The sequence below is a fragment of the Centrocercus urophasianus genome, unplaced genomic scaffold (genome assembly GCF_019232065.1).
Source record: "Centrocercus urophasianus isolate 14NV4802_14NV808 unplaced genomic scaffold, USGS_Curo_1.0 seq_19, whole genome shotgun sequence".
Taxonomy (NCBI): Eukaryota; Metazoa; Chordata; class Aves; order Galliformes; family Phasianidae; genus Centrocercus; species Centrocercus urophasianus.
Genome location: NW_024884744.1, coordinates 19,197,655 through 19,304,128, shown reverse-complemented (window position 1 = coordinate 19,304,128; position 106,474 = coordinate 19,197,655). Strand labels below are relative to the sequence as shown.

The following is a 106,474-nucleotide window of genomic DNA, read 5'->3' as shown; positions in this document are numbered from 1 at the left end:
CCCAGAAAAACTGCCCAGTGTCACAGTGTCAGTACTTGCTTATGATGACTTTGTTGTTAGAGCTATCAGTTGTTTGGATCCAGGTCTTTGGTATGATGGGATCTAAAGATTACCTGAGATTAGAAAACAGCTCAAAGTGAAGATAGCATGCATTATGCAGAACAGCATGTAGTGGTCACAAGCGAGATGTGTATCTTGCAAGATGAATTCATCTCTGATAGGTACCTGAAGTGACAATTAACTGCTGTGGTCTTGAGATGGGTTATGGATGAGCTGCAATTCAAGCTGCTCCGTTTGCTCAGTGCTGGTATGGTAAGCTACATCAGCAGGCAATTTCTTATCTGCTCTCAAGTGAGTGTGAACATCACTAGAGACAAGGAAGTGTTTAGTATTATGTAGAGTTGCCAAAACAACCTTAACTTTCATCCCAACGTGCTTCACCTACAGGAGTTGAAGCTAAAGTATGCATTTTACTGACTGCAAAAGTACTTGAGTAGATGCTGTGCAGGCACTTATTGTAGCTAAGATTCCAGATAGCTTTCATGGTGACATCTTTCTTAACTGCTGCATGTGTTAGATCTTAGCTCTGTGATGCGTTAGAAAAACTGAGGAGGAGGTCATTTAGGTGAAAGACTGAAAATACAGGCATTTTGGATGGAGAATATTGTTAGTAGCTGCTGCTTCTTCAGCCATGAAGTGTAAAGATGATGTTTTGTGGAAGGGCTAGGAGATGAGGGCTGAAGGAAGCAGCGGAGAAAGCACTAATCAGATTTCTGGAGAAAGGCAGGATGGGCCGTGAAGTTTTCTCTCTGCTCACCTGTCTGGAGCATGGCAACTGCTTGATGTGGATCTGCTGTAAAATAACATCACTGGAGACCTCTGCAAAAGCCATTTCAAATGAAGTACTAGTGTTGAAACTGTATGGGAGGTGTTAACACAAGGGGCTGGAGAGGCTCCTTAGGGACAAATGAGTAAATAAAGTGGGATGAATTGGTTTTGGAAGCTGTAGTGTTTCCTTTCTTGAAAAGAGCCGAAGGAGAGGCTTAGGAGAATTCAGTTTGTCAGCAGCAACAGGTTGAAAGGTGTGGAAATGATACATAAGGGATATGAAAGAGAGCTGGAAAGCAATGCCAAGGGAATGGCTGCTCCATGAGCAGTGTTTTCATGCAGCTCAACCAAGAGAGACCTCAGAGGATCATAGCATTCTTCTTACCTGTCTTGGCCAGCCTTCATGTTCACGTTGTCCTCTGGTCCCACCACAACAGTTCCTGGGTTTTCAGGGAAGGGTGAGGCTGACATGGCAAACAAACAGAGCAGTGTGAAGGTGTTGCCACTTGTTTCTACTAGATATGACCTTGTTTTATTGAAATTTATTTAATTTTCTTCTTGAATTTGGCACTGGGCATCAGCACTCCACCCCAAAGTGTTTGTCTGTCAGCCTTTGTGCTAGGATCTGTGAATAGGTTTTCAGCTCTTTTGCTGGAAAAGATGTACATGGTGTACTCTAAGCATGGGAAAGGACTTGAGTCAGCTTGTGTTTTCCAGAAGAAAGTAGAAAAACTGCTGGGACTGTGGAATCTATGTTAGGGCAATGAGTTTTGTGGATTTTTTTTGCAGCAGAAGACAGATATGAATCGTTCTGGAAAAAAGCAGGATTATAAAGGGGGAGTTGAAAAAGCTCCACAGAAAGATTGGTATGAGTGCAGCAATCTATACCAGTGCTCCTTGCAGGTAAATCTGCATGCTGGAATACTAAAGCAGGCAAGTCATGCCACACAGAAATACCATAATGTGCTGACATTAAAACTCTCACTTGACGTGAGAACTGATGCGATTGAGGTTTAGTACAAATAGTTCACCTGAACCACAGAGGATCTGATAAGGAGTGATCTGGCAGCAAGAATCTGCAGTGTGGCTGTTAAGGGAGTGAGACTCCTAAATGCTTGCATGTCCAGGTAGTTAGAACCAGATAAGGACACTTCTCCAGCCATTTGTGTGTTTCATGTGGTGATGCTCTTGGTAATTTCTTCCTCCTCCCTGGTAAGGATGTGGAGGGCAAGTCTTTTCTCTGCCATGCCTCCATGCAAATAGCAGAATGAAATGGCCTTGCAGGGAGAGTATGTTCTGGGGGTGGAGGGAATGTACTTCATTTCTGATGGCTCATCTGTCTTCTGTATTGTAGCTTTGTTCCTGTAGGGAGTGGACCTTGCTTATCGTGACCTGTAACTGTATCCTGCCATTAAGCAATATCTTGTGTCCAGCACTGCTAAGCATTTACTAAATATTGCCTGGTGGAACGAAGGAGCTTGTATTACCATGCAGCAGCTCTGACGTAGAAGGCAAGGTTTAATTGTAAGACACAGTGGGTTTTTTGGTCAGTTTTTGCCTGATTGATGTTGAGTATACAAGGCTTAGGACCTAGCAGAGCTCAGTATGTGTTCTTACATGCTGGCTTATGCTGGTGGCATACAGTCCCACCAGGGCTGCACCAGTCGGGTGCTCTTTTGCTTGCTCTTATTTCAGCCATCTGAGCTGGAAATGGCAGCACTGTTAGTTCTGTCTTCTTCCTTTCATGGCAAAGAAGCTGTCCCCAGTTGCATAACTAAACGAGCTTGAACTCATTAACTCTAAGCTAGGTCTCCTTCCAAGTTTGCTCCAGATAACAAGTACCCTTTTTAGGGCTGCATGACTGCTGAAGCAATTGGTCAGGCTTATAAAAGCTCCAAAACATTTTCCACTGATAAACCCAAGAAAAATGTGAAGTTAAACCTCATAACTACCCCAAGTGTATTTCTGATTCAGCTATCTTGCTTCCATGCATTCCTGGGATAGGAGAAGCTGGGTGCGTTAAATAACCCTGTCCTCTCCTCTCCTGCCCCCCAGCCTCCTTTTTAGCTGAGAAGGCTCATCTGTAGCCTCAGCCTCCACATTTTCCTCACGCTCAAACAAGATACCACCTTGCAGATGGCAATTAAATTGACTTGGACCAAAAGGAGCACACCTTGTGGCCTCCATGCTTGGTGATGCTTCTTCTACAGGCTGCATTTGAGCTGAGCTGTTCCAGGCTCCATCCTGTCTGCTTAGCAAGTGGGGGGAGGCCATCAGTGCTGTTTATCTCAGTTCCCCTTGCACCTCAGATCCCTTCTTTTAAGGTACAGTGAAAGCTGTCGATTTTGGCAGCCCCTTGGGACAGGGGCATGCTGTGATCGTGAAGAACCGGAGGAACATTGCATGGTGAGAGACCTGGGTCGTGTGCATGGGGCTGCCCTTGGAGGGCTGTCCAACAACTGCCAGAAAAAAAAAAGGTATTTTCAACGTTTTTATTCTGGAGTGGATTTTGAGAGGTGTGTTTTTGTTCATGTCAGCAGTGGTGGTGGGTTGCTTTTTTTTCTTTTTCCAACCAAGTTTTGTGCAGATCCTGGGTTTGCTTGCTCAACAGAAGCTGATCACTAAGGATGATGGGTAGGGATTAAAGATGAGGCAGAGACTGCAGTATGTTAGTCCTGCTTCTTCCTCTGAAACAAGCTCAGGGAAGGCTGGAAGCTGGAGGTCTGGGTGCTGACTACATTTTTGCAGTGAGGTTTGGGTGAAAGCAAGTAGGAATCTCTTCTGTGTGTGCTTGACATGCAATCCCCTGTGCAGGCGTATTGTCTAATAGCTGTCTTTGAGTTTGCTTGATTCCTTGGGGCTGCCCTGCCTGCTGCACTGTCCATCTCCACCTCACACCCCTGTCCATACACCCTTAGTCTTGTGCTGCTGTCACTGCCGTGAGCGCTTGGTGATGGTCTGAACCCTTTACCCATACCTCTGCCTTCAGGTAGCAGATTGGTTCCAGAGATGCCCTTCCCCTAAACCAAAAGGGAGCTGAGGTGCTGAGACTTAAAGTAAAGCTGTCCTTCAGCTCTTGGTTTTGAGCTAAGAGAAACCCACAGGTATGAGAAAGCAAAGTGGGGGATGATTCATGCTCTAGAAGGAAAACAAACAAATTTTCTGTCCTCAGTGATGCAGATGGCACAGTAGCTGGCAACACCTTCCTAGGAGATGCTGTAAAGCAACTGAATAATAGTGTTTGACTGAGACAGGGCTTGAAAAAACAGGGAAGTGGACTGACTGAACTTGTCCTTGCACAAGTGTTAGAAGTCTTGGAGGAGGGGAGGCAGAAACCTGACTGTAAATGCGAATATTGATTTGATGGGTGTATGAGAAGGAAGATAAATGCAGCAGAAGCAGTGAGATAAGCAAATAGCAGGTGATGACAGGAATGTTGATCCGACAAGAGACTTCGATCTTCTATATTGGGCAAATGTTGTGGCATGACACTGTCCACAGGTTTTTTTTTAATGCATAAGCAGCTGTTTCCATGAAACAGCTCAGCAGGACCCTGCACGAGGACAGAAAAACAGTTCTGCTCATCTTGAGCAGTGCGTAGGGCCAGCCATAAAATTGCTGAAGAGCAATTTGTAAGCTGAATAGCTGCTTTGTACCGGTGACCAAACTGTGCTGCAACTGTGCAGCAGCCCATTTGTCTGCCTAGCTCTTGCAAAATGTGCTTTTGCTCTTCATCATGCACAGACTGGTGCCACCTGCTTTGTAGGGCCGGAGGAAGGGTCTTGGGTAGGTTCAGTAGAGTCAGTTCTGCTTCTGCTTGTGTTTAAAACTGTTTAGCTTTGAAGAGGAGGGTTTTGAGTAAGAACAGAGTGCAGCTGATGGACAAGCTGCTGCCTGTGTTGCAGTATTGCCAGCGAGTTGGTAACAGCGTAGGGGAAATAAGCGTGCAAAGAGGGATTCCTGGCAGGGATGGGATGTTTTAGGGTCCAAACATGGTCACTGTCAGGCAGCCCTCATTGTGGGATGAAGTTGAACCAAAGGCCACTTCAGGTCAGTCACCTTCTCTTCCCATGTTATTTTAAGTTGGGATGTCTCAGCCCTATCTGTGAAGGCTTTGTTTTGGCAGTGTCCGTGTTGGGATATAGCAGAGAATGTGAGTTCTGGGAAGAAGCTATGAGTTCCAGCTCCACTATTTGGAGAAAAACGAGTGGCTCTGACGTAAAATCATGTTGTGTTTCTGTAGGGAGTTCTTGTGCCTCAGGGAACCTTGCATTATGTGTGCTCCTGCTCCTTGAGCAGCTCAGGTTGGAGTCGGCCCTTACCCAATCTCATTGCTTGGTGCCAACTTTTGCACAACGTCTGACCACGCTCGTAGCTTGTGCTTTGGCTCTTCATTGCAAATGTAAAAAGTTCTTAGCCAGAAAGGAGAACTGGAAAGGAAATAGAAAGGAGAACAACTGGAATACTTGGGAGCAGCTTCTTTCCTGGAAGTAAGAGGATTTTGGCTGGGTCAGAACAAACTGCTCTCGCGTTAACGTCATGGATCTTCAAAGTTTGCCTGTTTATGTGAGGGCCAGCCCTGGAGCTGTTTGATGCACCTGCTGCATGTTTCAGTCCAGCAGCAGTGCTGTTGGGGCTGCATGTCCTCTGCTCTTCCAGTGGCTCCCAGCTCACCTCAGGTGCTATCTTCCTTTTATTACTTTTAGCCAGCAAATCATACAGCACTGGCAAGATACCTGAGGAGTCATAGACTCAATGAGGTAGGAAAAGACCCCTAAGATCCCCGGGTTCAATCCCAGCCCACCCCCCCATGCCCACTAAACACCTCCCTCAGTGCCACATCTCCACGGCTCTGAGCACCTCCAGGGATGGTGACCCCACCATGGATAGGCTATTGATTTACCCGGTAGTAGAAAGGAAAAAAAAGAAATGCCATTATATCTTCTCTGTTCCTAACCTGACACTGGGTTTCCTGCTGATCTGATCTGGTGTTTCTGGGTGTTGGAAGTGCACTGAATCTGTTCCACATCAGTGGCAAATGAAAATGCTGTGTTATTGCCTGTCTGCGTGGCTGTGTTAGGACTGCCCTTCTTGTGCAACGCTCGTCTAATGAGCAGCATCTCATCATCAACAATTATCCACAGTGGGAGCTTAAGCATGACTCCCAAACAAGTTAAAAACACTTTAATAACAATAAAAAGAGAACTTAATGACCATAGCTGTTCATGCAAAGCTCCAAGTTTTATTACAAGAAGGGACTTGTGGATATTGTCTGAGTCTTCATAAAAATACATCACTTGCAAACCTCCTTTGTTCCTTTGGATAGTTAAAAACCATTCTGGGTGTGTTTCTCTAATCTTGAAATCTATGAGCTTTAAGGGAAAAAAAAAAAAATTAATTACAACATATTTTTTTTGCACATATTTCTTCCTACTGTGGTACCAGACTGTGCAGCTGGCTACAGGACAGATTCTTCCATCAGATTCTCCTGGCTCCTGTCCTAGGGCAGTGACCACTGCCGAAATCTTATGCTATTATCCTTAAATCTCTGCTTGAACGTTCGTATTTAGCTTTTAGTGGATAATATCTTATTTCTCAGCGTCTCTGCTCAATAGAGGCTGAGTCCCAGGGGGCAGATTTGGAGCCATAGGAAGCAGAGGTGGGTGGGAGAGTGTATCAAGCCGCCTTCCCTCCCACAGCTACATTTCCTTTCTGCAGCCCTTGATGAGATGCTCTGTAGTCCCAGGGAGTTCAAGTGCTGCCACTTCTTTTTGTCTTGTTCCTGCGTTCTGGCAAAGTTCATCTGAGATGAATTGGCACAAGGCTCGTGCCTTCCCCTAGCTCCACGGAGCACAAACGTTCCCCCTTTTGCTTTGCCATTGCCAAACTGACTAATTGTTAGTGTAGGAAAAGACCCCTAAAGTCATTATGTCCAACCCCAGCCCATCCCACCATGCCCACTGATGGGGTCCCTCAGCGCCGCATCTCTGCAACGCCTCCAGGAATGATGCGTGTTAGCATTTTTCTTCATTCTCTTTCTTCAAACACCTCATCCGTGTCTGTAATCGCTTCAGGATGTGAACCTTACCCAAGAACCCCCAAGGTTCTGGCCCTGGACCAGTTCACCTCAGTAGGGAGTGAGTTGGGAGCAGCGGGTGGGTGGGCAGGAACCCAGCTGTGAGCATCCCTGGGGGCAGCGCACAGCCATGCTGGGCACTGGAGACATCTCACTTCTACATCCACTTCATTTGCTGCATATGGGGAAGCCAACAACAAACAGGATCATTCCTCTTCTTTCGGAGGGCTGTTTTTCAGTTGTGCAAGGAGCAAATACCGGTAAGACATAAATCCTCCTGCAGTGCCCAGGTCTCCTGGACGGCTTGAGCACAGGAAATCAGGAAATTGTTGCTGCTCAGCGCTCGGCTGCAAAAATACTGTATCTTTTGAAACCATTTGGGGGAGGAAGTGGGTTTTAAGTGTTGATTAATTGCTTATATATATATCTTTTTTAATTTATCTCAAGCATTTTGATTTCCCAACCCCAAGTTTTCATTCTGTCTCTGTCCCCGCACTTCGCTCCATTTGGCTGCAGAACCCCCCAGCAGCCCCTATGCTGCCCAGGGAGCATTGCTGGGGCTCCATGCTGGCAGCAGGGTGCTTGTCTTGGGGCTGTGTCCTTGGGGGGCCTCAGGGACCTTGGCAGCACAGCGAGGAGCTGCACGTGGCCTCAGGCACACCAAACACCCTGCAGGCTGGTGGAGGGGTGCAGGCTGCGATCTCCTCAGGGACCATGTGGACCTGGGCAGCCCCCCACCATCACCCTGGCGTTACCAGAGCATATCTTCATGGTAAGCTCCTTTACAACTCATGGGTTCATCTCAGCTGGAAAAGACCTTCGAGATCAAGTCTAGTTGAATCGCACAGAGCTGACAAACAAGAAGCAAGCACTTTTTTGCTTGTGTGGGCACGTTTTTGATTCCCAGAACGTTTCAAGTCACCACCCAGCTCTTTGCCCTCTGATGGAGGGTCATGCATGCAGACTTGCTTATGTCCTTGAGCTCCTTGGGACTGTGTTCTGGTCCGTCCACCAAGGTCTTGATGGCCCCACAGGGATGTCTACTTGCTTCATGCCCTTTGTGTAAACAGAGAGATAGGAGCTGTCACGCTTACGGTAAGGGATGGTGCCGTGTGCCCTGAACACACAAAGCATGAGGCAGACGGCATGTGGGTGAGGAGGGCTTGCAGGATGAAGGCACCCAAACGGTGAGCTCTACTGCTGTCATCAACTTGGCTCACTGCTGGCAGAGGGATGCTGCAGCCCTGCAACCCGAAGGATGGTCAGGCAGAGCTGGTAATTATCAACCACGTGGCAAACCTGGGCTGAGGAGGCCTCCCCTGTGCGTCACTACAGCGTGGTCCCAGGCAGGTCTGTACCACGCATCGGACGCTGCGTCCCAGCTCCCTCTCAGAAGACGGGGCTCACGTCAGCAGGATGGTTTCACTCTGCGTGCAGAGATAAGGCAGAGCCGCAGAAAGTCCTCCCAGTTAAATTGTCGGGTGACTATTTTGTTTTATTTGCTGACAGAGATAAGGCCAGCGTGAGCTCAGCAGTGTGGGGCGCGTGGGGTTTTTACAATTGCCCAGAGGACGTTGGACTGTTGCACAACACCAGGGCACGTGAAAACAAACTCCATTCCTTCCTCTTTTCTTCATCCTCATCCATGCCGTTCAGGGGAAATGCTGATTTGTTTTGCTGGCTGAGATTGGTGTTGCTTTTGTCTGAGCTCTTTCCAGGAAAGCTGCGCACTTGAAGGACAGAGAACACAGCAAAGGTTTGGGTTCTTCGAGGGAGGAGGAGGTGATAGGAGCAAGGGCAGGAGCTGGTCCATCTAATGGGGCCAGCAGGCAAACTGCAGCCTTAGGGGAGGGATGGAGGAAAAGTGGATCAACAAACATTTTTTTTTTTTTTTGTCAGTCTGTCTTTACAGGATGGAAACCTGCGTGGGAAGCGCAGAGCTGGGGAATGGGTGAAACCACAGCCCAGAGGGCACGTAGAGGTCTGGGGAGCAGCTGACATGGCATCGGGCTTTCGGTGGCCATCTGCTACCTGCCTATATCACACTCCAAGCTGGCGGCACTGGGATGGAGCCGTTGTGTTTGCCAAAGCACAGGATGAGACTGCTGGGATGGCTCGCCCCATTCCTCCCTGCAGTCACTGCACACAGATGGCTGCAGCCAGGGACAGGTGGGGGAAGCAGGAGATCTCCTGGGCTGCTGAGGATGTCACAATGCCCAGAGCCCAGCTGGGAGGGCAGAGCTGGTCTTGGCATGGGGCTCTGCAGGTACAGTGCTGGTCCTACTTGCTGCTTTGCCTTGATGATGGGTCAGCATGTGTGCACTGCAGCTTTTTCCTTAGAAATATCTCATGCAGGGTTCCTGTGGCAGCTGCTGTTCCCTGAGCTAGAGGTGTCCTGGCCTGCTGGTACCACCACATTTTGTCTAGTACCACTCTGTTCTTGGATCCTTACTGATGGCCCCATTGAATTCCCTCACTTCTTGTGGTCCACCCTGGAAGCTGTACATACCACCATACCTCTATTCATGGTGTCCCTATTCCCTGTTTCTATTCCCTGCTCCTGTAGTAGGTAAACAAGCACCTTAGGAGATGTATGGTGCTTCTTTACACCATCTCTGTTACTACAGGAGGAGCTAGCAGCTATGGCTGTGCTACCAGCTTCATCCTCCTGCTGTTGGGACACCTCTTGGATGTGGTGGTGGTGGCCCATTCTAGGAGGGCCTGGAAGCATCTTGATGCAAGAGGAGCAAAAAACTGGGAGTCAGTCTGACTACTTCAACTTGGTTGCCTTAGCAAATGCCATCAGGAACTTCTCAGCCCGGTTTGGGAGCATCTTGAGTGCAAAACCTTAGGTGAAATTGAAACTGCCATCACTGTGCTTCAGCAGGTGAGCTGTCACTACTGGAACATTTAGCTGACTTGTTCCATCTGTGCACCACTGGTCAGATCTTTCTCCTTGAGTGGTTGCCTCCAGCACAGCCCTGTGAATGCATGTCATGCTGGATACCCCTGCTTGTTGAAAATAGAACAAATGACCTCAAGAGTTTTCCTCTGAAAGTATCTTGAGGGAGAACAAATGAGAAGGACTCGATTGGGCCATCTGCTCCCCTCCCATCCAGCTGTGTTGGGCCTGGCCCTATGATAAGGTTGGGTGAGAGCAATGTGTGCCAGGAGGTTTGGCTGCTGAGAGCTGGGTTGGGGATTTGCAAATCCTGTTGGATCGTGGACTGGTCTCAGGGTGTAGGAGTCGATGAAACCTGTGGGCAGCTGCTGCCCTTCCAGCCTGCTGTCCCTGGGCAGCTTGGTCTTCTGAAGCCCACCTTGGCTGGGCTGTAGTGTGGGGCTCGGCAGACACGACCAGGACCTGGTATCTCCAAGGCCATTCTGATCTCTGGGGCTGGGCAGAGTGAGCCTGGGAAGGGCCCTTGCTCCTGGCTGGGTGTTTGCCTCTGAGGAGCCAGGTGCTTTCCTGCGGACATCCCTGCTATTCAGCAGATAGCTGATGCTGAAAGATCTTCCCTATTCGGCAGGGCATGAGCCCAGCAGGACTTGTAGTTTATGTTGGAGCTGTCAAATCCTTCTGTTTTATATCTGGGCGTAGTGGATCATGTTTCTTCCATGACCTCAGGTGCCCTTGTGTGTTTGCTTGTTTGGGTAGGAGTTAAGGTCAAGAGAAATGGTGGTGCTCTGCTCTCATTTTGGGTTCAGCTTTGGTTCTGGGGCTATTGCTGCATGCCCATGTGACAGAGGATGGCCAGCTCTGGGTAAGAGCATGTCAAACCCAGCCTGGGAGCTGGATGCACCTGGCTATGGTGAGGGGAAGAGTTAGCAGAGGCTGTGCTGGGTTACCTCTGCTTCTATGGCTTTGCTGCCTTGTTTTTGGGGAAAAAAGAGGTCCTGGCAGCAGGACACATTTAGGAGGAATGGGAAGCTTCATGTGCTTGCCCATCCTGTGGTCCCGCTCTGCATGATGACCAGGAGCAGCTGCCACCTCATTTTCATGAACTCACAGAATGACTGAGGTTGGAGGCACCTCTGGCCCCACCTGTTCTCCAGCCATGCCACCCAGAGCAGGCTTTCCTGTGCTGTGTCCAGAAGCTTTGAAGATCCCCAAGGAAGAGGTGCACAAACTCTCTGCGCAGCCTGCTCCAGTGCTGGGCCACCTGCATGTTAAAGATGGTTTCAAGGCCCCAGCTGCCTCACAGAGCTGGCACCAGCCCATCTGCTCTGCACGCTTCTCCCCAAACACCAAACGACACAGGACACCATGTTCTCCAGTCTTCTCTGCCCAGGGAGAAGCCCTGCTGCAGACCCCAAGGGCTGAAAAGCTGTGCCATGCTTCTGCAAAAGGTAACATGTCATTGCCTCTGTCCCTGCCTTGAGAATAGAGAATCATGGTGCCCTGGACTTGTTCTCAGCACCATACACCTCTGAGCACACAGGCTGGCCTCGCGTGGGCTGGGGCTGCACTCAGCCAGCACCAGAGCTCTGCTCTGCCACTAGCAGCCATTGCAGGAGGCCTTGGTGTCCTCACCACGTGGAGCCCCAGTCCCTGGGTTGTGCGTGCAGGGGACTGCAGGGCCCCACCGTCTGCCCCTGGGCATGACTTGGCCGGTGCTGAGGATCAGGTTAGGTCTTGTGTCCAGGTGCAGGCGGCCCGGTTGCTGCAATGTGCCTGTTCCTGCTCAGAGGGGAATGTTGCTCACCTGCCTGGGGAGGCACAGGCACTTGCATGGTTTTGCACAGCCTGCCAAGCCTTAATCTCCATTGTTTGACAGCTGGCGTGCTGCTGACGTCAATCCCATGGCTCAGGGGGCTTTTTGGGGAGGAATGGGCAAGTCTCCGCATACGCGTGCTTGCAGACGTACCAGAAAAACATAGCACCGAAACCACAGAGGGAGAGGGAGGTGAAGAAGACGACGACACGAAGAGGGGAGTGCAGCATGAAGGCTGCTCCTGTACAGCATGGCCCTGCCCTGCGAGCTGCTGGCTGACTCACAGCCAAGCCTGCCCTGCTGGGTGGCATCCCTAATGGGGTGGAGAATGCCACTGTACAGCTCCAGCTTGCTGGGAAGTGCTGCTCGGTGTCTGCTGCCTATGTCAAGGGTCAGTGTGTGTGTCCTGGAAGCATCTCACCTGCCTTTCTGGTCCTTCTCCATCTCTTCCATCCAGCTGAGACTGCTGATACTGGGAGCTGGATGCTGGGTCACTGCTGTCCTCTTGTTCTCATCTGGTGGCCCAGGGCGGAGGTGCAGCTTTGTCCCTTCCTTTATTAGATATCGTTAAAGAAACTGTTCTGGCATGGGTTGAACCAGCCCTGTACGTCACTGTCCTGCCTCATGAGACCGTTTCAGGATGTTGCCTAGAAGCCATGCCCAGATCACTGTTGGTGTTGGCCAGTGTGTGCCCAGCTCTGCTGCTTTGCTTCCACAGAACAAGCTCTGCAAGCCATGGAAGCACCACCCCGGCCATCCTGCAGGCTGACCCCTCTTCCATGTGTCAAAGGATGCGAGCGGCATTCTGCACGCCAACGGTGCTCCAAAGAAAGCAGAGCGTCCTTCGTGCAGGAGTGGTCCAGCTCCTCTGTCCATCTCTCAAAGCTGCACCATTTGACTCTGGAGCTTGCAAAGGGCTCTCTGGGGACTCTCTGGCATGGAGATCGCTGCTTCCAGGCTGAGCCACCGGCGCTTCTTACAAACTTGTGACCTTAAAAACCACATCCTGATGGTAATTGTTCTCCTGAGCTGGAAATCCTGTCTGCTCTGCGGTGGACTTCAGCTCCCAAGTGGCTCGCGGTCTTTGGTGAACGCAGTTGAGCTTTCCCGCAAGGGAAATGACACTCGTCCTCTGCTCGGCAGCAGCCAGCCAGGGGCTGCTCGTGTCACCAGCCAGAAGGACTCCTCTGACACCACCTGCTCCATTCCCTGGCACAACCATCTCTAGTGGCCTTCAATATTTCTCATTCAAAAAAAAAGCAATCCTACAGGAGACGAAGGAGGAGGAATCTAGGAGCCGCCATAAGTAGCTTTGAAGGGAATTTTTTCCTTTCCTGGCTCAGCTAAGCCACTTGGCTGAAGCTGTCCCAAAGCCCAGCCTTTGTCATACCTAGGAAGTAGAAACCCTTAAAGCCATTTTGGCTCCGTGTGTAGAGCTGGAACCCCACAGCCAAGAGGGTCAAAGGGCTCAGAGAAGCGGAATCACAAAATGAGTAATTTTTCTTTTCTTTTGCCTCCACCCCTTGATTGTGTGAAATAATACTAGCAGCCATTCGAGCAAATTCCTTAATGTCTTGATTCGGGTTGCCTTTGCGTTATGTTAGCACCACTGGCATTGATCCGTGTTCCTTCCTGACCGCATATTTTTGAGGTCTTGGAAATTGAAAATTGGATGGTGTCCACCGGGGAAGGGTTTTAGCAAACTATTTGAGTTTTCAGCTATTTCTTGGTGTGGAGGAAGGGAAATAGGAGAAGTTGTGCCTCAGTGAGTTTTTCTGGAGGCAGCTGGATTCCTCTGTGCAATTAGTCAAAGGCCATGCGTCAGCCCTCCCCCGACAAATGAGACATCCAGAAGTATGCGGGGAGTTCCTCTCGCCTGAAATTCTGATCTGGAGGGTTTGAGCTGTAATGCCAGTTTTTGTTCATGGATGTAGAAAATGCCAGTGATCACTAATGAAATGCCTTGTTCTTTTGAAGAGGTTTCTTAATATTACAGAAAAAAACAGCGTGCTCAGTCTCTAGCCATAGGAAAGACAAGGTGAACCCACAGCATCCTCTTGTTGTTGCGATACCTTCCTGCCCACGCGCTGACTCTCACTCCTGGGGATCAGTGGCAAAAAGCAGCATTTCCTAGCTAATATTCATCAGAATTTCACTTCTCTCGTTCCCTGCCCACAACCAACCAGTTCCAATCCACGGTACGGCTGTCGTGCCCGTGCCAGGCTTCCACACGTGCTGAGGAGGATGAGCGCTTGTGTGTAGGATGCGCTCCAGCTGCCCAACCCTACCACCCCTTCTGACTGCTCAGAAAACATTTCGTGGAATTTCTCAGCGCAATTAGCAGATTAGAGGAAATTACTGTAAGCGAGTGTGTCAGAAGCTCTCCCAAAAAGTGCAATGGAAGGATTGTTTTGGCAGTTATTCATCTTCAGCACCACGTTGGCCCCTCTTTTCCTGACTGCACTGTTATGGGACCACAAAGTTGCCTGGAAAAGAACCATAAAAGATCAGTCCAGGTCCTCCTGCTTGTGCTACACTCCTTTCAAATGTGCTCCTCCCAAGAACCCAAGGCCATTCCCTGTTCTCTCCCCAGCTCTTGTGCTACTTGGCTGCTCTGGTTTGGTTTATTTAGAGATTGTCTTTGTATCCTGTTAACGTGTCTCCTCTTGAAGGTCTGTCAGTTCTTTGTCCTTCTGTCCCTTTAAGAAGTGGGATCTTTGGATTGTTTTCTTGGCTTGTCTTTTGATACTGCCTGGAGCCTTGTAGGGTCTGAATGGCTGGAAGCTCTCCGGGGCTGGGAAGATCCTGGACCACCCCCTCTCCAAAATACCCCCTGGCCTAGGTTTGAGCTGAGCAGTCTTGTCTTGAAGATGGCTGCACTATTTATCATTTCCACTACTGAGCAGTGTGATCTTAACAGAATTTGGCTTTCTCTCAGAGTTTTGCTGGCAGGCACCTTCTCTCTGGTGGCCAGGGGCTGGTGGCACTGAGCTCCTCTTTGAGGAACTCAGCGTCAGCTTGAGATCTCCCTTGCCTTTTGAGGCTATGGCCTCCCAGTAGGGCCCCATCTGGATTAAAGCCCCAGCAGTTGGCACTCCACTGTGTCTTTTCTGCATCCAGCAGTGACGTGGTGGGGATTGGAGGGCACACAGTGCCTTCAAGGGGGTCCTGGCCTCGTGCCTTGCAAGGAGGAGACCATCTCATCCTTCAGCAATGCGAATCGCTTCTGCCCTGGGGGGACCTTCAGTATCACCTCCAGCCCATACACATGGCTGCAAGCCAACGCCAAGGTTTTGCAGAAGCTTATCCAGCAGCCAATAAGCACGGATGTTAATAAGCTGAAAGACCTGGGAGCGGTAATTAGCGAGAGGAAGAAGAGGAGGAAAGGAGGAGGCATGTTTTTCTCTTGTTCCAAACAGCAGTTGAGAAAGATGAGGTTTTGCATGTGTACAGCTGCCATCATGGGGGAAGCCATGGGGAAACACCCTGAGGCCATGCACATCCTCTGCGAGGAAGATTTGTGCCACTGTGTTAACCCAGACAAAGAGCTGAGCATGTTTCTTTGGTACTTTGTGTCATGCAGTGTGTAAACTCTTCATTCCTCCTGCAAAAGCCCATTGCCCCCCAGTGATCCCCTGGACAGCATTGCAAATGGCTCAGGAATAGTTAGGCTCAAACCCAAGGTCAAGAAGCAAACGGAGAAGGGAGAGGTGAGCAGGATCTGCCCCCTGTTTGCTGCCCAGCTCACTGCCTTGGCCCCACAACTGGGCATAATGGGGAGATTTGGACAGTGCTGGGGACAGAGGAGGAAAGTAACATACACAAGCATGGATCCGTTGGAAATTGGGCTGCTTAACCCCCCTAACACCAGAACAGCTTCTTTGTTTCTCAAGCAGGCAGTTTGCTTCTAAGAAATGGCCTTCCCTGTAAACTGAGATCGTCTGATAAATCTTATTAATTCAGTCAAATGACTCCATCGTGGCTTGTTTGCATGTCTGCGTGCTTTTGGATTGCTTTTTTAAATACAGGTCATCTTTTGGGGAGGAACTATCCTGTTCTTAGGATACTTCCTCAAATCCAGCAGCTTTCAGGAACAAAACAAAAGGTGAGGACTAAGCAAGAGCGGGAAAAACGTTACGTTTCTGAGTTTTGTCTGTTTAAAGAGGATTCATCCCCATGGAAGCATTTCCTACCAGGATCTGATAACTTTTCTGGCTTTCCACTTGGCTGCCCATCACCTGATGCTCACATGTCGGAAAACACAGCACCACCAAAGCCCTGGGGGATGGATGGATGCTGCACTCCTTGTTTGCCGATATCCTCACACCAAAGCCAGTGAAACTTGGGGGAGGAATTCAAGAATCAAATTGGTTAAGTAGGCTCTTTGCCATGACAAGCCTTGATGGGAAGCTCTAGAGTAACCAGTGTGAAATAAAGCCTGTTACTGTAAGAAGTACTTTCTTCCTGCCTCTTAGTAGCCAGCTACAGGGTGTTCCCTGTGGAGCACAAATATTTTCGTCAGGCTAAATTACATTTAATTAGTTTTCATTAAGATGATGCCAACCTGCCCCTTTATTAGCTGCATGGAAACTCACTTCTGAAAAAGCTTGAAAACAATGAGGCAGGGAAAATATCCTGCCGGCATCATGCTTGCTTCCATCCGTTACAGAAAAGAAAGGGACCACCAGACTGCATGGGCTGTGCGGTGACTTTCCTGTCTTGGCATGGCAGGCTGCAGTGTGTTTAAAATAATCTGTCTCCGTGATGTGTTTTAATTTTCCCTTAATTAATAAGTAAAAGTAAAAAATAAAAGGCTGGGATTGTTTCCAGTCCTTCACTTGCTGTGGTGGCTCTTTGGGATGCGACTGTTGCCCATGGCCACTGTGACCACCAGTGATGGTAGAGGTGAGTCCAGAGCCTACTGAGACCACACGGGCATTTATTGCTCCTGTGTGCCCTCCTGTCCCCAAGGTGCTTGGTGGATGGGGGAAGGATGGGGAGCTGATCCCCCCACAGTCCAGAGAGCAGCCTGGTATGAGCGGATTTTTCTTCCAGAAGCTGAAATTGGGCAAACCTCAAGCCAGGAGAGAAATGAGCAGTGGGGTGTGATTGCCTGGTGTGCAAGGCAGCCAAAATACACAGCGACATCCCTATCGCTCCATCTCCCATCAGGAGTGAACGCCTCTGCTCTCCTGTGTGTTCTCCAGCCTGCGTAATGCTGACGTCGTGCTGGACCAGCTGAGTAGGGCATGGGCAGGATCAGGCCAGACCGGGTCCGGAGTCACGTTCCTGGCCAGAGCCAGTGCTGGGAAGCAGGAGCAGGAAGTACTGGTGTGGGAGGTGCCTGGGATCTAGGTGTCCCTTTGGGCTGTGAAAGCCATCCGGGGTCCCGTTGGGGGACAAAGTGGTGTCTGTCGGGCTGGCTGCACAGTCAATGTGAATACAACCGTGGTGGCAGATTCTGATTCCTCACTTGTTCTAGTTCTGGGCCATTGGTTTATGTTTCGTTCTTTCCCTCACTGAAAACAGGGTACTTCTTTCCAGGCTTCAGGCTTACGTTGGTTTCTTTAAGTTCTGCCTTCGTGTTTGGATTTCCGCAGTTCTCTGTTGTGTCGGAGCCCAACACATTTCTATTTAACTGAGGAATGAAAGTGTGGGCAGGGGGTACCTCTTCAGACCTGTTTTCCTCTGTGTTATGAGAAGGTGCCCCCTCCATCAGTGTTGCATCTAATGGAAGTGCTGCAGAAAATGGCAGTGTGGAAGACCCAATGGGGGATACCTTATGCCCCAGGCCAGTGGGGTAAGGAGCTGGAAAAGGACTGGGTTTGCTAGAATACGTTTTTCAATGAATGGGAAATTGTATTTTAAAAGGACATTATCTCATACAAGCTTTGAGTAAATCAGACCACAGAGAAGTCTCCACGCCTTTCACCTGCAGCATGGCTTTGCCACCTCCAGCAGCACTTGCAAGCTCGAGCTGAGAAATGATGCATGGGATCCTGCAGCAACTCCAGTGATGCTGTGGCTGTGCCAAACTTTTCTCTTCCAGAGATGGGGTTCCCGTGGCTGATTCCTCTGGGGAAGATGTTGGATGCAGCATGGTGAGTGGCGTAGTCTCTTATCTTGGGTGATGGAGGGCTGCACTTCGAAATGAGGTGTCCTGGGCCAACTTCCAGCTGAATATGAAAACAGCAGGCTGTTTATGTAATGATTTCTTGTGTTTTCGGTACTGCTGGGACTCTCTTGTGAAATATCCTGGCTGAACCAAGCCTGTGCTGATACGATGAGGGCTGGTTTTAGGTCTGCAGGTTGGAGGAGGCAGGGAAAGGCCATGGCATCGGTGCGTGGGGAGCAATATCTTCTTCAAGAGGGGAAGAAGGGAGCAGGCAGCAGGAGCAGGCAGTGCTTGGGGCTAACAATAGGTCTAGTGTTGTAGGGGGCAGAAGCCTTTGCGTCTTCTCTGAGAGTTTACCTGTCTGAAAAAGAAAGCCATTAACAAGCTGACTGATGTGGCCACCCCTGGCTCTCCCTAAAATAACTCTTAGGGACAGCAGCAGTGTCAGGCCAGTGTGCTGAATCCTAACCAATGATAGTTCCTAGCACAGGTCAGGCTTTGTCCATCCGTGTCCTGCAGCTCTTTCTTTGAAGGTGGATCTGTGTCCTGGGTGCCACCAGCCCCAAAGCTCCGCTGGGCAGCACTGGGGGCTGTGCTGGGCTCAGCCATGCGTGTGGAGTGTTGCAGGGCCAGGCTGTGTTTGTGTGAGAGGCGTGGGGCGTGCAGCAAGCCAGCAGTGAGTCAGGGTCAGCACTGACCTTTTGGCTCAAGCATCTGACAGGTCACGGACCTGCTGGAGCTGATGTTTCTGCTGAAACAGAGAGGAGGGTATTGAGGTGATGTTGTCTGTCCCTCGGCAGCCTGCCCCAGCAACCTCTGCAGGAATTGATTTTTCCCTTAATTCTGAGGTGAGTTAGGAACCCCTTCGTTCCTGCTACTTGGAGGGGCTGAGTGCGATGTGTGCTGCTGTTGTGGAAGCAGATAGGCGCTGCTCAGTCCAACTTCTCATGGCATCTCCATCTTCCCCTCCTACTGCTGCTGTTCCCTTTGCCTCCAGACTGTGCTGCTCATGGGACACCAACCTCCTAGTGGGCCCAGGAAAGGAAACGGGTTTCCCAGAGCCATATGCCTCTGCTGGCATCTGTAAATACCAAAGAGAGCATCTTGGGTCCTTGGAAGACCCCAAACACAAGGGCTCTGGGGATGGGAGGAGATATCCTTCTAGTCTGAGTCATGATGGAAAGGAACTGTTACTGGGCTCCACCTAGCCCAACTATGTTAGCACTGCTCAGCTCTCTCTCTAGCAGGGGAGATGCTCGAAGCCCAGAGATACTGCCTATAAGCTGTGAGTCAGTCATTGTCCAGCGAGTCTCCAAGGGACAGACATCATAACAGCTTCTTTCCTTGGCTGCCGTCTCAGAAACTGCATCCCGCAGCTGGCCTGGCTGCTGCTTCCCTGCTTTGTTTGTTTCCTCCCGGCTGCAGCGTGCTGCCGCTGGACACCAAAGTGTCCATGGTGCCTTTCAGTCTATCCCACCTAAATTTAACTCGCTATTTTTGTCTTTGCAGGCTCATTGTGTCCTGTTTTAGAGTAGGAGCGAGCAGCCACGAAGGCGGGTGAGGAAAGGTGTTGTCTGTTACATGGTGCCGTGGTGGGACGATGGCTTTGTCTCCTGCAGTGGTTTCCCAAAGGAGAGGGATGGCACAGGAGCTGTGACCTGTTCCTCTTCCCATATAGCAGCAGGGAGTTTTTCCAGTCAGGACAGCCTCTCAGAAGAGTGCTGAGTTGCAGACAACACAGATGGATGCAATTCAGGCAGCAGTTCCCAGAAGCGGCCTAACGTTTCTTATTGGTGTGACCCGAACCAAAAGCAAAGCCAGGAGTCAAACAACAGGAACAGGCACTGAGGAAATGATCCCTGGCTGAAGTTAATGCCCTTGCAAAGATAAGGATAATGTGCCATTCAGCATGAGTCAGCTTATCCTGTCATGGTGCTTAGGGTGGCACAAGGGTGTGGGGCTGCTCATCCCCTGGGTGTCCTGGAGGAGTGGATCTGCACAGAGGTGGACCCTTGTTGAGAGGACAGATCTCCAGAAAGGCTGGCTTGGCATTCCCCACTGACACAGTGCCTCCAGCAGTTTGTGGAGGGCTCCACACCTGATCTGAAAAAGTTCATAACTGTCCATGCAGTTTTCCATCATCCTTACCAGGGATTTCCTGGGCACTGACCAACCCACTCTGTTCTTCTTTAAAATCAGGTCCTTGAGGAGAGCTGAAGAAAGAAGGGAACTGTAGGAATTCACAATCCAGAGTGCTGACCAAGCCTTCCTTGTAAGAGCCTTGACTTCTGCCATCACACCCCTGTGGCTGTGGTTCTCCATGGCAGATCAACAGCATCCCCTTTTCTTTTGCTCTGAGGGACAGTAGGGAGCTTGCTCCTTGAGCAGCCAGCTTGCTCTTGACATGATTGCTCTTGGACAATCCTCTGAAGGCCACTAACGTCCTGCAAATCACATATTTCACATTTTGCAGCCTATTCCCTTAAGGTTCCTCATGCCCTTGGCTCGGTGTTGGGATGTTGGAGCTGGAGTGGGCCTGCTGTGCAGCCAGCCTGGCTCCTTTAGCTAACACAAATCATGGTTGTCAGGTACAATCTGGGAAAACATTCCCAATTCAAAACAGTGGATTTCTAAGGTAGGAAATTCCTGCCCCATCAAGGACACAGTGTCTGTCTTGGGAAGGATTTCTTTTTGGTTAGAGTAATCCATTAAAGCATCTTTCTTTGTTAATCTCCTAGTTTTGGGGTGAAGCTAATTAGCTGTGGAGCAGAAACGTACTCGGAAAGAAATCAGCCCATTGTCTGATGGGATGGCTCTGAAGCAACACCAGTGAAATGTAAAGGCAATCTGTGGATGTCATCAGAGCTGACAGCTCTTTTCAAACTGTATACTTATTTCTTGATGCCCCGCTTTCACGTTTACGTGAATCAATCACAATTCTTCTTGGAGAAGCTATGCATATCACCGAGAGCAAACGTATGTTTTCTAGTGGGCTCTTCTTGAGGCAATTTAATCCATGGTGTTAAGCATGATTTTGAGGAAAGACTCGGAGTAGCCTCTTCTTAAGAGCACCCAGGGTCATAGAATGGTTGGGTTGGAAGAGACCTCACAGCCCTTCCAATCCCAACCCCTGCCGTGGGCTGGGATCCTGCTGGGTTTTGCCCATCTAAAAGTATGTTTTTGTGTTCTGTGCCCATGGTTCAGTCTCACCCCTGGCATGACTGCAGGATAGCTCTCTGTCCCTCGCGCGCCCCATGCCATGCTGATGTCTGTGGGCTCCTCAGGTCCCCCCTGCCCAAGTGGGAGCAGCCAGGGAAGGATGGAAACAGTGACAGAGAGATTCCAATGTGCTTCAGCGAAAACAAAACGTCGTTTCCATCGGAAAGTATTTCAAGGTGCTTCAGACTTCAAGATGAAACAAAATCTTCCCTTGCAAAATGTCAGTTCCAGCCATTGTTCCAGTTTGACTTGTGTGTTCCAAGGAAAACAAATAGACTTTGACTTGTGATGCCTCATGTTGAGATGGCCAACTCAAACCAAGCCCTGTCTGCTACACCTTCAGCATTAGGCAAAAATCTTGTTGTGATGGAAAACACTCTTGTTTTTATTCCAGCCCCTCTGAACAGCACTTTCTGTACCACAGGCGCTGCAGATCTCATCCTGCATCTATATCCTATTTCCAGCTTGAGAACTGCCAGCCCTCCCAGTGGCCAGCACTACATGTGGCTGAGCATTCCTCTTTGTCAGGGGCTTTTAGCTGCAAAAGTAAGCCCCAGGTGATGATTGGGCCTAGGAAAGCCAATCTGGTGGATGGATTGAGCAACATTATTTGGGGTAGGAGGACACTAAAGAACCTCTGTGCCAGGGAACAGGGCTGCAGGTCAACAGTAAAGCCCTGTGAGAGGGATGAGAGAGAGGGAGAAAGGGACATCTCTAGAGGGGGATGGATGGGAGCGTGAAGTTCTGAACTCTTTTGGATGCACGAAAAGGAGTTTGTCAAAACGAATTCCAGCAGAGCTGTGAAAAACGTGTGTCAGCAGGACCGGTGACTGCCAAATCCCAAACTCTTACTCATGGCTGCTGCTTGCATCCAGCACGATGACAACGGCCTTTCTGGCCTTCTTTCGGTTTGCTGCTTATTGGAACTCAAGCTGTTTTATTCAGTGAACCAGCCCTAGCACCACAACAGACAAACAACGCGTGCACACTCACTCAGTATTGCTCTGGCAGAGGGAAATTCAGAAAGTTTCGAACCAAACAAGGAGGTTTTATGAAAATTCCACATAGCTGAAAGTATACGTTGGAAGATCATGCAACTCAGTTCAGTTGGCTGCCATTGCTATTGAAAAAGTTGGTAAGTAGTATAATGAAAATATTTTGCTGTAAATTAGTGGGGATTTAACCGTTTTCAATTTCTTTGCTACACGGCTCCATACTTAACAGTGCCCAGAGCTTCAGGCCTCGCAGTGGTATGAGCATTGGTATGATGTTAGGAATGGGATGTGTGGAATTCACCCTCTTTTATCCGCTTTTTATTAAATGCAGCCCCTTCCAGAGGGAAGCGGACAAACATCGCAGAGCTGTGGTTTAACTGTTCTTCCCACGGCTTCAGGAGGGATCAAAGCAGAGCCCTGGCCATTGCGCAGCGCTTGGATGGCTCCTTTCAGGTACCAGGGTAATTTTCATTACAGCTTTCTCCTGCTGAATTGTTATTAATTTTCATTGAGATGGTGTTGGCTGTGTGAGTGCACTGAGGTCTTTTAGAGGGAGCAGAGCAGCTAGTTAGAACCATTTCTGAGGTAAAAAAAAGTCAATGTATCCAACAGCCTTTCAAGAAGGTGAAGATTTGCAGTGGGATGTGGAGGGCTGGGCACGTGGCTCTCATCAGGATGAAGGAAAATCCTTCTCTCCAAGGCCTTTAGGATGCTGTTTCTCAGTGCTTTTCCTCTACAGTCTGAAGTATTCCCAGGACACAGCTGAGGGTTTCTGAGCCTGTTCCTACTCGGGCATCCTGTTGCCCCTGGGTTTGTGGATAAAGCATGGTTTAGCAAAGCTACGAAAATGTGACGCTCTCTACCTTTATTAGCCTTGCTTAGGGGCACTGTTCCCGACTTTTTAGTGACTGTGAAGTTCATTGGCAGCAGGCAGAGCTAAGTTACTGTCTCATCATGCTCTCTTGAAGCAGTTTCAAGGAAATACAGCCCTTCTTTGAATGGCACCATCAGATCCTTGTCTGCCTCCTCTAATTGCTCTTACTACAGGATACTGATGCTTCAGATTGTGAATCCTTTGTGGCAGGGACTCTTTGTTCTGGGCTTGCAGAACACATCCTGCAGCAAAGGCTCTGGCCCAACTACAAACACCTGAGTATTTTGAGAACCACACTCCAAGAGCACCAGCAGGGCACGAAGGGCATGGGGATCTTGCTGTTGCATGCTGGCCCCTGCTATTGGCAGCACCCACGTTGCTCAGAGCAATGCACATCACCTTCCATCCTTGCATTTATTCCTGTTTGTTCAAGGTGAGTTTATTCAGCCATGTCAGAATCTAGAGGGGATTTTAATTTCAGTCTCTCACATCTTTCCTTCACCAACCATTGAACCATAGAATTCTTTGAGTTGGAAGGGACACCGGTCCAACCCCCTGCAATGAACAAGAGCACCTACAGCTCCATCAGGTGCTCAGAGCCCTGTCAAGCCTGATCTTGGGCATTTCCAGCAAAGGGACATCCAACTCCTCTCTGGGCAACCTGTACCAATGCCTCATATTCTCACTGTAAAAAAACAACAACAAACTTCTTCCTTATATCCAGTTTAAATCTTCCCTCTTTTAGTTTGAAACCATTTCCACTTATCCGGTCACAACACAGTCTGTCCCTCATCAATACTTCTTCTCTGAAATGTGCTGAGCAAAAAGACTCTGAACACGACACCTAAAGGATGGCATCTCCCAAGGGGGAGGCGGAAGGGGTGGCTGGCCCAGCTGGCTGAAATAATCCAGTCACTGCCTTCTGCTTCCTCACTGTGCCTCCAGAACATGCCTTGCTTCTGCCATTGCCCTGCCGTCATGTGGCCCCATGGGATGGGTTTTGTGCAGGATGGAGAGCAGGGGTGGGAGAGTCTCTAAACTGCGTTATTCGTTCAGATGTCCTCTGCTTTGAGTCAGCCACGGGAGGGCTGGTTTGGTGCTGACGCACAGCTGTGCTGCAGGCTCCATCTCCGCTTTCACCCAGCCCTGACCTCACTCCTAATCCCCGGGCGGTGGCTGTGGGCTGAGCAGCATCACCTCCTGCACTGGGACCCAGCCATCCCTTGTCCCCAGAGCTGTTGGCATGCTGTCAGCCCCAGGGCAGGTTGGCCTGTGAATCAGCCAAGCCTGTTCGCCTGGTGCGGCTGAGCATCCCTCTGACCGGTCTTTCTGCTTCAGATCAAACACAACCTGCTGGGAAATTAAACCCAACCTCTCAGTCTGTAATTTCCAGTGAAACCTCAGGCACAGCTGGGAGGACATGGGCTTTTCTCCCTCCTCTCTCTTGCAGAGCCTCCCAAGGACATCCCGTCACAGCATGTCTCTCTCGGTGTCCCTGTCCTCACTTCCCCTTGCACCACTGACCAGTACAAAGAGCAGCACCTCTGCTTTCAGTACAAGTTTCCCTTTAGGTCAGGATGGTCTGTAAAGTTGAATGTTGATGGTGGGTATGTGTTGGTGTGTGAGGGAACCACTGTCTCCTAAAGGCCAGTGGGCAAATTGAGAGGAACGGGCTGTAGATGCATGGATGAGCACTGAGATGTGGCCTTCAGTTCATCCCAGATGGAACACAGGTAGAAAAGCAGAGAGATTCTGGGCTTTGCATTAAAGCATCACCCCACGCTTGATAGAGAGAAATGGGGTGGCTGATGCAGGGACAGAGAAAAACTATGGTCAGTCTGAAAGCGTTTGACCCATTTTTTCCTGCAGAGAGGGCACAGGTCTTGAGGCTCTGATGCAAGCAAGGTGACCATCCCCCCAGTGAACGATGTACATGGCCGGGGGGGAGGGTGAGGGGTGATAAAAAGCCCCACAGTGGCATTGAGGTCTCCTCCCAGTTTATGCTTTGGCCTTGCACTCCTCTGGCCCTGGGAACCTATCCCAAAGGCCAAAGAAGAAAATTGACCCCGGTAGCTGCATAAAATGGACTGAATCTGCCAGCACAGGGCTTCTCCTGCCAGACCCAGGACATCAGAAATATCGCCTAATGAAGCACCAAGATGAGGATCTGCAGCCAAGCTCCCTCCCCTTCTCAGCGCCATAAATCACAGTCCTTCTGTGCACTCATCAGCAGCCAAAGCTGTAACATTGGAAGAGATAAAACACAGTGCAGAATCCCCAAACAGAGGCACAAGCCTTGTTTTCTCCTCAGAGAAAGGCAAAAGGGGATCACAGCTGGAGTTTCCCTTTCAGTGAGAGAGAGGCTGGGAGCATGATGGTGCCCTGTGGTGCTGGGTGGGCTGGGCAGGGGCTGAGCACACATCTTTGGGGGCACTGTAGGGGAATGGCCATGACAGTATCCCTCTGCTTGGAGGGGAACGTGCATAAGATGAGGTTGTTATAGCAAAGTGAGCATCACGCATCTGTGCAGGACAAACTGAAGTGCTGGAGCTGCTTGCCAATAGGTCAGGTGTCCCTTGGAAAACGGCTTTGGCAGCACATGGGGTGATGAGGTGGTGAGTGGAGGCCTGTGAGTGTCACAGAGCTGGGCTTTCTTTCTTTGCTGTGATGCTGAAACTTCATAGCCATCGCATCTATTGGGGTGGGAGGAGAGGTGGATGAGGGGGCTGAGTTCAGAGCCAGTAAATCTGGGAATGGTGGCAGTTGGGGAGAAAGGGAGGTGGGGAAGCAAGATGATTGCTGTACTGCAGACTGGGAGTACCCACGTGTCCCTGCATATAGTGCTCGCAGGGCATGGGGAAGACAGCACCCCAAAGAGTTATCCCATATCAGTACTGATTTCCCCACAGCTCTGCAGCTGAGGGCAGCCCGCAGGTCCCTCTCCCATGGTATCAGGCCCCCTCTCGTGGCCAGCGGGCACCTGTGGGTGGCACTGGGTGCTTCTGGGTCTCCTCCAACCTCCTCTGCCCTCCTTTGCCAGGAACCCCTCTGTTTGGGGAACCTGTACCCGTGGAAAGAGGTCACACCCACCCTGACACTGCTCTACCATTGCCACATGCTTGGGCAGGGACTCCCCCTCCTCAGGACCCACCAGTGTAGGCCCCCCAACACTGTTCCAGGAGCTGGGATTTGGGGTCTCCAGGCTCTGGAGAACCTATCTGGCTCACTCTCTCCTCACTTTACATAGGGAAAATAATTCTGATGAAGCGCCTGAAGCCAACTTCTCCCCCCTCCCCCAGCCCTTCTCCCTCTGACACTTTTTCTCCTTTGCAACAATAAATCAGTGCTCTGCATAAACAAAGCCCTGGAGATCTATTCCTTAAAACAGCTCCCAGGAATCACACAAACGCCATTCTTCCACGCAAGAAGGGCGGGAGGAGGTTGGGTTAATTTTCACTCTGTGACTCCTTGCCGGAGGGAGGGATCTCTCCTGCAGTCCCCATCCCCAAAACACCCAGACCCGATGGGCTCCCACCGGCTCACCGCACGCCCGCGCTGGCTTCCTGCAGCTTTAAAGTTCCCTCTACACCCAAAGGAAAAGAGGGAGGAGAAAGGGTTTCATCATCGCTCCCGAGTGTGGACTTATAAAAACTTTGTGCTCACGCTGCCTGGCTCACTCATCGGCTCACCGTTTTCGGAGCAGGACGGGCCGGAGCCCTCACGAGCGTGTCTGTTGGGGTGCACCATGGGGGTCCATCCCGAAGCTGCCAAGTCCCCAGTGGATGCCCCCAAAAGCTCCAGCACCTGCTCCCGTGGTATCTTCTGCAACATCAAGGTAAGGAGCGGCGATGCGCGAGGAGGAGGCTGGCACAGATGCGGTACCAGTGCTGAGACCAAGGCTGATAAAAAAGGGGCAGAGAGCAAATCCTGCACCCCGGCCCCAGATGAGGTTGCAGAGCACCAGGGCTCGGTGAAAGCAGCACGATGTGCTGCGTCCTGTACACGGCGTGCTGCTGCTGGGGAATGATTAACCACATCCTGGTGCGAAAGCAAAATGCTGCCCCAGGACTGCGTCCATTCTTGGCGGGGAGCGGGGCAGCTTTGGGAGCGGTGGAGATGGCTGTGGGTTTCTCTCATGTTGTTTCGTAGCACTTGAGGCAGTGGGGTGCAATGTTGGGGTCCTGGTGGGGGACCCATCCCTGGGTGTGCTTCCCTAGCAGCATCACTGAGCACACGTCTGCAGTGCTTTTTGGATTAGAGCAGCTTTAGTAAACCGGAGAACGAGGGCTGGAGCGGGGAGGAGTTTGGTTTGCTGTCAAGTGCTGATGTTTTGGGGTCACAGGCAAGCATGCCAGCAGCACACAAGGAGCTGGTCCTTCCAGTCCTGCATCCCTAAGTCCCTGCTGCTGCTGTCTGAGCAGGTGACACAATTGCCCTTGCTGGCTGGAAAGACCCATATAACAGAACATAGTGTGGAACCTCTGATGTGTGATGGGACAGGGGACAGAAAGTGTCCCAGTGTCCTTCAGGCTGCTCCAGTGGGTAAAGCTGCAAAGCATTCCCATACCATTAGCGTGCAGGGGTTTGTCATTGCACATCAGAGGGGTGATGTGCACTGTCTGGATGGAGCCATGCGTTGGGGAAAAGCTCCTGCTTTTAAGATCAGATGTGTATAAAGTGACAGGTGATGTCTTTCCTGAGCTGCTCGCTCTTCCTGCACTGCAAGGTTTGTTTTAAAAATATGCGTGCCTTAAAAAAACAAACCCTGCTTCAAGGCAGTAAAGAAAGTGGAGGCTGCCAGTGCTCTCAGTTCCCCAAAAAGGGGCAGAAAACAAAAGCATCAGGATGGAACTTCTAGATCTGGGAAGCTGTTTTGAGATGAAGGACAAGGTGTGCAGTAAACATCCTATCTGCACAATAAGCCCTTGGTGTGCTGCAGGCAGTGTGTTGGGGAAAGTTTGTGTCTGGGTTATGTAGGAGGGCAGAAGGACGGAATGTCCCAGCGAGGTCCCCCCTGCTACTTCCCAGCACTGTGGTCAATGCAGAGGGAATACTTCTGGTGGGAAGCAGTGGGTTTGAGCACGCTGCGGGGATTTGAAAGGCAGGATGGGGTGGCAGCTCTGTGGCATCCCTGCTGGGATGCAGGAGGAGATGCTCTGTGGCTGAGGTGCTGGCATGCAATCCCAGCTGAGTGCTGTGCCCCACTGGGACATGGCTGGGGGCAGTTCCTGGTTGGCTCTGTGGAAGTTACTGTGTGTTGTGCATAGGAATCAATGACCAGACTGCAATAGCTCTGGGGCTCCCTGCTGTGATACTGAGCAGCACTACTTGGTGCAGCCCATGGGGTGTCTGCCTTGTATCCCCTCTCTGGAGCAACCTGATCTCTGCCCCTGTTTCTCTGTGTGGAACATGGGGGTGCTTGAAGCCCTTCAGAATTTGGCTTCTCATTGCCTCAAAGAAAGATAACAGGGTGCAAAATGCCTTCCAACAGCATGCCAACCACCTTGCCCAAAATTAGGGTTCTTTTTGAGTCATTATCTGTTTGCAGTGCCTCTTTCCAACTACAAATGGTTCAGCCTCTTTTTGCCTTAATTGTCTTAATTGTCTTTTGTGCACTAATCTAATTGGTAGCTAATTGTTTGTCCTGGGTCCCCAGGAACATGCCAAGGAGGAGGGCTCTCTAAATATCCTGTTCTTTAGCTGAGCTGTGCTGGTTTCAGCTGGGAGGCACTGGGGAGCAAGCGGCAGGAGGTATTGACCCTGTGTTGAGTGGGAGAGGAGCCAGAAGGACAACAGAGGGTTACTGTCACCAGTGTCAGTTGAAAGAAGCTGAGAGTAGGTAGATCTCCCCTCTCCAGACTGTCAGGGGGTCTTCTGCAGGAGAGGAATGAAGCCTTGCCTTGGGGTCTGAGGTCCCAACAATGCCAGGGCAAGCGTTGTTCTATTCTTCAAAGGAACTGAAGGAATTTGTTGAGGAGAGTGCTTTTCAGAAGACAGGAGACGCAGGAGTTGTTGTGCTCCTGCATCCTGTTGGAAGAGATTAGGAGTCTCTGTTGAAATGTTGGCCACAATAGAAGATGCATCGAATCAGTGGCATTTATCCTGAAGACAGCATGGCTTGATGCTGGCAAGCAAAGCATTGAGCATTCATGATGTGTCGGGGCCACCAGACCAATCAGGAAAATCAGGGGGTGTTTCCAGTACTGGGTGCTGTGCAAGGAGGGATGGTGCCTTGGAAGAGATATGTGGTAAAGAAGCAGCAGGATGAAGGGCAAGTAGTGAGAAACACCTGGAGCAAGTGGGGTCCTCAGCACTTTGGTTCCGGGCTTTGTGCATCCAAGGCTGTGTTTTACCTGGGTTTCACGGGATTGCATTCTAACTTGGAAAAAGTGCCTGGAAGAACATCAGCAGCAAGATGGGGAAGAGCCAGAGGATAGAACAGGTTGGAAAGCTATGTGGGATCAAGGTCTAGGAGACACGAAGCGAGTCGATTTTATGAGGGGTGAGGTGGTTCTGTGCCCAAACACAGTCAAGGAGTGGTCAGCAGAGATAAGATTATCAGAAGAAAAATAGGAGAGGAGTGTCGCTGATAGGGAGCTGTGGGTGTGTGGGAGGAGTGTTTGCACATGTCTGTGGGGTTGGGAAGACAGAATGAATCTGAAGCTGCCTCCGGGAGATCGTGGTCAGAGCCTCAGGCAGCGCACAGAGAAAGTGAAAGCGAAGACCCAGCCATGCAGCTGGTCTGCCTGCAGGAGTGGGATGGCTGCTTGCAGCATGCACCAGATATTGCAAGCAGAAGTGCTTCCCAGGAGTGAAGACCTTACCTTATACGCTGAGGTCTGACCCCCACCAAAACTCCTTCTTCATTCTGCAGTGCACCTGCGCCGCATGGCAGCCACATGCCTTCCCCCGGAGCCTCTCCCTGTGCAGTTGAGCAAGGCAGGGCTTGCACAGAGCTCAGGATCCGCCAAATCCCACGTGTGCCTGAGCTGAGAGAAGAGCAAATATTGTCTTTGCACTTGACAATTGGTGGTTGTAAAGCTTGGATTACTTGGCAGTAGATGTTATTGCAACTAATCACTAGGGAAGCCGCATGCTCTAGACAATCCCCGGCTGTTTTATTTGCTTATTTGTTTATTTTTTTTTGCAAGAGAAATAAGATTTAGGAGCCAGCTTTACCATTGGACCACACTCCTGGCTCTGGGGTGTTGTACTGAGGAACGTGGTGTGTGGCTATTTGGTTCCCTCGATAGAAACTGTGGGGTTTTTCTGCTCCTTTTTATTTCTACAGAGATGTAGGCACTGCACGTAGAGGGCTATCTCCCCCCGTGTGCCCGTGTATATCCAGATGAAATGGGCAGGTTGGGGTCTCCTGCTTTGGGTGATAAATTTAGAGCTGCTCCAACCCTCCAAATGGGAGAAGGGGGTGAATCTCAGTACAAAGAGGGCAAATTCACGACCCAACATTCCCAAGACTCAGCCAGAGCCTGTTGGTCTCCAGCAATGGATGACCCTTTCCAATGAAGTCAGAAGGTTTGGATTTGGCCCTCAGAAACACAAAATACACCTCCAAATAGCACTGTGTGGACAGAAAGAGCTCACAGAGCGTCCTTACTCCTCGTCCTTTCCAAATATTTACTCCAGCCAGATTCACTGTGCGTCTCCCCGCTCTTGGCGGCGTCACGCCTCGGTGTCATTAATCAGCGGAGAGCAGTTTGATGGGCTCTGCAAGGATCTCCGCTTCTTTTTACGGCTCCCCAAGCAGCTGTCGTGTCCATCTAATAAATTAGGCTCTGGCTCTTTCCATCCGAGTCGTTAGCAACCGGGCTGCTCCCACATTAGCACTGATATGAGAGCAGTAGAGCCAGGGCGAGGAGGTTGCACAGACTGGAACATGGAGCTGCTGCTTCTGGGGGCCTCTGAGGGAGACCATTGATGTCCATTTGTGTCGGGCTTCAATCAGTTCTAGGCATCTTAAGAGCAGTAAAAAGTAGCTCAGTCTGTGTAGTGAGAGCAATGGATTTCCAAACAAATCCTTTTTGTTGTGTTTTTTTCCCCCCCAAATTAATCCATCATCTGGAAGGAAAAGCCCTTCCTTTGGCATTCATTTGCTTCTCCAGCACACTCCCTCCAGGCAGGGCTGCCAGAGTGAAGACACTGAGGAAGAAGGTGAGCAATAAGTTTGGAAAGGAGTGGTGTTATCAGGGCATGAAGTTGTGGAAGCAGATAATGGATCCTTAGCTCACTGCTCACTGCTCCAGGCCATAGAGAGTAAGGGGCAGTGGTCGTGCTGCACTTTGGCAGCACCTTAGAATGAAAGGATCATGTCAGGCTGGATATTAGGAAAAAATTCTTCTTGGAAAGAGTGGTGATGCACTAGAATGGGCTGCCCAGGGAGGTGGTGGAGTCACCATCCCTGGAGGTGTTCAGAGCTGTGGAGATGTGGCACTGAGGGATGTGGGCAGTGGCTGGTGGGGTGGGCTGCAGTTGGGTCTGCGGGTCTTATGGGTCTTTTCCTACGTAAATGATTCTATGATTCTATGAAAAAAAACCCTTAAGGTCATTGTATCCAATCATAAGCTCAAAATTCATTAAGCCACCATCTTCCTGAGCCCTGGTCCCCTCAGAAATGTGCTGGGCTCCCATCCATAGAAACACTTCATTCTTTGAAATAACAAGAGATCTGAATCTTCTTACCTTGCTTTCACTCTGACCCATGTCAGCACATGCGTGGCAGGTTCATGTTCTTTTCTCATTTCACCCAACTTCCCAAGCATTTTATTGGCTGCATTTATGATGCCAACCCAAAAAGCCTCTTACGAAACAGCTCATTTTTCATTACAGCCTGTTTTAAAGTCCAGTCTCAGCATACTTTTAGTTAGCTGTCAGCTAAGACCAACGACAGTGGTGACAGTGTGCTATCTTATGTAAGCAATAATGGAGAGAGAGCGCCAGGAGATACGTGAGTAGGGTTGGCAGATGCAGGAGGTGGTGTGGGGCAGTGCTGCTGCAAGACTGGCAGCTCCAAGGGCACACATCCAGCCCCAGGAGCCACAACCTGCTCCGTTCCCCAAATGCCCACCCAAAGGATGGGCTCACCCCCTCCCTCTGAGCTCTCCTCTGCCAACCCCTGCACTTCTCATCTTCAGAGCAGACTGACACCGCTGAGCTGAACCCAGCCACCATGATCCATCCTCCTCCCTCCTGAGCACCGCACTCATGCCTGTGCTGGGAGAGCTCTCCTACAGCTGCTCCACATCTCAGGCGGTCCCGGCTCTCCTCCGATTCCCTAATGCTTCCTTATTTGAATGACTTCAGTAAGGTCTGGCCAGAGCTGCGGGAACAGAAATTAATGTTCTCTGGCAGCAAGATCCCCTCTTCATTTCTCATCCTCAGAGTCAACTCTGCATCAGGCCAGCTTGCTTGGGTTCATTAATTACGCACAAGCCCAGGCCAAGACTCGGGAAAGTGAAGGGGTAGGTCCAGCCATCAGCAGAAGGACATGTGCTCGGAGGTGTTTTTGGGTGCAGGAGTGGATGGATGTCTGGTTTAGCTGTTCCTTTTCCATTTTGTCATCTGCCCCGTTTCCCAAGTCACATCCCACATTATTACGGAGGCATTTTGCGTTGGTAATGTCCCAGCCTGGGGCCTTGCCCTCTCCTGCTCAGCTGACACAGTGCCAACTGTGCACATGGTGTGTCTGTGTATCTGCACATGGTGCTTCTGTGTGTCTGCTCACACTCTGCCAATGGGGAGCTCGTGGTCATCACTGTGACCCCTCATTCCTCTTCCTCTATCCATCTTCTATTTCCCTGCTGTCTCTAGGTTATTATGTCTGCTCTCATCTCCTTTTCTGTTTGTTACTCTTTTGGATGTCAAGCTCTGCCATCTGCCTGGTTCCATTTCCCTTGTGGAAGAAGCATCCCAAGAAGCCACCTCTTTGTCCTTAAGGACAAGACATGGTCAATTTCATTCTTTCTTCATGCCAGGAGACCAGGCTGCTGGGTGCCAATGCCATTTCAAATAAATAGCCTTGAGGAGCGTTGCTGTTCCCCTGTCCAGAACATAAGGAATTTGTCAGCACTTCAGTACCTTTGATCCCCCCATCCATCATCCTGGCCTTCCTGCCGTTATCTCCATGGGACACGCTTCCGGTGTTCAGCAAATATTTGATTTCCTGTGAATTTAAATAAAAAGACCTTTTCCCTTTTTCAAAAAAAATGATTTTAAAATACTTCTGGCACCAGACAGGACACATTCCATTCCAAGGAAAATAAAGGAAAACTGTTCTGACTAAATATAGATCAAAAGACACTGGTGAGCTGCCTCCGCATCCCCAGCCAGGAATGCTTCCCTCTCGCCGGCCACCCTGTCTCTTCCCACCATGCTCCTGCCCTGGCCCATCAGCTCCTATATTCCCTTCTCTACTCCAGGGATGCTCCGTATCCATTTGGTTGGGTTGCTGGCCTGGCTCCGAGACTGGCGTGGGGAAAGATGCTGTTTTCAGAATACCATGGAGTTCCTCCAGCAGCAAGAAAGCATTGGGCCTGTTTTGTTCTTTCCCTCTGGGGTGTTTAAGGCCTTTAAAAATGCTTTCCTCCATCACCCCGGCCAATCTGCCTTACAGCCAAGGGAACTCAAGGGACCACTGGGAAGGAGTGGGTCTCGGGGAATGGAAAGCAGAGCAGCTCCTTTTTGGCTGCAGTATGGCACCATGGCACCATTGCTGCATGCCAACAGTGCAGCCATGTTGACCAGTTGCCCACCTCTGTCCCTGTGCATACATATCCCAAGCCCCTCACACAGTGCCCAACAGCTACCTGTTGGCAGGGCAGCTGGTGGTACTGATTGGGTTGACACTTTTTTGCCCACAGGTTTTTGTGCTGTGCCATGGCCTCCTCCAGCTGTCCCAGCTCCTCTACAGCGCCAACTTCAAGAGCAGCCTCACCACCATCGAGAAGCGCTTTGGGCTCTCCAGTCTCTCATCGGGTTTCATCTCCAGCTTACATGAGGTAATTGGGTGAGGTGTTTGTGTGTGGCCCCAAGGGGTGTTCAGAACAAGGGGAGCTTCCCAGAATAGGGCCTCAGGGTTGTTCTCCTGGTGTCACCAGTACCCAGCCCTTCCCCCATCTCTCCCAGCTCTTGATGGCCCTATGGCAAAGCACTGTCTGTCACTGACACCAAGTTACTGTGCTGACCTCAATCTAAACTGTGTCCAAAGTGCAGATCAGCTTCTTAAGAAGCTTCAGGGTGGAAACAGCCTTGATTTAAACCTGACACTTCATGAGTGGCCACTCAATGACAAGATCATTAGGCAGTTCTGGAAGTATGGGCAGATATGCCACCCTTTGAGGTATATGCCATTACTCACTTACTCCTCTGGAATAAATTCTCTGGATTGTGTTGTCACAAATTGCATCCTTTCTGCTAGCTCTTCAAGGCTATGTAGGAAAAGTCCTGCTGAGAGAGACTTTCTTTTGATGGCACAGCCAAAAAAGTGCTTGTTGGATGCCCAACTTGCCTATGGCTGCTCTTCTTGCATGGGATCTTTGACCAATGGGCTCTGGGCACTGAGAATCCTCCTGGGACCTTGGAGATGTAGGTGCCCAGATCTCATCCCAACCAATGCGTGCATCCAAGGTTAAAAAGAAAAATTCAGTGGAGGACTTCGCACTGATTGGAACTAGGCCAAAACCACAAAAAAGAAGAAATTCATTGTAGAGAGCTGTAGCGTGTCATCTGAAACTGACATAACAATGTCTTACAAAGTATTCTCCTGCTCACAGCAGCAATACATCAGTAACCCTTGCGCTCCTTATCCAAATTGTTTAAAATCATGTGACTTTATGCTTGGAGATGTAATACCAAAGCAAAATCCAGCATCCCTTGGATTGAAATCTTTGCTTGTCTAGTCTGCAGCAATTCCAAGAACAAAAACCACAAAGAGACAAAGAAGGGAGCCCATGTAAACATGTATAAAAAGAGTATATACATACATATACTCATATACATGCTAGGGTTAAAACGTATAGCTTGTCCCAAGCTGAGAAAAAGCCATTAGTGGTAATTTTTGTGTGCTCATCCTGTAGTTGCAGTTTGCTTACCAAATAGGCTGAATATTTACACATCTTTCAGCTGATCAAGGAAGATGAGATTGTTGATTACATCTGTGGCTGCAAACATCTAGTGTCACAAACATTTGCAATGAGCTGTACTTTGTACCTTATCTTGTGTTTGCTTAGAATTATGGGAATGCAGGTGATGAACTAAGTTTCTTGCTGGATTTGAGGGAATCATCAGGTTTTTGCCACGTCTCAGGAAGTGGGGAACATGTGGGTGGTGAGCAGAGCCCCAGCCAGATCCCAGGCAGGTCGTGAAGCAGGCAGTGATGACAAGGGATGCACACAGGGAGTTGAGGCCTGCTGGCTTTTGATAAGAAAGAAGCAGTGATTGCTACAAATCTGTGGGCTGAAGCTGAGGGTTGTTTTGTTCCAGCTCTTAGGAACCATGAGTGACCGAACAAGCTCTCTACTCATTTGGACATGATCACGGGGGGGTTGACTTCTCTGTTACATCTCCTAATGTCCTCTCTGTTTCACTTTGCTCTTTCCAGATTGGCAATGTTGTCCTCATCATCTTTGTCAGCTATTTTGGTAGCCGAGTGCACCGCCCGCGGGTGATTGGAGCTGGGGGGCTGCTGCTGGCACTGGGAGCCTTCCTGGTGACCCTGCCCCACTTCCTCTCAGACCCCTACGAATACACCACACCTAGTGTTGGTAAGTGCCCTCACCCTTCCTGAGGAGGGGATATTAGGAGAAAACAGAGCTGGAGATCTTCCCTTGGTTCTGTTGTGACCATGTGGGTAGTAGCCATGCACAGGAGAAGAGCAAACCAAGGGCTAAGGGCTAGCATCACTCTTGGCTCTACAGATAGTTGCATCTTGAATTCATCCTCCGTGGGCACATCAGTGCTGTGCTCCACCAGCACAGCTCCACCAGTTGTCTTGGTGTGGGGATGAACAACCTCAATTCATCCTCTATGGACACTCAGATGTCCTGGTCTCCTCCTCCTTGTGTCTTCCCAAAATACCTTATGGTGTTGTAGGACATCTGAAGGAGCACACATAATTGGTTGAGGCCCAACCACCTCGCAGGAGCAAAACTATGAGCACAAAGCACAAGTACAGGATGTAGCAATCCATTGTACAGTTCTGGGTGGTGACACCACTTCCAACCTGTTCTTGCCTGCAAAAGTCAAAGAAAGGCCATCAGCAAAGATGTGACTGTGCTTCCCCAAGAAGGGGAGGGCGGTTTTATCCACCCCACATAGAATTTGGAGTGCTTGGAGGGACTTAAGGCACAGATTTACAATTTGAAGCCCAACTTTGGTATAGGTTTGCAATGTCTTCTGAATGTGACAATAGCACAGGGTATCCCTTCTGCTTCTTCTGGACATCTTGCTTGGGCCACAGTTTTGTTTTTGGAGATGATGCTTATATCCTTATAACTTTGGATGAACCCCTTCAGTTGTGTGATTTTCTTGGGGGGAGGGCAGCGGTGCATTTAGAAATTTTGGATATTAGAAAAAACTCAGAAAGAGAGGAAACACATCGTCACACAGTGCCCAGGGAGGTGAGGGAGACACCTGCAGATGTTCCAGAGCTGTGGAGATGTGGCACTGAGGGATGTGGTCAGTGGGCATGGTGGGGTTGGACTTGGAGGTCTCAGGGATCTTTTCCAACCTTAATGATTATGTGATTCTATGATTCAAATTCACAGAGGTGCTCTCACCGCAACAGTCCTGCCCCCATCAGTCTTGTAGGGATGGCTGGTGTTTGACAAACTCAAGATGTTTGTAGCCAGGGTGTGTGTTGGCTCTCACGTGCTCTGAGCGCAAAGCAGTCCATCTGGCTGATGAGAAGGCTTCAGAAAGAAGGGCTGATGTGTATGCCCTGTTCCTACTTTAGCCAGTAAGAGACTTAATGGCTTCTGATTTAACTGGGCAGGCTTTGGGAGCCAGCTGGTGTGCGTTGATGCCAGCTCCTGTTTCAGAATGCAGCACTCAGCCAAGCTGCTTTCCTCATGCTGTATCAGCAAGGGGATGGCAAAGGCAGGAGCCATGGCTTTGCCGGGAGCCGTTGGGTCGCTTTGGCTGTGAGTTTGCCACTGCAAGAGGTGTTCACGGTCTGCCTGCTCAGCACAATGGGACTCCAAGCATGGGCAGGGAGCGTAGCACAGGGAAGAGATCTGCTCACAAGTTCCTCCCACCCCTGCTCCCCCCTGAACTGTGCTCTGCTCTGCCAGGTGTGGGAAGGCTGGTGCAACCCAACCGGGGCTCCTGGTCCCACCAGTGAGCACAGACTGTTGGCATGGAAAAACCAGTCCTGGGTTAGATTGTCCTTGTTTAACTTCTGTAGCTCTCACTGTTGCTGCCATAAAATCATTATTAGCCAAAGAGGCTCCTTCTGTCTGGCGGCACAGACCCTCCTGGCCATGCAGCTGCAATTGAGCTCATACCAAGAATTTTGTGGTGACTATTAGGTATGTACTGCCACAATATGCCAGTTAGAGCCCCTAACCACCGGGCAAGCATTTGGATCTCTCATTTCTGCTTGCTCAGAGGCATATTATATGAGTTATTATACGAGTCAGGAAGATCAAAATGTTGAAAAAAATTACAAATATCAATAACAACAAAAAAAGCCACAAGAGGAAGAGCTAACAGGAGAAGACCAGAGCTTAGTTTGTTTGCTCAGTAACACAGTCATTTTGCAGGCAAAACAGGTTTTTCCATCCATTGCTGAATATTTACACTTTCCCACCAGCTCCGACACCATCTGTCCAAGGGCTGCTGTCACTTGGCTGAGCCCAGCACTGCTGCAGCCACAGCAAAGAGGTTTTTATTCTCTGCTGACAGCCTGAATGTGACTCAGTGGAATGGGGCTGCAGGGCTGACCTTTCTCCTCAGCAGTTGCAAAAATTACTTTGCTTCCTTCTTCTTTAATGTGATAAAACCCACAGCTGGACTCTTTGCTACCCTGAGCCAAGTGCAGCACCCCAGGGGGGTAAAGGTGATGAGGAGTGCTAAACAAAACAAGCAACCCATCCCAACTCCAACAGCATGCACCTAGGAACGGGCTTGGAAGACACCTAATGTTTGCAGATTTAATGCAGCTGTGCAGAGGGGAGGTGGGAATTAGGGTCAGCCTGAGCCAATTTATCACTACACTCTCCAGCAGAATTGATGCAGGAGCTGGAGGAGGCAGGAGTGTGCTTAGCTCTGTAACGCTCTTTCTTTTCTATTGCAGGTAACAAGAGCCAGATCCAGGCTGAGCTTTGCTATGCGGAGAACAAGTTTGTGTGCCCAAATGCCACCCAGGACCCTCAGAAGGAGGCCAGCAGCATATGGGCAATGATGGTCATTGCTCAGCTCTTGGCTGGAATTGGGACAGTTCCCATTCAGCCCTTTGGGATCTCCTATGTGGATGACTTTGCAGAAGCAAACAATTCTCCGCTGTATGTTGGTGAGTGGGAAGAGCGTTGTTTTATGTCAGTTTTTTTCCTTCCAGCATTCAAGCTGAGCTGGAGAGGGATTCCTGGCCTCCGTGGCATAGGGTGAGCATACAGAGGGACTCAGGTGAGGTCATCCCCATGACAGTGCCCCATTCCTTGTCAGCCAGCTGTTCTCTGTAAGGTTTTGTTTATGGTGTGAGTGTTAGGAAGATAAAGAACCAGAGCAAGGGGATGAGATGGCTGAGATGGAGCTTCTCACTTGTGTTAATGTCTGAGAGAAACATTCCACCATCCATGGGCAGAAGTAGTAAGGGAGCCTTCCCTGAGGCCGTTGCCTGTTCTTACAGAGCATCAGTTCACTGGGCTTTAACCAGAGGTATGATGGCCTATAGGAGCTGGTTAATGCAGGTTTTGCAGCAAAGCTGACAATTTTGCCATGGAATTGGCCATCTGACCCTGCCTGGTGCTTGCTTGCAGGCTCAGGAGGACTTCTGAGCCCAAAGGGATGGGAGCTGGCATCGGTCTACACTGCCCTTTTTCCACGTGAATGGCAAAGCCCAGCTGGGGCTGGTGTGCTTCAAGTTTGGTTATTTGAAAATCTGATACTGTAAGTTATTTTAAAAATCTGATTCCCCCTGAGTGACAAACAATGTCTTCAAAGCAGCCAAAGGCGTCAGCGTGATTTAGGAAATCAAAGCGGATGTTCCAAAATAAGATAGGCACTTAAGGAGAAAAGAAAGCCTTTGGGCTTGGACTCCCAAGGACGGGCATTGAACAAGCCCTGAGGAGCTTGGCAGTGTCTTCAGACTTACCTGGCATCTTCTATAAAGGGCTGGTTGGTTGCTGACTGCATAGGTAGTCATTTTAGGGCCGTGGGAATGTCCCTGTGCATCTAGGTTGCCTCAATACAGTGTAAATGCCATTGGTGCTTGAGTCCTGTTATGTTTTAGGAGAAAAAGGAGCCTCTTCCAAGAAGGAAAGTCAGATCCTCTCATTCCAAAGAAGTCAAAAGGAAACATTTTGACCTCATGGGTTTGGTCTGAGCTATCTGCTTTTGGGGCAGGAATAGGTCAGAAGAACCAAGGGTGATTTGCTGCCCTTTCTGCTCTCCCTGAGTCATCATGTTTCACTTCCACTGATGTTTTGAACAAACAATTTTTGCTTGTCTCTAGAAGAGTGAGGCGACAGCTTTGATTTTGGGTTCTTTTTTTCCTTCCGTGTGAGGGTTAGAGTCTTAATCACCACAGGAGCCCCAGAGCCACATCATTACCTTCCTGCAGTTCAACCTGCAGCTCCCTGCTTGGTCACAGAGAATCACCAGTACTGTCCGTATAGCAAATCCACAAGACAACAGGAAAGACAAGGAGGAATGGCTTTAAACTAAAAGAGGGGGAATTTAGGTTGGATGTGAGGAAGAAATTTTTTACTCAGAGTGGTGAGGCCCTGGCACTGCTGCCCAAAGAAGTGTGGGTGCCCCAAACATGGGGGTGCCCAAGGCCAGGATGGATGGGGCCCTAGGCAGCCTGAGCTGGTGGCGAGTAAGGATGGAGCTCAGTGATCTTTAATGTCTCTTCCAAGCCATTCTATGATCCCACAATTTTTCTTCTTTGCATGTTGTAGCATCATTCTTTCTCCATGTCTGAATGAGGCTGAGATCTACTCACACTCTGCTCTTTTTTCCAGCCATCCTCTTTGCCATCGCAGTGTTTGGCCCTGCGTTTGGGTACCTGCTGGGCTCTGTGGTGCTGCGGCTCTTCGTGGACATTGGCAGAGTTGACATGGGTGAGTATTTCCCAAGTCAGGATGGTCTTCCTAAAAGTTCTCTGTGAATCAGAGGATTGCTCTGAGAGGACTGGAGGTAGAATGCACTCCTTGCTCTTGTGACCCAAATAAATGGACCTGGGATAGCGTTCCAGGGTCACTTCTACATCATCTCCCCACAAGGAAGGCTACAGATGGACCTGAGGTCACCATGGAAGCAGTGCCTTGCAGCAGGGACACCTCAGTGTCCTGCTCAGTATGGTGGTCATTGCTGCCTGCTGCTCCCATGCTGAGGAAGTGCAATACTGCACAGTGCCAGAGAGGATCAGGAACACCTGAAGCATCCAGCAGGGAGAAGACAGCCATGGAGCAGCCATCGTCCTGCATGTCTGTGGGAAGTTTTGATTCAGGTTGGATGTGAGAAAGACCTTCTCCTAGAGAGTGGTCAGACACTAGAACAGGCTGCCCAGGTGGGGTCACTGTCCTTGGAAGTGTTCAAGAACCACTGAGGAATGTGCTTTAGTGAGCAATACTGGTGGTAGGTGAACACTGGACTAGATGACCTTAGAGGTCTTTTTCCAACCTCAGTGATCCTGTGATTCCACTCAACCTCCTGCCCACCACCCTTCACCAGCATCTGCAGGTTTGGAACCAAGCTGGCACCACCGCAGGGCTTATTTCCTCTATCCACAGTATGTGCTTATTATTCCTGGTAATTTAATCACTAAAGAATTCTCCCTGGCTTCATCAATAATGTGGCTTTTCCTGTGTTTCCTTTGAGAGATCAGAGCCTGCCTGACATATTTGTCCCGTGCCTGATAAGAATAATAAATGAACCCAAGACAGGAAACAGCAAAATATCTTGGCTTGCACCCTGTGGCAGCAGACAGATATAGCATCTCCTGCCCAGTCGCTCCATGATGACGTCCACATCCGCAGTGGATCGGTGCCTTCAGGGCAGTGAGGCAATTGTTCAGTGGGGTGGGGGTCACTACTTCTGTGTCCTAGGCAGGAAGCCGACCCTGAGCCCTCCCAAAAAGTCCCTGCAATGGGGAGATGCACTACTTGTGCCAAGCCAAGCAAGCCTTCGACCTCTGGTGAACAGCCGGAGGATGTCCACATTGGGATGGAGCAGTGCTTGTCTCTCCTCCTTTTTCCGGACCAAGGGTGTGAGCACCCGGGGTTTTGTCCACTCGGGAGCCATTCTCATTAGAAGTGTTCTTCTGCCAGCACTATGTGAGGCTATGTGACTTACTGAGCCTGAAGCGGTGGGAGAACAGACATTTCCAGGAAAATGGCTGTGCCTTTTCTCAGTCCCCATCTCACCTGGGCAGCCAGGGAAGATAGCGTGGTCCCAACCCAACCGTGTGCCCGGGTAGAGGAGGTTGGAGCCAGGGCCCTGTTGTCACCTTCTGGCTGCAGTGCTTGGGCCCGTGCCATCAGTGTGCTGTGATGTTGATTATATGTGTCCCGTGGGTACTGGTGAGGCTCAGAGCAGTTTGGGTGGGGACTAGTGAGGAAAGCTCATCCACACCCACATGTATGGGCAAAGGGACTCGCTGATTCCCAGAAGCCAGAACTCATCTTGATATGAGCTGGTAGGAGCTCTCGCCTCCCTTCATTTGCCACACCAGCAGAGAGACCCATAGGCTGTGCTCTTTGTCCATACTGACATGGACGTTTTCCCCTTTTACCATTGGACTTGTACAGGCAGAGCTCTGATGACGGGTCTTTGTGTCTTGCAGCAACAGTGACCCTGACCCCGCAGGACCAGCGATGGATTGGAGCCTGGTGGCTGGGGCTGCTGATCTCCTCTGGGTGCTTGGTGCTCACATCCATTCCTTACTTCTTTTTCCCTCGGTACATGCTGAAGGGAAAGGTGAGGCTCCACCTCTCAGCATGGTGGCTACAGGTCTTCTTAGAGTTCCTCTTCGGTAGGGGTCTGTCCTCAGAGACTTCATCCTGCCAGAGTGTTCCACTCCCTGTCAATGGCAATGACCGTATCTCAACACCCTGCCACAATGCCTTCTGTGAGGTTATAGTCACTATTTGAAAAATGGGCTTTTTGTTTGGAAAAAAATAGGAAAGAAACAAGGCAAGTTTCCCATTAAAACAAATAAGAAAAGACATAGAGCTATCAAAACATTCCACTTCGGTATTTTCAAAGCCAAGCCTCATTGGTTTCGTTTCAAAAAAAATAGTGTTTGGGGGATTTTTGGTCTTGTTTAAGCATTGATTCTTTAAAGGTCAAAATCAAATCCCAAATATTTCAGGATTATAGTTTAAGGATGCACCAGACCGGAGCTGGCCTGTCTCCAACTTCCATTTCCCCTTTTTTTTTTTCCAGAATTTAAGAAGAAATATCTTCCTTTTGGTCAGAGTTCAAAGCTTTCCAAACTCTTATAACCTCTCTGAGTTGAGTCTTGCTGCTCTACTCAAGAGTCAAAGATGCCCGTGATGGGCTCTGCTGCTCCCTGGCCTTGCTGAGTCCTGGGGCTGCACCAGCCAGGCACCCGCGCTCCTCTCATGGCTGGATGCTCTTCTCTTCCTCTCCAGGACCCAAGCTCAGAGGATGGCATGCTGAGGAAGATGGAGAAGAGGGAATTTGAAGAAACCTCCCTGCTGGAATTTATCAAAAGTAAAGAGCTGACATTTACAGGCGAGGGTGAATGGGGGTGCAGGGAGGTGGCATGGCCTGTATCCCATGTTAGCCCGGGCTGGGTGGACACTACGACATCAGCATTTACAGGTTGACCTCAACTGTGTTGGGTGGATATGCCAGTCGGGCCCCTTCAAGGCCATAGCACATAGGCACCATCCTTCCCTAAGGACTAATAGGATGAGAGAAAATGGCCTCAAGTTGTGCCGGGGGAAGTTCTGGTTCAATACTAGGAAAAACTTCTCCAAAATACTGGTGATGCTGGGATGGGCTGCCCAGGGAAATGATGGAGTTACTCTCTCTGGAGGTGCTCGAGAACCGTGGAGATATGGTACTGAGGAACTTAGTGGGCAGTATTGGTGGTAGGTGGATGGTTGGACTGGATTATTTCAGTGGTCTTTTTCAGCCTTAATGATTCTATGACTGCTGAAGGAGGGACGCTGCTTCCCTCCTGCTCGTAGTCATCAGTATTGACGTTTGAATCACTTCTGATGGTAGTTTTGAGGTTTTTACATGACGTGAGGCTCCATAAAGAGCCATGGGGCTGCTGGTGCCCCAGCTGCTGCCTTGAGGTTGCTGCACCTCGGTTCACCATCTTGTTTATGGGTAGCTGTTGGGATTTCACTGGTGAGAGGGATTGCATGATGACCTTTCTTAAGCTCATAATGACTTGTTTCCAGTTGAAGTCACTCCCTCTCCATCCACTGCAGTCACATCCTGTGGCCATCAGCCCCCTCCTCTCTATCTCATTGAGCTTTGATGGATGCTGGCACTCAGCTAGAAGAGGAAAGCTAATTAGAGGCCAAATAAACAGACCTGCTTCTGAGAGGCCTGGAGTCAGTCTGCCTGGGCTGCAAGACCAGGATGTCCTGGCCAGGCAGGGGAACGCAATGTCCCATCAGGAAACCACACTCTCTTCCTCAGCCACAGGAGCCATGTTTGGACCTTGTAGCTAAAATTTGCTTTTCCTGCTGTTTCCTCACAGGATTCCCGAAGATCTTCCTCAAGCTGCTCCTCAACCCCCTGTTTATCCTCCTGGTGCTTGCTCAGTGCAGCTTCTCCTCTGTCATTGCGGGTCTCTCCACCTTCCTCAACAAGTTCCTGGAGAAGCAGTACGGTGCTACCTCCTCTTATGCCAACTTTCTCATCGGTGAGCAGGGAATGACCACATCTGTTCACTTGCTCTCGGGGGCCAGAGCAGCTCTTGTTGGAAATGCACGTGGGTGAAGCAGGTCCGCATAGCTCTGATGCTGAAAGAAATGATTATGCACCAAGGCTTGCTTCTACATCTCCAAGTGAATCTCCTGAGGCTGAGATTTCCTATAGGTGCCAACTGTTTGGGTCTTGGTCTATCTTGAGTAACAGTCCATGGATTCTCCCAGCCACCACGAGGTCCCTGACCTCCAGCCAGCAGCAAGGTGCCTGGCAGGCAGGATGCCTGCCTGATGCCTTCGTTCCTCTGCAGGAGCCGTCAACCTGCCAGCAGCAGCACTTGGGATGCTCTTAGGAGGAATCATCATGAAACGCTTTGCCTTCTCCCTTCGGGCCATCCCCCGGTTCTCTGTGGTGGTACTGGTTTTCTCCATCCTCATCTGCCTGCCCATTTTCTTCATGGGCTGCTCCACAGGACTCATCGATGGGATCTACCCCTCCAGGTAACACAAGCACTTGGGTTGTTCCGAGCTTTGTGTTCCTCCCCTCTCCAGCTCTTGACTTGATTAACCATGGGGTCACTCCTGGAGGAGAGATAAGCACTATACAGCACAGAAAACTTGGAAAGGCATTTATTCCTAATTTTTCAGAGTATATTTTTCTCTCTAGCCCTGGATTTCTAGGGGGAAAATAGTAGTGTTAGTGCCCATGTCCACATGGAACATGCTGCTCTCGTTCCAACTGGACTTTCTGCTCGCCTGGGTGGAAACCATTAATTGCTACCCCATTTTTTTTATTTTTATTGTTTAGTTTTTGTAGTGATATTTAGACTCCACCCCAGGCTTTCTGTGAAGTGCATCATGCACAGGTCATTTGCACCGTCAGCATATCTGCGAGGCACTTTTGTGCACATTTCCCTTTGCCAGCAATAAAGCTCCCATCCCATGGTACAGTGAGGGACAGGGCTCTTCGTACCCAGTTAAAATAAGACAAAACAACAAACTCATGCCTGGACAGCATTTTAGTATTTTGTCTGTATGGCACATAATATTAATTCAGGATCATGCAATAGTCTGCTGAGGCATTGTTATCCCTGTTGGCATCCTCACTGGCTTTTTGCTTGAGAGCAAGACTTTGTGCCTTCAGCTCAAGCTCAGATGCCACTTGCTATACTTTGGAAGGCATCTTAGCTTCACAGTGCTCATCTCTTACTGGTAATATTAGCCCTGCTAGCACTCACTGGACTTGATGGGGTTTGCTGGTGGAATGGGAGGCTGGTAGGTGGACTTGCATGACAAAAAGGAGGCTGGAGGAAGGCAGAGATTGATTTCATGTTTGCAGCCACTGTCCTTAGCTCACCTTCAGCTTTTTCTGCAGTTCAGTGTAGCACATGAAATGGGCAACATGGAGCTGTAGGGTCTGGGGAACTTGGTAGATCTTTCAACCTATAGAAGCTCTGTAGCTCACAGAGCTACTGTCTGCATGATGAGATATGAATCCATATGAGAGGCATGGGACTACTTGGGAAAGGCCATAGTGGAGTTGTCAGTGCTCCCATTTGCAGCAGCTGCCTTGTGCTGGCTGGAGAGGAGCAGGAACATGACAGCATTGCCTAACCCACCCAAAGGACTGTCCCTTTGGATGTCACATCCAAGCAGATCTTTCCTTCTCATCAAAGACTTCAAGAGGGACATGCCTCCCAACAACAGTTGCGTTCTCCATTTCCCACAGTCCCAGCTCTGTCATCTTCTCCCCTCTGCTTCTCCTTCTGCAACACCTGCAAGAGTCCAATACCCAAGCTGCTCTGACCACTCCTAGCTGTAGCCCTCAGAAACATGAAAACACCATTCCCCTTGGGCTCCAGGTGCTGTGAACCAGGTGGGCAGTGCCCACCAGCCCAAGGATGGCCCCCAGGGCAGCAGGCAGAGGGAGCTGCTCCAGCAGCTGAGCTCCTTTGGGTAGTGAGGCAAGACAGAACAGATCATTCAGCTTATCCTCTTGCCTTACACACTGTCATCAGGTTTGTCTGGAAGCGAGCCCATCTCCAGTTGTTGTCTGGATGGCGTTTCCAGCTGGGGCTCCTCGCACATCTGTTTGTGCGGTTTTGGATGGAGCCCAGATAACATTTCTCCAGGCGTTTGCTGATTAGTTTTCAGCTGGGGAAAAAAAAAAAAAAAAAGTGTGTGAGCACTTGTTTGCAGACATAACATAATTACAGGCTGCTAAGTTCCCTGTACACTGCAGAGGTACCTGCAGGGGATAGGGGTCTGGCACAAGGCCAGCCTGCTCCTGGCAGCATCCCAGCGCACATAGGAACAGGGAAACTGGCTAGCTAGGAAGAGGACTGGGGAGGGACATCTTTTTTTTCCTATTTCTAATTATTATTATTATTTTATTTTTTTTAATTTTTTGTTTATTTTCTCTTTGGCAGAACACAGAGTTCCCAGCCACAGGTTAAGGCACCGAGTGGGTGCCACTGCTCCCAGCACATCTTTCACCCGGTGTGTGGAGAAAACAACGTGGAGTACATCTCACCCTGCTTTGCTGGCTGCACCAACAGCAGCACTGACTCCTCAGCTCCCACACAGGTGGTGAGTAGTGGGAGCAGGATGTGGCCACCAAGCTGAGCTGTTGTGGCCATGCCAAGAACCACAGAATTTCCAGAAGGTTTGAGGTTTTGCTATGAGTGCACCTTGCTTGTTGTCACAGTGAAGACTAGCAGTGCTGTAGGAATTTGGATGCAGTAGAGCCGTTTAGATAGTTGAATTATTCTTTAAGGAACTAAGAGAGACCTCTTGATCAACTGCCCTTGTTGACTTCAACTTGATAGGACAAGGGATAATAGCTTTAAACTAAAAGAGGGGAAATTTAGGTTGGATGTGAGGGAGAAATTCTTTACACAGAAAGGGTGAGGCCCTGGCACTGCTGTCCAGAGAAGTGTGGGTGCCCCATCTCTGGAGATGCTCAGACGGGGCTGGATGTGGTCTGGGCACCTGAGCTGGTGGGGAGCAGCCAGCCCATGGTAGGGGTGGGACAGGGTGTTAACCCTTCTAGATCTGTCACTTCTGAACAGAGAAGGTCTTGGGCATGAGGTGGTGATTAGTGGTCATTTTGGCCATAGTGACCATGAGGTAGTCAAATTTAAAATGAAGAAAGCTGCTACAAAACCTCAACCCTGGTCATGGGAGAGCAGATATTAGGCTGCTCAGGAAACTAGAGTTAGTAAGATCTCCTAGGAAAATTGCTTTTGAGCAGGAAGGCTTGGATCTACCTGAAGGATAGGCAGGCCCTACCTTGACTGGAAAGCCCTGGGTAGGGAATGGTGGCATGTCCCCTTGCAGGAGGTCAGGACACCCAACAGGATGCCATAGCCATATCATTGGAGCTGATGCTTCCATCGCTCCTTTATCAAGTGGTGTGGTGACATAGAACCACAGAATCATTAAGGTTGGAAAGACCATTAAGATCATCAGGTCAAACCCCAACCTATGCCTGTGCCCATTCCAGACCGCGTCCCTCACTGTGGCATCTACCCTTTTCTTGAACACCACCAGGGACAATGACTCTACCACCCCCTTGGGAGCCTATGCCAGGGTTCCACCCCTCTCACAGCATGACTAGGGGAGTTTTACATGTTTGTTTGTTTTCAAATGTTTCCAACAGATCTACAGGAACTGTTCCCAGATCTCTGCTGGTAGTGGGTTGTCTTCTGCCAGGACGGGCTCCTGTCCACTCAGCTGCTCCCACATGCTCCTCCCTGTCATCTTCCTCATCTCCTTCGCTGCCCTGGTGGCCTGCTTGTGTCACAACCCCCTCTACATGATGGTGCTACGGTGAGCAGTGGGCAGGGGAGTTTGTGGGGCGACAAATTTCAGCTACGTAAGGATCTGAGAACAGTTGTTCACCATTTGATCAAGTTTTGCAGGTTTCTCTTTCATCAGTAACAGCAGGGTCTCAATAAGCAGGAGCCCCCTTGTTTTAATGCTTTGAGTGCTCTTACTGAAGAGCAACCCCTTCCTCCACACCCCTGGCTATGAAATATGGCAATTCCCTAAACAGTAGAATGTTTCCTATTTCAGCTCTTCCTTACAGTTTATATCAGGTAGAATGGAGTACAACCTCAATTAAGAACAAAACCCTATGCTGTAGCATCCCCACAAATTTTCATCCCGGCAGCTCTCTGGGCTCCTCCTAATCCCCACGGGGTCATTCAACCACTGTTCTCCATTCCAAACTGGAAGAAGGGGGGAGAAACCAGGTCCATGGCTATGAACCTGACAGTGAAACCAGAAGAGCACTGTTGCCATCAGCTCTGACCTCACCTGGCTTCTCCCTTGCAGGGTGGTGAACCAGGATGAGAAGTCATTTGCCATTGGCGTCCAATTCTTGCTGATGAGGTTGCTGGGTGAGTGACTGCCTCCTGATGAGGCTGGGGGGTGACAGGGCACTCTGAAGCTTGCTAGAGGCACAGGAGGCGTGTGACCTCCTTGGAGGCAGCAGGTGAAGCTGGCAGGAAGGGCAGAGAGCCTGACCCAGCCCTCTCTTCTCCAAAGCCTGGCTGCCGGCTCCAGCCATGTTTGGTGCCCTCATCGACTCCTCCTGCATCTACTGGCAGAAACAGTGCTCACAGCGTCGCTTCTGTGCCTACTACAACAATGACTTCCTTCGCAACAGGTACCTGGCCTCAGCTGTGGCACCCGGAGCTGCCATGGGGACAAGTCCCCAAAGCTGACCTCTGGAGCCACCTCCGGATAGGGCATCTCCCTCATCTTCTCTTCACAGATACCTGGGGCTGCAGGTGGGATACAAAGTGGTGGGCACCATCCTCCTTGCCCTCATTGGCTGGAAGGTGAAGAGGAGCAAGGAGTACAACGTGCAGGAGAAAGCGGCCGGCCTGGTGTAACTGCACAAAGACTGACTGCACTTCATTCCCCACCACCAGCACTTTGCCTTTTGGGGAGTTTGGTCGATTTCTCATTCTTTTGTAATGGAGCAACTTCAACATAGCAGCTCCTCACTCCTCTCATGACAACCCAGCCTGGGGAGAGAGCATCTTTGTGATCCCAGCGAAGGACAATCCCCATTGGTCCCATCTTTGGATGCAGCCCTGGACACACTGGGGACCAGCTCCTCCAGGTGGGTCATCCAAGACTCACCCATTGCTTTGCACTCCCAGGAAGCAGATGGGGGCTGTGTTCCAGCCTGGACCCACATACACAGATGCAAGCAATGGTCCTGCTCTACTGTGCCTTATCCAGCCAGGTGTTGCCCTCCAGACAGGATAGGAGCAAGCAAGATTGCTGCCACGTCCTGGTGGCCTCCCTGTCTGCCCCTGCCCATCCCTCTTGTACAGGTCAGCATGGACATGAAAAGTCATCACTTGGGGTTTAGTACAGAACATTTTGGAAAGGGTTTGACTGTTGTGTTTGTTTGCTTTTTTTTTTTTTAAATAAAGGTCAATTTTCCATGTGGTGCGTCGGTCACCCCCACCCTGTTCAGAGCTATCCCTATGGGCAGGCACAGGGGAACATCCCTGCCACAATGATGGGATAGAACTGAGTTAGGGGAATAGAGCTGGGTCTGGAGGGCTGAACTGGGCCTGGGTGATGAAGGGAAGCTGCAACAAGACAGGGTGGGGAGGGATGGAGCCATGCAGGGTAGCTCAGCATGAGCCCTGTGACCCTAACACTGCTAAGCAGAGTCACCACAGAGGGCAATAAGGAATGACCAAACCAAGAGTTGAGAAGAAACATTCTGTCAAATGCTTTATTACAGAAATATTTTTCAAAAAGAATAACTTAAAACCAAACAGGGCCTCATGCTACTTTATCCCACCAGATGGCGATGCTCAGTCTCTGCTTTCAGAGAAGGTAGCAAGCAGAACTACCACTCAAGCAAACAGCAATACTCTCCAGCAAAGGGAGCTGAAGCACAACAAACACACTTCAGCAATGCATCGGCTGCAGCAAATACCAAAATGTAACACACTCCCTAAGTACAATCCTCCCCCCCTCCTATGTGGAACAGCACATCTCCCAGGTTATCGTCAGAGCTCCACTATGAGCACAGGTCTTTGCTCAAGCCTGTTTTTGTTCCTCCCATCAGTACTAACATTTGGCAATACTACAAGGAGTTAGAGGATGCCCAGAAAGAAAGGAAAAGAACATAGGAAAAGATCAAATGAGCCATTAAGAAAGCACTAAATGAGAGAGAAACCCACAAAAGACAGAAAAGGTCCATTGGGAGCCATAAGCTTGCTCCTTGTCTAGAACTAAACAGGAAATAATAAAACGAGAGGAAAAACTTCAATGCAGTAAGACCTTGCAATTCCCAGCTCTGAATCCTGGAGACCAACCCTCCTCACAGAGATGTGTGGAGCCAGCATCCCACCAGAGCATCATGCTGCTGGGCAGGGCAACTGACAAGTGTCTTAAGGTTGCTGTTCAGAAAGGAAAAACTGAAGCATGGGGTCTCATCTCCCACCTGACCAATACAGATGCTTCTGCAAGTTCTCCCTTCACATAACCAATGTTCCCAGCTATAGCAAAGAAACAGGAAAGCAAAGGATCTTTGGAAAGTTCAGGTCTAAGGCACACCGAGTCAGACTCCGCTCCAAGTCTCAGAGCAGCCAGCTGAGCCTCTCCAGGAGCTACAGCAACAGGCATTCCCTGAAGATTAACTGATGAGATCACCCACAGCAGCAGATTTGGCTTTAATCACCTCAAACAAACAGGGAAAAGATCACAGGATCTTCTCCACCGAGCATCTTCCACATAAGGAAGAATCATGCCCACGATAATGTGCTATCAGCTCACCTTTCTCTATTCATTTTGCTGCAACTGCTGTGATGAAAAACACAAAATGGTCTCTTTATCATAGACACTGGAGAGGAGACAGGCAGGAGACACAACAAGCATGACAAATCTGACTCCTAACATACACATGAATCCAAAAATATGCCACTTTCATTGGTTCAAGCAAGGACCATTCTGTAACTGTCATTCACAGGGAGTGTGCTTACAAAGTCAGGAAAAGAGCCTGAAATACAGGAAGAGGAACAGAGTGAAACAAGCTTTCAAGACACAGCCCCGACAGAAAGAAAAACTCCCAAGAACTGTCCAGCAGAAGTAATCAACCAAAAGACCCAGGCACCACAGGCACTGCACAGTGACAAAGGCAGATCAAACAGCTTGCCTTTGAAATTCAACAAGTTACTCCAGGTACACAGAAACTGGACTACACCAGTCTAGAAAAATAAGGAGATAGAAGACAAGAGGACAACAGCTTTTTATATTCACCCTAGTGATTACACTGTGGAGAGAATCTGTGCACACTGTCAGGGCAGCACTCCCAAGCAGCAAGAAGCTGCAGAAAGAAGTCAAAATCAGGAGGTGATCAGTCACTCCACGAAGCGACAGCAATGCAATGCTAAAACAAAGCAGAAAAGGACAAACTACAGGTTCACCTGGCAGCATGTTCCTTCCTAAGTTGCCTGGCAGCTGGATGATGAAAAACGCAAAAGATTTCAAGGAAATACAGAAGCCACAGCAGGATCAGCAACACGGGATAAAAAGTAGAGAAGGAAAAAATGTGGTGTTGTGACAGAGACAGCAGAAATCACACCAGTAATTGTTACATGCTCCCAAGCAGAGAAAGACAACGCAATGCTTTTCCAGCTTTCAGTTTCTCCTATGATAAGATCCAAGTACTTCAAACCATCTATTTTCTTTCACTCCCCCACCTCCTCAGGTCTCTCCCTCTCACCCTGCCCTCCTCTGTTCAGGCAATCTTGGCCAGCCATTTCTCAAGGCCCTCAAAGTCAGCATCTCCCTCCTCTCCCTTGCTGCCACGAGCGCTGCACTCCACAAACTCCACCTTCATGGGCAGCTGAGAGAAGTCAAAGTCCTTGCCCTTCTTCCCCAGCTGAGCAGGGCCCCCAGTCCCTGAGGCATCCAGACTGGTAGGGGCTGCAGAGCGGGTCACTCGTAAGGTGTTGCTGCAGAAAGAGAAAAGAGAAGATCAGGAACTGTGAAATAATGACAGCCTACATCATAACCAGAGATGCTTTGGTTTTAGCTGTCAGCAGATCAGCAACACCAGGGACAGAAGGCCCCAGAAGCACACCCATGTCTCTGCCCCATGAGGCACAGGCAGGGACAGGCACTTTGTTCATTGTAAACAGCTGCTGCAAGGCACAGCTGAGAGAGGCTCAAGAGAGAAAGACAGATCATGGGTTTGGTGAAGGAAACAGAACTTCTAAACAGGCAAAGGCACTTCCCATTGGCAGGGAATGAACCCAGACTGTGAGAGCTGCTTGTCTAAGTGAAGGTGCCTAAAGCTAAAAGGATGCTTGGCCCACAGTGCTCAAATCTGCACTGTTTTTTGACAGGCTAACTGGGAAAACAGGCACCCATGACATAAGGGATCATGCAGATCTTCACCCCATAGCCACCTAAACGTGCCAAAATATTTCTGGAGACTGAGAGGTGGATCCAGCCTCCCCAGTGCTCCAGCAAACAGTGCGTGACCAATGACCCCAGGCTGCAACACTGCTGTTGTTCCTGCCCTTCATCCTGTGGCAGATCTCAGCAACCTGCTACCTATACAGAGGCAAAACTTCACTGCTCACACTCAGACACCCTGCTCCCACAAAGTACAAACTAGAGGCAGCATGGGGACAAACAACAGCCTGAAAAGGGTAGTGAGGCACTGCAGTTTGATGGCTTTTGTCAAGCTGCATCAGGCACAGATACAAACAACAGATACAAACAAACTACCCAGGGCTTTGTCTTGCAGAAGGGAAGGTGGGTACTCAGCAGTGAAAACGCAACAGTACAAATCACCCTGCTGCCACCCACTGGCCAAAGAGGCTAGCAACAAGACAGCTGAGGAACACTCGTTGGACACCAAAGAGCAGCAGGCACCACGTGGCACTGATTCTCCACACCACAGCTTCAAGGAAGCAATATCTTTTTTGTCAATTACTAGATCTTAGTGCTTTAGCAGTGACAGTCTTCCCTCACCCTGATTACACCTCCACAAACAAAACAGACTTCTCTTTATATTCAGTGAACACAGATATGCTCAAAGGACTCACTAAACACAGGCAGAAGAGACAGAAAGGAGAAGACAGAAGCTCAGAGGATGATTCAAGATCCAGTCTCACACTTACAGCTCTTTCTCCAGTTGCTGTTGAATAAGTTTTGCAGATTTTGCCATTGTGATATCTAGAGAGAAAACAGAAAAGGAAATAATTAGCTCTTTGGTATTGTGTCAGAATCTGCTTCCTGCTCCTAAAGGTACAGCTAGGCTTGATCATATCATGCTGTCATAAGACTTAATGGGACAACAGCAGTAGTGTCTGTGCTAGAATAAGGGACAGAAGAGCTTTAGATCTGTTGGTAGGAACAAGAGCAATCCCAGGACCTGATTTAAGGCAGGGAATTAATTTCTTTTCATGGTCTGGAAACAGGGCAGTAAATCACTTCAAACAAGGCTCAGCACGCTCACCTGTCCTGGCATTACACAGCTCAGCACAGTGCTTTCTAGAACTCTAAAGTCCCAAGACATTCCTATGATACTGCAAGAAAAAGCTAGAAAAGCAAACATGGCACTAGCAGAAAGTTTCAAACCATCCTGCAGGGATCCACATCTCTGCAGGAAAAGCTGTAGAGACTGGGCTCTTAAGCCTGTCTAAAGAGCCTTAGCTCTTTAAGTGGTGCTTTTCTGCAAAGCTGTTTGACCCCTGATCGAAGAATTCTTCCAATCACTGCTAGAAAAGTTCTTGCTGAGCAGCCTGAGTCTACACAACTAATTGTCTGCCTTCGTTTTGCTGAAATCCTGACCCCTAGGAAATTCACCATGCGTGGTGTAACAATATAACGTGACAGAAAACACAGCAACGACAGCAGGGTAGCAGAGTCTCGTGCCTCTGCAAGTGAAGATAAGATGAACTGCAGCAGCTGCAGATACAGAAACAAAGAAAAAAAGCTGCTTACCTTCAGAAGGCCCCAGGCAGGCAGGGCTCTCCAATGAAATACCCTCACCTCCAACTACACCAACCCTAAATGAGGTCTGGAGGGGGTGGATCCTGGTTCCATCAGGATTACATTGCATTGCATTCCTGAGCTCCCCTCAGGAAGGCCCTGCCTTCCACCAGGTGCTCCATCACCGCTTCAGGCTGTGACTTAGCATTTCTGCCACACAGGGCATTAACCCTAATAATCACTGGAGGACCGAATCACCACTTCCACCTTCAGGGCAGCACCCAGTACCTTGTTTATTGCAAGCGATCAGCAGCGCGGGTGCATTTTTGAGAACAGTGCTGTCAACCAGGACCTGGTACAGGAACTCAGCCACATCCTTCACCTCCCTCTGGAAGGCTACGCTGTCAACCACAAACACGATGGCCCTGAGAAAAAGAACACGTGTAAGACATGAACCTCTGTAACACAAAAAGCAGGTTAGCACGTGGGGACTGAAATACATCTTGTATTGATATCCAGCAGGAAACCTGTTCCTCTCTGTCCCAAGGACACACTACACGTCCCAAGCCTCCCCAGTGCATCACCTCCATACCTTACCTCCCCTACCTTACTAGGAAGTAGGCGATCAGAACACTGTGCCCCAGCAATACACGGCAGTGCTCTGACTCCCTGGGCACACAGAGCAGAACCCCCACCTGGCTCACTGCACCCTCACGCGTCCCACCCCTGGTACTAACACCACCTGGCCCCACCACCACCTCACCTGGCTGCAGCCTTGAACCTCTCCAAGAATTGAAGCCGCAAGCTTTCGTGGCCTGGGAGATCGATTAAAGTCACATTAGTGCTCTAGGAACAGAAAAGAGGGCTGTTAGCAACACTTACACCAGGAATAACGGCAATCACACCCTGCAGAAAACCAGTCTGGGAGCAGATTCCAGTTAGCTTGTGCCAGGGCAGAAGCACATGAATGAACCCCACACTGGACAGAAGCGTGTAACCCACCCCAGGATGCAGTCTGCCCACCACCCCCAAAAATTCTGACAGGCAAAAGAAATTGCAGAGGAACAACACTCATGGCCAGGACTTTGCAAGGACATCCAACACCAGCAAACCACGCAGCAGAGCTGACAGAATAGAGCATAGTCACAGAGAAAAGAGCATGCTCAGCCCACTTTTCTCCTCCCCATGACTACCAACCACATCACAATGTGAGTGGCAGATCTTTGTGAGCTCCTTGGTCACTACACCAGCAGATTTACTCTGTCTCTGTTAGCAAGCGTATCTCTGCACAGCAAAATCACAGACTCCTGTTCTGCAAATCCCTGACGCAGAATGATAACCCCACAATCTCTGAATGTGAATTTATCTGAATTTAAGCTGCAAATCAACCTAAATACTCAAAACTTTGCTGGAAATAACACAAGAACAGCCTTGCAAGATGCTCTCTGAATAGAAAACAGTAAATATTTCCCTTTCTACAGGCAACTAGACAGACAAACAGCGATGTTAAAGAGAACAAATGCCTCTCACAGATTCCTAGTCAAGATGTAGCCACTGAGGGCCACATCAGCATTCCCAGGATAACACCTGCTGTTACTCAGGGGGAAGAGAATGTTCTGTAAGGCCCTGTCTTCTGGGCTGCTTTTGTGTTTCAACAGAAATTTTCAATCAGAAAAGCAGCAGCCTGTCACAGCATCCCAGCAATTCTCCCTCAAAATATCTCCTGCCTGCTCAGTCCCAGAGACACTGAAAAAGAACTGCAGACCTTCTGACTGTTTTTAATCTCTTGCTATTACTGTTGTTAATAAAGATCACCAGAGAAAAGGCAGAAAAGCATCCTCTACTTTCACAATTCACCAGCAGACACCATGCTGCCACCTTGTGCTTCACTGCCACGTGTGCACCCGGCAAGAAACAGAAATGCTTCTGAAACTAAAATGATTGCCACAAACCAAAAATAAACCAGGGTCTGAAAGTAACCAAACCCCCCTGGGGACCAAATGAAACTCTGCTGGAGGCTCTTTCCTTCACAAACCTACTTTCTACTCCACGTCAGACCCTCTCCTTGTGCACTAACAGAAAGCTGTACCACAGGGGCCGAGCAAGGGCTGCTTCCCAGCTGGGAGCCTGCAAAGCACAAGAGACATAAGCGCAGCTCAGCACTGGGAGCCCCAGCACAGAACGCCGGTGGCATCCAACACCTGAAGCACTGCGCAGCGCTGCGGCTGCCTGCTCACCTTGTCGCTGCTCACTCTGTAAACGGCAGAGCTGTCAGTTATGGAGGTCTGCGTATCTCGATATTTGCCTGTCAACAGCTGCACAGGGGAAAACAATACCAGCAATAAAGCCAACCGTTTGCACACTGAGGGTCGTGAACGCAGCACGCGGCCGAACCGAGCGCTTACCCGGGCGAACAGCAGCGTCTTTCCCGCGTCGCAGAGGCCCAGCAGCAGCACGGCCCTGCGGCTGCTCCTTGCGCCTTGCGCGAGCCTCCAGAGCACTGCGGGAGAGAGGAGAAAGCGCCTGAGCCCCCGCCGCTTCCCGCTGCCGCCTTTCCCCGGCCGGGCCGCGACTCACGGAGCGTGAGGGCGACGACGATCAGGGCAAGAAGGACGGAGAGAGCGGCAGGGCCGGGCGACTGCAGTTCCCGCCGCAGCGAGTCCAAGTACGGCTCCACGGCACCCGCCATGATCGCCTGCACGCACACGTCCCCACTGCGCGGCTTCCGGCCGCGCCACACTACTTCCGGTTTCACACGCCACTTCCGGTATCTCCCCACGCTGCGCCGCGTGGTCTGCTGGGAGTTGTAGTCCGTCAGAAAAAGGGGCAAGGATGGAAGGCTGTCCGAAAGCAGCCAGCGTTTGTTGGTTTGTTCAGCCCAGAGCACGGGACCTGAGCGGAGCTCCCCTCGTGGCGGCTGCAGCTCCTCACGGGGAACGGATGGGCAGCGCCGAGCTGTGCGCTGAGGGAACGGCGTGGGGCTGCGTTGGGGAGGGGCGGCTGGGGGCAGGGAGAGGTTGTGCAGCGCGGGGCGGTGGGCACGGCACAGCTCCAGCGGGCACGGCCCTGGTGCCAGAGCTCAGGGAGTGCTGGGACACCGCCGTGAGACATCGGGTTTGGGTGGTGCTGCGTGGGGCCGCGGGTTGGCCTCAGTCAACCTTGTGGGTTCAATCTGTGACTCTCCTCAACTATACATACTGCTTTTTGAGAGTATTGCTTGGTGGAAATAACTGCTGCTGCGCCATTCCTGTCCCGCCAGTTGAGAGATGAGGTGGAGTGACTTCCATTCACACTTTCCACTATATTTTTGTGGGCTTTTTGTTGTTGTTTATCTTTTCCACCCTTCAGCTGCCCTCTTATAAACACCCTCTCTCTTCCCCATATCCCAACCGCAGTGGGCAGCTGTTGACCGCTGGGGAGACACGGGGATAATCTAGGTGAAACCAAAGCACAGGTAATACAAAACATCTGTTAATTAGGATCTAGGACATATTTAATCCATTTTGCTTTGGAAAATATTGAGCGGGATTTCTCTCATGAGCAGCAGGAACCTCAAATGGCAGTAGCCAAGTCGGTGCCTGGCACTGGCCTGCAGCAAGGGGTGCTGGGGAAGGAACGTGCTTAATGACTCTTGAAAAATCTCAGGAAACCCATGTAGATGTTGAGATTTTATTTCTTGCTGTGGCAGTAGCAAAGAAGCCACATTCAGAGTGATGAGGATGGGCAGAGGAAGCAGCAATGGCAGAGGGCCCTCTGTACATCAGTGTTCCGTGCAGAGGACATGAGAGGAGTCATGGCACGAAGTTTCCTCCCCCTTCAAAAAGGGCCCTTCTCTCCCGTTACTTGTTCTGAAGGAAGGTGCACACCTGGAGGAGATCTGAAAAGGAAAAGGACAGGGAGAAGTTCAGACCTTGCACTGAAACAGAAAACACAACACACTCCTGTCCCACCAGCACGCACCCAACCATGCCAACATTGTCACAGCATGGGAAACATGTCCAGCATCCCACCTAAGACGTGGGCCTTAACCACAGATGACACTGAGTGCACGCTAACAGGACACAGTGGGCTGTTATACTACTTCTCAGATTGCCTGTTTTCTAAAGGCAAGAAAAATCTTTCATTCTCGTTCATGCCAGAGTAACACATTTCCAACCTGGCTTCAGTTAGCTCAAGAAACTCTGAGAAAAGTATAAAGACAGCTTCATGTGTTATCCTCTTTTTTTCTATTAAGAAATTAAATGGGCAGCAACAGGAGTTAACTGTTCATATCTCTGAAACTAAGCACTGCAATTGAGTGACATTTTTTTGAGGCTGTTACATTTACCTGACGGGTTGCAGGTATTGAGGCTGGAAATCCCTTCATAGTATTTATCTCCGAGGAACTCCTTGTATGTCACTCCTGGGCGGAGTTTCATCAGGCACTTGGTTAAGTCTTTAAACAGAAGATCTTTGGTTTGAGACTCAAACATCATGAACTTGCTTTTCTCACTTCCATTCACTCCAAACCGTTCCTGAAATAAAGTCACAAAGAGGTAAGCGTATGTAAAAAGTAGAAACAAAGCAAGATTCGGCTTGTACAAGCCTCTCAGTAGCAGTTCTTCAGCATGATGACCACTGTCATGGGGAGCCGTTCTACCTGCCTGAAGGGGGGGGTTCAGGAGGGATGGAGGAAGGGGAAGCTTAAGGGATGAGGCTCTGACCCTGTATCGGCAAGTCAAAATCTTCCACATTTTGCTGACGTGAAATGCAGAGCATCACTGCTCTAAAAATATCAACACACGATGTAAAAACCACCCCAGAACATTCCTTCCGCTGTCAGGACCACCAACCTCCTGTCTCTCCAGCAGCTCACTGATTTTCTTTGCTTTCTCTGGGCGCACGACCACAGCGTGGGTCGGAACTTCAGCCAGGTTGCACTCCCTGTAATCCATAACATTTGCCCGTCTCCCATCAGTGCACAGCAACTCAAAGTCGTCCATCTGCAGATCCTTGGCCCACTCAGCTTTGTTTTTGCCTATGAAGGGAATTGATTTGGAGGTTCAGAGATCTTGTGTAGCAGAAGCACACTGACAGCAACCAGCAAAGTGTTTGTCCCCGCACTGGTGTGCACTGACCCTTGGATACCCTGTGTGTACTGAAAGGGATGCAAGTAAAACTCAGGAACAGTCAATGGGCAGGGGGCTGTGGTTAATAGGCCACTGGAATAAATGTATATCCAAAATGAATGCTTTGGGAACAGAAAGAACGCAGATGGGGCAGGCAGCCCACCAAGCCCCATGCAATAGGACAACCACGTACCGCCAGTGTTTTCCTCCACAATGGAATGCTTGATAAAGGCCACATCACCCCTCTCAACCAGACACCTGTGGAGTACAGAGAGAGGAGGTGCACATTTCAGTAGCCATGCAAGCTTGCATCAAAGTGACTCCACCCCTGCAGCATCTCTCCGCTATTAGATGCAACCGAAACGAGATTAATTGCCTTTCTAAATTCATGCCCAATCCGAATTACCCAGACTTGAGCTGTAACTGTGTCGGTACAGACAGAACGGAACCAGGAGACAGAACCACAGCTGACCCTTCTGGCCCCTTCTCTTTTTAGGGGGCTGAGCACTACCTGAGCATCACCCTCACCTACCGTAAAGCTCCAGTATATCCATAGTATTTCTCGTGGCTGCTAGCGACGCACTTCTCTGGTGGGATTTCCCCAGAGCCCTGGCACAGTTGGCAGAGGCGAGAGTCAGGAGGAGATCCAGGAGCACAGCCCTCGCTGAAGTATTCATCTGAGGGCAGGAATATGAGAAATTCACTTTCTCTACTCTGAAAAATTGGGGTTTCTTTTTGCAGCACGTTCTGGGCCGCGCTATGTTTGGCAGGAATCTGAGAGCTCAGGGGAAAAAGGGAACCATAGAGAAAGCAGAAAGGAGGTTGGAGAGGCTGTGTAAAGCTTACTAACACCAGTAGGTCCCTGAGGTTACGTTTCCCATTAATAATTATATGTTTATTTTTCCTTGGTTCATAATTTAACATTATTTTTGTTGGACTGTAATTCTCACTGATCGGAAGTTGGACGTAGAAGTTGAGCTGCAGACTTTTCACCCACTGTTCTTAAGGGAGTCATATCAGACCCTTGAAGATTCTTGAACTGAAATCTGCCTCTGTTCCCTACGCCCAGCCCCTGAGGGACTCATAAATCCATCCTTCACTCCCATCCTGTGCTTTGCACAAGGAGCAGCCTGTCCTCCTACTTGGGGAATGCTTTTTGGGCTGCCAAAAGAGGAAGGGGAGAGATGTGAAAAGAAAGCAAAGCCCCCCCAAAGCAGCTGATGCACTGCATCCTGCTTGCAAGCAGTCACCAACAGCCTGAAACTTTGCTCACTGAAGTCTTAAGTAACAGACTCATTTCATTTTCCATCTCCAAGTGAGTCTTCGAGGCATGAGAAGCTTTGAAAATCAGAGGATGCATGGCAAAACACTTTTCCTCGTGGATTTCCATCTCAGACAAGCAGATGCATGACCCCGACTCACCAAAATTGCAGCTCCCTGTCCTGTTGTGAATCAAGCCCATGGGGATGTTCCAGCCAGCAGTCCTCCCCACAGCGGTGTGGCACGACTTCTTGCCCTTCAGATTGTTCCAGTTGACATCGCTGCCTTTCTTCACGACAGCCACAGCGAAATATGATGCTTTTGGGAGAAAGATGGAGGAGAATTAAGGCCTGACCCCAGAGTCCCACTGCTCTCTCTTAGCAGAGCGTCGGCAGAGGGCATCTATGTGCAGCATAGCAGAAATATTTTGTGCTTATTAAGGACTAGCCATGTAGCAACAAGAGAATGGTTTGCAGATGTGATACATCTACTCCCACAGCACTCCTGGGAAATCATTATCCCTGTCACTTTTCCCCCACTAAAACTCTGGCACATGGCTCTGCAAGAAGGCTGTAGCAAGATATATATAATGCATGTCTCTCCAATTCACATCCGCCCTTTAGCAAAGGATGAAATCTTCCCTCTTGTTGGCTTTTATTTCTATAAAAAGCAATTCCCTAAGGCTTCAGACCCCCTTTCCCTTTTGCAGCTCATGGCTAAGTCATGGTGTGCCCGTGCTCCAGAGAGCCACAACTCCACACAAATCTCTGCAGCTACTGGATGCTTTGCTTCGATCAGCAGGCCCAGAATTTCCATGCGTGTGTTAAATCTGCCACCCAGATTTTTAACATCAACACTGCACACAGTGGTTCTCACAAGACTCTACGTAGAGTCTTGGCCATGTATTCTCAACCCATGACTGCAGATGTATTTTTCTACTTCTATCCAAAAGGACTATTTCCTGCTCCTCTGCTGGGACTAATTACCTGGTTGTGCTTCTGCTCTGCCACACTGGCTTCCATCTGCGAGAAGGAAAAAGATGATATTAGACAAAAGAAACATAAAATCCCAGACTGAATCAAGCTCACTGATTGCTCAGCTGGCTTTTAAGGCAGTATCAAGTGCATCAACAGAACAAAGAGCAGCTGGGATACATCACCAAGGCGGCTTTCTGGATTTCAGAATGAAAGCAGTGCTTTTGCATCAGCCCTGTCCCCTCTGTGGGGCTGCACTCACCATCATAACGTTCTGACATCACTGGCACCAGGCCACAGACACCAGCCGTGTAGACCAGACCTCCATCAAGGGCAACAGCATCTGCTTCACCTTTCTGCAGCAAAAATTGCACAGTGATGAAATGACACTATTTCCCCAAACTGGATCATAAAAGCAGCACGTGGTGGGAGGACGACAAGCTGGGGGCAAGGGATTTGAGAAGCCATTCTTTGCATACAGACAAATGAGTCCTGTCTGATGTGACAACAGGGAAAACTTTGGAGACTTGTCAGGCCCAACCCATCAGACCATATCTGCACTTGGCAGAGACAAGGCATTAGAGCCCTACTGGGCAGCATCAACTGGGAAGGGGACATACTAACTGCAGGAGATTTCCCTCTTGGGATCCTGCAGCCCTATTTGTTCTTCAGTCAAGGCACAACTGATCCAAGCAAGTCAGTCTAAATAATCTTTCTCAACTAATTATTCTTTTAAAAAACCTTGGCCAATACAACCATTTTGTTTTTATGTGAACTTAATATCTCTTTCTCGCTTTCTTCTTTTTATATTTTAGCATAGTTATCTTCCTTTTCCAAGTAAAATGCTGCTTCTCACCAGAAAATTACTTTTTAATGGGGAGAAACCAAAAAAGAACACCTTCAGAAATGTAAATCCCTGAAAAGTTTATCGAGCCCTTTCCCCATGATGAGGTTGGTTTCTGCCTGCTGGTATTTCTCACAGAGTCCCCTACATTTGCAGACTCCTGCCCCACATCTATTCCCAGGCTGAAAAAGGCAATGCCACTCTCCATCTGAAAGGAACCCAGGCTGAAGGAAGGGAAAAAAGCCATACCATGATCTTAATGATGCAGTCCTTTGTCTCGTCTACCACGGTGCACTCCACGTCCCCGTTGCTCACCACACTCCAGCGGTCACACTTGCTCTTCTCATCCTTGCCTACTGCACACCACTGGATCCTGTTTTCTCTGGGGCTGGGAGTCAGCTGATCTATCAGGTCAATAAGGAAGAAATAATTAGTCCAGAGCTCTGTGGAATCACAGATCACATGGGCTTGGGGTTGAGAAGGGCTCCGCTATGAAATCCTTTGTGCACATGAATGAGAAGACCTGACCTAAGAGTCTCAAGATGAGGAGCAGAGATGGAGAAGCACAACCTACATTTCTGTGAGGCAGTACTTGAATAATCTCTTCTGATGCTACGTGAAGTCCATGCATCTCCTTCCACAAACACCAAAGTGGCTGATCTTACACCAGCGATCTCTGCCAAACTATGAATTTTAAGTGGCTTTTGGAGGTCCTTTGCAGGACCTTTGACTCAGAAAACCAGCTTGGAAATGTGTGGTGAGTCCAGATGGAAGCAAAGCGCCCTGCTGCTCTCATATGGTCAATTCTGGGCTTGATGTCTTGGGATGTTCCTTCTGATACTGTATTCTTATGTACCAGAAACAGCTATTCTGAGCAGCAGTTCTGAGCGTACCAATTCCCTTCCACCCACACAAGCCAATACCTTTCACAGGAAATACTTGATGCAGAATACTCTCCAGACTCAAAAAAGGCCATTCCCACCTTTCCTCATGCTCTGGATGGCACTGTAGTACTCAAAGCCCAGGTAGAGCTGAGAATCCATCAGCGAGGGGACGCGCTTCAGCATTATGGCAGAGTCTTTGAAAAGCAAGTCTTTGAAGACTGGGTCCTTCTTTCCAGGTGGCCCAAAGAGGTGGAAGTTACTCTTGGTGTCCACGCCAAAGTCAGTCTGACAGGGGAGAAAAAGAATGAGCCAGTAGCATTCCAGAGAAGTTGGAAAGTGGGAAAGAGCAAGCAAAACCACACAGGGCAGAGGAGGGGGAGGCAGGGGAAGGATAGCTGAGCTGGAGGATACCTGTGCTTTTGAGAGGAAGCTCCAGATATCTTCAGCCTTGCTGTCATCCCGAGCTACAACGGCATGAGCAGCCACTCTGGCCCAATTACAGGTCTTGTAATTGTCCACAGGCTGCCGGCTGCCATCCAAGCACAGCAGCTCGTACTCATCCTTCTGATCTGGGGCATTTTCTGGAGGGAGAGGAGAACCAACGACTTGCATCTCCACCAAAATACACAAATACACACACAAAAGTCCAGCCTGGGGCAGCATTGTAATGAACTGATTCTTGCTGAAGGCAGGAGACAAGCTGCACACTGCTCTTTGCAACAGCAATAAGTCTCCAAGTATGGAGACTGCACAGACTTCTCCAGACTGACGGAGCCCAGAGCATTTGCTGTGGCAATGCTATAGCTATCTCTATAATGTGGCACCAATTGTAACTTCTGAATTTAAATACAGCAGGTTTTCCTTCTGCAAAGAATCCCAAAGAAGAAATGGACCCCACCTCAATCGTGTTTTTTAGTAACTAGGATGAGTTCGTTCAGTAACACATCCAGTGGGTCAAAGATGAACAGACTGGAGGTTTTGGACAAACTAAGGTTTGCACAATGCAGACTAATGCCAGGATGGAGGGGCAGCAAGAGGTCAGACAGGAAAGAAGAGAAGCCAGTGATTCACAGGCCCACCTTCAACAGTTGTGTGCTTCACAAAAGCCACGTCTCCTTTTCCATCTTTCAGACAACTGTGGGTGGAGGAAGCAGAAGAGATGTTAAAAAAACCAACAACGAACAGACATTGTGGCTTCCTAGCTCCTGTTTTAGCAAATTGCTTCGGCTAGAGCTGCAATCATAGAGCAGTAAGCAGTCTTCCCAAAAAAAGTTATGCTGGCAGAGAAGTATTCCTCAAGAAACGCAGTTAGGCTTAGCACAGTGCTAGTGCTGCATACTCCTGTCTGTGCAAAACAGAACTGCTGAGCTCCCACTCTCATCTTAATGCCTGCCAGTAATTACTAATTGGACTGCTAATTACAGCAGTCCCAGCTGCTTTCAGCCCCTGGTTACAACACAGCATTGCCTGTCATAATGGAAAAAAAGTCCACTCACTGGAAAGCTCCAGAATATCCAGAATAAGGTGCATTGCGGGCACACTTGGTTTTGGGGTCCCCTTTGCACTGTCGGCACAGTTTTTGCTCGGTGGTGGCACCAGGCACGCAGCTGGCAGAGAAAAACTTGGCCACCGCTGTGGATGAGAAACACACAATAATCATCTTAAAACTCACATCCACAATGACCTGGGAGGGGAAGACACCCAGGAAATGGCTTGTCTGCTGTGCGAGCTGCCTCTGAACTTCTGCAGAAGATCCAGCAACACTGCTTCCAGCTTACCACCCCCCTAAGTAACATCAGCCCATTTCTCTCGCTTTACCTTGCTCCACTGAGCCTGAGTCTATGCCTTCCCACTCAATGGCCCCACGGCGGATGAGCGTCCCGATGGGGATGTTCCAGCCTGCAGACCTGCCCAGCCCTGTGTGGCAGGAGGTCTTGCCCTGCAAGTCATTCACGGTGAATTCGGTTCCCTTTTTCACAACAGCCACAGCGTAGTAGCTGGTTGTGGAGCCTGCAGTGGAGGAAGAAATGAGAAAACGATGAAAAAGCAAGAATGTAGAACATTTCGAGTCCTGGCAAAGCTCTGGGTTTACAGAATGAAGAGCTGCACTTCCAAGTAGTGCTCGTGGTCTGCCCATATTCCCAGCTGCAATGTCAATATGCAACCCGCGCTGCATGTTGCAACATGTAATAAATAGTGACCTGAAAATGCTATTCCATGCAAAATATGCCATGTCACTGCACAGACATTAGACTGTGAGACCTCAACAGTTCTTTTGGCAACTCTTTGGTAGGTCTTGCCTCAAACAGTGCTGCCCACTAAAACAAGCATGCAAGCCTTACAGTGACAGGACAAAGTGGAATGGTGTTAAACTGAGACAGGGGAGGTTTAGGTTGGACATTAGGAGGAAGTTTTTCACACAGAGGGTGGTGAGGCACTGGCACAGGTTGCCCAAGGAGGCTGTGGATGCCCCATCCCTGCAGGCATTCAAGGCCAGGCTGGATGTGGCTCTGGGCAGCCTGGGCTGCTGGTTGGTGACCCTGCACACAGCAGGGGGTTGGAACTGGATAAGCATTGTGCTCCTTTTCAACCCAGGCCATTCTATGATTCTCTGATTATGATTCTGTGATTCTAAAGTTTCATATTTAGCCTTTAACATGACACCGACTCTGTCACGTTACACATTAATAAAGTGGCTGAGCTTTAGGAATGGTCAGAAAGGACTCGGTCGCATTGCTTTGATCCCAAACATTGTGTACAAACAGGCTGATCTCCAGAACAGAGGTCAAAAGGGACTGGGGGCCCTAGATATGTGGCATTGCTCAAGGTAGTAAGGGCAGAAATGGAGAAATAGTGTCCATCTGGCTCCCAGGAGAAACATCAGAGGAATGGGGAGAGAAAAGAATCAGAGAAAGGGGAGGAATGGAGAAACAGAGCTAACTTGTATCAGTGGCAGAACTCTATTATGCCTCTCTACATTCTTGCTGTGCATTTCTGCTACCACCATTCAACTTAAAAACGCCATGGGAAAACCTACCTTCAGTTTGTTCGTAAACCTCAGCAGCAATGGGCTTCAGTTTGTATGGGGCAAGGCCTGCCTCAAACACTTGACCGCCATCCAAGCTAATGGCATCTGCCTCGTTATTCTAAACATCAAGAGAGTTCAGTCAGTTGGATATTAGGAAAAATTTCTTAGACAAAGCAGTGAGGTATTGGAACAGGCTACCTGGGTTGGAGTTACCATCCCTGGAGATGTAGCAGTGAGGGACGTGGTCAGTGGGCATTATGGGGTGGGCTGGGGTTGGACACGATGACCTTTGAGGTCTTTTCCAATCTTAGTGACACTGTGATTCTATGACCCCCATGGATGCGCCCTTCCCTACAGCAGGTGGTGATTGGAGGGAAGCCCCTTCTCCAAGGGATGCTGAAAGCCCCCAAGGCCCAGCTCAGGCTTTGGCAGCCCACTCACCGCAATGGCTTTTATGCAGTCCAGGTACGTTGCTTTCTGCACACAGGTCAATGTAATCCTCTCTTGTTGCGTGAGGTCCTTGAGGTTGTTGCATTTCTTCTCTTCTAGAGAGGATATGGTGCACCATCTGATGGCTGTCTTGGGGGGAGCAGCGAAACACACAGCTGTGGGGAGAACCAGAACAATCAAACAAAAAGAAGGAAACAGAAAACAAATAGTCTCAGAGAGGGAGAAAGGCACCAGGGGAAGACAAACAGTATCTTTGTCTCCTCGCAGTCATGGCCCTGGGTGAACAGCAGAACCTCCCCTGCATACCTCCAAAGGACCCCCCCTCCAAAGGTCTCCTTTTGGGACCCCCTTGCCCCTGGGTGACACAGCACTGCAGTCCCAGCAGCCTAAGCTCTCAGCAGCACCCACAGGAGCAGGAGAACAAATCCACACGCTCCAGCAGAAATCAAACTCAAAGCACATTGCAAAAGCAGAAAGAAAATGCAGTCCCACTGAAGCAGTCTCTTTGCAGATAGCTCCAGAGGGACAGCAGCTCTGGTCTGGGCAGACTGCATTCACCACATTGCCATGCACATTACCCTGGCAGGTGATGGGATGCATACACTTCTGCACTTCCCATCTCCACCAGCACACCCAATGACAGCAGTACTGTGTCCCCTTCACCCAAACTCTTCTTGTAAGAGTCCCCCCAAGCAGTAATCACTGCTCTGAGAGACTGCATCAGAGCACAGACTTTCACCCTCTTCAGCAGTCTAGGCACTAGAAACACAGGAATCTTGCAGATAAAGTGCAAGTAAAGTACAAATAAAATACACAGCAGGTCTCATACCACTATGGGCAGCCTGTGCTTCACGCTTCCCTTTAGCTGTGCACCTACCTGACTGAGCCCCTGGATGCACCCTTTGCCTTCTCTAGAACCCTGATGGCACATTTTGTTCATCCTCTGGTTAACCCATGCTGTCTGCATTTTCCTTTTCACTTCTGAAACATACTCTAATACTGGCTTTTGGAGGCAGAATTCTTCCCACAGATACCTCCCTCCCTCCCACACTGACTGTGGTCACAAAGAGGAATTCTAAGCCCTAATTCCCACGGCTGTAAGCTACGGTTTTCATGTTTTGGCTGCACAAAGCTGCCTTAATGTGCTTTGTGAGGCTGCCCTGGGTCCTCCTGGAGCCTGGTTTCACAAGCAGGTGTGGCAGGGGGGGTCCTGTGCTGGTTTCTCCCCCCATGCATGGATGCTTCTTTCACTCCCTGCCGAGCTGCTTCCTTAGAGCTCAGCCCAGCATCCTCATGTGCGGATACCCAGAGCTGCCAACGGAAGCATCTGGCAGGTTCTCAGTGCTTCTGCCTGGTCTGGCACACGTTGCAGCTCTGCAGAATAGCTGCTCTGAGGGGAGAGCCTCCTGCAAGGCTGAGACCCTCCATTCCCAACAGCCACTGCTTTACATGGGCACTTACCCACTATCCCCAGGGACAGCACGGTGCAGAGGATGAGCTTCATGGTGGGACAGGGAGCTGGGTTGAGGAGGGGGAGCAGCAGTGCTGGTCACAGACCGTCCCCTCTGGGTCTGTGATGGCTCCGGAGCCTCTTTCTTCCCCTTTTATAGAGGAGCAGCCTTGGCAGTGTTTGCAGAAGCAATGACCTAACACTGTTTGTCCTTCCTTGTTTCTCAATAGCTCCCAAGTTGCCCCCCTTCCTGGCTCAGCCCATTTTTAGGAAGCCTTTCACTCTTTGGCACTGAAACCCTTCGCAGCCAGGAGTTGGAGCAGGCAAGGTGCTCTTTGTTTTTACAAGGGGCTTCAAATGGAAAATTCCCAAGTTGTGACATGTAAGTTCCCCAGCAGGCTGCCGTGCTGCGGGAGGGGCTGTTTTCTTTGTCTGGCCACCCCCTGCCTCGCACAGCCTAATTGCAGAAAGTCCCCGCTGAATCCAGCACTGAGCTTCACGTGTTTGCCAGTAACTCTCACTGCTGTGCCCAGCACCCTTTGGCTTGCTCTTTCCCTTTCACTCTCTTGGCAATGGCAGCAAGATCCAAAGGCAGTAACGTCCCTCGCAGATGGGCTGGAGAGCAACTTGTGCAGGCAGAGGAAGCCAGCAGAGCAGCCAGGCAGCACAAGGGCAGCCTGCAGCCAGCAGGAAGCATTGCGCCTCATCTTCTTCAAGTCGTCGTCGAACCTGGAAGAAGTGCTGAATTCAGAGCCTTCTTCTCATGCAGACCCTCTCCATCTGATTCTACCAGCACACAGAGCTGGGTGCCACTCCGCATTGGAGCAGGGCAGGTGGCTTTGGGGCAGCCAGTCCCAGTGTTGGTCATGGCATGGTTCCATGTCCACATCCCTGGGAAGGGGGCCTCTGGTAGACCTTTGTCAATGACCATCCATCACACACTGTGATCGTGCCAGACATGCCACTGTGGCTGCTGGAGGTGCACTGGGGCAGCAGCATCTTTAGCAGTTCCCTCAGTGTGGCTGGTTCCTATTTCGCATCCTTTCATCTCCTTCTTTCCCAGAAGAGCAATGTTTCTCATGTCCAGAGCTCCTCTGAACACAGCACAAGCAGGAGGGGAAATGATTTGTCCCCACAGCGAGGCAGTGCCACTCTTAAACAGCCTTCCTCCCTTTTAAAAACTGGAATCTCCCATCCTTATTTATTCCATTGAGCTGGAGATCTCGATTCCACAAACCGAGTGGTTACAACACAGGGGAAAGCTCAGAAAACATAAAGGAGCGCTTCAAACAACAGAGGAGAAGTTGCTGGGAAAGCCTGTACTGTTTTGCTTTAAGTTCATGGTTAGGGAACCCACGGGGCACCTCCCAGTCTTTTGGGATCTTCCCTAAGGGACCCAGATGTCTCCAAGGCATCCTTTTCAAGGAGCACTTTCCACCAAAGAATGCAAAGAGCCAAATGCCTTCCCTTCTGCTGCCCTGTCTGAAGTCCACTCTCTCACATAAATATAGGCACACGATTCAACATTCTACTTACATGCATTACTCACTGCCAGCTTGCACAGTTTTGTGCCAAAGGAGGGCTCTTCCCATGTCTCATATGAGGTCTAATAAACTGAGATTAAACAGCAGAACTGATTCTTATTATTGATGAAAATTCTTGTCTTCCAAGGTAAGGGGTCAGTGCTGAGCCGCATGCAAGCAGGAGCTGCTTGATCAGGAGAGGTAAGGCAGTGCTTCTTGGACTCCAGCCTTGTTATTCAGGAAGTATCAGGTCTTCTCCAGGATGTCTTCATGAAACATGCTGGGATATTATTGCCCATCACAAATCCATTTTGTTGCAACACTGCACATCCTGATGGTTCTGTTTTCAGAAAGAAGATGCTGCTAAAAATTACACGAAGGATGAAGAAATACCAATGAACACACCCTCTGGCCAACTGCAGGCCACTGGCAATACACAAACACATGTCACCTCCAGGAGAACTGGGCTTGGACCCAAGCTAGGTAACAACGATGGCAAAATAGAATCACTTATTTCTACATCTCCACGTGGAAAGAATTCATCCCCTGACTCCGTATGGATATGCTGTAGTTTGTGGTTGAAACCCGATTGGAGTTTTGGCCGTGTCCTGAGGAAGAATGCTTGCTGTGATTGGGCTGGGATGAAGCTGGAGCTGGCATGGTGAGATTGGCTGAGGGCAAAGAGCAGCATACGCCAGTGCTTCAGGTTTATCTGTAGCGCTTGGCTTGTTTCCCTCTGGAGATGGGAATATGTAGTTTGTGTCTCAGCCATGGCTGGAACCTGCCCATGACAAAGGTACCAACGTGGTCAGATCCAGCAGCTGGGCTCCAGTTCCATCCTGTGCTGTCCACAGGTCATGTCACAGCAGGTAAAGGCCAGGAGGGCAGCTTGATGGGAATGCATTTTTAGAATAGAATAGGATCATTAAGATTGGAAAAGACCTCTAAGGTCCCCAAGCCCAATCACCAACTCATCCCCAGCATGCCCACTGACCACATCCCTCAGTGCCACATCTCCACAGTCCTTCCCTTCCCTTCCCTTCCCTTCCCTTCCCTTCCCTTCCCTTCCCTTCCCTTCCCTTCCCTTCCCTTCCCTTCCCTTCCCTTCCCTTCCCATTTTCCAGTTCTCCCTCCCTGCTCCCTGCTGGTAGCCCAGGGGGGACAGATGACACAGCCTGGCACTCAGCAGGCAACTGCTTGACTCCCAAGTCAGCACAGGGTTCCAGCAGCAGTGCCAGCCCTGCCAGTGTGTCTGTGCCCAGCAGTGACTGAGGTTTCCCAGTGCCTGACGAATGCCCCAAGAACACCCTGCAGTCTTTCCAGAAACATGCTCCCAACACTTCTTTGGACCCAGAGGCCACTTTTGAGTCTGTGTTCCAGCTCCAGAGCCAGTGTGGTTAGTTTATTTTCAGGACGTGCCATGAACCTATTTCCCCACTGATTAGGAGAAATGCTTGGTGTCAGGTTTGGGCTGTGTTGCAATATGCTGTTTTCTACCTGGGATGAGCCAAACTGGCCAGTGGAGAGTGGGAGCAGATGTTGCTTGAATCAATATTTACTTCTAAATATTGCTTAATTTCTAAACCACACACAGCAAACAAAGAGCCCTCTGTCCACTTTAAGCAGCTCTTTGTGGCTCAGAGCACTAAGCCTAGCCGCAGGCTGTAGCCTCTTGCCCAGAGCTGCTTACCGTGTCATACCAGTACAGGTTTGCATTTCTGGCTAGGTGCTAATGCTGGCCTGACCAGGAGGTACCAGCAGCTCAACACTTCCTACCTTGCACAGTATCTCTGCAGGACAGTGCCACAGCCCCATGACCCTAACCCTAACCCTGTGCATGCTCTCCTTCCAGCAAATGCCCAGCATTGACGAGAAAAAGGTTTTCCTGGTGGAGAAGCTGCCTCCTCTCAACCAAGCCTCCAGCAATCCCCCAGCCCCACTGCTGAGCTCAGCAGTGATTTGTGCTCTCTTAGCTCCTCAGCTATGTAATTAGTGACATTCCTTCTAATGAAGGATTCCGGTTTGCTTGATTAACCCAAAGGTTAACAGGGTTACCAGCAGCTCCATGCAGTCCTGGGAGCTTTGGGAAAGGAACACAGGAAGGCACGGTGGGCTGATTCCTGCTGGAATCATGGAGCTGTTGGAGATCTTTTCATGCCTGCTTCCTGGGTATTTCCTAAAGATTGGTGGGAACAAACCAGCAAATATTGATAATCAGGAAAGAAAGGACTATCAATATCAGTAAATACTACCAACATATGCCTGTGGGGAGATACTGGGCCATCCTGGAGGAGCAGAACATAAGAGAAGGAGGCACAAAATGGCTGCGGTTGGGTCCTTCTGGCCCAATCCCTGCTCCAGCAGGGCCATCTGGCTCAGGGTGCCCAACACCACCTTGTTTCCAGTGGAGAAGGGAGCTGGGGCTCACAAAGGACGTCTAGGTGCTGGGCAGTAGGAGCAGGAGCACAGACGTTCCCCAATGGTGACAGATCCCAGGCCACTGGCAGCATCCGTGCAGGAAGGGGACAGGAGGGAGATGGTGGCAGAGTGGATCATAAGACATCGCAGCCATTCTCAGGTGCAGCCAGATCTGAGCCACATCCATTGCATTTATACAAGGAGACACTCAGCTACGTCCTCTGCTTTGGGAGCTCCTTCAGCTGCTGTTTGGACATCCAGGGGCTGGCAGTGCTCAGCGCTGCTGGAATGGGCCCACGGAGCAGGGGCTGAGCCTCTTATCGCCCTGCACAGCCCATGGGCAGCCCAGCTGGGCTGGCACAGCCCCCACCAGGCATTGTGTTCAGCTGCAAGATGGCTCTGCAGCCAGAAATGAGGTTTGGGCATCAAGTGAGCGGGAAAGGGGTCAGGTCACCAATAGGTCAACATGAACTCTACCATTTGCTGTTCAGCCCCTTTCCAGTTAGCTTATTCACGGTAATCATTAATACCAAACACCTATCCTCATGCAGAGCCTCACAATGGCTCATTTTTAACCTGTCACCACCACCACACGTTATTACACGTGTCCTGGCCAAAGCCACCTTCCTTGGCAGCAGTAAACGCTCTTATGGCAGTCCCATCTCCCGGCTGATCAGCAGTGATTTTGTAACCAACAGAACATACGTTGCCCAGCATTCCCTTCCATTTTGTCATTCTGAATCAGCATTGAAGGGAGTTAATGGAAACTGGGCTTCAGAATAACAGCGAGGCTTAGTCTTTATTGGAGACCTTTCGACCTCTAGTTAAATTAATTTTTCTCTCTGTTTGAGGTTCTTGAACATGGCAAGGGCAATCCAACAGCCATGAGCCATGCAAACACCACATCCTTCTGAGCAAAATGCCCAAATGTGACACCAGTGGTTAAATATTGGCAGCACAGTGTTCTTCTGGAAAAAACGATGCAAAGAAGTTGAGGAATGACCTTTGTTAATTCATTAACTACCGAGAGTCATTTTCTAGGTGCTCTAGATATGAAGTAGAAAGAGATTTCCTGGAAATCCTTAACTGGATTCTACCAATCTCTGCATCATGTAACCTGCAAGTCCACCTACAGTGTTCTGCAGTAACCCCAGGGCTGCTGGACACCCTCCATCTATCTCCCTGCTTTCCCAAATCCCAGTGTTGCACTTACTGCTTGCAGCCTACAATGAGAGCAGAGTTTCCCCCAGCTCTTTGCAGGAGTGGGGGAAGAAAATGGCTTAATCCTGTGCCAGAATAGGGAAAGAAGGGTAGTGGTGACCTGCCAGCTTCCCTTGAGGCAGCACTCCTTATTTCCCAGCTAACACAGAGACAGGGATCCTGATCCATGTGTAAAGACTGGGATCCTGCTGGATCCTGTATGGTGCACTGCTCACTATGGATTAGGGTCCACCACTCCTTGCACAGCCAGCAGAGAGGACTGCAGAAGGCATCTCTTCCCTACCAGTGCTAATGCCCACCATAGCACTAGCAAGACCTCCCCTGCCTGCATTAAGTCTCAAGAACTCTCAGGCAGGCTTGACCTTTCAACCAACCCCCCCGTTCCTCCCAAGTGGCACAGGAATTAGTTTCCTGGTCATCAGTCAAGATGTTCTCATCAAGATAAAACCCTGGCACATGTGAGGAACAGCTCCTCCCGTCCTCGCTATGCCGTTCCTTGGTCATATAATCACAGGATGGTTTTGGTTGGAAGGATCTTTAAAGATCATCTAGTTCCAATGCCTGGCTCTCAAACCACTCTATCCCTTCCAGAAATTGCTGTTTTGCAATATGGTAAATAATAAAACTCTGAGAAATACCAAGAGTCCCAGGAGGAGCAAAGAGTGGGGAGCAAAAGGCTAAGCTAAGCAGATTTCAAATCCCCTCCTGAAGACTTTTAGACCCCCCCGCAGCAATTTAATCCTCTTGGGCATTTCCAGCTGCCAGGATAAAGGAGCAGAAATCCTAGAGAGGTGCAGGGGCTTCAGGGCACGTGTCTGGCTGGAGCTGGCTCCAGGAACGGAGTTTGGTGACGGGGTGGTGAAGGAGAAAAGAGGAGACTTGTGGCTGGAGGTGGCTTTGCTGAAAGTTGCATAAGGTGGGGGTAATGATGGGGTCATTCCATAGTTTAATGATAGGTTATACTACAGACAAAGGACACCGTATGGGGAGAGATAGAGTCATGCCACCAATCTTCTTATCCCAGAAGGAAGTGAAAATTAACTCCTTTGGGGGACTGGCAGTGAATAAGGGTTGTGCCTATAGCCTTAGAATCATTAAGGTTGGAAAAGGCTCCTAAGATCATCAGCCCCACCAACAACCCACCCCACCATGCCCACTGCCCACATCCCTCAGGGCCACGTCTCCATGCCTCTGAACACCTCCAGGAACAGTGACCCCACCACCTCCCTGGGCAGCTGTGCAGTGCCTCACTGCTCCTTAGGACAGAAAGATGCAAAATGCCTTCAAGAATCACCAGTGCGTGGTCATCAGTGCAACACTGTGTGAAATGTTACTCACCAAAAGGGAGAACACAGTCCTGACCTTCGAGTGGGAAAGTGAGACCATACCTCAGTCCATTTATGGCCCGCTTTGTTTTAGGCAGTTACGTTTTGTGCACATCAGAGATGATTTTGTCACCAACCCAAATGTTTCCGCTGAGTGCTGGCTCTTGAAGGAGCCCCACAGCTCTGGGCAGACAACACCCCGCCTGCTATAAACATGCCTTGGAGAAATAACATCAACAAACAGCACGAAAGGCTTTGTGAAGATCCAATTGCAAATAACACGTTTGTTCCTCTTGCACATTCCCCTTGCAGTGGGAAATCCCCACGAAAAGACCTGGCCGGCCTTGCAACAAGGATATCACACTTGTGTAATGGCAGTGCATGCCAGGGGAGCTGCAGCCATCAGCCCATCTCCTCTCCTGCCTCACACAAAGGATGCTAGCACAAATGGGAGCACTGCAGACACTGCAGTGGGGCATTTCCATAGAAGTATAGAATGGCTTGGATTAGAAGGGACCTCAAAGATCATCTAGTTCCAACCTCCCTGTCATGGGCAGGCAACTAGGCTTGTTTTAATGGAATAATTTGACTAGTAGAATGCGAAGGCATTATCTGAGGAGAAGCAAAATAATACAGGTTCTTCTCACTCTGTTTCAGCCCTCTGAAGTGAAATCTGGCCTTCCTCTGCTATCCAAGGGATAGGCATCTTCCGAGGGCAGCCACCCTGCTGCAGCACCCTGCTGTAGTGGGCACACATGGTGCCCAGGGGCAGCTTGCTCCCACTTACCATTATCAAAGCCAAATTAAAGGATTAACTGATTACAAGTCAGGCTGTCCAGGTATTAAGGAGAGACATAGGCACCAGGAGAATCTCAGCCCAGACCCAGCAGAGATTAACACTGGGCTCCATCAAAAGAGGGGCGGCCAGCAGGGACAGGGAGGTGATTGACCCCTCTGCTCTGCTCCTGTGAGCCCCCAATACAAAAAAGACAGGGAGCTGTTGGAGAGGGTCAAGAGGAGCCACGAAGATGATCAGGGGACTGGAGCACCTCCCCTATGAAGACAGGCTGAGGGAGCTGGGCTTGTTCAGCCTGGAGAAAAGAAGGCTGTGGGGTGACCTCATGGCAGCCTACAGTACCTAAAGGGAGCCTACAAACAGGAGGGGAATCAACTCTTGATAACTGCAGGACAAAGGGGAATGGTTTTAAGTTGAGGGAGGGGAGATTTAGGTTGGATGTCGGGGAAAATTCTTTACAGAGAGAGGGGTGAGGTGCTGGAACAGCTGCCCAGAGAGGCTGTGGATGCCCCATCCATCCCTGGAGGTGTTTGAGGCCAGGTTGGATGGGGCCCTGGGCAGCCTGGTCTAGTTTTAAATGGGGAGGTTGGTGGCCCTGCATGTGGCAGGGGAGGTTGGAGATTCATGAACCTTGAGGTCCCTTCCAACCCTGGCCATTCTGTGATTCTGTGAACACATTGCAGCATGAACCAGGGTTAAATCCACTGTACTCACAAGCACCAAAGTAAAGGTTGCTCATTGATCCGACAGCCGCAGTGTAATTCCTCCTGGTCACAGGTGACTGCTTAAAAATAAAAGTGGGGAGGCAGAAAGGCAGGGGTGGAGAGTGCAGGAAATGTGCCCTGGGGGACAATGCTGGGGCATGCTGATGGAGAGGTCAGGGCTGCCACTGGGTCCTGCCTGGCTCATGCACTGAGCAGCACCATGGGAACATGGCACCCACAGCATACTGGGGGAATGCAGAAATTTTGGTTGCCATCAGTGTTCCCACCACTGAAATCTGAACAGTTCCTTCCAGCTTTGTTTCTCTCCATCTTTTCAAGTTCCTCTTCATTGCTGTGAGTTGCAGGAAGGAGGAATTCCACCTCGCACTGCTCTTTTCCTACCGTCTTCAGGAGAAGTGCAGCTATCAAACCAGACTCCAAATCACCCCCACTGCCTCATCTTCTCTGCCTCGGTTTACATCCACGTCTTTCGATCTGAGTAGGGTTACATGTGAGGACCACACGGCGTCTTGCCCAAGGTGGATACATGCAGCTTGAGCCAGGGAACAGCGGGTGAATGGGAGGAGAGGGGCCTTTGCTGCACCTCAGCAAGGCAGACGCTGATGGGCTGAGTTCCCTTCTGCCTCTGTCCCATGGCTTATCCCTGTAACCTGCTACAATGTGCAGTTCTTCTGACACAGACACAATGCAGTGTACCCACATCCATCCTAAAATTCCTCAGATCTCATGTTGCTCTCTGGGCAGCCTGCTGTCTCAGCAGATTGGTCAAAATAAGCTGTCTCAGCAGCTTGTTACACTCCAGAGCCCCATAGAGAGGCACCAAGGAGCACATTGTCCCTACACAGTTTCTTGTCTGAATGCAGAGCCCTTCATCCCGATGTGGCCACAGGAATACAAACAGAGCCTGGTAGGCCAGGAATCCCTTGGTGCCTTGCCAACAAACACCAATGAAAAGCAGCAGAGAGGAAAATAAATGACCCAGAAGAAGGTCATTCCCTTGGCCCACGGTAGAGGAAGGGAGCCGAAGCCTCAGCAGCAGAGGAGAAGGGTGCAGGTTGTAATAACTTGGTACAAAGGTCTGCAGCCCAATTCAGGTCCCCTCTGAGCAAACAGCAGTGCTTGCTCAGCAAACACACACTATCCCAGCCCTGGACAGCTTTTTGGAGCTGCCTCCTTTGGGAAGAGGGGTGTTTGAACATCTGCAAAGAGCAATCATGGCTTCGGGGTGCCTTCCCATGCTACTCACCCCCTCCCCCATGTTGAACCAGCAACAGCAGACACACAACTTGAGGACCCAATGGGAGGGAAAACATCCATGCCCAAAGCACAGCATAACAAAGGCCTCCATGCCCACCTTCTGCAGCTCCTGGGCTTTCTGTAGGACTGCATTTGTGGCCACAGCAGGAAACGCTCAGTGGTTGTGTGCCTGCAGCACCCAGCTCAGCCCCCTGCCCACCAGCCCAGCCCTCCGCACCACCTCTGCTTGAGCCCACAGCTCTCAGCCCTCGCCCAACCCATGGGTTCCAGCTCTCCTCACACATAGACTCTGGACCCAGACCCGTCCTTCTGAACCCCTGACCTGCTGCCAATGAGAAGCAGTAGCCTTGGCCCAGCACGTAGTGTGGTTTGCATAGTCTGTGCTCAAACGCAATGGCTCTGCAAGAAATGCCATGACCTCAGGCCCGCCACAGCCTGCTGCCTTAGCCACAACTTATCATATAATCATTAGGGTTGGAAAAGAGCACTAATGCCACTTAGTCCGACCGACAGTGTGGATGTGAGTGGTGATGGGATCTGGGTTTACCCGCAGCCCCAGCACCAGCTGGGCTGCAGCAGAATTGAGCAGATCAACTGGGAGTCCAGCAGGAGGCTGACCTAGAAACAGAATCACAAAGGTTGGGAAAAACCTTTAAGAACATCCAGTCCAACCGTCAACCTGCAGATGCTGCCGTATGCAAACGCTCCCCATTCACACCATGGGCCACGGATTCCCCAAAGCAGCACCATTCCACGTAAAAGCAGCAAAATGGATTCGTTCATTCACTGAAAAATAAAGGCACTTCTGCAGACACTTCAGAGGGAGCAGCTCCCCCATAGGAGAGCTTCAAGCCCAGCGTCCTTCTGGCCAAAGGGAGAAGCAGCAGACCCCCACGTTTTGAGCATGCTGCGGGTGCATTTATAAAGGCATTCTGAATCAAAAAGCTTTTCATTCTGAAAAACAAAGCAGTAGATGCCTCCCAGACTTTTCCACTTGAAGGTGTTGCCAAAAGGAAGAACCCCTTCTTTTTGAATGACACCTGTGCTGCTGAGTGCAGCCATTCAAATAGATGCTATGAAATCAACCTAGTGTGGGAAAAGTGTGGTGAAGGGCAAGGCAGAAACAGCCTTTCTTTGGGGCACGGAGCTTCTGAGCAGTCCCAGACATCCCTGGGCAGCCGATCAGCCTTTTCCATGCTGCTTCGATGACCCCTACAGGGACAAACAGTGAAAAGTCCTGAGTTTAAATTCCCTTGCCTTTAAAAGCTATCAGAGCCAGCCAGCTCCTCCTCCCTGCTGGAAGCAGAGCCTAAACTCACACACACAGTAATTAAATATCACGATGATGACAAGGCACAGACTGCGATTATCTGCTCCCCGGTGGTGAAAAATCCCAACTGAATATCATTCTTGCTACACGGCCCTGTGCTCCCAGTCCTCCTTTCTGTCTGCTCCCGAGGGCATCCCTGGTGCACAGCACGTGCATTTCCCAGGGCTGCCCAGAAACACACATGGAGATGGAGTCCATCTGCATGACAGAAATAGCCTGCTTCTCCTTGCCACCTGCAGGCAAGCTGTCTGAGAGCACCAACATAAAAACAGCTGCAAGAAACCTCTCCACACAGTGCTTTTGAGACCCACACTCCCAATCTGTGCCTTTCTGCTTGGCAGGGAACGTGTGGTTGGGAGGAGCAGCTTTAGGAAGCAAGGTGGGCATCAGGTCCCCACTGCTCCTTCACGTGCCAGACCACAGTGCAAGCCCTGACCTCTGGGGCAGCTGTTATGAACTTACATGCCAATGCTTTCCTAGAAGTCATAAACTCTCTCCTTGATTTCAACATGGTGTTTTGTTTTGGTTTTCCCAGGTAAGACATCAGTGTTTACCTGAGCTCCTCGTTCTGCTTTCAATAAATAGGAGGTGACATGAGAGCACGAGCTCCCCGCCCTGTTTGCACACTGATCTGTTCCCAAAGGCATTCTCTGTGTACATTCCTGTTCTGCCTGGTTTCCCTCAGTCAACACAGCTCTTCTAACTGGGCTTCATCTGATGGCCATTTCCACTATTTTGATATGTGAACCAGGCCAGGCTGGACCAACCTGTGTCTTAAGACACACAAGAATTTTGAGTCAGCAGGCAAAAAAAGCCTAAACTTCATCCCAGGATGCCTTGGAAAGGACATTAAAGGAAGAGGGGAGTCATGGTTTCCCTGCTTTGCTTGCATCACCTCTCTCTCTTCTGCTCCCCTTTCCTTGCTGTGCAGCATTTGGTTCTTCTTTTATCCATTTTTCTGTCTCTGTTCATCTTTGCCTTTCCCAGGTTAAACATGACTTTCCAAGCCACATCTGTAGCACCAAGGCTCACTTTGTGTTCCCCAGGACAGGACAAGACAAGGTGCAGTAACCAATCAAATCCAGCGCAGGGCCAGTGCTGAAGGGTCTGAAGCATCTTTCATTCAAGAAGAAATAAGAGAGCTGAGACTGCCCAACCTGGAGAACTGCAGACAGAGAAAGGCCTCAGCAGTGCATGCAAACATCTGGTGGGAAAGAATCATAGAACCATTAAGGTTGGAAAAGATCTGTGAGATTCAGAAGTCCAACCCAAGCCCATCTCACCATGCCCGCTGACCACATCCCTCAGTGCCACATCTCCACAGCTCTGGAGCACCTCCAAAGGCAGGAGGTGGAAGTCAGCCCCAGGGGAAGCAGCTGTTTGTGCTTTGCATCACCACCCTTATCATCCAGGGTGGAAGGCACAGCAGGACACATCACAGATGGCAGGTGAACCCATGCAGCCAGCCAGCCCTGAGAAGAGGCATGTTGCCATATTCTCCATGGTCAAAGAGCGCTGGGAAGGGCAAGTTCATCCCCTGTGCCTCCAACTGCGCCCAGCTGGTTGGGGAAGGCAGAAACCGACCCCCAGTGACAGCTGGGACCCCGCCAGGGCTACAGGCCTGGGAGACTGCCAGACAAAGTCCGGGTTCATGAGGGATCACACTTATCTCCAAGGTCCCTGGCAAGGAAACAAAACCAACCCAAAAGAAATCGCAGAGCCTGTTTCCAAGGTGATCAGAGATGTATTTTGTTGTTCAAAGGCTTCTGATAAGGTGACCAAGATTAAAGAACAAACAAGTGTGGCAGGTAAGTAAGGGCCAAAGTCCTAATGCAAACCAAAGAGCGTAAGCCAGAAGCAAGAACGTGCTTCTCACCACAACCTGAGCACATCCAGCAGCACTGCCTCCTGCACACCAAAGAGAAGCTCTGGCTGGTGGTTGCACCACCCTGTTTTATCCTTCTGCATGGTCCTTCCCACCAGCAAGCTGGGAAGATGCTCACCAGAGCACAACGTGTCCCTGTACCGTCATACTACCCGGCATCCACACAGCTATTGCCGTGCTTTGCTCCCAGCTTCCCATCCTGATGCATTGGCTCCAGTGCCCTCAGTACCTTTTATGGGGGGCCTGGTACTGATGAGCACTTCCCTGCAGAGGGACCTGACTTCATTTTCCCAAGGGAGCTGTTAATAGGAACGAATTAAATAAGGGTGCCTCACTCACTCTGAAGAGTACAGACGTAACAAATACGAATTTAAGTAGGCACTAATTGTGGCTGCCCACAAGCAGAAGGGGAGGCCCTGGGGGTGATAGATTTCAAAATGACTTGGAAAGCAAACTTGCACGTTGCTGATAACACAGCACGCTGAATTCCCTGAGGAAAATCATGTCAAAATTATCATGGGCCATTTCATTAATACAGCCGTCTGGAAACTGGGCTGAAAAGCAAACAACGCTGCACAAAGAGTTTGTTGTTGGGGGGAAAATAAAAAGCTGTTTCCCCCACTGGGATTTTGCAGGATGGACTGCAGACCTAAGAAAACCCCAGGTCGTGGTGTCCACCCTCTGTGCTGCTACTGGGGACCATCTGACCCGTAGCACTGCCACCCCTCCAAAGGCCAACAAGCTTCAGGATACCAGAGTACAAATGGGTGACCACAGGTAGGCAGGATATGATGCAGGCAAGTCCTTACTTTGGTAAAGAAATAAAGACAGGCGAAAAATAGTACCGAAATGATGAAAGCAAGAGCAGTCTTAGCAACACGCAGGACTCAGACACAATTCTTCTCAGATTCAGGATAATGAAGACCTCATGGCATTCCTCAAGAGTATGGTTTCCTGCTCAGGCCGTGCTTTGGTGACTGGAAAAGGCAGGTCCTGCACAGCACATCCCTTAGCCACAGCTCACCTATGTCTTGCTGGTGGGAGGAGGCATGGCACAGCTGGAAACCAAGACCCAAAACAAGAGGTAAAAACGGGTTTAAGGTTGTCCCAGCAGGCTGCTGGGGTAGGCAGCATGGGAAGCACAAGTGTTGTGGTGACAGACTGCAGAAAATACAACTTGGTAGCCATCTCAAGCAAAGATGCTGTCCCAGTTGGATAACAGATGTATTTTCTGCAACTCCTCCTTGTGGGAGCAACCTCCAGGTCTTTGAAGTACCTGAATGGGGCAAGGGAACAACAGCCTTAAGGCAGGTACCTCCAACTTCAGGCATTTCAGTAACTTTACTCCTGGTCCTTCCTAAGAGAAGTCTAGCCCTGGACACGGCTTCTCTGTAGCACTCTGATGATGCTTTTCCCTCTTCAAGGCATTTAAGGAGGGCAGACCAGTTCTTTTCACTAAAAGCAGGTTTCCTTTATTTTGCACAGGTTCTGCTTCGACTTTAAAGTAAGAAGCCATTTCCAGCAGGAGCTCCACCACTCTCCATTCCCTGTTAAGGAAAGCTCTGTGGGCCACTTCCACCCCAGGAAGCCCCCAGCTCCTGTGTGCAATGCTCATCTTAATTTTTTCTAGCCAACCTGGAATGGTAAAAACACCTTGACCAGCTCTGCCGTGTTCTGCAGCATCACTTGGCTCTTCTTGGAAACCATTCCACCACTGACACTGCTGCTGCCTCTTCAAGCAGCCAGACACTCTCTTCTGATTAGGGAGGTAAAACCACAATGAACCACGAGCTCCATGTTAGGCAACCAGTGGTGCTTGTTTGAAAGGAACCACCAGAATGTCTTTTCCAAAAGCCAGGCAAAGTCCCAAAAGACATTTCTTCATCTGCTCTGGGACTCCAGGCCTACTCCTACAGACAACCTCCCTTTCTGCCTGCACTCTGCAGGCTACATCCCCATCCCAACACATGCAAGCACATCAGTCCTGTCCTTGTTTGACAAGGGAAATCACTGCATTGGAGAGCAGTGGTGGTCTTTCTCCCACTTCTTGCTTTCACAGCACCATAACAGCATCCCAACTGGAGAGCAAAGCTTTGTTACTCCTTCTGTTGAGCCTGGAAAACCATTGCTTGTTCTCAAGCTTCGCAACAAGACCCATGCCAGCTGCCCTGCCGTATCTCAAAACCGCACCCTTCCGAACACATTGGCCTCGTTGTGAAGGGGAAGGAGAGCAAGATTGGACATCGGCTCTTGATAAAACCTGGGTCTGAGGAGAATGAAAAGGTCCTTTCAAACTTTGTCTGTTTGTTTGAAGAGGATATGAGTAGTGCCTTAGGCTTGTCTGGCCTTGTTACGTATTAGTGATGCACCTCACACCTCTAGGAAATAGTAGGAGGCTTGTGGAATGCCCTCACTGAGCACCCTGCAATGCTTGCTGAGTAGACCAGCCCCAGGAGATGGAAATCTCAGCTTGGGTCTCCATTGCTCTCCACCAGAGCAGTGGTCACCTTCCCACACATTGCTACTCACCCTAACACCAGGTGTAGGTTAGCAACTGGATCAGAGATGCCTCCCTTGCCAACAAAGGAGCAATATACCCATAACCTTGGGATAAGCCCTCCAGCATCCCCCTTGGCCCAGCCCAGCAGAGCAGATGGCTTTCCCTTTGGTGTTTCTGTTCCACAGATGTATGGTCATGACAAGGAAAGAGGCTGCACAGCAGCAAAGAGGAATAGAGGAGGTGCTGATCAGGATGACAACCCCAAACTGGCACTCTCGTGGGGTCCCCATCCATGGACAAATAGCTTTGTCCTTAGGGAAATAGCTGAGACGAAAGGGAAGGGAAGAGACGGAGGGAAATAGCAGTAAATCCCACAAGTCCAGGAAGAAGAAACACTCCAACAGGAGCAGGATCAAACCTGGACACCCTCACATTCATGAGCCTCTCCTCTCATCGTGTCTGCGTGGATGCTGCCAGGAATGGATACCCCACGCCCTGCAGCAATAAGATCTCTCCTACAGTCCTGCTGACCCTACAGCATGGCTCCCTAGATGGGCTCAACCATCTCAGATCACGTGAGGAGAGAAGCTCCATCCCTCCATCCAGAGTTCCCAATAGTAGCAGTGGGTTTGATCCACACACCCTGCGAACCCACAGCTCTCACCTGGCCCCAAGCTCCGAGATAAGCTGCCGGCCCGTCAGATAGCAGGAGCACAGGATGGGTGGAGAACGCAGCAGCCCTACAGCAAACTTGTGGTTTTGATGAGGTGAACGGGGAGAGGCAGCGCTTGCCTGTGCCAGGGAGAGATGACAGGAGGGGGAAGGGAGCAAGCTGGGCCCTTCTGTCACTAGAGAACAAGGGACCTCAGACAGGTCTGTCTGCCTCTCTCAGAGACATACGGCCACAGGAGAGGGGACAACACATACCACCAGGGCCCTTATGGTACACATCACATCCTTCACTCCCACTGCCTCAGGTGTTGGGTGGCCAAACGCAAGCAGCATCTGGTCCTGCTGTCTGGGCTCAGGTCCCAGGATCGTGGCTGTGTCCCTGCTGGTGATGAGTGGGATGCTGGGCCTTGAAAGGAAAGGGTACAGAGAAAAAGCTGCTGAAAAGGGAGGAGAACCTGGACTTTTGTCATAGAAGAGAGCCTCCTGGTTCTCCTTTGTCTTGCACTGTTCACCAGCCAGCAAGAAGCTGACGCAGTGCTATACTGGGACTGGGAAGCACTGGCTTCCAAGCAGGGGAGTCCAGCTGTTGTTCATTCTGGCACAGCACAGTCCTGGTATGGGGGTGAAGACCTCAGGAGGAACACAGGAGGCCAGGCTGAAGCAGGGATGAGCAGGATGACCTCAAAGCCGTGTAGACACAACCCAGTCTGCACAGGATCTCCCCGCAGTACAGACACAGAGATCATATCATACAGTGGTTTTCAACGGCGAGGACTCAGGAACAAGCTGTGTCTGCCCTCGACTTTGCCAAGAAGGCAAGGACACAAGATACGGAAAAAAAGGAGCAAAGATCAGTTGCAAAGAGCAGAGCAAGAACACATGATGGGAGAAAACAGAGCATCAGAGGTCCTGGATGAGACCAAGGAGGGCAGCAGGGACACAAACACAGGTGGCACCACCAATCCTACCCTACCATCCCTGGTCAGCAAGTGCAAAGCACTGCTGAGGGCCACCACAGCCCCAAGACCGGCTGAGCAAATTGCCACCAGCCGGAGCAGAGCCGGGGGCAGGCGCTGCAGAGCAGGGCACCAGAGGGACAGCACCCAGGGAGGGGCCACCAGATGCAGGCACACAAGCCAGGCTCTGCATGTTTGCTCTGCCAGACTCTCCGCGCTAACCCAACGGCAAGCACCCGCTGCTCGGCCACGGCTGCAGCTCACCATGCTGAAATTCAGAAGGTACCTGATCACGTAAGTGGAATTTTATCTATTAATTACGGCGTTATCTCCTTCAGCACTGGTTGTACTGTACCCAGAGGTCACGTCCTTGCAGTGCCTCTGTGCTGCGGAATGGCTGGAGATGGAAGTAGTGGTGGGAATGGTTAAACATGGGGAAGTTTGGGGCGACAGCAAGTTCTCTTCCTGCAAAGCCCCCAAGCACAGCATTTCTTCCATGTGCTAGACAGGAACAGCATCTTCTGAAAGGCCCTGTAATGCCGTTTGCAAACAGCAAACACAATGAATGCACTCAAAGCAAGGTGGGCTCCTGGGGAGGCTCCGTTTTGGAAAGATGTGTGAGGAGCAGCCTGGACAAGATTGGATTTGGGTGCAGTGCCCATGGGCAGCCCTCCTGCTGGGAGAGAGCACTTCAGGGCAGGACGGCCCTTCCCTATGCACCTACAGCATTTGCATAGCAGTCCTGCGTGTCCCATTCTATCCTGGTTTTGCTGCCTTTAGTGCAGCTCCTCAGCATCTCCACTGCCACAGCTCCTCCTTCCTCACTGTGCGCTCCTTGATCCCAAGTAAGCAGCCTGGAGGAAGCACCCTGCCTTTGTGCAGGCCCAATCAGACTGGAAATGGCCACAATGCATGGCATATTTGGAACTACTTTCTCAGTCACCTCCAAAAAGGCAGCCAGCTCTGAGCCCAGATCTTTCACAGGTATGGTGAAAGTTTGGTGCCACCTGGGGAGCACAGTGGAAGCAAACCCAGAAGTAAATCTGCATGAAGCACACATGCATGAGCAGCACCATTTGCAAGGAAGCACCGCACTGCTGCAGCATCACCAAGCCTGCTGTTCCAGATGGCATCAAACCTGTTGAAGGATCTGCAATTTAGTCTGTGCTCCACAGCCAGTGACTTCTGCCTCTTCATTTTGGGGCTCAGACCCACCACCTGAGCCCGGTGTTTCTGCCCTTACTGAGCTCCTGCCCCAGACAGTGAGGTGGCCACGGGTACCTGCAGGTTGTCACCAAGTTTTGGGGAGGCTGTGCTGGTGGCAGCAAGCTTGCTCACCATGCTTGCAAGTATGTGTCTTCTCTCAAGTTTTACTGTCCTAAATGCTTTAGATAGTAAAAACACCCCAAAAGCTTATTTCAACCCAGTGAGCTGAGATCCAAGCAGAACCATGCCTTTGTTTGAAGCAATGCACAACCACTGGAAGCAAATTACAGTTAGTCGCTGCACTTGATTTTGTTTTTCTGGAACAAAGTCAGTTTAATGGCAAACCCAAATCAATGGGATTCATGTGATCACTTCAAAGCTCTGTGCCTGTCACCACCGGTCACTGGAGCAGGGAGGGCACCCAGCATCCCTTTCCCAGCAGCTCTGGGACCACCAGGTCTGTGCACAGTTTCAGGCCCCTCGTCCAAAACTGCCCACTGGTAAAGGATGTGGACAGTGTCGAAGAATGAGGATTAGAGTGCAGCTTCTGAGTGCCTTCATCTTGCCGCCCTGGAACCCTCCACTCCCTGCTCAGCAGAGACCACAAAGCAGCACACAGACTCTCCAGCAGCATCCCCACCCACAGCAGAGGATTTCACCAGGTCCTCAGCACAAACCAGCCCTCATTACACAACGACAGGTCACCAGGTAGTCATCAGCAGAAGCGCAGTGCAAAATGATCCTTTCTCCAGGAAGCTCAGCCCTCCGGCTGCCTCACCGATTCCCCGTTGGTAAGGTTAGCATCGAGATCCAGCTCCACCAAGCCCTGTGAGCAGCACAAAAAAGCTTTCCAGGACCTGGAGGTGCCCACGCTCAATGTGGCCCCATAGCAGATCTCAGCAAGAGCCGAGAGAAACAGAAGGTAGGGCAGAAACGGCTTCTTCTCTTTGTTTACAGAAAGGGACCAGACATCTCTCGGCCAGGCAGGGCTGAGTGTGAGCAGTGCCTGCTCCCATTGTTAAAGCCGTGCTGGCAAGGCATCCCTGAGCAGCCAAGCAGCTTTACGGTTATCACTGTTTACCTTTTGGTGTGATATCTGTGTCCTGGCTGGAAATTTCCACTAGGCTCCACTACTCAAGCACAGCTGTTGATGTCCATTGGTTATCGCTGTCTCGACACCTCTTCCACCCATGGAAAATGACCTTAAAGCTAGATAAAAATAAATAAAAAATAAACAGAAGACTACTAATTTCTGATGGATGTCGCGGGGAAGCCTTGAGGTCTCTTTTCCCTCTGCCTTGTGCCTAATGTATTTCTTCCTCCATGTGATGCAGTGAGTAGTCTGAAATGTCTGCTTCCCTGCAGGAACCTGAAGGCAATATACAGGTGCCAGCCAGGTCGCCTCTGGGTCTCCTTCAGCCTCCTCATCCTCCTCATGGTCTCGTTTCAAGTTGTGGAGAAGCTGCAGCCTACCAGGTATGTCCCAGATAGAAGGGCAAACCTGCACCTCATCCTCCAGCCCTTCACCAGTGACTGATAGGGGTTAAAACACACCCAACCAAGAGCACAGGAAAATCTGGGTGGGAAACAACTCCACTGGGGCTCTCTCATCCAACCCCTGCATCCTGCTCAGAGCATCTGAGGTCAAACAAGGCTGCTCCAGGCTTTGTCTTGTCTGGCCTCAGAACTCTACAGGATGCAGGCTTTGCTCCTTCCCTCCAGTGCAGCAGGGCATGGCAATGTTGATGTTGAAAGACCTTCACATCCTGCATCCACCCCGACCTGCCAGGCTGGTCGTGCCACGTGATTAAGCTCTACATCCAGCAGCAGTGCTGCCCACCCTGAATAGAGAAAGAGGAGCATTGCTCTGGGACAGCTGCAGAGGAACTGCCCTCCTTGCATGCTCCCTCCCTCCCTCCCCTGCTCCTTTGAGTTGATTACCAGCCCCACTCCCATAGGACTGGTGGCTACTCTTCCTGCAGCAGGCAGGAGAAGCTCCCCATACACTTGTGCAGAACAGTGGAGGGCAGGGCGATTCCCAGACAGCAGAAAACAGTTAGAGCAACCTGGCCATTGCCCCAGCTCAGCCCAACAGCACACTCAGTGCTCCTAGCAGGGATCCCATACCTCCTGCTGCCGGTTCATCTTCACCCTTTTGCAGGAACTGTCACTGTGAGCTGGAGCGCGCCCTGCAGCAGACCACAGACCACAGCCAGGAGAGCCCTGACTATGTCCTCCAGAGCCACGGCATGCCAAGGGAGGATGATCACCCATACAGGCAGCCCTCTGAGAACACGCGGCGTGGTTTCCAGATGCACCTTTACCACAGACGGGTGACACCACAGAAGAGCAACCCAGACAAACAAGAGGTTCACTGGGCTTGGCAGCCTGCAGAGAGCAGCAAGATGAAAGCCCATCTTTCGGCCCCGCAGCTGAAATCCCAACTCTCCAGCCCCAGAAAAGCAAGCACAGGGGATATATTTCCAGGTGTTCCTGAAAGTGCCACCACAGCTCTAGCAGATACTGATGTCCTCTTCACAAACAGCATTGCTGCAGAGGAGCACAAGAAAATAACAACACCCCAGATGATGCGGGTGACGTTGCAGAGCCCACCTCAGCATCAAGCCATGGGTTCTCCACCCCAACCTTGGGGTGACTCAGTCAAACACCCCGTGCTCGATACAGCTCAGCTCCTGAGGGCAGATGACTTCTACAGGACAGAGCTGGAAGGAGGACTGCTCCCGAGCTGGACAGAAATCTCTACAGATGTGATGGATGTGATGGCCCTAGGGGATGGTGGGCAGGTAGAAGACGCCTTCTTTCAGAAAGTGTGCAAACCCAAGACCAACATCGTTTTCCTGAAGGTCCACAAGAGCGCCAGCAGCACTGTCATGAACGTCCTCTTCCGCTTTGGTGAGATGCACAACCTCACCTTTGCCTTCCCGCTCAGGGGCGGCCACCAGCTCTTCTACCCACACCACTTCATGGCGAGGTTCGTGCAGGGCTTCTCCCCTAGGAAGCCTCCTCAGTTCAACATACTGTGCCACCACATGCGCTTCCTGCGGCCCGAGGTAAGGGGCACAGCCTCCGGGCCTTGGGTGTGGGGCAGGAGCAAGGTGGGGTACCAGGAAAGCATGGAGGCATTCAAAGATCACAGAATTGTAGAACAGCTTGAGTTGGAAGGGACCTCAAAGATCGTCTAGTTCCAATCCCCTGCCATAGGCTGAGTCACCAACTGCTAGGTCGAGCACTAGATCGGGTTCCTTATGGCCTCATCCAACCTGGTGCTGAACACCTCCAGGGATGGGGCATCAAAGCTTCCCTGGGCAGACTGTGCCAGGGCCTCACCACTCTCTCAGGGAAAAACCTTCCCCTGATATCTAATCTAAATCTCCCCTCCTTTAGTTTAAAATCATTTCCTCCTGTTCTTCATTATCTACCCATGCAAAGAGTTGATTTTTCTCCTGTTCACAATCTCATTATCTACCCATGCAAAGAGTTGATTTTTCTCCTGTTCACAATCTCCCTTCGAACGATGGAAGACCATAACAAGGTCTCCCTGCAGCCTTCTCTTCTCCAGTCTGAAGAAGCCCACCTCCCTCAGCTTGTCTTTGTGGGGGAGGTGCTCCAGCCCTCTGAGCATCTTCATGGCCCTCCTCGTGCATCTCCTGAGGGCTTCTGTAGACAAACTTGATGAAACCCTTTCTGCTTTTCCAGCAAGCAGGTCCCTTTACCCTTCCCCACCTTTAAAACTCCATTTTTTTTCTCTCTCTGCAGGTACAGAAAGTGGTGCCCAGCACAGCCGTCTACTTCTCCATCCTGAGGAACCCCGTGCAGCTCATGGAGTCCTCCTTTGTGTACTACAAGGGCACGTCAGCCTTCTCCCGCGCCCGCAGCCTGGAGGAGTTCCTCAGCCAGCCCTACCGCTTCTACGACCCCAAGGCCGGTGACAGCCATTACGCCAGGAACCTCATGACCTTTGACTTCGGCTTCAACCCCGACGCGGAGGTCACGGCCAAGAGGGTGAACTTAATGCTGAGAGCCATCGAGGCGTCCTTTGACTTGCTGCTCATCTCAGAGTACTTCGACGAGTCCATGGTGCTGCTGAAGGAGACGCTGTGCTGGGACCTGGACAGCGTCGTGTCCTTCCCACTCAACAGCAGGGACAGCAGCACCAGGTCCCCGCTCTCTAGCGTCATAGCTGAGAAGATAAAGGCCTGGAACAGGCTAGACTGGGAAATCTACATCCACTTCAATAGGACCTTTTGGGAGAGGATCGAGCGGGACATCGGGAGGGAGCGCATGTGGCACGAGGTCAGGGCGCTGCGACAGAGGCAAGCAGAGCTGGCGAGGACCTGCCTGCAAGGGACGGGCAGCGTGGGCCCAAAGGAAATCAAGGACTCCTCCCTGAGGCCGCTGCAGTATGGCAACGCCAGGATCTTGGGCTATAACCTCAAGCAGGGCTTGGACGAGGCGACGGAGCGCATGTGCCGGCGCCTGGTGACCCCAGAGCTGCAGTACAGCACTGCTCTCTACAAGAAGCAGTTTCCCCCAAATCCCCCACAGAATACCCCCCAGAGACCCCTCCAGAAGCCCCCTCAGCTGGCTCCCTCGCTGCAGGGCATGCAGCAGGGTAAAGCCGTGCGGTACAGGCTGGAGGGCACCCGGCACTGAGCCCCCGTCCCGGCCTCGTTCTCCAGCTCCCTCAGCTGAGGCCGGCCAACCACCCACCCCTGGGCTCTGGGGTCACTGCTACCATGGCGCAGCTCAGGTGGGATATGAGGTCTGCAGAGCCCCTAGAGCAGGCCCCACGGGGGGCCTAAGGACTTACCTCACTTGGACTCCTCTGAGGTCATTCCTGAGCCAGCAAGGACGAACCCCAGCCTCCATAGGAGGAGGAGGGGATGCAGAGAATGAGGATGGCAGCACTGAGGCTGCTTGTCTCACAGTGAGAGGACTCAGCAGAAATGGGACACTAAGCAGTCACGATGCCAGGAGGCAAAACAGGCTGCAGCTGGAGGTGGTGAAGGGGCCAGGCTGTCCATCAGGGCTTCATTTACACCTCGGGACGCTTCCGTCTGTCCAGCTGCATCTCTCCTCCACCGCGCCTCAATGCTGGGGGAGCAACCTCTTAATTAAAAACAACAGTGTTCACTGTCACTCCTATTAAACTCCCCTTCATTATGGTTGATGATCTCAGCAGCCCAACAAAAAGACACCTCCGTGGGAAAAACAAAAGGGTTGCATGAGCATCTCTGTGCCAGACATCCCAGCCCTCTGCTTGGAGCAGCTCTAGGAGTGCTCCGTGCTCTGCCCAGGGAAAAAATATACAAGCATCAGTCATGGTGAGGCATTCAAGGAAAAAGCAGGACCAGCAAATCAGTTCAGACAATAAATGAACCCCATCCCTAAATGCTTACCCAGAGCCTCGGTGTCTTTGCTCTAGGCTCCATAGCTTAGATCTGAAATAACCTCAGTACAAATCAGGATTTTTCATCTTGATCAAAATGGAGAGATCCTGAAACTGCCCCATTTTCTGCACGATTTCCAAACCAAAAGTTGCTCAGAAAAAAAACAGGTGGAGGATCTGAGTTCCCCACAACCGATTGGACAGGGAACCTTGAGGGTCTCTGTGTCCAGCAGGAGAGTAAGGGAGGGCACACCACACACCTGGGTACCAAACCCACATCTGTCACTATCACTGCAGCTGGGTGCCGCTTCGTTACTCTGATTGCCTCTCAGCTAATCAGGGCTGGATCCTGCCTCCTGCTGAAGGAAGGAGCAAGTCTCCTTCAGCCCATGCTTGGGCTCCCATGAAGGTCACCAGGAATTCCACATCCAGAGATACTGGGAAAGGAAAAAATCTCCCTCCCTTTTCCCCAAGCAGATTTCTTCAATTTCTGGAGGAGTGACACCACTTGCCTTAGTGCCAACTGTAACGTTTATTTCACAGAGCACTGTGTTAGCAGAGACATTTCACATAGCCACAGAGAGCAGCCCAGGGCTGGGACTGGGGGGGGGTCTGCATGCAAACACCCACCTGCACCGCATACCACAGCCACATATTTTAACCAAAGATGCTTTATGAACCCATTATTGTCACCTTGCAGCTCCCCAGCTGCATGCAAAACACAGGCTAAGAATCACACTGGGGGAGCAGGGCGTGCTGTGCCCTGCTGCTGTGAATTTCAGACTATTTTAAAGACGCGTCCCTGAGCTGTGCGATTCAGGGACCTCGGTTGAGCTCAAATAATGCCAAACATTACAGATAGTTTCCTCCTCATCCCAACTCTCCAAGACTTATTACACTGTTTTTATGGCTGTAAGAGACGCACACGGATTATTTCAACCATGGCATGATGCAACCACCTGGGAGTTGCCCAAGCATGCCCACGCAATGGTCCTGAGTTTCTGCAAGCTTCCTGCGTACACCAGACAACCAGTAATTTCTGCAAACACATTAGTTTCCCCCCCACGGCTGGCATTGTAGGCTTTTAGAGTGTACAAAATGCTCCATGCCAGAACTGCTCCCAGCAGAAGGGGCTCAGGCACGAGGCGTTGGGTTGCTCTTCTCTCCTTTCCCTGTCTGCCGCTGCTCTCCATCTTCTGCATGTGTCACCCTGGCCTTGGGTATCTTGTATTTGCTCTTCTGGCCATACAGCAGGTTTTTTTGGAAGAACCTTGGGATGTTGCCTTGGTAGAGCAAGAGGGCGGCGAGCATCCCTGAAACAAGAGCGTGCCTTCTCGTGTGCATGCACCCTCACTACACGAGGCTTACAGTGACCCAGAAGGGCTGTCAGCTCTTTGCTGGGAAGCATTTGGACAGTGGGACCCACTCCTGACACAGCTCACCTGTGAGGGGCCCCAGCCAGTACACCTGGATGTAGTCCCGCAGGCTGCTCCCCGCGCACAGGAAGGTGCTGGCAGTGGCCAGGGCAGGGTTGAAGAAGGCTCCCGTGGCCGGTGCGGCTGCATGGGGAGGAAAGCAGGGCTGTCAGCATCCTGCCATGTGCCAACACATCACCTGCTGCCCAGATGCCAAAGTAAGTAGAAAACAAATGTTGCAGCAGTCATCCCCTCTCAGCTTGAGTCCTGCAGGAGGGAAGAGGGGCTGCTCCTCCCCATAAACCAGGCTGCAGGGGAAGGAAGGGGTGCACTCACCTACGTAGGTCAGGAAGGTGACAGTGGCTGCCAGGACAGGCACTCGGCACACGGCAGGGCTGCGGCGCGTCCTGAGGAGGATGAGGTGGAAGAAGAAGGAGCAGGCGGCCTCCACCAGAGCTCCGAGGTGGGGGGACGTGTGGATGGAGGAGCTGCACTCAGAAGCCATGATGTTCTGGAAGAGGTGGAGCTGCGTCAGCTCCCAGGACCAGTAGAGCTTGGTGAGGGCCCAGCCCATCCCTGCACCCGCACACTGGGCCAGTAGTTTGGCCACAGTAGCCACGGAGCCGTGTTCGAAGAGAAGGAACTCCTGGAGAGAGATGGTGGGGTTGGCAGCTGCTCCATTTGCGCCGGCGGTGTGAACCGCAAAGAGGAGGAAGAGCAGAGTCAGGACCACGTCGGGGCCGAGGCCGCCCCACGGGCCGATCTCCATCAGCATCCTCAGCTCCAGGCAGCCCGAGCACAGCTGTAGTGAGCCAGCCAGCTCTGCAGCCAGGCTCCCCAACAGCCCCGGGGCCAGCAGCCTCTTGGAGAGCCGCCTGAGCGCCTCACACGTGCCAAGCACCAGGAAGAAAAAGGCGATGGAAACGTTCAGGCCGGCCATAGCGAAAGGTGCATGAGGGCGAGGCAGAGCCACGCAGCTTTCAGCCCCGGGGAGAAGCAGAAAAGCCTCCAAGCCTCTGTTTTATAAGGTCGTGCAAAAGCAAACGTGGCACCTGCCCAGCGGCCAGGAGGCTTTGGGAAACACCACACATGTGAGCTGCAGGAGGCACAGGGACAAGTGCTGCCCAAAGCTGCTCCTGTCTTTCAAAATGTCGCTTGCCATCCTTGCCACCCAGCTCTGCCTGCTGCTGTGCCATTTACCAAGCACTGGGCTGCAGCTCAGCTATTTGAGGGTGCCAGCACACATCCCTGCTCCCCTCTAACCGCCTCTTCCAGGCTATTTCTTCAGGTCTCTTCCAAAAAAGAAAAAAATCCTTTGTTCCCCAGCTCTGTATTTTTAACAAGAACTGGAGCAAAGCTGACTCCATGGTTTCCCTGCACCTCTATTTAGGGTGCCCGGGGGCTCAGTAGAGCCTTCCTTCAGCCAACACGAGAGCCTGGCTGGCATACTGTTCCCTGTCCTTGTTGCCATTGGGACCTCACAGTGTGTGCTACTGGCACTGGCTGCACTCAGTGTGCGCCCACAGGTGGGTTTTAGTGGCAGGGACATTTCAAGCTCCTTCTGCTGGATGGGATCTCTCCCAGCTGCATTGACAGAACTGCTGTCACCACCAGATAATGGCAGTGCTTCTTGGGTTCTGCCCACATTTCCCATCCTGACAGTGGGAACAGCAGCTCACTCCTCACCACAGGGGTAAGCGTGCCTGTATGATGAGAACCAGTGCTGCTTTCCTTCCTCAGGACGTTCATTCCCCCAGGTGCTCACCCAGTGGTGGTTTTGGGAAGCTTCCTGGTAAGGGCAGCACACAGTGCTTGCATTTGGAACCTTGGGAAGCCCAAGCCACCATCAGCAACTTCTCCTCCAAACCCTCCTATCCAAAACTGTTAGGCTGCGGTCACCCTGCCTCAAAACACATCACCATTCAGTTTTTAACCTATTTCTCCCAACAGAACACAAGTGTGCACCTTTGGCCTAATATGAGCACGCCCTGCCCAAATACAGAAAGGTAAAACATGCTTCAAAAGACTCATAACTTTTTTTTTTGCTCAGTGAAAATCCTAGCATTGTAAGAACCGCTCAAGATATCCAAACCCAATTTCCCATCCACCATCTGTAACTATGGCTGTGGCATATCCTGCAACTGTGCAATGCTTAACTCAGCCTTGAGAGAGCAGCTGGGCATCACGGTGCCATCATGCTGCCATGTCACATCAGCATCTTCTCTTTTGCTGTGCTGTTGTACCAAGCTGGATTCATTGCTCTCGAGCTGTTCAGAAAGCACCAGGATCTCGAGGCTGGGCACTGAGTTGCACTGCTTCTGCTCCTCCAGTCCCATCCTCCCTCCTACTCACTTGATGCATCTCCACATCACTTGGTTAGACCTGACTTTTCCTATCTTAACGATTAATTTTCTCATTAAGTCCAGCCTGTTTCAGTAATCAGATCAATACAATCAATTGAAATGCAGTTACGATGTGCTGGAAGATGTTCTCCCTGCAGGCACCAACAGGTGGGTAGGAAAGGGAAAAAGCAATGCCACCACTACAGTGGGGGAACAACAGCATGAGAAGCTCTATCTCTGCTGCTCTTCTCCCTTGCTACAGACTGTAAGGAGAAAATTCACTGTTGTTACTTGTTTGAGAAGTTTCCATATAGTTCAAAGCAAGGGGAGATCTTCAAGAAACCCTCCTCCTCTGCACAGCCAATGGTTTAGCTGAGCTTGCATCTCACATCCCGTTCCCACACAACTGAGGTCTGCAAGATACTGCTGGGACAGTTATTTTCACTACAAACCATCTTCATAGCAAAGTGCAGGTTGCAAAACAAGGAGAAATGCAGCAGTGCAGGTTGCTGGGAGCATGCAGAGTGCTGTGCTTGTCCACCAGTCCCACGAAGCACAGCAAAACCCAGCGCTGCTCCTCACGGCACTGCAGGAAACTCTCACTGGGAGTGAAGCTTGTTTTTCAGCCATCCTGTGTTTAACAAGCATGCTGCTGGTGTGGCTCAAAGAACTGTGCTCAGCTCTGTGCTTTAATCCATTGCAACTGAACTGCAAGACATCTTCCCCAACTTTACAGCTTTAACCTGATGCACAGCAATTAAAATATCCAATAGGTAAAGAATTGATGACCAAACAATGGGTGGTTGCTGCTTTTAGTCAAGGCCACGTGTAAGAAAGTGAAAAACAAGTTCTTACAATCCTCACTTGGATTTATCAAGCAGGGATAAGGAAGTTTCAACCTGTGCAAACCAAAACCAAGCCAAAATCCTGCTCACCTCCAAGCAACTTAAGTGCCAATATCCAGCTGAATTAGTTCTGCAAAGCACCTTCTCTCCTCCTGTCAGGTGTTTCCACCATAAATCAATGCTAACATCAGCTAAGAGCATTTCTTGTCTAGCTGAAAACATTTCCAAAGTCAGACTGTTTCTTCACTTTCCTCTGTCAACAGTATGAGCAAGGTTCACATAACATGTCAGAAAGGGAACAAGGTGGTTTCCCAACAACACACAGGAAATGCACAGTGTGGTACTTTGAAATCCACAGCCAAGCCAGAAACATCATCCAGATTTCAAATGAACCAATCCTAAGCCCAAGAGAAGCTCATTTCAATGTCCTCTTCTTTAACTGGCCTGCACTTTCATGATTCCAACCACAAATGTGAGCAACAGTGGAAGATGCAGTGATGACCAGCTAGGCTGCTGCTTTGCTCCACTTGCAAACAGAGCACAGGATCTCTCTTCAGTGATGGATGAAGAGCTCCTCTCTCCCATACGCTACTCCAGAGCAGGGAGCAGGAGGTGCAGCATGCAGGGATAGGTGCATGTGAAGCTGCTGAGTAATAACATTGAAAAAGAAACAGAACAGGCTACTATAGCATAAAATTACATCCGCCACCATTAAAGCTCAATTACAAACCAACACATTCTGCTAATCTCATTAAAGACCTCCAAACATTTACTTTTTCCAGCTACTCTTGTCTTAGAAGGCACAGGGAAAGGGAGGAAAAAGATTTATTTTTTTTGTAGAAGTTTATTTCTAGCCCTGAAAGAACAGTTATTAAACAAAGTCAACAAATACAGTAGTTAATATTGCAGTAACAATTAAATAACATAATGGGATTAAATTACACAAAAGGCAACATTAAAATCTGAAGACAGTTAAAAAAATAAAGAGAAAGCTTGCACCCACTTCCATTTCCACTGATGGCGTGAGGGACAGAGGGAAAACGGACCAGAGACGCGTATTTAACACCAGCTGGAGAGACTTTATCAGCCTTCTGGCTCCCCCAACCACCCTCCACCACAGGAGCTGCCTCACGTCAAAGCGCTCCCAGCACCACGGCTGCTTCCCACGAGCAACCCGCTTTGTTCCACGGTAACAGAGATCCCAAGAGTTGCACATTTCCTGCACACGTGCATCCCAGCCTCGAGCTGCCCAGCGAGTCACCCCGACCACAGGGCATCCCACACACGTGGCACACGTGCTGCATCAACAGGCCAACCTGGGGTGCTGCACTGCACCCAAGAGAGCGAGGCATGTGGGAACCCCAGCGCCTCCTAAAGCAAACTCTTCCTTTTCAGCATCTACTCAAACTCTGGCTGTTCTGTTTGTCTACGTTAGCCAAGTGGAGCAGCAGCAAGTCTTACAAATGCTCGTCTCCATTCAGGGGAAAAAAGCACGGCTCGCATCCTTGTTTCGCAGACACGCAGCTGACATTGGCAGAGAAACCCCCAGACACACAAAAGCAGAGCACAGCAACCCCCTCATGGTTCTCCCCTTCTCCCAGCTCATCTCTGACCCCACCTTGCAGCACTCCTCAACTCAGAGCTAACACCATTCCAGCAAGCATCAAGATATGTTTTGTAACTCTGGGGCCGGGCTAAGTCTTGTTTGCTAGGATGACTGTAAGCTTGGAAACCACCTCCTAAGTAGACTAAATTGGACAATTTTCATAATACAAGTTTAAAACCGTTCTCATTCATCAATAAAAGTGAACTAATAAGTTAAAATTACTTATGATCTCACGTTTGTTTTTTTTTTTTCTATTTAAAAAATTCTAGATTTATCACAAGTTATACTTATCTTACTGTCTAGACTGTGCCATCAAAGAAAAAAAAAGATTAAAAACAAAAAAAAAAGAAGAAAAAAGAAAGAAAGAAAAGCTCCCACCTTAACTCTGGCACAAGGAGTTTCACAAAGTCCATTGCCAGCAATGGACAAAGAGGGAATCATCAATAAGACAGGTTTTTTCCTTAGCCAAGCTTCCTTGCTACTTCACCGATCAGGAAGCCAGACGCATTCAAACCAAGAGCAATGCCATTCTAGTGTTTACAGCAACCACGGCCTGCAACACGTTCTGCCTGGGAAATGCACCTAGATTGACCTGCCTGGAATAAGACACTATCTGGAACTTAAAACCACAGCTATTCTCACCCATACAACTAGAGAGATTTTGTCCTCCAGCGGCGCAGTTACCGTAACGTACTTGGGTTCCTACCACAAAAGAGCAGAAGATAAACTGAGTGGTGGCACTGCAGATCCCCGCACAGTAAGGCACCTGGGTGGCACAAAGCCATCTCCTAGAAGCTGGTGAGCCACTGCCAACATTTTGGGACCGTAGTCCTGCTCACCTTCCCTCACCAACAGACGCAGGCTCAGCAGTTCTGGCTGGCTGCTCTCAGCTCTGAGTTTCCTCATACCTTGGCTACAGTCCCCAAGACTTAATTTTTTTCTCTCTCTCTGTACAAAATTATCTGAAAATGACTTCTAGCTCCTGCCAGCAACGCTTGTAAAGGTGTGTACAAATTTTACTCAGGGTCCTCTGTTAATACCCAGCAATAACCCTATCCATCCCAGGTCCTGCCCACTGCAAAAGTGATAAAATCCCAGTAAAGTAACAGTTACTCATTCACAGAATCATTTGGCACGTTGTAACTACAGTTAGTTCTTCATTAAACTGTTTGGGAAGTTGAAATGCATAGACTGTAGCACTAAAAGAAGCTGGGGGCACAGGCTCTTTTACACTTGCCCCATTAACACACCAAGAAATCAGTCACTGAAGGCGCTCACTGTCCCTCAAAGGGAGGCACTTTTTCTTGCATTGAGAAAGGGTCAGTGTGATGATGCACCAAGTCTCTTCAGCTTCAAACCAGCCAGCTAAATAAGCCCCGTGGATGTCTGAAGGCACTGCTCTCCTGTCTCAGCCTCCGCCTTCTCAGAACAGCATTTTGGCATTTCCAGGTGTTTGTAATCTTCTGTTTGAGAAAACCTGCATCTTCAGTGTCCTCAGATCTGATGACTTGTTTTCATTTTGTTAATACAAACAGAGCACATACAAAACTGGAAAAAAATAGCTCTAATACTTAAATTCTGACAACTCCATACTTTGATGCATTACTTGCTCGGGGGAAAAAATTACAACATATACAAAAATGTATTTGATACAAGAAAGAAAATGTAAAGTAAAAAGTCAAAGGCACCAGCATAACTTCCAAAGCCCAAGTCAGAGCACAGATGCAATACATGTTTTTGAACCACCCACCACACCAAGCAAAATACCCCTTAAGCTTCTGGCCAGCAAGTCTAATGGGAAAAAGAACACACAGGAAGACAGCTGGAATTGTTTTCTTGCCCTGACTATAGCTGATCACTTGATCATAAATAAACTATCTGACCCTTACCTACATACCCATAAACTGACATCCAAAGACTTGACCAATCATGAGGTTTCTACAAAGTAGCCACATCTTCGATTAATAGTCCACAGAGCACAGGCACATGGAAAGCATCTGGATACTTCTCTTCCCCCTCTCTCCACACGTCTTAAAAAGCAAAATAAATCTCATGTTGTGATTTCTTGAGTAGCCCCACTATTAATTAAACAGTTGAGTGACAGCTAATTTGTATAAGGAAGAAGGGGCAAGATGTACCTTCACATCAGTCACATTGGCCATGAATCTTATCATTTGGGAGCTTACCAGAGCAATTTACAGGTAGAGAGGAGGAAGAGGAGAATGAAAGAGATCAGCTGGTAACATTAGTGCTGCTCTCTGAAAGCTTGAATCGGTCATTCAAGTACTAAAAGCACCCACAAGGGTACAATGAATGGGAGTTGTTACAGTAAAGTCATTAAAGCCCTTAAAACCCTGGGCATGCTAAGTGGCATTTCTGGGCTGTCTGGAGAAAAAAAAAATATAGAAGAAAAAGGGTAAAAAAAAAAAAAAGCCAGTAATTCAGTCCTCAATTCCTTCCGGACCCCAGAAAGGGATCACTAGATTCACCACAATTTATGCCAGGTGTCTTCTGGATGAGAGTTGCTTCCCTTTTGCAGATGTTCCCCCTGCCCCATCCCACCCGCAAACCTCTTCCCTCCCACCAGAAGTGTAACAATTTCATATATTAAAAAGATTTGTAAAAAACAAAACAAAACAAAACCAAACGTAGGCCACGGCAATAACGTTAGCGGTTACTCTTCATTGCTTCTTTGGCTGCCAGGATCAGTGGCGTCAAGCTAGACAGAGGTTTGGCCAGTTTCAAGAAGGGATGCTGCCAGGAAGAAAGAAGCACAGTAAATTAGTGAAAGACAGTTTAAAAGCCAGTGTAAGGCACACATTCATACAGCTCTTTCCATCCTGAGATACAGAAAGCAGTGCAAATATTACCAGTGCTTCTAAAGGAACAGACCGAGTGGCTCGTAGCACTCATAGCCTGCATTTAATCATCCCTCCTCTTCCCAAAGCAGTCTCAGCCTTTTGCTTTCCAGTAAGGCTTCCTGCTCAAATTCCTTCTCTCAGTCCTATTCTGCTCACTTTAAAGGCTCTATTACAGTGAATCACCAATCATTAGATAGTGTGGCAGAACGATGGCGCAGATTACTGCCAGAAAGACTTCAGAACAGCCAGTACAACCTCTGACGACGGTGGTTCCTCCTGACCTACTGCCCCCTGAAGTCCTTCCCCCTTTGCTCAGAGGAAGACACAAGACAGAAGGCAGTGTTACCCTGCAGTGCCTTTTAACACACGCTTACCTTAAAAGTGGCCTCTGTACCTCAGACTCTTAGAGAAGCTGACTCTTACCTGTAGCAATTCTTTGGCTGATCCTCTTTTCTCGACATCCATCTCCAAACATCGGTTTAAGAAATCCCGGAATATTGGGGACAGTTTCTCAGGGTTCTGAAGCTCTGGTGTGCCATTAGTTGCTATCAAATATAACGCCTGTAAAATGAGGAATGTTGTACAGCCAGCTCAAGCCTTTAAAAGATAACAACTGACTGGCCTAGAGACAATATCTCAGTCTAGATGAGTCTGCAGTCTATCCCAATGAGATGAAACATTTTAAGAATGTCACTTACAGCAAGTTGCAATTTGTTCTTGCTAGTAGTAAAATAGCTTTCTAAATCTTTTGGCAAGTTATTCAAGAGATACGTCTGTATATCTTCCAGAAGAAAGTATCAGACTGACAAAGCAGCATGTTTCATATCCTAATGGATTTACCTTTCCTAAACTAAGGCAGAAGGCTGAATTCCAAGCCTAAGGTTTCAGTTACAAAAAGGTACAATCTGCACTTATATTCTGAATAGAACACAAATTCAAGACAGCAGTCATCCGTTGGATGGAATTTCCTTGCACTACTGAAGCTCGTTGTCTGTGGGCTTTACTTTTTAAGGTAAGGTAAGAAGCTATCAAGAATCACACTGAGCCTGCTGAGATTCACCTGATAAATGCTCACAAACGGTCCTAGCCATGTCTGTATTTCTTACCCTCAGGGGGTTTTCATTGAGGTACGGGGGTTCTCCTTCCACCATCTCAATAGCCATGATGCCTAGGGACCAGATATCCACTTTAGGGCCATAGGCTTTCCGTGTGACCACTTCAGGAGCCATCCAGTAAGGAGTTCCAACCATAGTGCTGCGCTTGCTCTGCTCTGGGGTGATCTGAGCACAGAAACCAAAGTCGGCTGTAGGATAACAGAATTTAAAGAAGTTACCTTGGTGCATCCATGGAAATGGACTTCTTAGTCTTCTCTATTACTACACACATACGTTACTCCTCCACACTCGAGGGGCTTCTGATGGAAGGGGGAACATTTTTTCTCCCCACCATATTCTCCACATTACAAACTACAATGTGCAAAACACACATAAAACCTTAAGATGTTTAAGCAGGGCAGACTTATGTGGGAAAAAGGTAAAGCTTTCTGTCCTCTCAAAAAGGGACATCAGTATTATCCTGTACAAGAATGGTATTTTGCCCAGTCCTTCCTTCAGTTCCTAGACTGGTACCAGCCAAAAGAAACGAAGCAGAACAGCAAAGGCAACTCTTCTGTGCATGGTATACACTGCCTGAGCTAAAAAAAAAAAAAAGTCAATCTACAAACCATGGATTCTGCCCTGCTAAACAGATGTCATTTCTGCAGCTACTGAGTTCAGCGTTTCACAGCAATTTGGCCATCAAATACAGGCACTACAGCTGACAGAGACATGGAAACTCAGAGGAAGGAGCCTGGACAAGCAAACCTTTCCACAAGGTAACTACTTGAAGAGAACAACCACACTCAAGAAAACAAGAAAAGTCACCTATTCCTATAGCCTTCAGGTGCAGCAGCAATGCATGTTCCATCATGTTACTTTATCCAGCTGCAGCACTCCCACTTCCCAGGCATGTAAAGCATCAATAAGAACACAGTTAAGGCAGGAAGAAGATTTTACTTTATTATTGACACTAAGTTTAAGAGAGAGAGAGAGAAAGAGAGAGAATTTTAAATTTTGAATCAATTTTGAAGTGTTATGCCAAGCAGTACCAACAAAAGAGCCACAGTTCTCAAAATGCTAAGTTGTACTAAGAGGACAGTTTAATTAAGAACTATCCCACCCCCACTGTCAAAGTGCTGCCTGGAAAAGGAAAAACAAAAAAGAAAAAACAACCCTATAGAAGCTACTGAGTTCCTCACCAGCATTTCTTTCAGTCAGGCCTGTTGGCAGGTATCGTGCCCAATTCAACACACAGCCTACTTCAACAAACACACCAGAGAAGCAGCAGCAGTGTGTGCCTCCTGCTACCAGCAGGGCCTACAGCACCATCCCACCAGCCAGGATAGGAAAGACAGGCAAGGTGTAGATCCCAGCTTAGCCAGTAAGTATGTGCAGGCATTAATAGCGAGGGCAGCTTTACAGCAGCCCCTTTTCTGGGCAGGGCATGTGTCTTTAAAGCTCCCACTGGCTGCTGCTTCCTTCCACAAGATGTTCTCTCATCATCATCTAACTGCTTGACACCCCTTCTGAGACTCGGGCAGTAGGCAGGCAGACTGGCGTCTTTTCCTGCTGCAGATTCCTCCAGAAAGGGAAGAGCTTGAAGTAGATGCAGCTTCCACCCTGCACCTAGACAGCTGGTAGAAGCTCTATAAACACAGCCAGAGGGCTAGCCTTACCACAGCTACAGTACCTCCCCTTTACCCAGCACGTTTTCAGAGCCAACTCCTGCTTTCTCTCCCTCCATCATCTCTGCACAGCCTCTCGGAGGCAGCGCTTTTCCCCACAGGCTGCTGCCCTGTCCTCTCACCACACTTCTTTGCATTGACAGCTCTTATTTTTGAACCTTCTCCAGGTGACTCTACTGTAATCATTCACTTTGGTTTCTGAATCCATTCTGTTTGTTCACAAACACACAACTCCTTTAAACAAACAAACAAACTCCTACACAAGAGAGCAGAGCATCCAACAACACTGCTAAGCAAGCCAGGCTGCTCGTAATCTTTCTTCACACTCCATCTCATGACCAACAAGAGACTGCAAACCATCTGAGTAAGGAATACTGCTGAGATGTGTTTTTATGGCATTGCAAATTCTTACTCAAACACATCCCTTAAGTTTTTGGTTGTTTAATGCTGTGTATATTGCTGTATACCAAGAAGTCAGATCACACACCTCTCCCAGCATTCCTGACAGCCACTTCATGTAGTTTCAACGTTCTTTTTTTTCTGCCACGTTTACACACACCAGAAACTGACTTACTAAAGACAAGTTCATGCATGCATGACAATTACCTGAAAAGTAAGCAGTTTCTTTAGTCATTTCATGATTTTATTAATGAAATTGTATTACACTTTCAGTCCAAGAAAAGGACACCCAGTACAAGTGCAGTGTAAGACTGAACTGCAATATAAACTGTTAATAATATCCAACTTTTGTGTTAGTGACCTTCTAATGAAAAGGGCAAAACATTAAAGGCAAGTCACGACAATCTGAAAAGATCAACACAGTAACTGCAGTTTCTTGCAACTCTTCTCTTGCAATCATTTCCACCTTTGCATCACTGCATGCTGCCAGTTACTTCATTTACCAAAAGACTCACATGACAACTGGCTTGCTTCAGCATCCTTTTGGAATAAAACTCTCAGAATCTTAAGTATTAGGGCCCTCAGCACTTCCATACCAGCTACCTGCAGGTTATACACTTTATAACAAGGAATTAATTTCTACCATTCATCTGCAGTAAAAAAAAATCACCTCAGATTTCCCTGTCAGCTCTCTTCCTACCAATGTAGGCTCACTAATGCAAAGCTTATTGGGAAAGTGAAAGCAGAACACTGAAACAACTGCCTGGTACTCACTTAGTTTAACTGATCCATCCATCCCTAGCAGCACGTTGTCGCTCTTTATATCTCTGTGGATGACCTGGTTGGCATGGAGGAACTCAAGCGCTTGCAAGCACTGGATGGGAGGGGAAAAAAAGAAAAAAAGAAAAAGAAAAATTCAGCATATGGAAATGCAGTTTCTGTATCTCAGCATCAATCCCAAAACACTGCTGTAACTCATAACCAGCATGGAAGAAAAAATGCTCTAAGTAGTTATTTAAAACAACCAGCAGAGGAAGCTCTTGTGCTAAACAAATACATAAATTCATTAAATATTCTTCAAATCCCTAGAAGTTAAAGATAACTGAACCACAGCTTCTCTGCTATCTTAACAAACCCAGAAATCCAACCATCATCATCACAGATGTTCACTTGGCTACACGACATTTCCACAAGTGGAGGAACTGCACTGTAAGAGACTAAATGAGAGCCCTTCAGCATGAAATTCCACCAACGGGAATGCTTCATTCTCAACGTGGAAGTAACCACTGTGACAGAGAATTATGAATGTCATCAATACTGCTTTTGCTCATTTCTAGATTAAAATCTTTCACACGCAGTTTCCTCGTAGAAACGTAATGAAATTTACTTTTGCAGTTTGAAAAAAGGCCAAAAAAAAAAAGTATAAGATATTCTCTTTTAACATAAGCAAAAGATTTTGCATTTGCCACTTGTGTCACAGCTGTAATCCCCAGCAGGCAGCTTGTACCCTTGCTTGGTTTAGCAAAGCAGTACTCATTTACAGAATGACAGGTATCTGGCAGTGTGGGCAGCAGGGTTCTCATGAAGTACAACAGCTCAATATTCAACTTTTACCTCTGAAAAGATTACTGTAAATAGTCTTTCTCTGCTTCCAGCTCTGGTTTCTCAGGAAATCATTACCTGTCCATACAAGTTAATGTAATGTAAAGTTTGTTTTCCATCCCCTCCCTTTGGATGAATCATCAAAAGCAGATGTCATGCTCACATAGCCAAGTGGGGCTTTGAAAGCCTATGCTTCTTCTGCACAGCAGATAATACAATTACTTCTTCCTTTGCCATAATAAGTCAAGCCTGAGCTAGATGCTGGCACTCTGACTGAGGTCAGAAGTCACTGATAACTTTTCCATCATCACACATTTTTAACTCTCAAAATCACACTTAAAATTTCTCCAGTTAGAATTTTCTGGAGAATTATTTTCCTAGCAAATCTACAAAGAAAGCAGAACTACAGATTTACCATGCAATGAAAACAGCTGCTAAAACAAGACAGGACAGTCTGCATCAAGTTCATCTTCGTTTGCCCCAGTATTTAACCCAAACACCCAGCTCAAAACTGTGCCATTCTTCTGTGTTCCAGGTTGCACACACAATTTTATGGGTGAGATTCACTTTGTTATTTTCCACGTGTCTCTCTGATTTTAATATTGAATCGTGCTCTTAGCATCATTCGTTCTTCCTAACTGAATGGATCCAACAGCAACTGTTGCAATTACTTGTGATGTATGTGCACCATAAAACCTCTGTGAGCAGAGCACACTTGCATTCCTCCACTCCTCAATTTCAATACTCACTTCTCTGCAAACAGCAGCAATCTGTGCTTCATCCATACATGTTTCTGTGACCACATCTGTTAGTGAGCCTCCAGCTAGATACTCCATCACCACAAACAGTTCATCTCCTACGAGGTAACTGCAAACACAAAACAAACAGCATGCCCACGTGCCATCAGGAGAGACTGAGAACTGAAAAATGACAGCTAAGAGCACGGCGACTTCTGGTCAAGGAAACGATTCACAAACACTTCGAGAGGATATACAAAGAAAGTGATCTCTGGCAGGTAGCTTGAAATGTTTATGCTGGCAGTAAAAGCCCTCTGCTTTCTAAATGGGCAGGATAACACCCTACATCACAGCGTTTTCCAGCTGTACTCTTGTCCACCACTGATGCACAGCTACACACAGCACTGTGTTCATGACAGAAAGCTTCATACTGAACTGTTAAGACCACTCCTTATAACAGATGACTTTAAAAACATTTTGTTTTAAATGACAATATAAATATAACCTCATTTGTTTTTAAAGACTCTGATAAACAGGAAGTCTGGGTCTACAACTAGAATATCAAATTCAAACTTCTGAAACCCCTAGGAATGAAGGATCAGCCAGCTGTCTTCATTTACCTGTCCAGGAAGTTGACTATGTTGGGGTTCTTTAGCTCCTTCATTACCAAGATCTCATTAATAATCAACTCCTTCTTGGGCTGTTTCTGCAGGTTTATCTGCTTGATAGCAACCTGACAAGGACAAAATGAAACGGCAATCACTCAAACTT

At 49.7% G+C, this 106,474-nt stretch overlaps 4 protein-coding genes and 2 long non-coding RNA genes across 10 annotated transcripts in view; 2 read left to right on the top strand and 4 right to left on the bottom strand.

Annotated features, from left to right (window-relative positions):
- Positions 1–6,050: 6,050 nt before the first annotated feature.
- LOC122161269 lies at positions 6,051–27,064 on the bottom strand. The gene is made up of 3 exons (XR_006169138.1): positions 26,512–27,064; positions 12,041–18,095; positions 6,051–8,634 (listed from the first exon to the last, which is right to left on the bottom strand). It is a non-coding gene; the product is annotated as an uncharacterized LOC122161269 (long non-coding RNA).
- LOC122161271 lies at positions 8,531–12,866 on the top strand. The gene is made up of 2 exons (XR_006169139.1): positions 8,531–8,660; positions 8,804–12,866. It is a non-coding gene; the product is annotated as an uncharacterized LOC122161271 (long non-coding RNA).
- SLCO2A1 (solute carrier organic anion transporter family member 2A1) lies at positions 26,331–49,373 on the top strand. Its single transcript, XM_042820571.1, has 14 exons — positions 26,331–26,657; positions 33,697–33,834; positions 35,436–35,598; positions 38,130–38,345; positions 40,018–40,116; positions 41,841–41,974; positions 42,652–42,733; positions 43,740–43,904; positions 44,220–44,409; positions 46,338–46,497; positions 47,570–47,739; positions 48,247–48,311; positions 48,460–48,580; positions 48,689–49,373. Exons 1-14 carry the CDS (start codon positions 26,346–26,348, stop codon positions 48,807–48,809), a joined length of 2,136 nt encoding a protein of 711 aa, XP_042676505.1. The 5' UTR covers positions 26,331–26,345; the 3' UTR covers positions 48,810–49,373.
- A 272-nt stretch (positions 49,374–49,645) lies between these two features.
- LOC122161462 (ovotransferrin) lies at positions 49,646–68,027 on the bottom strand. The gene is made up of 24 exons (XM_042820906.1): positions 67,902–68,027; positions 66,432–66,595; positions 66,000–66,108; positions 64,781–64,972; positions 64,459–64,594; positions 64,042–64,097; positions 63,374–63,543; positions 63,061–63,247; positions 62,328–62,482; positions 61,497–61,590; positions 61,247–61,282; positions 60,423–60,578; positions 59,533–59,677; positions 59,194–59,258; positions 58,725–58,909; positions 58,220–58,406; positions 57,736–57,769; positions 56,470–56,873; positions 56,298–56,392; positions 56,130–56,207; positions 54,656–54,738; positions 54,181–54,317; positions 53,079–53,133; positions 49,646–51,902 (listed from the first exon to the last, which is right to left on the bottom strand). The coding sequence occupies exons 1-24, from the start codon at positions 67,942–67,944 to the stop codon at positions 51,686–51,688; spliced, it is 3,183 nt and encodes a 1,060-aa protein (XP_042676840.1). The 5' UTR covers positions 67,945–68,027; the 3' UTR covers positions 49,646–51,685.
- Positions 68,028–91,799: 23,772 nt separating this feature from the next.
- Positions 91,800–93,482, bottom strand: LOC122161520 (aquaporin-12-like). The gene is made up of 3 exons (XM_042821017.1): positions 92,866–93,482; positions 92,557–92,673; positions 91,800–92,427 (listed from the first exon to the last, which is right to left on the bottom strand). The coding sequence occupies exons 1-3, from the start codon at positions 93,467–93,469 to the stop codon at positions 92,249–92,251; spliced, it is 900 nt and encodes a 299-aa protein (XP_042676951.1). The 5' UTR covers positions 93,470–93,482; the 3' UTR covers positions 91,800–92,248.
- A 3,058-nt stretch (positions 93,483–96,540) lies between these two features.
- PAK2 (p21 (RAC1) activated kinase 2) overlaps positions 96,541–106,474 on the bottom strand; it is a 38,990-nt gene continuing 29,056 nt past the window's right edge. For all 5 annotated transcript variants that reach the window (XM_042820481.1, XM_042820480.1, XM_042820483.1 and 2 more), the window contains 6 exons: positions 106,324–106,436; positions 105,716–105,833; positions 104,139–104,238; positions 101,290–101,486; positions 100,607–100,744; positions 96,541–100,076 (listed from right to left, as the gene is read on the bottom strand). In XM_042820481.1, coding sequence (XP_042676415.1) covers positions 99,990–100,076; positions 100,607–100,744; positions 101,290–101,486; positions 104,139–104,238; positions 105,716–105,833; positions 106,324–106,436 — 753 coding nt within the window. In that variant the 3' untranslated portion in view covers positions 96,541–99,989. The remainder of the gene's footprint in view (positions 100,077–100,606; positions 100,745–101,289; positions 101,487–104,138; positions 104,239–105,715; positions 105,834–106,323; positions 106,437–106,474) is intronic.

Coding starts and splice junctions, on each gene's coding strand:
- LOC122161520 (XM_042821017.1), bottom strand. CDS start 93,469: ATGGCCGGCCTGAACGTTTCCATCGCCTTTTTCTTCCTGGTGCTTGGC. Junction 92,674..92,865: donor CACCTTCCTGACCTACGTAG/GTGAGTGCACCC, acceptor CTCCCCATGCAG/CCGCACCGGCCACGGGAGCC. Junction 92,428..92,556: donor CTGGCTGGGGCCCCTCACAG/GTGAGCTGTGTC, acceptor CTCTTGTTTCAG/GGATGCTCGCCGCCCTCTTG.
- SLCO2A1 (XM_042820571.1), top strand. CDS start 26,346: ATGGGCTCCCACCGGCTCACCGCACGCCCGCGCTGGCTTCCTGCAGCT. Junction 38,346..40,017: donor CAATTCTCCGCTGTATGTTG/GTGAGTGGGAAG, acceptor TCTTTTTTCCAG/CCATCCTCTTTGCCATCGCA. Junction 47,740..48,246: donor CTCTACATGATGGTGCTACG/GTGAGCAGTGGG, acceptor TCTCCCTTGCAG/GGTGGTGAACCAGGATGAGA.
- LOC122161462 (XM_042820906.1), bottom strand. CDS start 67,944: ATGAAGCTCATCCTCTGCACCGTGCTGTCCCTGGGGATAGTGG. Junction 58,910..59,193: donor TGTGGAGGAAAACACTGGCG/GTACGTGGTTGT, acceptor TTCCCTTCATAG/GCAAAAACAAAGCTGAGTGG. Junction 56,208..56,297: donor AGACGCTGCTGTTCGCCCGG/GTAAGCGCTCGG, acceptor TCCCCTGTGCAG/CTGTTGACAGGCAAATATCG.